The 140,944-nt window shown below is 49.3% G+C and overlaps 4 protein-coding genes across 10 annotated transcripts; 2 read left to right on the plus strand and 2 right to left on the minus strand.

Moving 5' to 3' along the window:
• Positions 1 to 1,244: 1,244 nt before the first annotated feature.
• Positions 1,245 to 8,583, plus strand: Chmp7 (charged multivesicular body protein 7). Of its 2 annotated transcripts, none has more exons than XM_090354322.1 (10): positions 1,245 to 1,696; positions 3,716 to 3,887; positions 5,165 to 5,350; positions 5,459 to 5,592; positions 6,533 to 6,581; positions 6,785 to 6,904; positions 7,394 to 7,492; positions 7,709 to 7,772; positions 8,114 to 8,293; positions 8,447 to 8,583. In XM_090354322.1, the coding sequence occupies exons 1-10, from the start codon at positions 1,398 to 1,400 to the stop codon at positions 8,497 to 8,499; spliced, it is 1,356 nt and encodes a 451-aa protein (XP_090210448.1). In that variant the 5' UTR covers positions 1,245 to 1,397; the 3' UTR covers positions 8,500 to 8,583. The 2 variants fall into 2 exon arrangements, with proteins under 2 accessions (XP_090210448.1, XP_090210449.1); XM_090354323.1 differs by having other exon boundaries at positions 1,385 to 1,526.
• A 35-nt stretch (positions 8,584 to 8,618) lies between these two features.
• On the plus strand, positions 8,619 to 20,984 carry R3hcc1 (R3H domain and coiled-coil containing 1). The gene is made up of 10 exons (XM_090353727.1): positions 8,619 to 8,686; positions 8,734 to 8,786; positions 12,913 to 13,082; positions 13,366 to 13,493; positions 13,795 to 13,932; positions 15,593 to 16,709; positions 17,623 to 17,795; positions 19,100 to 19,170; positions 19,783 to 19,878; positions 20,684 to 20,984. Exons 1-10 carry the CDS (start codon positions 8,619 to 8,621, stop codon positions 20,812 to 20,814), a joined length of 2,145 nt encoding a protein of 714 aa, XP_090209853.1. The 3' UTR covers positions 20,815 to 20,984.
• Positions 20,985 to 23,413: 2,429 nt separating this feature from the next.
• Positions 23,414 to 82,728, minus strand: Loxl2 (lysyl oxidase like 2). The gene is made up of 14 exons (XM_090354324.1): positions 82,626 to 82,728; positions 69,402 to 69,825; positions 64,871 to 65,046; positions 53,556 to 53,767; positions 48,692 to 48,917; positions 46,190 to 46,373; positions 39,160 to 39,311; positions 36,067 to 36,234; positions 34,851 to 35,010; positions 32,280 to 32,523; positions 27,525 to 27,640; positions 26,482 to 26,618; positions 24,814 to 24,925; positions 23,414 to 24,245 (listed from the first exon to the last, which is right to left on the minus strand). Exons 2-14 carry the CDS (start codon positions 69,763 to 69,765, stop codon positions 24,166 to 24,168), a joined length of 2,331 nt encoding a protein of 776 aa, XP_090210450.1. The 5' UTR covers positions 69,766 to 69,825; positions 82,626 to 82,728; the 3' UTR covers positions 23,414 to 24,165.
• Positions 82,729 to 98,783: 16,055 nt separating this feature from the next.
• On the minus strand, positions 98,784 to 119,613 carry Entpd4 (ectonucleoside triphosphate diphosphohydrolase 4). Of its 6 annotated transcripts, XM_090354326.1 has the most exons (14): positions 119,102 to 119,290; positions 115,376 to 115,551; positions 114,883 to 114,987; positions 113,029 to 113,226; positions 112,098 to 112,303; positions 109,264 to 109,414; positions 108,814 to 108,917; positions 107,608 to 107,667; positions 107,000 to 107,154; positions 105,042 to 105,208; positions 102,997 to 103,321; positions 101,445 to 101,530; positions 100,057 to 100,218; positions 98,784 to 99,081 (listed from the first exon to the last, which is right to left on the minus strand). In XM_090354326.1, the coding sequence occupies exons 3-14, from the start codon at positions 114,888 to 114,890 to the stop codon at positions 98,853 to 98,855; spliced, it is 1,851 nt and encodes a 616-aa protein (XP_090210452.1). In that variant the 5' UTR covers positions 114,891 to 114,987; positions 115,376 to 115,551; positions 119,102 to 119,290; the 3' UTR covers positions 98,784 to 98,852. The 6 variants fall into 6 exon arrangements, with proteins under 6 accessions (XP_090210452.1, XP_090210453.1, XP_090210454.1 ...); XM_090354327.1 differs by lacking the exons at positions 115,376 to 115,551; positions 119,102 to 119,290 and adding an exon at positions 119,522 to 119,613; XM_090354328.1 differs by lacking the exon at positions 115,376 to 115,551 and having other exon boundaries at positions 119,113 to 119,290.
• Between the last annotated feature and the right edge of the window lie 21,331 nt (positions 119,614 to 140,944).

Here is a 140,944-nt window from a genome sequence, read left to right on the forward strand (position 1 = left end):
CACACACACACACACACACTTCGGTGGTGACTGTGTCCTCAGGTGGAGGGGGGGTCTTTGAGTTCAGGGCTTGAACACACACACACACCTCGGTGTTAACTGTGTCCTGAGGTGGAGGGGGGGGGTCTTTGAGTGCAGGGCTTGAACACACACACACACACACACACCTCGGTGGTAACTGTGTCCTGAGGTGGAGGGGGGGGTCTTTGAGTTCAGGGCTTGAACACACACACACACACACACACACACACACACACACCTTGGTGGTAACTGTGTCCTGAGGTGGAGGGGGGGGTCTTTGAGTGCAGGGCTTGAACACACACACACACACACACACACACACACACCTTGGTGGTAACTGTGTCCTGAGGTGGAGGGGGGGGTTTTGAGTGCAGGGCTTGAACACACACACACACACACACACACACGCGCGCGCACACACACCTCGGTGGTAACTGTGTCCTGAGGTGGAGGGGGGGGTCTTTGAGTGTAGGGCTTGAACACACACACACACACCTCGGTGTTAACTGTGTCCTGAGGTGGAGGGGGGGGTCTTTGTGAGTGCAGGGCTTGAACACACACACACGCGCGCACACACACCTCGGTGGTAACTGTGTCCTGAGGTGGAGGGGGGGGTCTTTGCGTTCAGGGCTTGAACACACACACACACGCACACACACACACAGAAGCAGGTCAGTCAACTGTCCGGCCGTGAGCGCCCTTCTCGCCGAGGACGCCCGCGGAAGGCTCGCTCTGGCGTACACACCTGCCAGGGTCCAGGCCCCGGCCACCCCGGTGCAGGAACCCGAGGCTGAGTCTGCTCACGGCCATCCCGGAGACGGCGAGGACGCAGGGCTGCACCTGAGCGCACGGCTACCCCGAGGAGCGCCGAGGGGCACCGGACAGACTGCGGGGGGCCGAGGCCCGAGGGTCGACCGCCCTGCTCAGCCGATGACGCCGCGGAAAGAACACACCTTGGAAGGGTCACGGTTAACGGCCGGACCGGGAGCGTCCACCACGGCCCAAGGCTCCGGCGGCCCCGCCCGCGCCCACCGCGGAGACGGCCACCTCCGTCACCCCGCGCGCCCAGCGCCGCGGCGCGCGCATGCGCCGAGCCCAGCTCGCCGCCCAAAGAGGGCGGAGGAGGGAGGGGTACGCGCAAGCGCGCTGCGTCCCTCGGGCGCCTACGTCATCACCCTGCCTCCTAGCCCTGGGAAAGGCAGCCGGACGCCTGCGCTCTGAGGACTCCCGGGACTGATTTCACGCTCTGGGCGGCGATGACGGGATGACAGAGAAGAGGCGAGAGAGCCTCGGAACGGAAGCCGGGAGGGATCAGGAGCGGAAGGGGCCCAGGGCCGGGGTTGTGTTCGCACCTCGGCGGGGCTCGGGGCTTCTCGATGTGGTCTCCGGAGCGGGAGGCCGAGGTTCCGGCCGGGGGAGACCCGGCGAACCTGCTGCCCCCGGAGTGGGACGAGGATGAGGAGCGCATGTCCTTCTTGTTCTCCGCTTTCAAGAGGAGTCGCGAGGTGAACAGCACCGACTGGGACAGCAAGATGGGCTTCTGGGCGCCGTTGGTGCTGAGCCACAGCCGCCGCCAGGGGGTGGTGCGTCTGCGCCTCCGGGATTTGCAGGAGGCCTTTCAGCGCAAGGGCAGCGTCCCGCTGGGGCTGGCCACGGTGCTGCAGGACCTGCTGCGGTGAGGGGCGGGCCGGGGCCGGGGCCGGGGCGGCGGGGCCGGGGCCGGGGTGGAGGCGGGGCGGGCCGGGGCCGGGGCCGGGGTGGAGGCGGGGCGGCGGGGCGGCGGGGCGGGGCGGATCCCCGTCGGGGCCGGGCCGGGCCGGGCCCCGGATCCTCACCCGGGGCGCGCGTGCAGGGTGGGTCCCTGCACGACGGAGATGGACCTCGGGGGCCGGGGCGGTGGTGGTAGGTGGTGGCGTCGGCCACAGTCCCTTTAGATGGGCGGGAGGTGAAAGGCGACGACGACGACGACGACGACGAGGACGACTCACCGTCTTGACTGGAATCCCGTCCAGTCGGTCCTGTACTACATAGTACGCGTGTGTCTATGTCATTGCTATCGAGTGGTGAGGGCCTGGGCAGACTTGAGGCCACTCTTGGAGAGATCCACGGGATGGGCGTTCCTGAGGAAGAGGCCCACGAGAGAGCCAACCCTGGCTCAGGCCACGCATCTGGCTTCCCCTAGATAGAGGCTGTGTGAAACAGAAAGGGTAAAAAAGCAGCGTAAAGATCTCTTCTGGGTCTCCTGAAAAGATCTTCAGGCGGTGACGTGGTGTTTGAGGTGACTGGAGGAGAAGCACAGAACTCCCTGGTGCCCAGACACTTGGCACATCCCATTCCATCTGACCTTTCAACCCGAGCTGTCCACCGTTAGAGGTAGCTTTAAAACTGGACCCCAAAGACACCCCCGGCCCCTTTAGATTCCAAATGACTTGCCTTCTTCAGTACATAAAGGAAAAAGTCAACTCTTAAGTGCTTTTTCAGCTTGCGATTCTATCAGGTTAAGCGGTCTCTCTTCTCTACTTCTGTTCCTAATGCCTTCCATGGAGTGACTTTGACATAAAAAAAGAAAAGCTTTTCTGAAATTCTGAGAAAGTGGACTGTGGAAAGTTTTGCTTTGTGTAGGAAGTGGAGAACAGGGCACCGAGTTGCTGGAGGAAGTCCGTGATGGTCAGGACCAAAGGACCCTCCTCTTTACAGAGACGGTCACTACAACTTCTAGCACAGCACTTTAACACATTGATGCCCCTTCTCCAGACTGCTCTGTACTCACACTTCCTACTACTAACTGACCCCGAGGGAGCTATTTCACTATGGAAGCAGTGTAGATTACATAGTGGTGCGGGGCTCAAATCCTGGCTCTTCCATTTTCTAAGTTATGTAGCCCTGGATAGATATGGTTCCAGCCAAGGAGGTGTGCCTTTAAACATTAGTTCAACCAATTATAAAATGGTGGTGATAACTATTCATAGGTATAGTGTGAGAATATGATAATCCTCTTTTATATCCCTTAATACTGTGACTGCCTCAGCAAGTGTTCAGTAGATGCAGCCTCTACTGTAATCAGTACCAGGTAATACTTAGTTAGGTCTTATTTCCAGAAAGCCCTGCTCTGCTCATCTTTGGGTTCTTCCTTAGGTTTTGTACTTGCTGGCCATCCATTGATGTAATTTTCTTTGACACAGAGTCTTGGTATATAGCCAAGATTGGCCTAGAACTAACTCACTATATAGCCCAGGCTGGCTATACACTCAAAGCTCTCCTCCTGTCTCAGCCTCCTGTGCTGGAGTTAGAAGCATGTGTTAACCACACCAGGCAATTTTTATTATTTTTATTTGTTTCCAGCTGAATTCATAAAAGGAGACCTCAACACAGGCTCCATGGAGCCTCCTGAGTGTCTGTAGTCTGTAGTCTTAGTAATATGCTTGTGTTGAGAGACAGATTACTCAATTTCTGCTGGGCCTCAGTCTCCCCACTAGTTGACATGCTGATGACACCATCTGTTGTACAGGGTGGTGGTGAGGTGTAGAACTGGAATATAAATGGCTCCACCTCTGCAGCTGGTGCAGAGTAGATGACTAGCAAATGGGCATTACAACATTGATAAAATACTTCTGACAGAAAAGGGGCAGGTGGGACTGGAGAGGGCCATTGCATTAAAGTGCTCCTACATGCCTTTCTCCTCCTTTTCCTGTAGCCGAGGGGAGCTGCAACGAGAATCCGACTTCATGGCCAGTGTAGACAGCAGCTGGATCTCCTGGGGGGTCGGTGTCTTCCTGCTGAAGCCCCTCAAGTGGACCCTTTCTAACATGCTAGGGGATAACAAAGTTCCGGCCGAGGAGGTACTCGTGGCCCTGGAGTTGCTGAAGGTAGGTGTGCAGGAGGCAGGGGTGGGTAAGGCTGCATGAAGCTCCACACACATGCTTGGGAAATGCGGGAAGGAGAGCCTATCTGAAAAGAAAGATGAAACATTCAACTTTGGACACGTCATTTTGGGATGATGCGTGGTACCATGGAAATACGTACAGTAGACAAACAGTGGTATTTCACTGTAATCCTAGCTACCCAGAGGCAGGAGTAGGAAGTTCATGGTTCAAAGCTAGCCCAGACAATACAGTAAGAACTTACCTCAAAAAGGGACAGAGCCAGGTACCAGTGCTCATGCCTGTAATCCTAGCTGCTCACAGGCAGGAAAATTCATGAGACTTTTATCTCCAAATAATTAGCAAAAAGTTGGAAGTGGAGCTATAACTCAAGTAGTAGTGTGCTAGCCTTTGAAAAAAAAAAGTTCAGGGACAATGCCCAGGCCCTGAGTTCAAGCTCCAGGAATGGCACCAAAAAACCACAAAACAAAAAACAAACCAACAACAAAAAAAACCCTTCTGAAGGCAAAATATTTCTAAACTCAGCCTAGAATAGACTCCCAGCTCTGGGCCCCTCTCTACAGAGGATCTACGCTTTCACATAAAAATTAACTCTGGGGCCGAGGCCCTGAACGTTTTCACTCAAGGGTAGTGCTTTAACACAGTTCCTCTTTTGGTCTTTTAGTGGTTAATTGGAGCCAAAAGTCTCACAGACTTTCAGCTTGGATTACAGGCATGAGCCACTGGTGCCTAGCTTTCCATGTTTTGTTTTTGTTTTTGTTCTTTTTTTTGTGGGTCATGGGCCACAAACTCAGCCTAGGCGCTGTCCCTGAGCTCTTCAGCTCAAGGCGCCTGCCCTACCCCGGAACCTGGGCGTTGTCCCTGAATTCTTCAGCTCTAGGCTATCGCCCTACACTTGGCTCCACGCCCCACTTCCCATTTTGTAGAGGTCAATTGGAGATAAGAGTGTAATGTCATTTTGTGCCTGGGCTGGCTTTGAACCTTGACCCTCAGATCTCAACCTCCTAGTATTACAGGCGTGAGCCACCACGCTCAGCACTTCATGAAATTCTTATCTCCAATAAGGCCCCAAGAAAGTCCCAATGGAACAGTGGTAGATTACTAGCCTTGAGCATAAAAGCTCTGAATTCCAGCCCTGGAGCAGCACAAAGCAAAAGGAAACCCACTTTCCTTTTTGAAAAGCTGTCAGGTGGGCTGGTGGGGCTGTTTGTTGCCCCCAGCTCTAGCCGGCCCCTGTTGTGAAGCTCACTGCATCTCTGTAGGAGAAGGCCGAGGAGGTATATCGCCTGTACCAGAACTCACCCCTGTCCTCCCACCCTGTGGTGGCCCTGGCGGAACTGAGCACCCTGTGTGCCAACTCCTGTCCAGATGAGAGGACCTTCTACCTGGTGTTGCTTCAGCTACAAAAGGAGAAGAGAGTCACGGTCCTGGAGCAGAATGGGGAGAAGGTAGGTGTGCAGTGATCTGTTCAGCCAGCGCCCACGTGCCACCCCAGTCTTCGGATGTGCTGTCTTGCATTGTGGGGCAGCAGTCATTTGTTTGTCTCTGATTCTCAGATTGTGAAGTTTGCCCGGGGCCCGCATGCCAAGGTGTCTCCTGTCAACGATGTGGATGTTGGCGTCTACCAGCTGATGCAGAGCGAACAGCTTCTCTCACGCAAAGTCGAGTCCTTGTCCCAGGAAGCTGAGAGGTAACTTCCCCCAGCCCCCAGCCAGCTTGCTGTGGGTCCCCAAGCTTTGGGGTCTGAGGCCCTTATCAGTTTAAAAAGGAGCTTAGTTTCAGACTGCTTGCTTGGAATTGCTTAAGTCCCTTGGTTCAATCCCCAGAACTGCAGAAAAAAATTTTTTTTAAATGTGTTTTCTATTACAACAATACTAACTGCTCACTGCAGACTTTAGAAAACACAAATTGCCATAAAGGAGAAAACGTATGAATCAGTTCTCTCTCCTTGCAGAGATTTCTTTCTTTCTTTCTTTCTTTCTTTCTTTCTTTCTTTCTTTCTTTCTTTCTTTCTTTCTTTCTTTTTTTTGCCAGTCCTGGGATTGAACTCAGGACATGAACACCGTACTTAGGCTCTCCTCAAGACTAGCCCTCTACTTCTTGAGCCACAGCACCACTTCCAGCCTTTTCTGTGTATATGGTAGCAAAGAATTGAATCCAGGGCTTCATGCATGCTAGGCAAGCACTCTACCACTAGGCCACGATCCTGGCCTCCTGCAGAGATTTCAGTGGCTGGTATCTTCTTTTTGCTCTTGCATGCAGTAGCCACTGTTGGTCAAGGCTGACATGGAGCAGGACAGGGCTGTGCCTCTGCGGAGGTCCCTGTCCTTGGGTACTGGTACAGGCTGCTCCTGTGAATGGAGGACAGATAGCACTGGATTAGCACTTGTTCATCTCTCAGTGAGACGTGGGAGGGTGCGGGGACCAGCACCTCTCGAGGGCCCGAACAGCTCCCCTTGGGTAGCGTGCCTTGCCACAGGCAGGTGCTCAAGCCTGTACTAGGACTTGGTGCCAAAGTTTCTTAGGGAGGGGTGGATGTGATCTTCCCCAAGTCTGCCCTGAGGCACTTGTCAGACCCTCACCACCCCATCCTGTGACATAACCCGTCCTGGCCATTCTTTGTCTCCCAGGTGTAAAGAAGAAGCCCGACGGGCATGCCGAGCTGGAAAGAAGCAACTGGTGAGTCCTGCCCATCTGACATTCAGCTGTGTCTCAATTTCCTGGGCTGGCAGGAGAAGGGCCCTCACTCATGAGGAGAGTGCTGGTGTCTGGCTTCACAGCGCTTTCCATTGAGAAAGGAGGCCTGGGGTAGTCTTGCTGTCTTCCTCCTACCCTGTGGGCTTCCCTGTCTGGCCCTGGCCTCAGTTTCCCCTGTCGCCTAGGCACTGAGGTCTCTCAAGGCTAAACAACGGACGGAGAAGCGCATTGAGGCCCTGCATGCCAAGTTGGACACTGTACAAGGGATCCTGGATCGAATCTACGCCTCCCAGACAGACCAGATGGTAGCTGCCCCTCCCCGCCCCTCCCCAGCCATGTTGGCTGGCCTCTCCACTGTTTGCCGCCTCTCTCCCCTCCTTCATAAGCCTGTGTTCTGGGTGGGGGTGGGGTGGCCTTTATCTTCCCAGTCTGAAAGTTTGGCTTCCAAAAAACTTTTCTGGGGGGCCACGAGTTTGGCCTAGTGGTAGAGCGCTTGCCTAGCATGCATGAAGGCCCGGGTTCGATTCCTTGTTACCACATACATAGAAAAAAGCTGGAAGTGGTGCTGTGGTCCAAGTGGTAGAGCTCTAGCCTTGAGAAAGTCCAAGGACAGTGCTCAGGCCCTGAGCTCAAGCCCAGGACTGGCAAAAAAATATAAATAAATAAACTTTTCAGTCAGGCAAATCAACTTTGAGTGGCAAAACAGAACAAAAACCTCTTTCAGAGATGGAGCAGTACTGTGTGTATCTTGCCAGATGTTTGTGGTGTGCTCTGATAACCTGACTTCTCTTTAGGTTTTCAATGCCTACCAAGCTGGGGTGGGGGCGCTGAAGCTCTCCATGAAGGACGTCACAGTGGAGAAGGCGGAGAGCCTCGTGGACCAGATCCAGGAGGTAGGGGAGGGCAGGCGGGGGGGACTAAGAGGGGTGCAGGGAGGGACTTGCGGAAGGAGGCTGAGGAGGACACGTTTGGTTCTGTCACAGTCCACTTTCCCCAGATTAACCTAAAACTTTGTGAACTGAAGAGTGTTTCCTTGGTTCTTTGTGTCCTGGAATGTTTGAGAACACCGGGGCCTCTGTTTCAGTTCAATGCCTGTATTTGTCTTCCAGCTCTGTGATACCCAGGACGAAGTCTCTCAGACGCTGGCTGGTGGAGTAACCAACGGTTTAGGGGGTGAGCTCTTTCCCTTCATTCCCCCTTCTTTCTTGTGCTGTGCTGGGTTTGGCCGTGGACTGGCCGCCCCTCTCTAGGACGCACTGGTGGGAGAAGTGTGGGGGTTGCCATTCCCTCCCTGGCCAGTTGATTCACGGGCTACTGAGTGGCGGTTTCTCTAAATCAAGGAGCAGAGCAGCCAGAGTGTGCATGCAGCAGCAAATAGCTGCCTGGAGGTGCCCTGTGCCTTCTAACTCGCAGGGTTCCAAACCCAGGGGGGACCGGGCAGAAGTTCAGCTGAGTAGCATGGACACCCCTGTTTGGACTCCTTAGAGCTGATGTGTGTCCCCTGTCTCGCACAGAGTTTGACAGTGAGGAGCTGGAGAAGGAGCTGGACATGCTCCTCCAGGACAGCACCAAAGACCCGCTGGACCTGTCCAGCAGCCCCCACGAGACACCCCATGCCAACAGTGTGCCTAGCCCTAGGATCTCAGACGCCGAACTTGAAGCCGAACTTGAGAAACTGTCCTTATCAGAGGGAGGTATGGAGCTTTTTTGGGGGGGTGGATTTCTGCCTGCCAGAGGAGCCAGGCATCAAATGAATGGGCTCCTGCCCAGGCAGTCTGCCTGAGTACTGAGGACAAAGGGGTTGTTGTTTCCTCTCAGCCTGCTTAATGTTGTCTTTTCTCTTGCAGGTTTGGCCCCAAGCAGCAAATCTCCAAAAAGGCAATTGGAACCAGCTCTCTGAAGCCATTTGGAGGACCTCATGTACAAGAGACAGCTCGGTGTGTGTACATAGTTATTTAAATGAGAAACACTCAGAGTTTGTTGGAGGAGAAGGAAGGAGAACCATTTGGATGTATCTGGATGCCGCCACTCACAACTGGACAGATAGAATTTTTGGAAGCGATGCTGCTAAGGCGTGCTGCCCTCTGGTGTCCTGGACCTGCCTTCTCATCTTCTAGTGCCACCGTTTATACAGTTCTGTGTTCGCCCTGTCGTCTCGCATCGCCTGCCTTCTTGCCATGGGCCCAGGTTTGTCTTCACCCACCAGCTTTGTTCCTGCCAGTGACGGTGGAGGTTTCCTGCTTAGCCATCCCAACGCCCCGACCTCCCTCCAGGCTCTGTAAGAGAGATCTGTTCTGTCTGTAACGCCAGGAGAACGCTTACTCCTGTTCCATTCTTGCCATCCGCAAAGAGAAGAATGAGTCATGAATTTTCCTTGAGGGGCTCAACAGCTGCTACTTCATGGAGACACACACAGTGTGCCGGATCTTTCTAGAGGGCTGCTTGTCACATTTTACCCCGTGGTCAGCCCCGAGTGTCCCTGGCCACAAGGGCTGGGCGAGGGCTCCTGTGGTGGTTGTGTGCAGCTTCTTTCTTCCGTCTGATGCAGAAGCAGATCTACTGCTGGGGTCAAGGGTTAATCCTGGGAGAAAGCCCAGGTAACTACTGGGCCTCCACGTGTCCAAACCATACTTTTTTAAAAGACGTAACATTTTTTGCCTAGGTCCTGTCATGGAATAACTTAATATGCATCTATATTTTTTTTTTTCCAGAGCAAGCCACACAATACCACACCTCCCCTTCTCGAGCAGGGCATACATACACAGACAGGCTCCCTATGTCAATCTGGACAGCATTGGACTGTGTAGCCTTGCTCAGGGCAGGGGATCTGAGCCAGAATGTGCAATAGGAGCCAGCAGTTGTGGCCACATTCCCGGTCCACTGTGTGCTTCCTTGGGCCCTGCTATGCACCTATTCTTGCCTGCTGCAGGCTCATCTTCCCCCTTCTGGCTGGGGATGCGGGGGTATAAGGGGCAGGTAGGAGAGGGTCTGAAAGTTCCTGCAATGTGGAGAAGAAAGTTGACAGCCACACTGCCACTCGGCTGCCCAGGAACAACGACTCTGCCTAGTGTCCTTTGTCCCACCTCTCACAGGAAGGGCTGCAGCGCAGACTGGAGGACTCTGCCCAGGATTGTGCTGCGGGCACAAATCAATGTACGAATCTCTCCACTCGACCTTGGTAAACAGAAATGTTGGGGGTGAAGAGAAACAATCACTATTTTTTCTTTTTTTATCTGGTGAATAATTAAAAGAGAAAACCCTACTGTCTGTCTGTGTCTCTTCTTTAGGGTTCCTCCCCACCTCCCTAACATGTGTTCAAACTGTGGCCCTTCCACGCCAGGCTTCTGGAGAAGATGGAGTAGCTGCATAGATGGGCTGACTGTAGGAAAGGTGGTCACTAATTCATCCCTGTGAAGTTATTCGTGTGTGGCAGCAACTTCTCACGGTGTCTGTGCAGGTGCACTGGTTCCAGAGCTCAAACTCAGGCCTGGGCACTGTCTCTGAGCTTTTTTGCTCAAGGCCTGCTCTGTCACTTGAGCCACAGCTCCACTTCTGGCATTTTTGCTGTGAGTCTCACAGACTTTCCTGCTGGGGCTCGATCCTCACATCTCAGCCTCTCTCCTGAGTAGCTAGGATTTAGGCAGCAGTCATCGCACTCCAACCTTACATTATTTGTGATAACAAATTTGTGAAACCCATAACAGTACTCAAAAATAGTTCAGTTTATCTCTGTCTCCCTCTCTCTCTGAGATAGGGTCTTGAACTCAGGATCCTCCTGCCTTAGCCTCAGCCTTAGTGCTGAGGTCATAGGCAAGTGACATTACAACACTCAGTTCTCTGTTTTTGTTTTTTTTTATACAACTAGATGAGCCAAGTGCTAGTAACTAGCCTTGGGCAAAAAAGCCTAGGCTCTGAGTTCAAGCCCCAAGACAAACAAAGCCTAAGAAACAAAACATAACTAGATGGAAAAAAAATCAGTGATATCTTTTTAAAAATTAATTTTTTAGGTATTTTTATTTTTTATTTCCTTTGCCAGTCCTGGGTTTGAGCTCAGGGACTGAGCACTGTCCTTGGACTTTCCTCAAGGCTAGAGCTCTACCACTTGAACCACAGCACCACTTCCAGCTTTTTTCTACGTATGTGGTACTGAGGAATTGAACCTGGGTTTTCATGCATGCTAGGCAAGCATCTCTACCACTAGGTCAAATTCCCAGCCTCATCGGTGATATCTTTTGTGTCATGTTTTTTTCACAACTGAAATCTTTAAACAAAAGCACTTCCTGCATCACTACAAATGTGTACTATTCCTGATTAACAGTCATTTTCCCTCGTCATCTGATGGGAAGGTAGAGTTTGCATGGGATAAAGAAAGCTGGATTTGGAGGTAAGTCAGCCTGATGTATGCAGTGTCAGCATTCATGGATGCAACAACTGCAGAGTGAGCATTTTGTTTTGCTTTTTAAGTACTGCATGTGAACTGAGCATATGCAGAACTTTTCCTTGTCATTATTCCCTCAGTCATACAATATGGAAAGTAGTCACTGATCACTCAATGATATGTAAATACCATTTTATAGAAGGGACTTAAGTCCCATGGATTTGCTATCTCTGGAACCCGCCATCAACACACCAGGATCTGAAAAGTCCAGAGGACCCTGGGAGGAGCTTAGCGGCTGACCCCCCACAGCCCAATAGTGAGGCTCCATATCAGCTTCCATGCCTCTAGCCCTCTAAGAAAGGTCTTGAACTCAGGCAAGGCTAGGACTAAACACATCTGAGATTTGGGGGGGTGGGGATAGGGACCCTCCCCAGCTGTTTTTCACACTTGTTGGTGAGTCAGGTAGAGCAAGGAAGGGTGAGTTTCTCATACCCTTCTCCCCTGGGCCACTTGGCCTCTCCCAGCTCTTTCTCATACTTTACTAGTTCTGTCCTTCCTCAGTCTTCCTCTCTGCCTTCTGTTCTCTATCTCTCCTCATGCCCTTCGAAATAGATCTTGCTTAAAAGAGTTTCTTGGTTAAAAAGCAAAAAATATTCTATAGAATCAATGATAATTTGAGTTAATCCAGTTTGTGAATTTCCCAGTTTTTATTTCCTTTTGTCAGCTTTTGCTAATAACAGGCATTAGCAGATATCCTTGTGCCGGTCCCAACTCAATGCATGCCTATCTATAGTGTTTCCTCATTGAACATGGTGTGGTGTTTTTGATACTGGAAATCCTATCCACTTAATGCCAAAATCACAAATAACAAGAGCAAGTTTTGGAGAAAAGGAATCAGGCAAAAAGAGAATGGTAAGAGCGGCTATCTCAAAAGTGAAAACAAAAAACCCCAAACCCCCAAACTGTAAACAAGTTACAATTCTATTCCTGGGTTGGGGAGGAAAGTTTCATTTCCAACCCAGCAGCCTTGGCTTTGGGGTGAGATGACTTTGGGTGGGAGGCAGGTCTTGGGTCTGCTTAGTTCCCTATGTGCTGGACAGTCAGTCTTCCATTCCAGCAGTCAGTGAGATAAGGAGAGGATCGTGATGGCCTTGCCTAAAGCCACAAAGACTTTCTTTTTAAGTACTGGGTCTTGAACTCAGTGCCTGGGCATCTTCTCTGAGCTTTTGTGCTCAAGGCTGGTATACTACCAGTAAAGCTACAGCACCACTTCTGGCTCGTAGATGTTCCTGCCCCGGCTTCCATCTGTGATCCTCAGATGTTAGGATTACAGACATGAATTGTTGGTGCCCAGCTTACAACAATTGGTTTGTTTCTGTGCTTTCTTTCTTTCATTCTATCTTCTTTCTTTTTGCACGGTTAGGTAACAAGAGTCCAACTTGGTAGCCTCTTAGATTACGATAGCCAGCCCCTGGGCTAATAACAAGTTTTTCAGGTTTCAATTAGGGAGGGTGCTGGGATGATTTCTGAAAGGGGCAGGACAGTAAACATTGGCCAAGAAATAACCATGCTCCTTAGCCCAGCTGCCCGCAGCGTGCGAACACGTTGCCCCGTGCTTTGCCCTGGACTGTACTACAGTTCTTTGCAGTTCCCTGTCCAGAGATGGGCACAGGGTGCTGGATTGTCCATTGCTGAGAACTTTCTTCCTCTTTATCCCTCTATTAGTATCTGAGGGGGGGGGGAATCTAAGATAGAAAGTATGGTGCCACCTCTACCTAAAACAGCCTGCAGGTGCTCAGCAGGGGGTGAGCTTAACTGATACTAGAAGATAATAACCGGAGGAGACACCGATCTAGAAATGACAATAGGTAGTGGACTATAAGACCCGGTGGGGAGGCCCTGGGAGAAGCCAGCAATGTGTGGGTGTGTCCCCAGAAACGACCGGAACACGCCCCCCCCCGAGGGTGCAGTTCCTCCTCCGAGCCGCGCGGTGGCGCCGCCGAGCAGCCACGGAGCCCTGCGTTTCCGCCGGCGAGGGGGGTCGGGCAGCCCCCCATCCCCCCCCGAGGACCCCGACGGCGGTGGCGACGCGTTGCGCGGCCGCGGTGAGTGCGGCGGGCCTGGCGATCTCCTCTGGGGTCCCCTGGATCCCAGGTGGGGAGGGCGTGGGGGTGTCTCGGAGCAAGGCCTGGGGTGACCCCCGAGAGCCGGGGAGCCCCGGGGGGCGGTGGGGCGGGGGATCACGGCCCCGGGCCCCGGAGGTGCGGGGGGCCCCGGCGCCGCGCTCGTCCGCCTGCCCGCTTGGCTCCGGGCCCCGACGCTGGGGCCGGGAGCGGGGCGGCCGGCGCTGGGCTCTGATCCCCCCGGGGCCCTCCGCGTCTCCCGCAGGCTCTCCTACCTGTCACCCTGGCCCTTCTCTGCTTGGACGGCGTCTTCCTCTCCTCCGCCGAGAATGACTTTGTCCACCGGGTCCAGGAGGAGCTGGACCGCTTCCTGCTGCAAAAGCAGCTGTCTAAGTAGGTGGCTGGGAAGGGCAGGGGTGGGGGGTCTGCAGCCCCAGGGGACTGGCTGGGCAGGTGGCCCTGACTTGCCTCTCGAGTCCTAATAATCTGCATCACCTGCCAGCCTCTTCTGGACGTACCTTTTTGTGAGTCTTGTCACCCCAAGATGGGCAGGGGCGGGCACAGGGCTTCCTGAGGCCACCCACTGGGGCAGAAGGAGCCCGAGTTAAGCCACCAAATGGTGATGGGCCTGGTGGGAGGCCCCAGGCGGGAGCTGAGCAGCCCCTCCTAAGCCCTGCTGCTGGTCCTTCCCCAGGGTTCTTCTTTTCCCCCCATTGTCCAGTCGCCTGCGGTACCTGATCCACAGAACAGCTGAGAATTTTGACCTCTTGAGCAGCTTCTCTGTTGGGGAAGGCTGGCGGAGGAGGACCGTCATCTGCCACCTGGACATCAGGTGTGTAATCTGCCTGCCTTGGGGGGGTGGTCAGCGGTTGGGTGCCTGGTGTGACTGGGCCAGCTGGCTAGTCCCCAGGAGGATGGCTTGATAGGAACAGGGGGCCAGAGCGCAGCCCCCCCCTCTTTTCTCAGAATTCCCCCTCCCCAGTTCCTAGTGCATCGAGTCCATTTCTTTGTTTAGCTTTGGCAGTGATTTAGATGTGCGGGGCTGGTGATTTCACCTGGCGATCTCAGCTGGACCGGTCAGACCAAAGTGGGTGGGGAGAGCACAAGTGAAGTGCTATGGGGGGGGGGTTGTCTCACTTTTTTTTTCCTCCTGAACCTGTTCTCCAGAGAGACTGTGGCATAAGGCAAGCAGCTGCTGGCTGTGATCTCACTGGATGAGGATCTGATCCTTGGTGGCTCTAATCTTCATGTTTAAAGCCGGTGGCTTCATGTTTAAGGGGGAGGGGGCCTAGTGGTGGAGTGCTTGCCTACCATGCACAAAGACCCAGGTTTGATTCCTCAGTACTAAGTACATAGGAAAGCCGGAAGTGGTGCTGTGGCTCAAGTGGTAGAGCGTTATCCTTGAGGAAAAAGCCCAAGGACAGTGCTTAGGCCCTGAGTTCAAGCCCCAGGACTGGCAAAAAAAAAAAACAAAAACAAAAAAAGCCACAGGGCACTGGCTGGGCCCTGGTGGCTCACCAGTAGCTGTAATCGTAACTACTTGGGAGATTGAGATCTGAGGATCCTGGTTTGATGCCAGCTTGGGCAGACGGCTCTGAGAGTTGTCTAACTTCAGTTAACCAGAAGAAAGCCAGAAGTGGAACTATGGCTCAAGTGCTATTGTGGAATGAAAAAGCCAAGTGAGATGTGAGTCCCAGAGTTCAAGCCCCAATACCAGCACAAAAATAAATAATAAGCCGGGCACGGCTTATTACAGGCTCATGCCTGTAATCCTAGCTACTCAGGAGGCTAAGATCAAGGGTTATGGTTCAAAGCCAGCCTGGGCACAAAAGGACCTGAGACTCTTATCTCCAGTTATCCTCTAGAAAATGGGAAGTGGGGCTTGGCTCAAGGGTAGGGCAATAGCCTTGAGCTGAAGAACTCAAGGACAGCACCCAGGCCGAGTTCAAGCCCCATGACCCACAAAAAAATAAAAATAAATAAATAATAAAAATAAAGTGACCTTTCTAAGAACATAGTTTCTAAAATGCCATATATTTACTGTACCCCATATGTAACAATGAGATTCAGCACTCTAATTGATTCAATACTCAGGCTGAACTTCCTGCTCTGGACTTGCAGAGGTGCTCTTCTGTCCCCACCATGATGCTTTATGTTGTTTATTTGGTACTGGTCCTGGGCTTGAACTCAGGACCCACGAGCAGTCTCTGTGCTTTTTTGCTCTACGACTCGAGTCACAGTTCTATGAGCTTTCTGCTGGGTAGTTGGAGGTAAGAGTCTCATGGCCATTCCTGCCCAGGCTGAGGATTCAAAAATCCTCAAATCTCAGCCTATTGTGTAGCTAGAATTATAGGTGTGAGCCACTGGTGCCTGGCTGTAGGGGTCATTTTGACTTTGGGCCGACTCAGAAGCATCATTCTGATATTTCCCCAGTAAGCCATTTCCCTGGAGCCCAACCATGCTCTGATGACTTGCCTCTGTTCCTGCTTCAGGGTACCCTGTCCAGATGGACCCTCTGGCCCCTGCCACCCTCCTGCCTCCCACCCCAGCAAGTACCGTGGTCCAAGGCCCATCTCAAACCAGGGAACACCTGCTGGTCCCCGAGGTGCACGGGCCGGCCGGTGGCATCGTGGCCGCAAGCCAGACCAGCCTTTGTATGTCCCCCGGGTGCTGCGCAAGCAAGAACGGGCAGCATCCTCAACCTCAGAGTTCAGGGGAGAGGCACCAGCTGATGGAGTCTCCAGAGAGCCTACGGGTGCTGGCACTGGGGACCCTGACACTGATCGGGGACTCCCCATGTCAACGGCTGAAGGAACGGAGGACCTGAAGAGCCCAGATCAAGGTCTTGAGAAGGACCTGGAGCTCCCAGAGCCTGCAAGTTCCTCAGGGATGGAGCACAGCTCTGAGTCTCTCAGGGTGGATACGGCCACACAGCTTGGGTTCCACCTGCAGTCCACCTTGGAGAAAAAGGAGGGGAGTCAGCTGGAGCAGAATCTGCTGAACAGAGAGGAGGAAGAGGAAGAGGTAAAGGAGATGGAGATGGTGAAGGAGGCTGAGGAGCTGGAGAAGACCAAGGAGGTAGAGGAGACTGAGGAGGTGGAGGAGACCGAGGAGGTGGAGGAGACCGAGGAGGTGGAGGAGACCGAGGAGGTGGAGGAGACCGAGGAGGTGAAGGAGGCCGAGGAGGTGAAGGAGGCCGAGGAGGTGAAAGAGACCGAGGAGCTGGAGGAGACCGAGGAGGTGAAGGAGGCCGAGGAGATGGAGGAGGCCAAGGAGGTGGAGGAGACCGAGGAGGTGGAGGAGGCCGAGGAGGTGAAGGAGGCCAAGGAGATGAAAGAAACCGAGGAGATGAAGGAGGCCGAGGAGATGAAAGAGACTGAGGAGCTGGAGGAGACCGAGGAGGTGAAGGAGACCGAGGAAGTGAAGGACGCCGAGGAGGTGAAGGAGACCGAGGAGGTGAAGGAGGCCGAGGAGGTGAAGGAGGCCAAGGAGGTAGAGGAGGCCAAGGAGGTGGAGGAGGCCGAGGAGGTGGAGGAAGACGAAGAGATGAAGGAGGACCAGGGGCATGGAGGCTGTTCTGACGATGATTACAGTGAGCTGTTGCAGGAGGTGATGAGGCTCTTGAGCCCAGAGAAGGGAGGGCGGAAGTGAGAGGTGGGTGTGGCCGCAGGTGGATGGGGACCAGGGGTTTTGGGGTGGAGGGTGGAGCGCACGCGTGTGTGTGTGTGTGTGTGTGTGTGTGTGTGTGTGTGTGTGTGTGTGTGTGTGTGTGTGTGTGTGTGCTGAGGGTCCTTAGGGAATACGGGGAAAGGAATGGATTTAGGTCCCAGGACAACAACTTGGGAGCTGCTTGGCTCTGGGGGGCAAGTCATTTGCTTTCCTCAGTCTCAGTTTCCTCTTCTAAAAAGAATGATGACGCATGCTTCACAAGAAAGTATCTGCAAGTATTTTTCCCTCTGCTCTAGAAGGGCCCCCTTTTGCCTGGATATGTGTATTACGTTTCCCTGGAAGCTGGTCTCTGTTCCTGAGGCTCACTGTGGGTCAAGTTGGGAGGTGGGCATTTCTGATTGCTTTAAATTTTTTTTTTTAATTTATGTGTCTGAGGTAGTCTTGCTACATAGAGCAGAGGCCAGTGTTTAACTTTCTAGGACAGCCCAGGCTGTCCTTGAACTCAAGCTCATCCTGCCTCAGTCTCCTGAGTGCTGGGATGACAAGGGTTGGACCTTCAGGCCTGAACTAGACCAGTGCTGTCTGACAGTTTGAGTACCTTTCTGCTCCTCAGTTTCCCAATCCTGAAAGGATCTGCGGAATTCCATGTATACAGATGTTGGGAACCTGTAGAACTTGGTGTGTTTCTCTTAAAACTCGCACGTCTTGACCACACTGGCTCAGTTTGGGGCCATCCTCACGGTTCTAGCTCTGCCAGAGAGCCCCTTCTCCCCCCAGAGCCGTCTAAGGTCTGCAGCTGTTTGGGGGCCCTGTCTGTCATAGCTCCCCTTGCCAAAGGTTCTGCTTGCTCCAGATCACAGCCAACCTGACTGAGAAGGAGATTCAGATCGAGAAGATCCATGTGGACACAGCCTCCTTCGTGGAAGAGCTGCCTGGGGAGAAGGACTTGGCCCACGTGGTGGAGATCTATGATTTTGAGCCAGCGCTCAAGACGGAGGACTTGCTGGCCACATTTTCGGAGTTCCAGTGAGTGCACGCGGTGGCAGGGTGAGGTGGGGCCTTGCTCCTTGAGGAGCTGGGACAGCACTGCAGGTCGGGGTGCTTGCCTCTGCCTCCCCTGGGGCTGACTGGTTAAAGGTGGAAGGCCCGAGTGTCTGAGCTCCTGTGAGCTCTGCCTGTGGCCTGCAGCTTGGGGTGGAAATCCAGTGGTTTCCTGGAGGTGCTTTCCTTCTTCAGGCTGTCCCGTATGCCCACACACTTGTGGGGACCCCCAGACCCTTTGAACCCCACTGCTCCTGTTCCTCCTTCCATACTCACTGGGTCTGTAGCAGACACAGGAGTTTGTTTCTGTGTGGCTTGGAACTGGAAGCTTGCTGGAGGCCATGTTCAGACAAAGGACTTCTTTGCATCCAGCCCCCTTTCTTCCTTTCCTTTAAAATTTTCTCTTTACCACTTCTTTACTTTCCTGTGTGGGACATTTATTTATTTATTTAGATCAGTCACAGGGCTTAAGCTCTGGTCCTGGGCTGTGTCCTTGAGCTTATTTTGCCCAAGGCTAGCATTCTACCACTTTTGCCATAGGCACCACTTCTAGCTTTTTCTAGTAGTTCATCAGAGGTTAGAGTCTCACAAAATTCCCTGCCCAGGCTGGCTTTGAACTGCAATCCTTAGCTCTCAGCCTCCTGAGTAGCTAGGATTACAGGTATGAGCCACTGGCACCCGCTTTTATTTTTTTATTATTTTAAGGGATGGAGAGGGAGATGGAGAAAGGGAAGAATGCTTCAGTAGGCTCCCATAGGCTGCCCTCAAAACCTGAAGAGCTTCCTGTCTCTGCCCTGAGTAGCTGGGATTATAGGTGTGCATCCATTGTCACACCCTGCCTGCATGGGTTTCCCACACTGTTCTCCCTTGTGCTTTCTATGCCTGTCCCATGAGCAGTGCCAGCACGACCACAGCTGCTTCGGGCCTCTCCCAGGCACAGAACTCAGTGCCTTCCTAAGGAGGGTATACTTATTTTTGGTCCTATTTCCTCCTCTTCCCCCTACCTCACAAGCCCATTGGCCTCCAGCCTCAGAGCCCACACCCAGCCCAGCTGTGACATGGAGTGGGGCGCCCTTTCACTGTGGCCTCATGCTCTGTGACTTCCTCGTCTAAACACTGGGGACCCTCCTGGCCTTTTTCTTTCTGGAGCTAACTGGATCGTCTTGAGAAAGCTTTCAGCCCAGGATCGACTCCCTTCCTACCTTATTGGAGAACCAGAGGTGGGAGGAAATTCGCTAAGGGATCCGTGGGGATTTGGGTAACTTACCCTGCGTCTTCTCTCCACACAGGGAGAAGGGGTTCAAGATTCAGTGGGTAGACAACACTCACGCACTCGGCATCTTCTCCTGCCTGGACTCAGGTGAGCCTCAGCCCTCTGATCCTGATAGGGGAGGGGAGGCACTGTTGCTAGGGGTAGCACCAGGTTTTCCAGGGGGCCTGTGTCCATGTGCAGGGGCAGCCCACACTTGGCTGATCCAGTCCCACGGTCATAGCCTTGCTGTAGTTCTCTGGGAAGAACTCAAGGCTTTGGGTTTCCAGCTGGGAGTACTTATAAATAAGACCCCTCCCACACCCAGCAATGCCCTGCACTGCGAGGCTGGGTCTGGAAGACTCAGGGAACAGGTGTCTGTCAGAACTGAGCAAGGGAGCATGGTGGTGCTGAAAGCCCCTGAGAAAAGCCCAGGAAAGGTTGGCGGAGCAAGGGTGATCTGGCTTGTGACAGCAGAGCCTGCCCTCTCGACAGAGAGAGACCCCCACTGAGCTCCTGAGTGGGGCTGGGGACAGCACCTATGCAGTGGCCTCACCCGTGGCTGTCTATGCAGTCTGGGGCATCAGGGGAGCCGTTCTCTTCCAGAGCCCTGGCAGAGCCCCTGCCCACACTGGGGTCAGGTGTGGGAAATGGCGGCCTCACTTTGGGTGAGGGGTGTGCCCGGACCCCAGTGAGCCTCGCACTCCTGCTTTCTTTTCTCAGCTACGGAGGCCTTGACCAAGGAGTTCCCCACGCTTAAGATCCGGCCACTCACACAGGGGAGCAAGCAGTCCAAGCTCAAAGCCTTGCAGAGGCCAAGTAAGGGTGTGCTTCTCCTGGGTGGGGAGGGAGAGAGAGTGTGCATGCGCACGTGAGAGAGAGAGAGAGAGAGAGAGAGAGAGAGAGAGAGAGAGAGAGAGAGAGAGAGAGAGAGAGAGAGAGTGTGTGTGTGTGTGTGTGTGTGTATTTGTGTGTATTTGTGTTTGCATAGAGCCAGGTGGGATCTTCAGTTTGCCCTTTTTGGGGAGCCCTCGGTGGCTTCTGTGGCTGCCCTGTGTCAGCCTCCAGGGGCACCGCTCGGGGAAGGGCTGGTTCTTCCTCCTGAGCCCTGTGGAATCAGTGCTGTGTAAGTGTGAAATGCCAGGCTCCGGTCGGCCCAGATGGGATCCCCGCAGTCCGTCCCCCACTCACCTTGGGTGAGTGACTCGGTGCGAATCCATTTCTTCATCCTTAAAGTAGGAGGATGTGACAGGGAAGCCTGAGACTTGAATGAAAGAAAACAAAGCCCTGCCCGAGCAGTGGGTAGAGCAAAGGTGGCACAGAGATTTGCTTCCTGCATTTCTTTTTTTTTTTTCCCCCCCAAAGCATGTTGGGACTTTTAGAGGCCAGCTTTCCACGACTGCAAAGTGGTGGCCAGCAAGGCAGGCCTAGGGGAGGCGGCTGAGGTCATCGAGCTGCTGTGGATGGTGGAGTGGCCTTTGTCCTAGGCCTCTTGGGTGGATACCCTGTATCCTCTTCCCCTGCCCCCTCCCAGCCAGACAACACTGGCTTTCAAAACTCCTCTTGCCTTTGGAGGAGCGGCAGGCTGAGTCTGAGCTTAGGGCTCCTCTGGCCTTCCTTTCAGAGCTCCTGCGCCTGATGAAGGAGAGGCCACAGACAGATACGGCAGTGGCACGGAGGCTGGTGGCCCAGGCCCTGGGGCTCCAACACAGAAAGAAAGAACTGCCGGCTGACCCAAGTCTTCTGCCCCCCTGAGGCCCCGTGACCGGTCACCTGGACAAGCTGGAGTCCCAACACCAAAAGCCTTTTACAGACACAGGACAGTCCTCTGCCACCACCGGAGCTCCACCTTGAGACTTGGTAGGGTTCTAGTGTTCTAGTCCCAGAAATTGAGAACAAAATAAAAGCTTTAAAGTTGTCCCATGGTTGCTTGGAAATGTGCTAGTCTGTGGAGGAACACTAGGGGGTGCTGTTCCATTGCCAGTTGTGGCCTGCCACTGAAGACCATCTCACCCTATGAGTCTGGTTTGGATGCTCCCAGCTGGGCTTTGCAGGCCTATAAGGCTGCCTTGTCAGGGGGCACATGCTGTGTGCCACCTCTGGCATTCAGAGCCAGGCACCAGGGCTCTCGGCTGATTGCAGTGTTATCTGTTGGGGTAGCTCACTAGAGGGCACCTTGCAGAAATAGATGGGAACGCAGCCTAGCAGTGAGAGCTGACTATAGACTATGTTTGCCTCCTCCACAGGAGCAGACAGGAGGGCTTCCTTGTGGATCAGGCGCATGCCGTGCCCTCTTCTCTGGCTTGATTGGCCAGTTAGAGGCACGGTGACCCTGTTTGGGACTGGGGATATTACAGACCTATTTGCTGGGCCACAGCATACCCATTACACAGGTGGGATCCCTGGGGTCCAAGTGAGAGAGACAGGTGTGGCTGAGCACCCTCACCGTCGCCGGGAAGGGCTTCGAGCCCCTGCTCTGCAGGTGTGCAGAGGTGGGCCTTGTAGTTGAATTTGGCTGTCTCACCCGGTCCTGATGTACACAGTGTCTCTGCTAGGTTTCAGGGTGATGCAACAGGAGTTTAAGAAAAATCATGGCTACAAAGTCATGCCTGTATCTTTGTGGGTTTTTTTTTTTTTTTTTTGGTGGGTCATGGGGCTTGAACTTGGCCTGGACACTGTCCCTGAGTGCTTCAGCTCAATGCTACCTCCCTTTCTAGAGGTTAATTGGAGACTAGAGTCTCAGGTCCTTTTGTGCCTGGGCTGGCTTTGAACCTTGATCCTCAGATCTTAGCTTCCTGAGTAGCTAGGATTACAGGCGTGAGCCTCCAGGCCCAGCTATCTTTGTGGATTTTTATGACTTCCCTAGACTGCTTCTCAGGCAGCTAGACTTTCTCCTTTTATATTACATGCTGGAGGAGCCCGATTGCACTGGGCTGTGGGGACCCAGGGCTCGTGTGCCACCCAGGCGTGAATCTATAATCTTCCAGTCTGCAATCAAGTCCCATGAGCAGGTTTGTCACCTGGCCTCGCCATAGCACCCTGAATCATCCCCCACAGAACTGTCACAATTGGGGCCATTGTCACAGATGGGCTGGATTTCCTTTTCAGCTGGAATTTTAGAGGCCCAGTTGCCCAATGGTAAATGCATCTCAACAGCATTGTGTTTCAAAGACTGAGAACATAATATCCTGAAAAATCACCTCACCTCAGAGAACATGCAGCATGGCAGTGGTTCTCCCAGTCACTTACTTCTCAGTTATTCTAGTGGTGGATAGGGTGAGAAGTTCTCGCCCTGTCCTGCTTTGATGTGGTATACAATACCTGCCTGCTCCCCGCACCTCAGTTATCAGATTCCCTGTTCAAGTAGCTCCTACTCGTGGCTACTGGCCACCAAGTACAAGAGTACTGATGATGGCAACACAGTTATATCACAGAGAAGCCGGAAAGTGCTTCCTTTAAATGAAAAATGACCAAAATAGTAGAGATTTTGAGAGAGACCACATTCAGGTAACATTTATTACAGTATATTGTTACAGTTGTTTTACTCTATTAGCTATTGTCGCTTACCTTACTGTGTTTAAATAAAACTTAAGGTGTAGAGGTTAAACTTTTCTTCCTTTCATTTAATGAGGCTTGAACTCAAGGCCTAGGCAGGTAAAGCCTCGCTTGCGAGGCTGCACCTCATACCGGAGCCACACTTAAGGCGGTGGTTACTTTTGCCTGTCCACTTGTTTGGATGGAGAAGCACCTAGGAGATTGGTAAAGCACACATGCAGGTATGTATGTGTGTGTGGGGGGGGGGTTTCCAGAAGCACCTGAATGTGGGCAGCACCATCTTACAGGCTGGGGGCCTGGCTGGAATGGAAGGGGACGAAGGAAGCCCCCGGCGCTGCAGTCTCCTGTCTGCACTAGGCCGGCTGCTTGGCTCTACACTGTGACGCTCTGTGCCACCATAGGCCTTGGACTCACAGCCAGCTGACCATGGATGGAACCTGGGACACTTTCAACTATTTGTGACAGAAGACTGGCACCAGAGAAGTGGGGTTATGGCCGTGACCACCTGGCAGTATGGTTTAGAAACCTTTGGAACTAGTTTGTGGTGGGACTTTGAGAACGTTTGGAGAAGTGACCTAGAGAACGACAAGAGTAATTCCGGTAGGCGCTCAGAAGAGCAGAATTTTAACACATGCAACAGAGAAGACTGCTCATGAGGAAATAGGACTCTGTTGGAAACTGGTCTAAGTACCATTTCTGTTGTTCTGGCAAAGAACTTGTCTACATTTTTTTCCATGCCCTGAGACATTGTGGGGATTGAGTTTAAAGGTGATGGTCTGATGACGGCAGAGGAGGTTTCAGGAGAGCCTGGCTAGCATCCAGGCTGTGTGGCATATGGCTATTGTGGCTGCTTCTTGTCAGGTTTACAGTGAGAATCCTTTTAAACTTTCTGTCAAGTATTTGCCATAGCTACAAAAAGCGAGCTAGCACTGTCTATCTAGGGAAAGCATAATACACACAAGGCCTGGCCCTGTACACGAATGCAGGCATCCTCGGAGGGTCCTGGGACGTGTTCCCTCTGGATAGGAAGGGGAGATACTGCTCTTCCAAGCATGTCTATAGCTGACTGGAGTAGAAGCAGTTGTTTCCTTGGAATAGAGGTCTAGATCTTCAAGTTGGTCAGTTACGACCTAGAAGGGTGAACAGTGGGATTCTGCTTGATCACTTCTGGGATTGACCACCTCGATTTCAACATGGAATTTCTGAACCAAATGGCCGATCTGTGGCCAGCCTGGCATCTCAGACTCAAGAGGGGACTATCGGGTAAGCTGACAATGGCTGGGTGGATCTGAGGCCCTGGGCAAGCATGGCCCCCAGCATTGCTCCCCCAGCCCTGTGGACAAGCCCTACTCCCCGAGGCCCCCAGACTCTTAGAGTCTGGTGAGCAAGAGCCCCTCCTCCTGAGCCAGGTGGCGATGGACGCTGTGCTCGCATGGGACGTAGCAATCGGCCTGTCAGTGTGGGAAGGGTGGAGGTGAGGTGGTCAGTCAGTAGAGGGGAGGGGAGGAGATGCAGCATGACTTGGAGATAGGAGATGACCCTGAGGCGTCTTCACTGTGTGGATAGCTGGTTATTCAAGAGTCCACTGAACTGCTCAAACTTTTGTTCCGTCTCCTCACTGAAGGAGCCACCTGCGGAGCGAGAGTCAGAGAAGGGAAGGTTAAGAGATACGTGGGCCTCGCAGAGTTGGGGTGTCGGCCTCTGCTAGGGTGACTCTGAGGCCCCACGAGGGCTGGATCAGGCACAAGCCGGCTTTAAGCCAGGCACACCGCAGGTGCCCTGCCAAACGCTAGTATGGGTGCCTCAAATTCTCACCATCAGCACAGGCAGATCTGTTCTTTTCCTGTGGAGGAGAAAACCCTTTCCCTTGTCTTGCCCAGGTTGTGTAATCTGCAGAAAAGCCTCTACTGGGGACTGGAAGTGAGTCACTCTTAACCCAAGACAGGAAAGCCTGATCCTCTGAGCCTGTGCATCGCCGCAGTGTACCCCCCACTCCCACTCTTCAGTGGCATTAGGGTCTCCTCTAGCTGGGCTGCCCATTCTGTAGTCTCCTCTTTCCTTCACTCCAGCTGGCTGAGAACACCCAGCCTCTACCCAGGCCTTCAGCAGCATCTCGAGCTGTCCTCCCAGCCCCTGGGTTCCAGGAAGGGAGGGCTGGGAGGGCAGCTGCCTCCCGGTTTCCAGGCGGGGCGGGCTCACCGATGTGGCAGTTGTACATCCAGATGCGGTAGCCATCATAGCGGGTCCGGCACTTCATGATGTTGTTGGAGAAATCAGACTCGGGGACCTCGTAGTTGGGGTTGATGACAACCTGTTGAGGCATCAAGGCAGAAGGCTGCCAACTCCATGCCTGGCACCCCCACCCCCCATGCCAAGGCTGCCTGCTGGGGCTAGGGAACCTCAGTGAGGAGAAGCAAAGTGGGCTGAAGAGCAGCAGAGGGTGGGGCTGGCCAGCAAGGAGGGTGTGAGTCCTGGTGGGGTCCTTGGGGCAGGACAGGGTAGGGAGAAAGATGGTGGCCTGGGGCAAGGAGTGGTACCTCGGGAGCTGAGGTGCTTGCAATGCGGACACTCCATATTCTACCCAACTCTCCAGGCTACAGTTTCTAAAACCCAGGAATGGAGAGGAAGGGGCTGTAGTCGCTTGGATTTCTGTAACTCTGGACAGGGACAAAGCAAGGGCAGACAGAAACCTCCAGCCCATCTAGACTGGCAACTTTCCCAACAGGAAAGCCACTTCCTCCTGCCTGGTGCCTCTTCCCTGGAGGCCAGCACTGTGTCCAGTGAGCAGCCAGGCTGGGGCTTGCAGGTACAACTCGGTGTCTACACTTGCCAGTTTCTCAGATATATTAACACCTCCCCGCCATGAGGCTTTCTGCTAGTTGTATAGTCTAGGGGCCAGGAACACAGTCAGAGTGTCAGGAAATACATTGGATAGTACTGCCTTTTGCTGGGAGACTTGTATAGTACCTTCATTCACAGAGGCCCTGGCCAAATTCACAACACATTCACCCGTAACGTGGCAGCAGCCAACAGAAAGCACCAGGCTGGTCTACGTGCACAAAGCCATGGAATCCAGCGAGGGATGCTGTGCTGTGCTGGGCCCTGGCTCCTGAGCAGCCAGCGCCTCTCTGCATGCCCTGTGGCCACTCTCTGCAGGTGTTGACTCTTCTGCAGAGTCTGAGGCAGGGGCTGTGGGCCAGACCTTGGGCTGGCTCAGTGCCCCTTTGGGAAAGCTTTCAAGACAGAGTAGCATATTTCTGGTTACCAGCTTTGCCACCCTTCAGAGCAAGCTCAGAGGGAGACGGGTGGAGTTGTGTCAAATGAAGTTTCCGCACCCCTGAGCTCCAAGAGGATCCCCAGTCTCCTATGCCCAGAGGCCCCTGGCCCAGCATGCCACTATTTGCAGAGGGTGGGAGACCAAGGCCCTCTGGCTTTTCCTCAGGCTGGTCACCTCCTAGTCAGGATAAATGCAAGGCCTTGGAAGCCCTGTGTTACATTCCACTGCTATAGTCATTTCTTTCTTCTTTTCCCTCCCTCTCTGTCTTTGAGCTAGGATTGTAGGCATCTGACTATAGACTGATTTGGGTGAAGATGGTTCCTCTGCAGTGAGGTTGATGAAATTGCTTCGAGCCTTGACACAGTAAGGCAGGGTGAGGGCACTGGGGGATGCAGGAGAGGGAGGACGAGAAGCTCAAAAGGATGCCAGGGTATGGGCTGCCTCAAAGTCTATGGAACTGGTTCTGGGTCTGAGGACTGCAGGTTTGAATTCATGGGCACCAGATGGGAACCGAGGGCCAGGGTCTTGGCCCCCCTTCTGAGTTCTCAGGCCCAGTGTCTTTGCTTTCTTAGGATAGCGGACACACTCACCTGGAACAGGTAGTCCCCGGGGGGCACATCCGTGATGTCCACCCACTGGCAGTCAATGTCATGGCGGTACATGTCCCAGCAGCCCATGGTGATGCCCTGCTCCCCAAAGTTGGCACACTCATAACTCTTCTGGATGTCTGCAGGTGGAAACAGAGGGGCACCCTCACCACATAGCCCGGCTCCAAGCCTTGACTCACCGCTTTCTACTCCCCCTGATCCTCTGGGCCCCATTGCAGCTCTGTCTGGGCTCTGCATCCTGTCCTTAGTGTGTGGGTTCCTGATTTCTCATTTTAGTGGAACCCTCACTCCATCCCACACGCTACCCTTCTCTGCAGGCCTGGCCCATGACCTGACCACTCCAGTCCACCCTGGCCTGTCTGTCACCCTTAGCCTAGAGATGAAGATGTCTGGGACATCTCTGAGGATCAGTGTTTGAGATGGGGTCCCCCCCTCTCCTCTGCAGTGTCAGCATTGGGGCGTGGCTTCTTCTGACTTGTCTCTCAGTTGTCCACTCTGTGGATAATGGTGGCACGGACACCGTGTGCCCGATGCTTTGTGACACAGAGGAAGAGTGTGAATGAGTGCCTGTCTCCTCAAAGTGCCTGAGGGGCATCAAGGTGACAGGTCTACCAGCAGGTGATGAGTGCAGGTACAGTGACCTGCTAGCTAGATGTGGGCAGAATGCTGCCTCTGTTTGGGATGGGGGCAGGTGAGAAGCTGGAGCATCACAGGAGTCTTCTGAACTTGGCCTTGAGTTACAGCCTGGCTGTGGGGAGGGACAGGAAGAAAGGTCTGGCAGGCAGAGTAGGAGGATGTGCAACAGGCCCAAGGGACTGAACTCTACCCAGAAGGTCACCTGTCCCTACCTGTGCCCATCTGCACAACTCTGGGGGACAGGTGGCATTAGAGCAAGGTCCATGTACCTCCCTTAGCTCTAACTTGTGCCCCAGCGGCCCTGCCAGCATGGAGAAAGGCTGTGTGGGAGGTGGTGGAAGATCCAGCCCCTCCGAAGCCCCCAAGCTCTCCCACTCCATGAAAGATACCTCCTTCGCACTCCGTGTCCTCCAGGCAGAAGCTCGCCTTATGGCCCTCGGCCACCTTGGTGCCATTGAGGTTGAGCAGATCATAGTGGGTGAACACTTCCATGCTGTGGTAGTGCCTGGGGGTGACACACGGCTGGAGGTTAGACAGGTGGCAGCTGCCAGGGGAACTCTTGGGGTAGCACAGCCAAGGCCTGGCCAGGAGAGGTGGGGTGGGAGGCGGAAGGAAGGCCAGAGCCATGTTCAGGAGACGCTTCTGACTTCTGACCTCACCGAGCCATCAGCTAAGGGAGTGATTGTGTGTGAAGCAGGGAGTATGGTGAGTCTGAGTGAAGCCCGGCAGTCAGCAAGCCCTGCCACTTAAGTTGTTGAACAAGACAGCGCCTCCTGAGTGCCGCCTGGCGTGCTCCATCACTCCCTTCTACGGTGCTGTGAGGAGAACCAAGATCACAGAGGGGCATGCGTTACCAGCTTCGTCCTCAGGTGGTAAGTGATAGGATCCCAGGGTGGTGGAGCCTGTGGGAGGTGCCAGTACTCACCACCAAGAGGGACTCCACACCCCCAGTCTCTCTCTTTCTCTCTCTCTTCTCTCTTCTTTTTTTAAAACTAGTCCTGGGGCTTAAACTCAGGGCCTGGGCACTGTCCTTGGATACTTTTTGCTCAAGGTTAGCATTCTGCCACTTGAGCCACAGAGCCACTTCTGGCCTTTTCTGTGTATGTGGTACCCGGGACTCGAACTCAGGGCTTCGTGCATGCTAGGCGAGCATGCTACCACTAGGCTACGCTCCCGACCCCCCAGTCTGCTATCTGGCTTGAGTTGTAAGCTTCTACACATGTTCTCACTCCGCTGGGCCCTCTCCACAGAGGTGATGTGACCGTGAGCTAAGTAAACCTTTTCATAAGCTTGCTGCCTTGGGTATTTTATTGTAGTAATGTGAGACTGACTGACACAGCAGATTAATGTTCAAAACCACATCTTCTTGTCTTTCTAATACATTTTAACGTGGGAATGTAGAGGAAGACAATAAAGAAGGGGAGAGAGAACCCTGGAGGAAGTGGCCTGGGCCTTCAGTCCCTGAGGGGCGAGTTAGGTGGTGCCCCTTGCAATGGGCAAGTCAAGCAAGGGGGGAGGTGGGCTGGCCATGAGGGAGGGGTGTCTGGGGTCCTGGGAGGGAGCACTCGGGGCTGATGGTTTGCACTGTCTACACCTCTGTGTCTACACTTGGAAAGCAAGGCATTAGGCTCAGAATAAACAAAGGCAGCTGAGGGGTGTGGGTTTGGGGGAGGGGGTGTTCCAGAATCCTTCACTGCCTAGGTCTGGTGCTGGAGGCAGCCTGCAGGCGTAATTCCCTCTCTCCAAGCCTGACACGTGTACATCAAGCACCCAGCCTGACATGTGTACATCAAGCACCATGGCCGCTCCCACACCTCTAGCGGCAGGAATGCAGGTGGCACTGAAGATCAAGGCACTTCGGGGCCTCGTTTCCTTCTGCCCTGCTGCCTGTCAGGGCACTGTAAGGATGGGGTCAGAGAAACAGGAGGTTGGCAAGGGGACGGGCTCTGGGTCCCTTAAGCACCCACCTGGGTATGTAGTACCTCTTGAGGTGGTGAGCCCGGCTGTCTTCTCACTTCTCTCACCTCACATGGCAGCCCCAGCCTTCCCGGGAAGGGCGGAGGGACACGGGCGAGGGAAGGGATGGGGTTTTTAGAGGAAATTACAGGCTCTTTTCCCTTCCTCCTGACTTTGCTTGGTCTACAAATAACATCAGACATGGCCGAGCTGGACTTTCCCCAGGTCCCTAGTGTTTCTGAGTGAAAAGGGACCCTGGTTCACAAGGCCCATGTTGTGCCAGTTACAGGGATGACTTACGGAGAGTCTATTTTGGCTTGCTGCAGCAGCCTAGTGAGACATGAGGTCTGACTCACTGCCTAAAAAATGTCTGCTTCCTCAGAGAGGGCCTGTGTGACCTCGCCGGCTGGTTGGAAAGACTGAAGAGGAGTAGGTTTATGTCCCGTTGTCTAAACAGCATTCAGACAGAGCCACAGACAGGCTGTTGTAAGGTGACCTCCCCCCCTCCACTCCCAACCCTCCCTGCCGGGCCTCCCGCAGACCTGACTCCAGTCTTCTCTGACTTCAGTTTTTCCCCTATGAATGCTGGCAGGGAGCCCAGCAGCTGGTTTAGGCAGTCTGGTGTGTGTGGCTTCTGTCCCAGGGCATCTCTGCTTTACCTGTCCTGTGCATGTGGGCTTCTCCCCCATCACCAGGTAGAGCCTGGAGCCCCTACACTCCCCAGGAAATCACAGTGCAGGGGAGGCCACGAAAGAGGCCCCTTGGGAGTGCAGGAGGGCCCAGGGTGGGGACAGGGACATCCAGGGTGGGGAAGGGACACGAGGCTTGGGAAGAAATTCTTCACCACTAGAGTACTGGGATGCTGGCGGAAATCCTGTCAGCAGAACAAAGGGAAAGGGCTCTGCTGAAGTGAATGGACAGCGGCACCAGACCGTTGGGGACAACATCCTGTTCTCTTCCAGGGGTATTTTCCAGTCCCTCCCGTGGGCTTCCCCCTACCAGCCTCAGGTTCCAGGCAACACCCCCCACACACACCCCAGGCAGGCACAGAGCTACTGCCATCATGTCTGTAGGCTCTGGACCAGTGACGCTGTGCTGTCAGGGGCACAGGTTGACAGAGGGTGCCTCTGTTCTCCATCAGTGCCACCTCTAACTCCGGGGGGCTGCCACGTATGCTGGGCCCACTCTTCTGAAAATCCAGCTTCCTACCCTGCATTCCACCCAGTCTCCTCAGGGAGGGCAGAGCTGGGACCCTGGGACGTGGCTGCACATCTGCCTGGCTCTTGCTGAGCACCACGGTCCAGCTCTGACTGGCCCCCGTCACGCTGAGACATGGCAGGGCAGTGTGGAGCAGATGTGGCCCAAGCCCCCGAGGTACCAGGGATGGGTGACCACCGCACGAAGGTTATTAAGCCAGGAAGCAAGGCATTCGAGAGAGCAACTCGGGATTTTCCTCCATGCTAGTTGGTAAAGAAACTTCCAAGCACACTTTGTGTGTGTGTGTGTGTGTGTGTGTGTGTGTGTGTGTGTGTGTGTGTGTGTGTGTGTTTGGTCCCAGGACCAGATCACAGTTTTGCAGTTATCAACCTGGAAAGGAAGCCTGAATGGATCCACACTTGGCCTTCATAGCCTTCCTTGCGCCCCACCCCCAGTCTCCTCCCCTCTCTTTCCAGACCATTGGGTGGGAGCATCTGTAAGCAAAGGAAAAGACAGACCACAGAAAAAGTGACAGCTCCAGAACACCGCCATGATGTCACCGTGTGCCTATTCTTAGAGGAGAACAGGGTAAGCACATGGGCCTTGGGCATTCCTACCATGCAATCTCTGGGTGGGCCGCCATATGCAGGGCTGGGATGCAATTACCTTCCACTTATAGACATAGGCACATCAGCCCCACTGCCCTGGCTTCCAGACACGTCCTCTACAGGAAACCAGACACCTAGATTGTCATGACTTTAATTCCCCTTTGATTGATACCCTCAAGCGGGATGTGCTTCAAACTAAAAGTCTTGGGCCTTTGGGACTCTCACAGCATAGTCAGTTGTTTGAAACTGACTCTAAATGCTAGCACAGGGTGTGTGTGTGTGTGTGTGTGTGTGTGTGTGTGTGTGTGTGTGTGCGTGTGCACGTGTTTGTACCAGGTTTGAACTCGAGGGTTTTCCACTCAAGCCTAGCTTTTTAGCTCACAGCTGGCACTGTGCCACCTGAGCCACTCCTCCAGTCTGGTATTTCATTGGTTCATTATAGAATCTTGGGACTTTCTGCAAGGGCTGGCTTTGAACCTTAATGCTCTAGGTCTTAGCCTCCTGATTAGCTAGTATTACAGGCCTGAGTCACTGGCAACCAAGAAGTCCTTTCTCAGGCTGGGAGTTTGGCCTAGTGGTAGAGTACTTGCCTAGCATGCATGAAGACTGGGGTTTGGTACCACATACATAGAAAAAGCCAGAAGTGGTGCTGTGGCTCAAGTGGCAGAGTGCTTGCTAGCTTTGAGGAAAAAGCCCAAAGACAGTGCTCAGGCCTTGAGTTCAAGCCCCAGGACTGGCACAAAAAATAAAAAGAAAAAAGTCCTTTCTCTTGAAACAGATGAAAGGAATCTGTCCTCAAAGTCAGTTGGATGTGGCTAGGGTGCATGGTGCATGGTGGCTTCTGTCACCGAAGCTTGGGCTGGCTGTAGAATTTCCTTGTGGACAGATGAGCTAGAAGGGACACTAAAGATCCCAGGTCACACAGCCTAGTGGTCCACTACCACAGAGATGATTAGAGATTTGGGAGAGGTGAGAGGCCAGCTTTTATGATTCCCAGTCCCAGTGCTCTTACCCTTACACCCTGTCTTCCTAGAGATATTTAAAACACAGGTGGGGAAGTGTATTTCTACATGGACTCCAGGAAACAACTGCAGATCCCTGGAGTCTCCTGCAGAGCACAGGTTGCTGTGTGAGCTCCAGGCCACCTCTGAGGGCCCCTGAGGGAGCAGCGTGGCTCACCGCCAGAATTTCAGGGTCCGAATCACTGAAGCCAGGGGATCAGGGAAGGGGGAAGAGGTGTCTCCGTGAGCCAGGACAGAGAATGGCTTATGGAAGTGTGGAAGGCCAGTGTGTCCTCTCTGGCCATTGTGACACCCCAATCCGAGTTCCTCAAGACTGGACTGGGCAGCAGAGGACCACGGCACGGCAGGTGGGAGGACCTACCTGTGGCAGTCATGCCAGATCCAGGCGTGGCGGCCATTCTTGGGGCGGAAGTCGGACTGGCCGTTGTTGTGGATCTGGGAGGAGAAGCGCAGCAGGCGACGGTAGCCCGTGGTGGGGTTGGTGTTGGCAGCCGAGGCGGCCAGGCAGTTCTCCTCCATGGCGCACTGCAGCATGAACATGGGCCGGTCCTCCAGGTAGGCGGTCTGCTGCACGATCTCCGCATTGAGGACCAGGTCGGGGGCAGCTGGGGAGAGGGAGCGGATGGGTGAGATGAGGGCTTCTCCTCGCCTTCTACCGGGGACTCCAGCCCTGCCCTGCCTTCCTCCTCCTTCTAGTTACCTTCACTGTTGAAAGTGACCCAGGTGACTTCCCCACCCTCTGTAGTCACCAGTGCAGGTAGGCAACACACTGGCAAATGCTGGGTCTGGGAGATGGGCACACAGGGGAGCCCGGTCTAGGTCTCCCCAGTGCCAGGATTACAGGCCCGGGTCATCTTTTCTTTAGAATGTTTCTGTTAGTGAAACTGCTGGGAGAAGGGGATCGAGCGTTGATTTTTAGGGCTGTGCGGGGTACCTAACTTCTTAAAAACACTTGAATTCTTTAGTGCTGTGTGCAAAGAGGTACTAAAAGAATGGCTGACAGGTCCAGTCCATGAACACTCAGCCATAGCAGCAGGAAGCTTAGCTTCCTGACAGGATGCGCCGCTGTTTCCTTCCGTGGTAATATCTTCACTTGGTAACAGTGGTCCCCAGAACCGCTTCACGACCGAGCCTCCCATCTTTCATTGGCTGGCAAATTGTGTGTACATGCCTCCGGGAAGAATATGGAGTTCGTGGGAGCTGGGGAGGGGCAGTGACTTAAGTGTGGTGGAGATGCTGGGCGGGATTTGAACACAGAGACTAGAAGTGGTGCTGCTGTTGGCTCTGGCCCTGTGGAGGAAAGCAATAGAAGGGAACTGGGGTTCCATGAGAAGGCACTGCAAGAGACGGCATGGAAGGCGGCCACACGGGCTCAGGCAGCCACAGTGTGGAAAGGTGTGGCAGGGTGAGAAAATAACATGAAGGAAGACTGCAGATTTGGGGCTCAGGCAGCCAGTGGGTGGGAAAAATTATAAAGGCTGCCTGCAGAATGACTTCTTCTTCCCAAACACCCTCATGTACCTTAGCCAGATAGGCCAGAGCCTGCTTCTGCACCTTCTAGGACACACTGAGGTGCCTTCAGCTTAGGCTGGAAGAGCGTGCTTAGCAATGGACCCTTAAAACTCAACTCTGCCGTGAGGCTATGGGAGCCATGGCTCATCTCCAAACTTGGCATTCCCTTTGAACTCAGTCTCCAGAATGGACCTCGATCGACTTGTGGGTTTGCTTTCCATTTCATGGTACTGTGGATTATTAATGAGCAGTTTTTTCCTTTTTCTTTGTGTTGTTAGGAAGCTCACTAGGTACCCATACTCAGCGTATAGGATCATCTCCATGGTACACTTTTAAAATCAACTAGATCCCAGTTTGCCAGTTCTCATCTTCTTTCCGCCTGTTTTTCATCTTATGCTGTCTTCAGTTTTATTCTGGCTCATAGGACCTTAATTTCTTGTTGGAAATGATGGGCTATTGCAAACGTGAGTGAAGGGATGTAGACACAGCCCTGAAAGAGGTGTGATCATGGTTCTGTTGGATGCTTTCCTCTAGGGGAATTGTAAGGGTAGTGATGTCCTTATCACTCTCCTCCAACAGGAAGGGAAAGTTTATGACCTGTCCAGGGTCTCAGTCCTGCTTTGCAAGGACTGCAGGATGCTGAATAAGGCTAAGCGGGGCTCAGGGGAGAGTGGGACCCACTAGTTCAGGCTTGGCTTGCGACAGCAAGTGCCAGTGGGTTGACTGCATCTTGCACAGACTCATTGTTGCCTTTGATTTCCAGTGTCTAGGAACGACAAGCATAGACCCCAGTGATTAGCTAAGCCACCCAAGGTCAGCTGATGAGGCAGGCCAGCTCCTGACTGCATGACAGAAGTAGTTTCATATAGTGTGGAGGTTAGGGTTGTGCTGTCTGGGCAAGGGAGGGGACCTTCCTGAGTGGGGACAAGACATTCCATCCTGTTATAAGTGCCCCACCTTCAGGGCCCTAGGGAATTACTAGGTACTAAGCTGTCTCTTGAGTGTGAAAACAGGCACTGAATAATCATGGGACGGGTCGGAAGGAAGGACACCAGCCCGCTAGAACACCTAGTGTGCCTTTTATCTATATCTTGAACCTCAGCAGAAGGATGGTCCAGTCTTCCCCACTTACCTGCCTGACGAGCAAGCTCTCAGCCCCAGAATTCTGAGCTCACTGAAATAGTCAACAGTGATCCTGAGATTTGAACCCAAGGCTCCCGGACCTCCCTGTGTTTCCTCTCCATGTCATCAATCAAGATCCTGCGGTTGGGGCATGAGGCTCAGTTATGCCCTTTTGCCTCTGGTTCTTTTTAGCTAGAATTGATCCTGAAGCCTCGGAGCCTTGGGAAGAATAACTCCCAGCTCCCCGGATTCCTCTAGAGGGCGGGAGGGCGGGGGTGCGAATCCCAGGAACTCTTACTTTCTGAGCAGGCGACTCCAGCACCATACTGCACCCCACCCTGGGGGCAGACCACCTCCTCATCATGGCGACAGTGGGCCAGGGACAGCTCTGTTCCTGAACACTTCACCCCACTCATGATCACTTTGTTTGCGATGTTTCCGTGCCAATACCAGGTCTCCTGGAGAAATCAGTAAAAGACAAGGCCAGTGTGTTACATTGAACCGTCACTTGCGCGTAATGTGTCCGCTTACTGCCTCACAATAAACCCAAAGTGTTATTTCAGATCCCACTTTCCAGGTGGAGACAGCTGAGGCACACCAGCCGTGAAGAGCTCACCCCGGGGGCTAGAAAGGTGGCTTACTAGTAGAGTGCTTGTCCAGCATGCATGAAGCCCTGGGTTCTATTCCTTTGTACCACATACACAGGAAAAAAAAAAACCCAGAAGTGGTGCTGTGGCTCAAGTGGTAGAGTGCTAGCTTTGAGCACAGAGAGGCTTAGGGACAGTGCCCAGGCCATGGAGAACGAGTAAGCCCCTTGGTACCTGACTTTAGCCCTTGGCTTCTGAGCCTCTTCCTCTTGGAAAAGTAGAGCTAAGACTGTGATGAAACTTAAAACATGTGTCCTAAACTTTTCTCCCTCCCCTTCCTGGAAAAACCTGGTTTCTTGAGGATGGGCCTTTAGGTTAGGTTAGTACTCAAGGTGGGTCTAGAGCCAGGACACTGAGAACTGGATTCCTTATCCTGAGTCACAGGAAGGGCAGTGGAGGCATGGAAGGAAGGCCGTCACGCAGCCCCTGCTGGGATCAGTGCGGGCTAGACCTTCATGACAGGCAGGAGAGCAGGGCACTGTCACCTGAGTCACACCGTCACCCCAGGAAGGGCCATGGGAAGAAAGGGCAGCCAGTGTGACCGGGGCTCAGGATATGGCTTGGAGATGGGCTAGCATATCCCTGAGAGGGACGCGGGGATCCTGGCTGGAATGTGTTGTGGCTGGGGCACTGAGAGCTGGGGATGGGGACCCACCCCCAAGGGCTAAGTTGCTTCTTCTTGCAAAATGGACAACAGGGGACCCAGTTCCTTGTTCTGCTGTTAACATGAATGCATCGGTAGGAAAGACCTGCCCCAGGGCTGAGGCTGGGAGGCCTCCTACTTCAGTGCTCGGCCTAGGTCCATCCCGCCGCTGTGGCTGATGGGGAAAGACAGGCTCCATGGGCTCTGAGGCCCCTGCTCCTCACCTGGAAAGCATTGCTGGCGAACCCCAGGCCCAGCTGCCGGCACACCACCATGGCTTCCACGATGCCCCAGTTCTCTCCACACACCGTCCCCCACACGAGGGACCCGTTTCTCTCTGCCAGGACCTCCACTCGGCCCTCGTAGGGATTGCGGCCCCCGTTCAGGCGCAGCTGTGGACAGCAGGGAGTGTGCAGTCAGCAAGAGAGAAGGGAGCTCCCTACCCCACCGACAGCCACGGCTGCCCTTGCAAAGCCCCCTCCTAGTGTGGCAGCATCACCACCGCGCACCGTCTTCTTTTAGTTTGCTGATCCTGGGGTTGGAACTCAGGGCCTGGGCCCTGTCCCTGAGCTTCTTTTACTCAAGGCGAGCACTCCACCACATGAGCCTCAGAGTCACTTTAGGTTTTTGAGCTGTTTATTGACAATAGACTCTCACGGACTTTTCTACCCAGCTGGCTTCGCACCATGATCCTCAGATCTCAGCCTCCTGAGTAGCTAAGATTACAGGTGTGAGTAAGACACCAGTGCCCAGCTTCTCCTCCTTCGTATGCGTACTAGATTCCCAAGAGCTGTCAGGTTGGGTGCGTGTTCTCTACTTTGTGCCAGATCTGGTCACTGGGGATGGTATAGAGTATAGAGAGGCCCACTCTGCTCAGATGAGATGCCACATGCTGGTCCTGTGCAAGGCCCTGGAGGACACAAGCCCGCAGGCCTCCCACAGCCATATGGCTGGAGGACTACGTTCAACCCCAGTACAGACAAGGGAAGCATTTCAACTACCTCACCTCCAAAGCATCTTGCAAAGCCAGGCAGTGCTGAACCAGAGTTGGGCCTGGATTGGGTTGCCAGGCTAAGCCTTGATCTTGGTGTTCTGTGCCTAGTCTCACCATGGCATCTGATTTTATCTCTCGTAAAGCCATCTCTAGTGTCTTCACGGTGGCTGCCTTGATGAGGCACAGTGAGCCAGCCCCGTGCTTCCATGTCTCCCCCACTCCCCCAGCCAGCCTCCTGTGGGCCAGGTGAGACTGGATGTCCTGGACATACAGGCATAGGGGGCGTGGTGACAGAGGCTACAGGCTTTAGCTCATGTTAGCTTTGGGCCAAGCCCTCTACAAACCTGACCTCACCAGCACCATGGAACTCCAGAAGGCCTCAGGGTCAGGCAGACCTTGGACTAAACCTTGTCTACCATCACCCAGTGAGTAGGCCGGGAAGGTACCTCCTGAGTAGCTAACATCACACCCGGCAAATGATTTGACTTGGTTGTGAGTCCAGGCCCATGGTTCTCCACCATGCACTCAAACGTCCCATTGCCACAGGATCTTCCCATAATCCCACACTGTGTGTGACCCCAGGCCTCCCTGTCAGGGTGAATTTCTGGGGAGAATGATCTGTTTTTAAGCCCCAAAATAGTCCCCATGGCTGGTCTGGGAAGCCGTGGGGTGGTGAGCAAGGAAATCCGATCCAGATGATTACATGTAAGGAAAAGGAGACATCCCAGTTCACACCATACAAGGCCAGGCCACAGTTCAAAGGAAAGAGCTGCAAATCACACGCACACATGCATGCACACACACACACACACACACACACACACACACACACACACACACACACACACACATCCCACTTGTAGAAAGAGCCTCCTGCTGTAACTCTCTTCTGTCTCCCAGTAAGGAAGGAAATCAGGCTTTTTTCTGCTGGGACAAAAAAACCTCCAAGTCTGCAGTGTTTACCCGCCACTCAGTAGAAGTTTCACACTGCACAGGGCTGGGAGGAGACTGACGACTCAATGAGATGAAGAAATCAGCTAGTTGGTGACTGTGAGGCCTGACTCAAGACCCAGACCCAAGGCTTCCACAGAAGCCTCACTTCCAGTGGGTGACTGTATTTGGAGAAGGGGCCTTTAAGAAGGTAATTAAGGTCACATGAGATCATATGGGTGGGCTCTTATCCAACAGGACTGGTGTCCTTATAAGGAGAGGAAGACACCAGGAATGCAGCTATGCTGAGGGAAGGTCCTCTGAGGATACAGAGGAGAAGGTGGCCAGCCTGCACCCCAGAAACTCATGCCTATAATCCCAGCTATGCAAGAGGCTGAGATCTAAGAATCCCCATGTGAAGCCAGTTTGGACAGATAAATCAGGGAGACCATCATCTCCAACTAACCAACAAAAAGCTAGACGTGGAGCTGAGGCTCAAGTGGTAAAGCGCCAGCCTTAAGAGAAAACAAACAAACAAGAGTGCGAGTAGTGGCACAAACACAAGTGAAAAACGAGGAGGTGGCTATCCACAAGCCAGAGGCACAGAGGCCTTGGGAGAAACCGGCCGTGCCAGCGTGTGACTTAGATCTCTAGCCTCCAGGACTGGAGAAAACCAATGGCCAAAGCTTAAGCTCCATCTTGTGCTAATTTGTTCGGAGATGGGGATAAAGCTCCGAAGTGTTGACTGCTCAGGGCTGTTGCTGGTTCTCTAGTGCACGATGGCCACACTGGAGTACCTGCAGCCACCCAGGGGTATATCTTCCAGGAAAGACATCTCGGAGAGGACCCAGGAATCCAGGTGCAAGTGGAGAATGCCAATCAACCAGAGAGCCAGCCGGGGAAGCATTCTGCAGCCAGATGTGTCTGCATTTGCTCACTATTTCAGTAAGCATAGCCAGTATGCCAGTTCTGTACCAGAGGATGCACAGGGCCTGCTCATTTGAAGCCCGGGAGAGAAGTATCTTGTAGGAATTCCTGGGCATGTAGGGCATGTGGCAAGGGCATCACAGGTGTGGTGGACCAGGAGTCCCTTGTAGAAGGGACAGCTTCCCATTCTACTTCCCATGTACATGCTCAGAGCAACCAGCACACAGCCCAGGTTGAAGGCTCTGTCTCTGCCACTATAGAGGTGCCGTTTGTTCCCATGTCTTCTCATTTGTCACCATTTCGAATGCTAGGGAACAAATGATATTAGTGGAGATAGACATGGACCTTGAGCCCCTACTAAGTTTATCTCAGAGCATCCTGAAGAATTCTTCAAAGCAAGGCTACGTGGTGTCTCCGCTCTGGGGTTTCCACAGTGCAGCCTCTCCTGAGCATCGGGTTTCCTCACCTTTTTCTGGAAGCCCATGATGGGGATGTTGCATCTCACGCCAGCATCTTCCTCATGGTTGCAGCCCTGTGACTCAGTGTTGAGTTTGCAGTCAATGATAGACTTCTCAGTCCCTGTGCACTGGACCTCGTTGAGGTGGATGGGTCCAATCCCTGGCAGAGGGGAAGAGGGAGAGACATCCACTGCAAAAGCATCTGAAGAAACATTTCTCAAACCAGTAAGAAAATCCTGCCTCTTCCATCCTCAGAACTCTCCCAACTGCCTCTTATAGTTTGCTCAGTAGCCCAGGCCTCTTCTCTCTGAAGAGATCATTGCCAATTGTGTGAGGGTGGATTCACTCCTGCCATAAGAGCAAAGAAATTTCTCTGATCAGGGAGTGACCTTAGCCAGGTCATTCGCCCTGAATATTGGCTTTTTCACATCAGTAAAGGGTTGGACAAGTCAGACATCTACACTTCCTCCCCAACTTCAACTCTCCAAGCCATCATGAGGGTCCCTACAGTAAACAGGGTTTATACGAAGTGGACGGGTGGAGTTGTGGGATAGAGGTGTAGATGGAATGTAAGAAGGCCACAGAGGGCTAGTAACAGCAGGCCTCAGTTCCCGTCCACACCCAGTTCCTGCTAGTGATTGCTGTGTTGGCCAAGCCCAGCCATGCCTCCAGGTGGACATCACAGGCAAGGATAAACAGTAGACTGGACAGGCAGATGGAGACACCCAGAGGTGGCTCTTAGTGACAAGGGAGGGAAGCTTTTATTGCTAATGCTGAGCTAACAAGGGTGATCCACAGTTGGGGAGAGAGGGGCCCAGGCGGACCCACTCCCAGTCTGCTCCACTCACAGAGTTGGCCATTTGCTGGGCTCATCGCACCAGACCACGTCTAATCCTTTGCAGGGGGTGGGGGTACACTAAATCCCATCCTCTTGGACTCTGCTCTGCCACTAACTCTTTGCCCTTCTGATCTCAACACCTCCTTGTTGGGAACTGCCCCCCCCCCCCACTCTAAATCTGCCTTCATTTTCATGATGGTAAGAGACAAATCATACAAGATTTAACCACTTGAAAGTAGCATGAGTTCATTCTCAATGTTGAGAAGCCATCGACACTACATGGTTCTAAGAACCGTTTCATCGACTCCAAAGGAAGCCCAGAACCCCATTAAACAGTCACCCTCATTTGCATCCTCTTCACAATCATCCACTAGTTTTGTGTCTCGGGCCTGGCAGGCTCCTCCCATCGGGATGAAAGTCTGGGAAAGTGTTGCCTGGGCTTTTTGGGTCTCCTCTGTCATCTTCCCCAGCTTGTTTCTCTGCCAGCCCTTCCCATGCCAGGACATAAATGGTACCCTCCAACCACCTTGCTATTCTTGCCAGAACCCAGAGGTCAACTCTGGCTTCTCCTTCTTTACCCCCTCCATCCTAGACAACCCACCCATCACATTCTGGTCACGCCTCCAAATCTGAGTGCCTTGTTTTTCCTCTGTTCTACCACAGGGACACTTCACAACCCTATCATCTACATGGGTAAAACAGCCTGTGGCCTTCAGGCTATTCCAAAAGCCTCAGGCGCATCCTCATCTCTTCACCACATAGCAACTTGGGAGAGGTTTAAATGCCCGTTGGATCGTTGGATCACGTCACTCCACACTAGGAAATTCCCCAGAGGCTCCTCATTGCCCTAGGGAGAAGTGCACAGACTCCACCAACACCAATGGCCGCTGAGGCCTGTGCTTCCTGCTTTGTCTGTCCCTCCCACTTCCCACACAAGGCTCTATGGCTCCTCCATGGACCAAGCCCTCACCTACCAGACCATTTTGCCTCCTACAGGCAGCCAGCTGATTCCCAGTCAGCCTTTGCTTCCTTCCAGAAGCCCTCTGGCACCCATCACACTTGGCATTAGGCTCCCTCCTGGAGCCCCTCCTGGAGCACTGCTCTGCTTTACACTGGCCCCTGTGGCCGAATGTCTCCCTTCCTGGGTCTAAATGATCAGTAAGGGAGGAGACCTACATGTTCCCTTTGTCTATTCCCTGCCAATATCTGGTAGACAGGAAACACTGACAGCATGTCCACACAGATGAATTCCCTGTCAGCCTCAGGCTAGCTGAGGTGGGTAAGGCAGGCTCTGAAGAGCTCCTTGGGCAGGCTAGAACAGGGACAGTGACATGGAAAGCAAAACAAGCCAGAACCAGGGGTGAAGGCAGAAAACGCTGAGGATTTCAAGACTGAACACTATTAAAGCACACACATTCCTTCCCTCCCATAGGTCCCACTCGCGATTCATTACAATATGTAGAGGAACAATTTATCTGATCTTGTCCCAGATATGCAATTGCAAGAATGCCTGGTACAGCACTTCTTCTGCCTGAAGACTGCCTTTAAGAGTTATAAGAAGCCGGGTACCTGTCATCCTAGCTACTCAGGAGGCTGAGATATGAGGATCCACCAGGCAGGAAAGTCCATGAGCCTCTTATCTCCAGTTAACCACCAGAAAACCAGAAGTCGTGCTGTGCCTCAAAGTGGTAGAGCACTGGTCTTGAGCAAGAAAGCTCAGGGATACACCAGGCCCTGAGTTCAAGCACCCTGACTGGCCAAACAAAAGTTGGCTCCTTTTTTGCTTCAATTTGTGTATGACAGGTTGGTCACAGGTATTTCTTATTGTAGGCAAAGGGTTGTAAAGTCACCCTGCACCATTGCCCTGTCCACTACAGTTGCCAGGAGCTACACATGACTACTGAGCACTGGACATGGGCAAACACATGTTGTCAGTGTAAAATATCTATCAGAGTTCCATGGCTATGGTATAAAAATGTGAACAATATTAATTACATGTTGAAATCATAATACTTTGAATATGCTGGGTTAAAGAAAAGGTAGTGTGTGTGTGTGTGTGTGTGTGTGTGTGTGTGTGTGTGTGTGTGCGTGTGTGTCTGTCCTAGGGCTTGAACTCAGAACCTATGCACTATCCCTTCAAGGCTAGGCTAGCCCTCTTAAGTCACAGGTTATAGAGTCTCATGGACTTTTCTGCCTCAGCTAAGTGTGAACTGTAATCCTTACACAGACCTCAGCTTCCTGAGCGAGACTATAGCAACTGGCATAAAAGATATTCTAAAAGTCAAGGTCCTGGCCGGAGTTTAGCCTAGTGGTAGAGTGCTTGCCTAGCATGCACGATGACCCAGGTTCGATTCCTCAGTACCACATACATAGAAAACAGCTGGAAGTGGTGCTGAGGCTCAAGTGGTAGAGCTCTAGCCTTGAGAAAGTCCAAGGACAGTGCTCAGGCCCTGAGTTCAAGTCCAGGACTGGCAAAAAAAAAAGTCAAGCTCTCAAAGGACCTTTTCTTACTTTGTGCTATCATTTTTAGATGGCCCTGTCCTCCTCACTTCATATACAGTGTCTACACATGCACATCTGAGGGAAGGTAGGGGACAGCACAGAATCCATGAAATGTGGGTGAAAATGTGCAGCAGTGGCAGGCCCGTGGCCTGCACTGGACACTGAGGGACGTGAACCAAGCAGCTCAGGGGTGGAGATGGGAGGGAGGGAATGAGAGAGGAGGGAACAGATGATACCAAGCAAAAGAAAAAAAATGTACGTATCACCTGAGGTATATAAGGATAACCCTGCTGTATATCACCTCTAAAACAACAATAAAGTAATTTTTTAAAAAGTTACCATCTGGTAAGAGAACAGGAAAAAAGAGAACATTGAGAAGTAATGTACCCATTACTTGACGAATGTTAACTGTAACCCCTCTATACATTATCCCAACAATAAAATTTAAAAAAGGAAAAAAAAAAGACCAGTTTAGTGACCAGGACTTGAAAAGAAATACACAGATTCTTCAGATATAAAGTGCTTTCTTTTTTGTTTGGTTGGTTGGTTTGAGTCATTGTTGTTTTTTAAGCTTTGTACCTTGTTATTGAGATAGCATACACATAACAAAAGATTAATAATTTTAATCATTTTGGTGTATGACTCATTTATTACATTTACTTCTGGATTATTGATTGCCAGAATATAGAAATACAGCTGATTTTTGGGGGCTGGGAGTTTGGTAGAGTGCTTGCCTAGCATGCACAAAGACCCGGGTTCGATTCCTCTGCACCACATACATAGGAAAAAAAAAAAGCCAGAAGTGGTGCTGAGGCTCAAGTGGTAGAGCTCTAGCCTTGAGAAAGTCCAAGGACAGTGCTCAGGCCCTGAGCTCAAGCCCAGGACTGGCCAAAAAAAAAATTGTTTGTAAGGTTTTTAAAAAAAGGTTAAGTTCCCTTTTATTTTTGCCAGTCCCATGACTTGAATTTCGGGCCTTATGCTGTACCTTAGCTTCCTTTGCTGGAAGCCAGCACTGTACCACTTGAGCCACGGTGCCATTTCCAGCTTTTTCTGAGTAGTTTATTGGAGATAAGCATCTAACTGACTTTCCTGGCAGGGCTGGCTCTGGATCATGATCCTCAGCTCTCAGCCTCCTACGTAGCTAGGATTACAGGCATGAGCCACCTGAGAACTGAACTCAGGACCTTGCACTTGACAGGCAAGCACTCTTCCACTGAGCTAAATCCCCAACCCCCTCCCTTGTATTTTTTATGTCTCTACTGGAACATTCAAAATTACATGTGTGTCATGTACCATATTTCTTTTTATTTTTCATGCCAGTGCTAGGGCTTGAACTCAAAGCCACTCATACCTGCTCAGGTTTTCACTGACAGCTGGCATTCTACCACCGAAGCGATGTCTCTAGTCCATTTCTGTTGGACAGAGCTGTTGTAGAGTACCGGAACTTCTTCATTAAGTGCTTTTTCAGTGGACTTGACCTACTCCAATGGAAATATTCATCTCTCTCTATATAACACCAACACCTCCAGAGCACTGTGTGCAGGGCACATACTTCCAGGCCATGAGGTAACAGGCATAGGCCCGTTCTTGTCATAGAGTTTAGCCTTAGGGAGAGGTGGATATAGCAACCAACAGTTGCAGCCCTGATAGAGTCCTGAAGTGCAGAAACAGAGCCTCCTGTGACTAAAACCTATCCTTGTGCAGCTGGAACCAGAGTCTCACCCACATCATCCATCCAGACAGCTTATGTTACAGTAGAGAATCGGAGGTCCAGAAGATTGCTCAAGGTCACCAGGAAAACAGGTAGCTGGGCCAAGATAAGGACTCAGATTACTTAACTCAGCTACTACCTTGAGTGGTCTGTCAGCTACAACCAGGACCAAGGAATTGACTCTGAACTTGACATTGCAAAGTGTTCTTTTCCCATTCTGCCCACTCAATATAGCAAGAAATGGCAAATCATGAATACTTTTTGCAAGACCAGCATAAAAAAATATCCAAGGCCATTTTCCCTAGAGCAGAATCTCCAAGCCCGGGGAAAACTTCAGCTGCTAGAGGCAGTGGAATAATTAGGTCACACTGCACCACCCATGACTGATGGAATGTTCACGTCATCCAGTGCTTGTTTATCCCGAAGAATGAGTGGTCCTTGTAGGCCTTGGAGAGTAAAAACCCACAAGTGGGTCAACTACCAGCAGACTATGGGAAGACAGGGACCTGGGGCCCTGACTTACTGACTAGGAATAAGGAGAAAAACGAATGTCCCTGGGAATACTGGAAGCTGTCAGATGGCCCAGTGTGCTGCTGACAGCTGCCCAAGGGCTGACACCCTCCAGTGCATTGTCAGGGCATTTGCACAGGCTGGAGAACGGAGGTAGAGAGATGCCCAAGTATGAACAAAACTGGGCCATGGGGCCCTAAGGCAAAGACTTAGAGTTTCAGTCTTTCTCTCCATCAACTACTGGTAAGTCACAGATATATTCTACTGAGCATCCAGGTTTGTAGTTCTGTCTATGACCCAGGACTGTCCCTACCCCATGGGGCCACCTTATAGCTCTGGAGACACAGGCAGCAGAAAACCAGCAGATGCTACTGGACAGACGAGCTCCACATTCTACTGCTGGAGTGGGAATGCTGCGTGCTCTTGTCTTGTTGGAGCTTGATCTTGAGGCCTGTGCGCTGTCCCTTAGCTTTTTCATTCTACCACTTGAGCCATAACTTCACTTCTGCGTTTTTTGGTGGCAAACTGGAGATAAGAGTCTCTTGGATTTTACTGCCTGGGCTATTTGTTGAGATCTGACATGCTCAGATCTCAGCCTCCTGAATAATTAGGATTATAAGCGTGAACTACTGTCACCCAACTGCTGCATGTTAACTGCGCTGGGGGTTAAGGGGTTCAGCACAGGATTGGGGCGTGTCCCACAAGAAAATCAGGGGGTATAATTTCCCCAGGCTGGGATCAATGGCCTCACCACACTCCTTCCTGCGGGGTAATGGTCTCACACCTGACAGCATGAGCACCCCACTCCTGTCTGAGGCCTTAACACCTCCTTCTCCACCCCTCCCATCTGGAGTGGCTTATGGGAGGGCTGGGTACTCACAGGGTCACTTGGTCTGGGGACTCAGGCAGGAGGGGAGGCCATCTGTTCTGGGTCACCTAGAAACAGCAGCATGGCTCTAACGACAACCACTCCCTTCTCTGCAAAAGCATTCTTTGCTCAGACAGAAGTTTCAATCAGGATACTTAACAAAAACCAGGCCCTCTCTCGTGATGCGGGGGCATTATATGCAGGTCTGGATCAGGGCACAAAAGGAAGAGGCTATCAAGTTGTTTTGTGTCCAGCACAGCCCATCTCTGATGGGCTCAGGTGCTTTCCTGGTGGGGCAGAGGAGTGTGGTTGAGGAGGAGCAGAGAGGAGCGGTGGGTGCATTCACCCACTGCTAGTCTGTCATCTCACCTTGCACATGCATGCCTTCTCTGAGCCTCAGCTTCCAAATCAATAAAATAGGGGCTCAGTGCTCCCTACTCCCCCTTCTAGCTGTGCTGGAGAGAAGCTGGGGTTTCTTCATGGAGGGGCTGCTGCTGACGTGGGGAACAGAACAAGGTGAACCTGACGAGGTCACAGCCACCACGGCTAGATCCCAGATCCGTATCTTCCAGGCAAAGCAGCTCTACCAACAACCATTCCATTCCTTACCTTGCCCTAGCCGGGAGCCAGTGATGGCCTCCTTGGCAGTCCCAAAGCCCAGCTCTCTGCAGACCACACTGGCCGACACCAGGTCCCACTTGTCATCGCAGACGGTCCCCCACTCTCCGTTCTTCAGCACCTCCACACGGCCCTCCCCAACCTGGGCACCACCTCGAAGCCGCACCAGGGGTTGCTGGAGAGAGACATAGTTGTTCTGAGTCCAGAAGCAGTGCGCGCCCTGGGGCCCTGCCCTCCCCTGCTCTGCTACTGGCTAGAAGCTGACACAATGCTGGATGCTGGAGGACTGGGAGAGATAAAGGGAAGGCAATCTGCTCTCCCTTTAGGCCCCTGGGCAGCTCTCCCATGGACTGCCCACTGGGACCACCAGAGAGCCTGTCAGGGCCCCTATCAAGTCATCTGCCAGCTTATGCGCCAGGCTTCCACCATTTGCCATCTCTCCACCCTTGACCCACAGATTCCAGCAGTTGAGCTCCAGAGAGATGCTTCCACTCTACAGACCTAAACGAATCACAATCCTCCCTGCTCCCCCAGCCCCCGGTGTGTGGGGCCAAGCAGGACTGGCTGCAGGTGCTTGATTCCACACATTTACAGTCACCAGCCACCCAGACAGGGGGAGGTGGGGATAAGGCATCACACAAGAGCCTGTCCCGAGCCTCATCGCTGGCCCCCACTGAAAGCACCTCAGGATTGGCCTGGTAGCATGGGGTACAGTGACAGCACCCACATTCACAGACCTCACAGACTGCTCTGACACTGCCAGAAAAGGAGCCAGAACAAAGGCTAGAGGTGTGGCTTCAGTGATAGAATGGCTGAGTAGCAAGTGTGAGGCCCCGAGTTCAAACCCCAGTACAAAGAAACCAAAAGAAAGAAAGAAGGAAAATTTAAAAAGGAAGAAAGAAAGGAAGGAAGGAAGGAAGGAAGGAAGGAAGACCATAGAGGATAACATTCTGGCTTCAGCCATCTTGTGCAGAACTGTGACTCCCCCGCCTCCTTTCCCAGGCTGTGGAGTGGGAGGTGGGGACCCTCCATGGAGCCCAGACGGATCGAGGCAGAGTGTCAAATAACCCAGCCCAGCCCCAGCCCAGACCCCACAATGTTCGGGCAGCCAGCCAGCCAACCCTGCAGGGAAGACGGAAACGAGGGGAACTGTGATGTCAGCTTCCGGCTCTGGTCACTGGTTTGGTATGAATCTGATCACTGCTTTAACCACACAGCACAGGAGTCCAACACAGTAGGCTCTGGTTCTCTGGTGACACAGGAGGAAAGCTCCAGACTCGGGCTCAGGCTGGGGACGTGGCGGGGGCCAAGTGAGGCTAGGGGCGGGGAAATGGCAGTGCCCAGGGATGCCCACGCTGACCGTGTCTGTGCACTTGTGGGGCCCCTCAGGAAATGAGGAGATTCCATCTACGGTCCTCCGGACCTGCCAGGTGGTCAAGAGGTCACTCGAAACAGGCCCACACTTGGGCTGCGCTCCCAGAATGCCTCTCGCTCCTGCCTGGATTCTCTCTCTGTAGGAGGACATTTACCCCAGTACACCTTTGCCAAAAGCAGGTCTGGGTGCTGGTGGCAGGCCCAGGTATCGGGGCTGCTTAATCCCTGACGATTACTCACCCCCTGCTCCTTCTCTCTTCCCTGAGGGGAATTCACATCTGCTGGTTTAGGAGTCCCCACCCCAGGCAGCTTCACAAACAGACAATTGGGTGGATATATGAAAAAAGAAACACAGAAAAAGAAAAGCCGGTACCTCCATCTCAGCTACTCCGGAGGCACAGATCTAAAGGATCTGGGTTGAAGGCCAGGCTGGAGGGTGGTGGGTGGTGGGGAACTAGCAAGACCTCATCTCAACCAACAAGTTGAGTCTGGTGGTGTACATATGTGATCCTCACAATGCAGACGAGCGGGGATCTCAGTCTGGGAGACTGTGATGAGCCCAAGTGCAAGACTACGTGAAAAATAACTACAGCCAAGAAGGGACTAAGTGTGTGGCTCGAGTGCTAGAGGACTTGCATAGCAAGCATGAGATCCTGAGTTCAAACCTCCATATGGTTAAAAAGAGGGGAGTAAAAAGAAGAGAAAGAGAAGATAAAAAAGGATGAAGGCAGTTGGGTCAACCTTCCATGGCTGAGACAATTCACTGGGAACTATGAATAATGGAGGAAATGATGGGGACCCGGTTCTGCCATGCCCATAACCGCCCCGAGGCTGTGATACAGGCGCCTGTATGGTGATGCACACAGGGGACAGAGGATGTGGACATGGGAAGAGCAGGCTTTCTATCCTGGCAGAAGCTTGAAGTTTTGGTAGTTGTCGCATGCATCTGGAAATGAAGTGGCAGCATGGCCGAGGGGCTCTTGTTGGTACAGCAGCCCCCGCCAGGGTGGTCTTAGTTAGGCCCGCTCTTCTCACTGTCACCTGGCTTCCTCCTGCTCTCTGGATCCCTGTACCCATCCCGCCCATGGTGCAAGTGGCCTCCTACCACCCCATCCTCACCTCTGGTTTGTAGGCTTTCCGGAATCTTGACGGTCCCTCGGGGCTGAAGACCTGGCCTGCCACACAACTGACCACAGCAGGCTGCCCATTCTCACAGGAGGTGTTCTTCACAGGGTCCCGTGACACCGGGGCCCCCAGATTGCAGCTGGAGATGTGGGCCTCTGTGCCCGTGCAGTTCATGGAGAACTTCCAGTAGCGCGGTTTCCTCCTCCTCGAGGCGAACGCTCTAGAGGCAGGGGTGAGGGGCGGGTGAGCTGGCATCCAGTGATGCCCCTTCCATTGCCACACAGACTCAATGGACAACAGTCTTAAATGACCCCATCTTCGGGGTCAAAGCACCATTTGCTTGCTCAGTGACTGAAACCACAAAGCCGATCAAATCCTCAGCCATGAACACCTGGAAGGTCGCTGCCTCAGTCTCCTAGCCTCAGGAACTGCGGAGGCTGGATTTGCTATACACAAGCCTGGTTCCTTTCCATGTTTTTCATTTGGATGCAGAATATGGACTAAGTTAAGAAAGACTTTCCCCTCACCTAAACAAGAGCAAACCAATAATAACGCAGGAGCCAACGGACTCAATTTCCTTGTGCCCAAAGCAGAAATAGTATAGGTATCTCCTTCAAAAGACTGTTATGTGTATTAACTTGTTTTCTGTTACTATAGCAGGATATCTCAGGCTAGGATGATTTATAAACAATAGAAAGTTTATTTAGTTCACAGATGTAATGGCCAAAAAAATTTAAAAGCATGGGGCCGGCATCTGGCGAGGATATTTGTCTTATTGCAGATGGACAAATGTGAGACAAAGAGAAGAAACTGGGCTAAATCCAAAGCTAATCATATGGCATTGGCCCAAACTATATATAAATTTATATGTAAATGCATGTGATATGAATATACATAATCACATAATCCACATATATATGCATCTTGTTGCATTTTTAAATTTAAAAATTAACCTTAAATGATGGTTCAAAGGAGCAATTCAACATTATTTTGTGAGTATCACGAATCTTGGGAAGCCAAACCTTCCATTATTCTTCTCCATCTCTCTCAAACCAATATATATGATATACTACATATAATTATATATTCATTAAATAATTATATATCTATATATTATTGTCTTAATATGAGATCTAGAACCAAGCTATATGGCTGCATATTCCTACATTATGATAGCTGAATAAAGCACTGGATAGTTTGTAAAGCACTTCAAATAGTACCTGGATCACCAAAGTGTTTGTGAAATAAATCAACTCTCAGCTGTGGCTGGTGGCTCACACCTGTAATCCTAGCTACTCGGGAGGCTGAGATCTAAGGACAGCAGTTCAAAGTGGACAGGCAGGAAAGCCAAAAGACTTCTTTGCTGTTGTTGGTGGTGATCGTGGGGCTTGAACTCAGGGCCTGGGTGCTGTCTGTGAGCTCCATTTCCAGTTTTCTAGTGGTTAATTGGAGACAAGAGTCTCATGGACTTTCCTGCTTGGGATGGCTTGGAACAGCAATCCTCATATCTCAGCTTCCTGAGTAGCTAGGATTGTAGACATGAGTCACTGGCACTCAGCTCCCAGGAGACTTATTTCCAATTATCTATCTAAAAAGCTGGAAGTATAGCTTGGCTCAAGTGGAAGAGTGCTTGACTTGAACAGGGCCAGCACCTAGGTCTTGAGTTCAAGACCTAGGATGAACACACACACACACACACACACACACAGGCATGGAGAGGCTCTGGCTGGAGTGATGAAGACAACTTCACTCAAGCACAGGCCTTGAATGTTTGTGGGGTTTGTGAAGGAGGAGGCCCCATCCTCTGAATGTGTGGTGGGGACACAGGGAGATGCCAGGGAAATCAGGACAGCACCCTGCAGGGGTGGACAGACTGACTCTGGGAATGGGCCACCCGCTGATGGAACACCCTGGAGAAATACTTTGTCTCCCAGCAAATGCAATGTAAACACAGAGGAAGAACAAACCCTAATGACACCACCATCACTCTGCCTTGACTTTGAGAACTGTCACATTTCCAGTATGCTGGGGGAATTCAGGATGGGAGCTTACCACAGCGACATCACAGAGCAGAGAACTCCACAGCTATGAATTCCAGCAGTGCTAGTTCCCCGGCTTCCTCCCACACATGGCACATATCCAGGGATCCCCAGTATCATATCAGCAGGGGCTCTGAACCTCCTGTATCCAGCGGTCAGTGACCTCCAACCTCTCCAGAAACAGATGTGCAGAGCTCCTAATGGGTAAGGGGCGGGTCCCAGCAGGCAGAGCTTCCCCGGACTGTCTGGTTCCATCTTACATCAGCCCCCAGGAATGTACTACCCAAGACCCTCCGTGGGCAGCCACCCCTCCCCCATCCTGGTGTGATTCACTCCATCCACAGCTGGAGAGGCCAGGCTCAGGCCTCTGGATTGTGGAGATAAGGTGTGTGCCTGCAAAGCTGTGCCCAGGGGGGGCTGTGGGTGTGTGAAGGGCAGCCCATCCCAGGCCTGGAAATTGAAAGGATGACTAGATCTGGGGGAAGCCTTCCTCCAAGCTGGAAACTGGCCGAGCCAGAGCAGGAAATGAGCTGCAGTGATTACATGAAGCTTGAGTTGAGAAGTCAAACAGCTCTCCCTGGCTGGGGAAAAGCCAGGTTTTGAACAAACATGTTGAACATGTCTGTTCCAGCTGTGTTCTCTAGGTCTGGGGAGAACATAGGATCATTTGTTAGAGATCCACTGCATCCACAGGAGTTGAACTTCGGCTAAAAAGCTTCAAGTCCCCCTTTGTAGGGCAATAGGAATGTCTGGGTGCTCTGGAGCAGGGACCAGTAGTGACCGCAAGTTTTAATTATTTTGTCCTTTAGGCTGATAAAGTGCCCCTCGAAGGAAGGCTGGGAGAAAGAGAAATGGAACAAGTTTTTGGCAAGGTACTGAGGTCCTCCCTCTAGGCAATCAGGCCTCCCTTTCATTCAGGAAGTCTGTGTTTACAAAGTAGCTCAAACCTGGCAATTGATTGGGGGCTAGGACTTGTTCGCATGATGTACAGCTTATCTACTGAGGTAGATCAAGAAGTACTTGTAAGAGCTGGGCACGATGGCTCACACCTGTAATCCTAGCTACTCAGGAAGCTGAGATCTAAGGACCACAGTGAAAAGTCAGCCTGTGCAGGGACTCTTGTCTCTAACCACTAGAAAACTGGAAGTGGTGCTATGGCTCTAAGTGGCAGAGCACTAGTTTTGAACAAAAGAGATCAGAGACAATGCCCAGGTCCTGTCAAGACCTATGACTGACCCCCACCCCCCGAAAAAACCACCATACTCAACCAGCCAAGGACTCTAACCATCTGCAGGAGTCAGATTATTCTGATGGCTGCATTTCACTCTGTCTTTTTATGAAACCACACCCTGTACCTTGGTTGGTTTGAACCACGTGGCCCTGGCACCCCCGAATTACTACCACTGCAGTGAGATTTTCCAGTTGTCACTCACACTGTACAGTGTAACCTTCAGAGAACAGACGTCTGTGAGGAGGCGAGCTCCCTTCACCATTAAGGTAAAACCTGTGCCTTCTAGAACCCCCCAGGGTGGGGGACAAATCCATTCTGTCAGTCCAAACGCCCTGTGCCTTTGGATCCTAAGTGTCATCAGAGGCCCAACTCCTGAGCCACGATGTAGGATGCTGACCCACTATCCAGGAAGCTCAAAACAAGAAAACATGCTGATGACCACAACGTTTGTCCAGGATGGTGGCCTTGAGGTATAAGCATAAACTTTATTAGTTTCCAAGTACTATCATGGCTGCTTTGTCTAGTCCAGAGCCAAGATGAGGAAGAGCTCAGATCTGCAGAGGAAGCTGACTGCACTTGCAGTGAAGATGTGGATGCCCAGACTTTGGGATGCAGGCAGGTAATGACTAGTAACAGGGAAGCTGAGTAAAACAAGCCATATTAGGAGCGAGCGCAGTGGGAGGTAGGGGAGTCACCAGAGAAGCATGTTTGAAAACAACAAAGACACGTGTTGAAATTCTTTCAAGAAGAGGGATGAGGGAGAGGGATGGAAGAGGAGGTGAATTGGATCAGGCAAACTATATAAATATGGAAATATCCCAAGGGAAGCCCTGTGTATGTAATATATACTAACAAAAAATCATCATCATGGAAGAATAAGTTCTGCTGGAAGACTTGTACAAGTTCTACAAGACAGGAAAAACTCACTACAACCAAAGTCAGTATTCTGGAGTTGTATATCCTCTGAGTCACCATACATTGAAAATGCTTGGGGAAAAAGTCATCAGTAGTGAATATGCTAAAATAACGGGATAAATGTGGCATCTGCATTATACTAGATATCAGGAGCCAGTAAGGATGATGTGCAATGTGAGAAAGGTGCACACAGGCTCTATGTGAATATTAGCTTTGAACTAGAGTCATGGCTTCTGTAGTAGGGCACTTGCCGAGCAAGTGTGAGATCCTGAATCAGACCCTATTACCACACACACACACACACACACACACCAAAAGATAGCTGTTTAATACAGGGACCTTGATATGGCATGTTGCTATTTTCCTCCCTAGTTTTGGAAATCACATCCTTGTCAGCTTTAACTGGAGTTCCGGCAAGTGAACTGAGATGATAATGTCTCAATTATAATGTCCAGATTGCTCTGGTGAGCTGGCTGTCAGAGCGCTACTCCTTCCTGTACTGTACACCCACTCAGCTCTCAGGGCTGGCCTCCTTTGGCTGTGCGAGTTCCTGGAGGGATGCCAGCCTGCCCAGCTGTGACAGATGGACAGTCCATCACAGGGCTGACTTGGAAAAGACAGGAAGGGGAAGAACCCAGGGCCCCCCAAGCCTGCCTGGCACAGCCCTTCTTACTTGTAGGCTTTGGTGTTGTACATCTTCTCCCCAGGGAAGCCAAACATGCCACAGACTACATGGGAATTCTTGGCCGTCCAGTCCTTGTCACAGATCTGCTTCCACGCCTTGCCTTCCTTCACCTCCACGTAGCCCTCTGTCACTGGGGAGCGATGGCGGAAGGCCGCGAGGACAGGACGGATTCGGATGTCCTCCACCTGGATGTTCAGGCTCTGGGAAGGAGGAGGCACGTAAGTGATGGGTTATGGCCGTGTGCCTGTAGCGCATGCCTGTAATCCTAACTACTCAGGAAGCTCAGAGCTGAGGCACATGGTTCCAAGCCAGCCCGGACAGGAAAGCCCATGAGATTCTTATTTCCCACTAATCACCCAAAAGCTGGAAGCAGTTGCTCAAGTATTAGCTATGAGCAAAAACAAAATCGGAGACAGAGTCCAGGCCCATGGAGTAGCACAACAACAGAGAGAGAGATAGATGTGGAAGGGGTAGGGAAGGAGGGAGGGGGGGGAGAACATTCCTGATCTGCTCCTGGAGAGGCCCTAAGCACCAGGTCCTTTCTGATTGCAAGGTGTGTGAAGGTTACAGGCACTGCACGGTCATAAAGTGTGGTGTATGTCAAGCAATGGGGCTGCAAGATCTAGAGAAGGGAGGGAGGGGGGCGACTGGGAGCAGTCAGAGGAGCTTCCTATTAAGGATTTTTTTATATGGCGGGCCTCAAAAACTAGTGTGTGTGTGTGTGTGTGTGTCCCACTAATCATTCCCTCCATCTGCCTGGCAAATGAGGTCCAACTCTCCTGGGGCTGGTGTCATGGGAACTCAGACCCTCGGGCCTCATTCCTCCAGTAGAAGCCCCCAGAGGTCAGCAGAGGGGTCAGCGGAAGAGGAGGCAGAGAGATGAGAATGCCATGTGTGGGACTCACATCTGGAGACCAGGCAGGTCACACTGGAATTTCTTGGCCATGTCAAGGCCACATTAGGACTGCTTCTCAGTCTAGGGGAAGTCTACCCTACGTAACTTTCTGGGCAAGCTGGGCTGGAGACTGGGGCCAGGGCTTTGAGGGGGTTCATGGGCGGATCATTCCGGAAGGCAGGGAAGAAGGCTGGATGGATTCTTCTCAACACTGAGTGGAAATGTCCCAGCCTCACACTGTGCTTGAGTCCCAGGGAATTTGGCAAAAGGAGTGGGGTCTCCAGAGGCCAGGGTGGGGGAGAGAACTGGGGAGGGGGATCCCCAGAGTGCCACAGACACTTTTTATGCTTCTTTGAGGCATGCCACTTCTGTTCCTCAACCCTAAGGAAGCTCCTTCCTGTTGTCTCACTTCCACTGCTCTTCCAGCCTCACTTTACAATTGTCCTCAGCTGAGTCCCTGGCCCCTCTTACCACTGGGCCAGCCACTAAGGAGCTCTCTCTAAAGCACCCTTCTCATCTGTCCTACCGCAGTGACTTATGGAAGTCCTTGGCCCTTTTCTGCAGCCCCCTGACCTCCCTCGCTCTCACAGAGGGCTGGCTGGGGCCTAGCCCCTGCCAAGACCTGTATGTGTGTCCTCTTTCTTAACCCTCGAGCAGCATAATGAAACAGTTGTCCTCGACCGTAATTTGCTCTCCCAGGCCACCCTGGGGTGCAGCATGAGACACACCATTGGCAGAGCAGAGATGGAGAGAAGGGCTGGGGAAGACCGAGGCTGGAAAGAGGAACTCAGTGACCCAACTGTCCCGAGCTTGTCCAGCCAGGATGCAAATGAGCCACGGAATTGAACAGCACCATTCTTTGGGTACCCAGGGATTCATGTCTCCTTCTGTTGGCTCAGGGTCCAAAGCCAGGCCTTGCTCCCTGCAAGGCGGTGGAAAGAATGTGACCTAGAAATGATGGCATTTGGCACTGGTTCCCTTCCACGCGGAACGGAAGGAAAGCCGCCAGAGACAGGATTGTGTTTTCCACCCTGGGTCCTGGATCCTTTACAGCGCTCACCAGGCCACAGGAGCTGTGCCACTGAGACACGTGGACAAGGATGCGTCCACAGTCCAGCTCCCTCGTGCCTCTTTCCACCGCAGTAGACTGGGAGTGCATTATGCCAGGAGGAGAGTTACTGTCGAGTGCCAGTCCCTGGCAGGCAGAGCTGACCTCATTCCATTCACAGATCTCTTTCCTGGCTTTGTGTAGAGGCATGGGCTTTTAGGTGGGAGACGTGAGCCTAGCACTGTCCCGTAGGAAGAGGAAGGCCAGCTCAAGAGCCTAGCAGACGCCCATGAAGAGCTGTGCCAACCCCAGGGCCTGAAGCCAGAGTACACAGACACATCTGCCAGAGCTCTCTTTTTGATGGACAGGTTTCTCCTTAGCAGATCTGTGCCTGGGTTCCAGGACACCTGGGCTCCAGGCAATGCAGCCTGCGGAAGAGAAAGCCCCGCCACCATCATCCCCATTCATTCCCTGAACCGGCCCATTCATGCTTGTGTATCTGTATGGTGTACCTGGTGGTGTGTGTGTGTGCCATTGTGAGTCCATGTGTGTGTGCATCTGTGTGTTCCTGGGAGCCTGACCACTGTTGGCCTGTGGCTATGTGCATGATCATGGGTATAGGGTGAGATTGTGTGTGTGTGTGTGTGTGTATGTGTGTGTATACATGCGTGCGTGCTTGCCTCTGTGTCAGATGAGTCCATGACAACGATGACAGCGATGATGATGATGATGGTGGTGGCTCTGTGTGTGTGTGATGTGGCATATGGGTGTCTGTGTATCTGAGGGTGGAGGAAAGGGTAAGGGACCTGTTCTCTCCAATGCCTTAGGAATTCAGGACAGGATGTACCCTCATTCCACTAAGATGGGATGTGTCCTTTTGTCACTTGATATAATGCAATCATTCCCATTTTGTAGGGCTTGAATTCATTCATTCATTCATTCAGAAAAATTACCATCTCACTCCTCCATGGTCCCTGGCAGGCTATTTCCCTACATCTGTCCTCCACTAAGTGTGGCCACCACTTAGCAAATGCCAATCAAGTCCACACCAGGCCCTGTGCTAGAACTCAATGTCCATTTCCACACACCCCAGCGCACCCTAGGAGGAGACTAGTAAAATCTCCAGAAAAGTTGGTGAAGTTTTATAGCTTGTTAAAGTTCCGATAGCCAAATAGCGGGTTAACAAAGATGCCAACCTCCAGGCTCCGGTTGAGCACTGGTCTTAGAGCAACCCCCTCCTCATGGATGTGAGAATGTTCTGTGGGTGGCCTGGCACTGAGTGTGACCCACAAGGGGTGGGGCCTGGGTCTCAACTTCTGGGTGGCCGCTTTTGGGGTCTGCCTGCCTGGCACTGTGGACATTGTAAGTCCAAGGCCACACCCCGAGGAACTGTGAGTCAGAGTGGGCTGTGTCCATAAAGACAGAGAGCCGGGCCTCTTGCCCATCTTGAACGTGGGCCCACAAGAGGCAGCAGGCAATCAATCCTCAGCGGGGCGGCACGCACTCCGCCCGCGTGCGAGCTCCCAGCTCCCCCAGCTGCTGGCAGATGGCCTGGTCAGAAGCCACATGCACAAATGCACGGCCTCTCTCCTACTTCACCGCCGTGGAATCCTTCCCTAACCACAGGACTTAGATTGCTTTTTTCCCAGAAGTTTAGCTCCAAAAGAGAAGACCCGAAAGGTCAACATAGAAAGACACTTTTTGTTGTTAATGTAGGGCTCTCTGGAAGATCTGCTATCTCAAAATGAAGTCCAGTAGCCCAGAAACTGGTTCATCATGAGATACACATCTTCAAAGTAACACATGAATGAGGTGTCACTACCACAGACAGGACCCATACCTCCAAAAGGGAGGCTCCTGGGGCCTCTAGGAACCCCCAGACTTGTCCTCCATGGATCCCCTCCCATCCTGGCACTCACCAAGTCCCTGGGAGGGATTAGCACTCACTGCCAACAAGAAGACCCACGGTGCAGTGTGCCCTGCAGAGTGGGCCCTCCACTGTGGTAGCTCATGTGCTTGGGAAAGGAGGGGGGAGTGCCCAGACTTGGACTCCCTGAGTTACATTTGAATGAATGGCATTCAAGAGCTGTAGCTTTTGGATTTGTAAATTCCATTACCTATTTGGGAAGTCTAGCTGGAGGTTTCATCAAGGAATAATGTGAGGAGAAGGAAAGCAAGGGAGAAAGAGGCCACTGGATATTTCCCGTGGTGCCTAGACGCTCAAGGTCAAGTAAATCAGCTCTCTCAGGCACATTGGCAAGGCAAAAAAAATATTAAATAGTCACTGAGGGGTTGGATTAGGCAATGATCTGATCCTCAGCACAGGCTAGACACAAGGTGGAAATTGTCTGCTAGTAGTGTGAGGTACATTGTGTGTGCCACACTGTAACTAGAAAATCAGAATTCGTGGTTTAAGAGCCTGCCCCCCCCCCCTTTTTTTTGCAGTCCTAGGGCCTGAACTTAGGGCCTGGTCGCTGTCCTTGAGATTTCTCAAGGCTAGCACTCTACCACTTGAGCTACAGTACCACTTCCAGCTTTTTCCATGTATGTGGTACTAAGGAATTGAACCTAGCCACTAGTACGTGGCCTTGATGATTTTGCTGTTGCAGTTGTTTTGGATTTTTGAGACCAAATCTGGCTATGTAGCCTAGGTTGGCCTTGAACTCACAATTCTCTTGTTTCCTAAGTGCCAGATCATAGGCATGTATTATCATGTCTAGCTCCATTCCTTGTGTTGCTTGGCTGGAGAGCAGTGAGGATAGAGGGAATGGAGTGGGGTGATGTGGAGAGCTGAGGTCATGCTGATGTCACCAGAGGAAAAAGCTGCGTGTCTGTCTGGACCTCATCTTATAAACCAGGAGCTTTGCAGTACTGATGGAAAATCAAAGGCTCCCGGCTGAAGTTTCCCATCTGGATGCGTTTGGGTGGGTAACAGAGGCTGCCTCTGTGGAGAGTCAGCAGGTCCCGCTGCAGGCAGGAAGCCAGCTCCATGCCTACTCCAGCCAGCAGCAGCTCTGGACCTGGCTGGATATGGAGGAAAATTCCAGGGGGCCAAACTATCTACCACAGGAGACTTCTCCCACAATCACCACCATGGCAACAAAGCCACTCATCCTGAGATCATCTTTCTCCACAGCCAGACCATAAGGTCAGAAGGGCAGGACTGTCCATTTCATGAATCCTTTCACCCTGTGCCCAACAGAGGATGAGGTCATCAGTTACCATTCCAGTGAAGCTAGGTACTGGTGGCTCACACCTTTCATCTCAGGAGGCTGAGATATGAGAATCTCAGTTCAAACCCAGCTTGGGCAAGAAAGTCTACAAGATTCTTTAACTAGCAAAAAGCTAGACATGAAGATGTGGCTCAAGTGAAAAACAAAACATGCTCACCTGGTATGCACAAAGCCCTGGGTTTGATTCCCTGGAACAACATGCACAGAAAAAACAGGAAATGGGGCTATGGCTTAAGAGGTAGAGTGCTTTGAGAAAGCCCGAGGTCAGTGCCAAGGCCCTGAGTTCAAGCCCCAGGATTGTCAAAAAAATAAAAATAAAAGAAGGGCTAAAAAACAGCATCTAGGGGCTGGGAGTTTGGCCTAGTGGTAGAGTGCTTACCTAGCATGCACGGAGACCCAGGTTCGATTCCTCAGTACCACATGCATAGAAAAAAGCTGGAAGTGGTGCTGAGGCTCAAGTGGTAGAGCTCTAGCCTTGAGAAAGTCCAAGGACAGTGCTCAGGCCCTGAGCTCAAGCCCAGGACTGGCAAAAGATTAATTAATTAATTTAAAAATATGCTAAAATATAAATAAAGAGAATTTACCATATGAATTACTATTTTTAAAAAAAAACAGCATCTAGGCCCTAGGCTTTGAGTTCAAGTCCCTCAGTACGAAAAAATGAGCATAAAACCAGGGTGAATGAATGATGGATTCTTGCACTGGCCCCATAGGGATGGGTGGGGATTCCTTGGCATGGACTTCCAGCATGGTTGAGACACCTCAAGTGAACCTCTTGGGCTCAGAGCAGAGCCAGGCTGGACACCACTAGCCTGTCATCTCATCAGTCTGCCCTGCAGGGCGGGACTGTCATCATAAGACAGGAGAAGCTTTCTCCCACCAGCTCAGGATGTATAAAACTTCTTATGTTCAGAGAGGCACTTCTGCTTTTCACACACGGAAAGCCACTTTGGGTGACTATTTCTCTTCCTACCAGAGAAGACCTGTCCAGCTGTCCCACAGTCACCGGGGAGAGACCTCATACCGGGGGCTTAGTGAGACCAGCACCGTCAAACATTGCACACAGATGAGAGCAGATCCCCCCTTTCTTCCCCAAACCTCCCAGCACAGCCTGGTGCACTGGCCTCCTCTGTCCTGGGGAAGAGACAATGGGAAGCGCTCAGTTTCCAGAATTCTCTCTAAAGAGCATTTCCAGATGCCACCAGATATAGGTAAAGAAGGCTGTTCCTGGAGGGTCCACGTTAAAACATGGGACAGTCGTAAAAACCTGGACTTGGGGCTGGGAGTGTGGCCTAGTAGTAGAGCGCTTGCCTAGCATGCACAAAGACCCAGGTTTGATTCCTCGGTACCATACATAGAAAAGCCGGAAGTGGCCTGTGGCTCAAGAGGCAGGGCCCTAGCCTTGAGGAAAAAACCCAAGGACAGTGGCCAGGCCCTGAGCTTCAAACCCCAGGACTGGCCAAATAAAAATAAAAGCCTGGACTTGTGGAATTAAAAGGTTAAAGCAGCCTCAATCTCTGTGGTAAAAGGAAAAGAGTTTTTGTTTTCATGTCACCACATCTTTGTGGAAGAATGTGGCAGTGTGGTGGGTGGCGGTGCCCAGTGGGCGGGGGTGCCCAGGCCACACCACTGCTGGGCATAAGTGTCCCCTCCCCCAGGCCCTGTTCTCCTCCACTTCTGCTTGGCCCCTCCGGCCTCCTGCGGTGTATGATGTCATACAGGTCAGAGTTAGGCCACATGGAACTCTCACAGCCTGGGGTTTCCAGTCAGTTTTCCAACAGCTTTTTGCAAAAGAACTGTGAAGAAGTGAGTGGGAGGCCAGTGTGTGTTGGGGTGTGTGTGGGGGGGGAGGGTTATGACAGCGTCTGTTTCTGCGGCCCTAACGTGGCCACGTGTAACCCTGGAGGTGAGTAGGTTACCAAGAAGGCCATCTGCATTTGTCGTCTGTCCTTATCTAATGCTTTTCCCAGCTGGTTCACACACCCCCAGAGGGGAAACAAAGCCTCTGGTTTAAGAGGCTCATAGGTACCGTTGGGGCGGGAAGGGGTTGGGGGAAGCTCTGGTTTCTAAGTTTAAAAAAATGATCTGCATTACATATTTCATTATTTGTTCCTGCCTAGCTCTTAAAAAAAGTTTGATAATTGACTCAAGACTCATTTCTCTAGATGTGTCTAAAGGTCTGTTTGGCAGGGCAGTGTCTGGAGGCCTCAGCAGGGCTAGACATGCTGGACACACAGCTGGCTGGCCGCAAGTCTCAGCCTCTAAGGGACTGGAACCCAGGCCTTCACTCAGTCGGGAACTGACCTGGAAGCCATGGGTAAATGGTGTAGGGTGTGGTGGCACATGCCAGTCACCTCAAGCTAGAGGAAGGCATAGGAAGGAGGATCTTGGCCCCAAGATAAATAAGAAATCCTATGTAAAAACACTTAATGCAAAAAGGGCTGGAGGCCTGGTTCAAAGGATTTGAGCCCTGAGCTCAAATCTTACTATGGTCAAAAAGGGGAGGGAAATCTGTAGTGAAAAGGTTCATATGATTATTGGTTAGAATAAAGTGCACATTCTCTGGCCTTTAGAGGAAACCACTGAGGGTCTGTAGCACCAGGGGTGCCTCAGGCAGACGCACAGTGAAGGACCAAGTGGAATTCCACCAGTCACACCACGACTCACACTCAGGTAGGTACCTACCTGAAAGGAGATGCGTTTAGTCCACACTTAAGTTTTCCCTCAGTCTCTGCTTGGAGGTTTCTAGTGCACTATGGTGAGACATGCCAGGGTGGCCATCTATAACTCTGTGATCTGTAACCCCAGGAGTCAAGGAGAGTGAAGGTCACAGAGCTTGGCCACACACTACAGGGTAGGAGTGGGAAGGAACCAGAATATCCTGTAACCTCCATTTGTCCAGGGGTTTACAGCTGGGTCACAGACAAAAAAGAACATGAAGGGATACTTGCCTTTTGACCACTCTTCATTCTTGAATGGTTTTGAATTTATAGATTCAAACTGGATGCTGTCAATTTAAAGCTTTAACTCTGAATTAATTTATCAATTAACCCTTGATTAACACTTCCAGTTGAATTGAAGATAAGAGTATCATAACTTTCCTGGAATCTGTGATCCACAAATCTCAGCCTCCAAAATAGCTAGGATTACAGGCATGAGCCACTGCACCTGGCTTCCAGTCAATTCTTGATACATGGTGGACAGGTGGTTGTGGAGCTCTGAGGCACACTACTAGAGACTATCCATTGAGTGACTATTAAATCAGTCACCCATTCTCCGGGGGTTACATTACTCAGGACTCTATGACACCACTTAACTGCAGGTCCGCCAAAGCTATGACACTTCTTGTCCACAAAAATTTTAAATGGGGCTATGTCTTTGGTCAATGAAAAATGATTCCCTGACTTCAACAACTGACATACAGGCATTCCTTGAGGTATTTTGAAGATGCTTCTCAGCATCCCACAAACATCCTCTGTAGGGGAGCCAGGCAACCCTTTCCCCCTCCAGCCAGCTCTGACATGACCTCCTAATAGACACTCAAGGGAGGTCCTGGGGGATGGCCCATCAGCCAAAAGTTCCTTCTGTGTCAGTGTCTGCATCAGAAAGCCCCACTCTGGCTCATGGTCACCAGTAAGGTCTATGTAACCAAAAAAAAAAAAAAAAAAAAAAAAAGCTTCTGGAAACAGATTCTAGGAAAACATCCAGGGTATAGGTGTTACTGGATCCCCCAAACCAGATCTGTGCCCTGGCGGCTATCTGGGTTGCTGGAAACACACAACAACCTTTTGGTGTCAGAAAATGAATAGACAAGAGGTAGAGATTTTGTCAAGGCTTTATACCTTTGTATAGAAGGGTGATCTGCCATTCTCCCCAGGGTTAGGCACATTTGGCTGGGTAGTCTGCTCAGCTTTTATCCTAAACCAAGGGGTGATGCCATCCTTTTTCCTTGCTATTAAGAAGTCAGGTCACAATTTTCTACAGCTTGTTATAGGATGATGAGATGATAGAAGGAAGTTAGACTGCATCAGTGCAAAGTCTTTCCTGGGGGAGGTAGGGAAAGGTGTATCACTTTCTTCTTATCATGACTGCCTAGAAACAGGGCTAGAAATAGTTACAGTTTGAAGAGGCTGGTAAACTCAGAGGAAAAGTTCCCACTTAAATTCCTATCCTAGGAGTATCTATTCTTCAATTCTTCTGACAAAGATTCATATACCTGACACAATTAGCTAATCACAGTCAACACAGATGGTTACAATTGAAGCCAAAAAGCAAATCATTCTAGGAAACAATGGTACCAGGCAACATCTCTAGCCAGTGGTAACTAGTTACAAGACACAGACGTTTTAGTTTGATGGAAAAGATTGCTTCTTCTTACAGGGTTACTGCAATTTCATTAGAACCTTGGCCTTGATTTGTTCCTCCAGCCTTCCCTAGGCTTTTATGCATGTAAAGGGGAGCACACAACCACTAGGCCACTCTCCCAGCCCCATCTTCCTTTAACCCATGCTAGTAACACCTTTCTTACGGCAGGAGTCCTGGCCCTCCACATGGGTTATCCTGATGGTCCATTGTCACTGTGTTTGCTCAGCATCCTCTAAGGCAGGCTAATGCTGCGAGGGAAGGATTTGCTGTGTTTCTTACCACTGTTAAGTCTAATACTTAGGAAGAAGAGAATCTGGGCGTTGGAAACAGTGTATCCATAAGGTATCTAGAATTGTGTGTCTTGGATACAATGATGATTAAAAAGGTAAGCCCTCCTTTCCAGAACCTTCCTTCTCATCTCATCAGAGAGATGAAATAAGGCACAGGTAAATGTTAGTCACCATTCCATACAAGGCTGTAACAGGTGGTGACAGTATGTTCTGGGAAATTGAGCTGTACCAGCCCACCTCCTCCCATGCTATCAGCCCCACGGTAGAGCAAAACTATCATCAGCAAAGCCCAGTTACTGAGGGAGGGAGAGACAGGCCAGACCTAACTCGAAGTGATGGGCTGCCACTTTTGCTGGACCCTCAACGATCACGAGAGCTCGCACTTGAAGTTATGGTCTACAAGTAAGGCCTCACCCCTTCAGCTGAGAGAAGGACGAGTCTCCTTCCCCTGTTTCTGGCAGGCTGGACCAGTCCCCAGCATGCCTGCTATGCTCTGGGGGCTCTGGAGACCGAGATGGACACCAGTCTCGAGAGAACATCTTCTGGGACTCCAAACCATCGGGGATGATGTGAGCTTTTTAAAATATCCAGGTAATGACCCCAGGAGGTCAGGGAGGAGGCAATTATGAGCTCTAGCTGGACTTAGGGACAATTTCCCTGTAGTTATCAGAATCCAAGAGGCCCCCAGTCACCCCTGCCTTAAGGAATGATGGTACGTCATTTCCAAGATTAGGTTATGAGTGATTCATGGCCTCTCCCTGGGGCTGCCCCTCTCAGTGTCCTGTGGGTCATTTGCTCTGTATCTTGCGGAGCCTCACAGCCTACATGGAGAGAGAAACAGAGAGTTCTAGTCCAGGCAGCAAGAAGCCTGGCCTGACAACAAGAACACGAGTCAGCTCCCAGGAATCCCCGTCCTGGCTGACAGCTTGCCTGCAGCTTTGAGAGATTCTGAGCAGATCACATAGATCAGCTGCGCTGGCTTCCTGGCCCTGGGGAACCGTGGGAGACAATGACACCGCCAGCGTGTTCCGGTTTAAAATCAGGAGCAAGCTGCTACACAGCAAGTCATCATGGACACATTTTCCTAGCTGAAAGGACAAGCATCTCCCCAGTGCCGGTGATTCACAACTATAATCCTAGCTACTCAGGAGGCTGAGATCTGAGGATCAAGGACCATGCCAGCCCAGGCAGGAAAGTCTGTGAGACTCTTATCTCTAACCAGCAAAAGGATAGAGTGGAGGTATGTCTCAAGTGGTAGAGTGCCAGCCTGGAAGGAAAAGAGCGAAGGGACAGCGCCCAGGACACCCCACACCTACAAGTGGTACACAGAAGAAGACAGGTTTTCACCCAAAGAAGTCATAATCGCATAGAGGGAATGGATTTTAGCTTGGTGGCCGAGCACCTGCTTAATTGACACAAGGCTCTGGATTTGATCCTCAGTACCATAGAAAGAAAAAGAGCACATGACTTGCCTCTATTTGGTTGATCAACGAATTGTCAAATTTGAAGCCAGGAATCCTTTTGTCACTGCACACCACACCGACGTCTTCTGAGTGTTTGCAGTCGGTGACGCCCCAGCCATTGGAGGAGCAGGCTGCCAGGGTTGACTCTTTCCCAGAGCAGTGGACATTGTCCAGCCAGATGGGCCCTGAAGGGAGCAGAGGAAAGTCAATGGAGACTCAGGTGTTTGGGGGGGGGACACCAGAGTTTTACATGGAAAGAGACTTTTCTTCTGCTTTTGACAGACACATGTGGCCATCAGGTAAAAACACTGACTCTAGACCCCAACTCCCAGATTCTGACAGAGCTGATGTGGAGGAGGCAGACAGAGCAGGAATCAGATTTACACCAGGAAGTCGGGTGGTGTAGTAGAGATAGCTGGAGTTGAATCTGTGTTAGCCACTTTATTTTCTTAGCCGTGTAGCTTTGGTGAAAGCCCCTTTCCCACCAGCAAAGTGGGGGCCACAGTGACCCTTTGTCCCAGGGGTGAGTACATGGCAGGTTCTTAAGTCTTCTTGCTGGTCCTTTGGCAGCCCAGAGCGATAGCAATAAAGAGCTGAATTTGAGGAAATGCTGAGCCTTTCCCGAGGGTTTACAAGTCTTAGGACCCAGTTCAAGGTTTCCCTCTCTTTATTCTAGCAATGACTGTTTCTACTATGCTAGGGGAGAAAGCAGATAGAAACACTTCCACTATAGACATTAGAAAACGGAGGCAGGAAGCTAAGTCTCCTGCAGGTTAGAGAGGCCCCTGGGTCTGTCTCTTGACTTGTGCGCCTGGTTAGAACTTGTCTGTTCTGATTGCTGGCTGGTTGGGGGCTCCTAGGAGAATGTCTCAGAGCATTGTGGGAACAAAGAGTGGATTGAAAACATCTGGGCTGAGGTTTTGCAGCTGGTTTCTCAATCTGGGCAGGTTTCCAAGCTGTCAGGCTCCCCTGCAACCCAAGCTCCCAAATCGATAGCTGGTTTCTACAACAAGCCCATGTTTGTCTGGTTAAGTATTAGCAACGGAAGAGCCCTCCACCTTCCCCACTCCCTGGCAGGGCCTCTCCCTCAGAATGTTCTGTAGCTGAGCTACTGGGGGAAGATGGGGGAAAAGAAGCTGTTCCCTCAGTCCATCCAGTGCCAGAAGGGGCTTAGCTGAGGAACTGGAAGCAGGTCAGTGAACCAACCTTTAAAGGGACTGTGTGAGTGACTCATGCCTGTTATCCTAATTACTCAGGAGGTCAAGATCAGAGGCTTGTAATTCAAAGCCAGCCTTCGCAGGAACATCCAATGAACCACCAAAAAGCCAGAAGTGGAGATGTGGCTTAAATGATATTGCACCAGCCATGAACAACAAAAAAAAACGTAAGGGACAGTTCCCCCTGAGCCCTGAGCTCAAGTTCCAACAGTGGCACCAAAAGCCACAATAAAAGTGGGGGAAGGGACTGTGCAAAGCTGTCAAATGTAACTGCTCTGGGCGGCTGCTTTTCTTCTTAGTAAGAAGCATGGGAAGTTAGGGTCCTGGAATTTTTTATTTTTTATTTTTTTCCAGTCCTGGGCTTGAGCTCAGGGCCTGAGCACTGTCCTTGGACTTTCTCAAGGCTAGAGCTCTACCACTTGAGCCTCAGCACCACTTCCGGCTTTTTTCTATGTATGTGGTACTGAGGAATCGAACCCGGGTCTTCATGCATGCTAGGCAAGTGCTCAGCCACTAGGCCAAACTCCTGGCCCGTGTCCTGGAATTTTGAAGGAGTTACTCTCCTGTACCTTCATGGCTCCCCCACCAAGAATCCTCCTCTATACACAGGCTTCGGCCAGTAGGTGATGGATATGTTAATGTGTACTTAGTTCAAGACACCACTTTCAGCCTCTTTTTGCAGTCATACTTTGGCTTTTTTTTTATTCTTTTCAGCTGTAGGGATTGAACTCAGGGCCTGGTTGCTATCCCTGAGCTGTTTTGCTCAGTGCTTGCACCCTACTGCTTTGATCCACAGCGCTACTTCTGGTTTTCTAGTGGTTAATTGGAGATAAAAGTTTTATGGACTTTTCTGCCCCAGACTGTCTTCAAATAGCAATTTTCAGATCTCTGCCTCCTGAGTAAACAGGATTACCGGTGTGAGTCACCACTGACTGCCTTGTAACTTTCTGAAAGGGCCTAGACATGCTTTAGGAACTGTTTGCAACAAATCCACAGGGACTACCAGCAGATCAGACCCTACCTAGCCCCCTCCTCCAGGGCACTCACCAGGCTTTATGGTCATTAGATTGTGAACTACTTTTACAACTATATTTTGTATCCTCCCACATCAAAATGAATCAAGTCAGCGAATACTAGATGCCTAATATACATAGTGCGAGGATAAAACTCCAACTGATGCTGATGACTGTAAATACTCCTATCTTTAGACGGTATCTCATGATGTGAACCAAGCACCACTTTATCCAGATGGCTTCACTCTTAAGCTCACACCGTCTGTTCTGTCCAGCAAGTTTCTTTCTGTCCCCTCTTTTTTTTTTTTTTTTTTTTGCCAGTCCTGGGCTTGAGCTCAGGGCCTGAGCACTGTCCTTGGACTTTCTCAAGGCTAGAGCTCTACCACTTGAGCCTCAGCACCACTTCCGGCTTTTTTCTATACGTGGTGCCGAGGAATTGAACCCGGGTCTTCATGCATGCTAGGCAAGCACTTTAACCACTAGGCCAAACTCCTGGCCCATCTTTCTGTCCCCTCTTGACCTGCTCCCACATTGCCTATGACATGTCTGCCAGTGGCAACACAGATGGCTTTTCCTGACACATAGCTCTGATGGGTTCTCTCCAGTAACCTTTCTCCACCCATCTCCAGCTACCCCACGGTCATCGCTTGGTGTTCATCATAACCAGTAATTGCATCCTCCCCCATCTCCATCTCCTGCTGTGCCTACATCCCCTTCTCACTATCTTTCTAGCAGATCCTACTAGAGCCACAGTCTCAGTCAAGGAGAACCCTTACTCTTCGACTGCTGCAGCTCTCCACAAGGTTCAGTTCCTCCACGTACTGCTTTCTCCTTAGTCTACATGGACTGCAGGAGTCAAGACTTGTGTATTTACTCTACTTTTTTTTTTTTTTTTTTTTGGGCTGGGGTGGAGGAGCGAATTCCCATGCAGGAAAGCCCATCCCTTCACTCCCCTCTTGTCTGTTCCTGCTGGGTGTGTGTGGGGGGGTGGGGGGTGGGGAACCAACTAACCTGCCTGAGAACAGAGTTCAAATATGAAAACAAGATGTGCTGTCTTCAGAGTGTGTTTGTCATGAAATAATGAGGACCAGACAGCCTGGCAGAGAAAACAAGACTATGATGATAGCTCTGGATCATTCCAGGCGAGCACTGCAAGTATTGTCAAAGAAGACAAGAAGTGCCGGGTGCAGTGGCTCACATCTGTAGTCAGAAGACTAAGAGCTGAAGGTCCTAGTTCAAAGGCAGCCCTGGCAGGAAATTCTGTGAGTCTCCAATAAACTACTAAAAAACCAGAAGCTTGAGCTGTGGCTCAAGTGGGACAGTGCCCAGGCCCTGAGTATAAACTCCAGGAACCACACACAAGAGACAGGAAATAGATCCTTGAGGCCTGAGTCTGCTAGTCTATCTTAGCTAGTAAGGAGCCCAGAGTGAGTTTCTGAAAACATTTGACTGCAATGCAGGCTCTTGAGCCCGTCCTCTGAACAGGAAATTGTCCATTGCATGGACAGGAGCCAGGGTGACATGGTATATTCTGTCTTCTCTGTGCAGGACCAGCACAAAATAAGCTCCCCCCAAAACAATGAATTCCAGCTTGTGCCATGATCTTATATGTGCCATGGTAAAATATGACTCAAGAATAGAGCACCAGTCTCCAGAAGAAGTGCCAGACAATAATGGGAGACCCAGCCGGGTGCAGTGGCTCATGCCTGTAATCCTAGCTACTCAGGAGGCTGAGATCTGAGGATCAAGATTCTTAGCCAGTCCAGGACCTGAGACTCTTATCTCCAATTAACAATTAACCTCTAGAGAATGGAAAGTGGGGCTTGGCTCAAGGGTAGGGCGATATCCTTGAGCTGAAGAGCTCAGGGACAAGGCCCAGGCCCAGTGGTAGGGCAGTAGCCTTGAGCTAAAGAGCTCAGGGACAGCACCCAGACTAAGTTCAAGCCCCATGACCCCGACACACATACACAAAAAGAATGCGAGACCCTGAGCTCATGTACTAGTGCTAGCACGACAAAATGAAACACTAAATGAATTCCATGTGGGCAGAACAGCAGCGCGTGGGGAGCCCTTGAGGATTGGGCGGTAAGTCACGACTTCCCCGGGGATGCTGGCACAGCTCTTTGGCAGGATGGGGGCTTGGGAAGGTAGGCACCCCTGCCCGTCACCTTGGGTTAACCAGGCATCCCCGGGGCCTCACCAGGGCGATCGTGGATGGGTCAGAATGATCTGGCCTCTGCCAGGGGCCTCCCCTCCCTGCTCCTCCATGGCTCAGGTATGAGCTTGATTCCAAAGCACAGAGGCTTTTACCTTCTCCATTGCCGTAGGAGGAGCTGGCCGTCCACGACCTGGCCTCCACGTACCCCAGCTCCCGGCAGACGACGTGGGCAGCGTGGATGGAGAAGTCGTCGTCGCACACAGTACCCCACTGGCCCTCGTAGTACACCTCCACGCGGCCCTCGTTGTGTTTCCTCTTCTGGCCCGCCAGGCGCACCTGGATCTTGACCACGTCAGAGGGCACCTGGGGCTGGTGGTACTCGGGAGCCGGTTGCTGGAAGTACTCAGGGTACTGGAACTGGTAAGGCCAGTTCTCGTACTGTCCTAGGCTCAGGTTGGGCAGGAGGGTGAGCACAGCCAGGCAGAGGCAGAGGCGGGGGCCCCGATGCCTCTCCATCCCGGTGGTCCTGTGGCTGGAGCAGATGGGGGACAGGGCGGGAGAAACAGCAGGCACTTCCTGGAAGGAAGGACAGGGGCATTAGGGTCAGAGTCGTGTCCACAGGCCCTGCCACGCGCTCAGCCGCCTCTTGCTCTCCTTGGCTCACCATGGAAAGTTTTTCCCGTCCATTTCCCTCCCACCTCACCTTCAGGCTGCGTGGGTCTGTGTGTTCCCAGCCCAGTTAGCCACCCACCTTCCTATTTCCTCAGAAGACTGACTGATTTCCTTCCTTCCTTCCTGCCCTCTCCATATCATATATAAGTAGTAACTTAATGCCGACTCGCCGAGGCCCTGCTCAGGTGAGGCTGGGTTCTCTGTGAGCAGGAGAACTGGCTGATGGTCTAGGGCTGTGTGCTACAGGACATCAGTGAACACACTCAGGACCTCAGGTCCCAGTCAAGGCATCCTGACTGAAATCTGGAAGAGTTTGCATCTTCTACAGTATCTCCTCCTCCCTCTCAAACTTCCTTTGGTTTTTTTGTTTGTTTGTTTGTTTTTTATGCTGGTCTTGGGGTTTGAACTCAGGGCCCGGACACTGTCCCTGAGCTTCTTTTGCTCAAGTCTAGTGCTCTACCACTTGAGCCACAGCACCACTACCAAGTCTTTTGTTGTTGTTGGTGGTGGTGGTGTATTGGAGATGAGAATCTCATCTGAGCTGGCTTTGAATGGTGTTCCTCAGTCTCAGACTCCCGAGTAGCTGGGACTATAGGCGTGAGTCGCTGGCGCCCGTTCCCCTTTGCTTTTGTGTTTGAGGAAGGTATCTTGCTACAGAGCCCAGGCTGGCCTCAGACTTACAATCTTTCTGTCTCCACCTCTCAAGGGCACTGTACATTGTCCCTTTATCCTCATCTCAATTGCCAAGTCAAACAGAAGAGTTAACAACCATTAACATCACCAAGCGTCCCCTCTGATCTCAACCCCTTCGCTTTCCTGATGCATGACCAACTTGAAACATTCTAGACACAATTAATGTTTGGAAATGCGCAGCAATTCTATGATGAAATCCTGTACTCCAGTCCTATGAACCCACACTGTCTTTAGCACCTGGATGTGAATCATACCTTAGTCTATCCTGCTCTATAAACTACCTAGTCATTAGTTACTTAGCAGTTAGCCAGCACTGATACTATGTGTCACCTAGCTTATCTTATCACTGACACCTTATTCTTTTCCTTTGCGAATAACCATTATTTTACTTAATCTTGGCCCCAGACCACACCAATAGTAATGCAGTCATTCAGGTAATGGAAAGACTTGGAAAAAAAATCATATTAAGTGAAGTAAGCCAGACCCAAAAGAGCATAAGATCCATGGCTTCCTTCGTATGTAATAATTAGTACATATCTAGGATTTTCCTAGCAGAGGATCACAATAGTTCAAAAGCTATGTACATACAGGATGGGACTAAACAAAATGAAGTTCAAGATATGGAATAAGAGGTTTATCTTTGTGATTGTTGCTTTTACTTTACTATGTGAAGTTACTTCTTTTCTCTTTTTTTCTATTTATAGTTAATCTCATGTGGTTACTGTATCTGACTTTGTTACCTGGTATACATATACACTTATTTGTTTCATTGAAATAGGGAAGGGAAGGGGGAAAACAAGATGATTGGAAGACGGTGGAAGGGGGAGGGAAAGGGGGACAAAAATATGAGAAGGAGTATCAATTTCAAGAAGTTAATATACCCATTAACGGATGAATGTAACTACAATCCCTCTATACATTATCCCAACAATAAAATGTAATAAAAAAAGTTAAGATACTCATTACTAGCCGGGCATGGTGGCTCACGCCTGTAATCCTAGCTATTCAGGAGGCTGAAATCTGAGGATCGTGGTTCAAAGCCAGACTGGGCACTAAAGTCCATGAGACTCTTATCTCCAATTAACCACCAGAAAACTGGAAATTGTTCTGTGGCTGAAGGGGTAGGGTGGTAGCCTTGAGCTGAAGAGCTCAGGGACAGCGCTCAGGCCCAGAATTCAAGTGCCACAACTGACAAAAAAAAAAAAAGATACTCGTTACTTTTTCTTAAATGCTTTTGTGCAGTACAGGGGTTTGAACTCGATTACTAGGCAAGCACTCTATTGAGCTGTTCTTTAATATGATATGATGATGATATTCACAAAAAGTCATAAGCTCAGGTTGCTAAAAATCTTAGTGGCAGGGGTGGGAGGAGGGGAGGAGGCTGTAATACACCAGACCCAGCTAAGGATCATGGTTCAAAGCCAGCCTGAGCGGTAAAGTCTGTGAGACTCATCTTAACTACCTAAAACCAAAAGTGGTGTTATGACTTCAGGTGGTAGAGCCCTAGTCGAGCAAAAAAGCTCAGGGACAGTGCCTGAGTACACATTTGCTTCTAAAAATTGGAATAATTGCTGGCTGGCTGCGGTGGCTCACACCTGTAATCCTAACTACTCAGGAGGCTGACATCTGAGAACTGAGTTTCAAAGTCAGCCCAGGCACTGAAGTCTGTGAGGCTTATCTCCAATGAACCACAAGAAAACCGGAAGTGGCGCTGTGGCTCAAGGTATACGGCGGTGGCCTTGAGCTGAAGAGCTCAGGGACAGTGCCCAGGACCAGCATTCAAGCCCCGCAACAGACAAAAAAAAAAAAAAAAAGAAAAAGAAATTGGAATGATTTTCTACAGATTGCTTTGTAAACTGCTTTTTCTGTTGGATAGAATACTGGAGATATTATACCCACTGACTGTTCTTTAATAATCTTTGATTATACAGCATTTATTCATATGATTCATCAAAATCACTGGTTTGTTGTGGTTCCAGCACTAGGGCTTGAACTCAGGGCCTGGTGCTCTTGCTTGGCTTTTTCATTCAAGGCTGGTACTCGTACCATTTGAGCTACAGTTCTGCTTCCTGCTTTTTGTTCATTAATTGATGATGGGACTTTTCTACCCTACCTGGCTTTGGACTTCAGTCGCCAGGTCTCAGCCTGGCGAGTGGCTAGGATTACAGATAGGTACCACCAGACCCAGGAGTGTCACAATTATCTTTCTGTACTTTCTCAGCTGTGCACACTGGAAAAGTGGAAGTATTTGTTACTGTGAGTCATCTTCAGATAAATTCCTAAAAATAAAATGACTAAACAGTATTATATTTTAACTATTACTTTGGTTACCAGAAAGTCGGAGCATTTCCTGTGGCCTGATTGTTGGCTTTTGGGGATGCCTTCATGCCTTTTCCTGCTTGTTGTTATTGCTTTTGTAAGATTTGAGTTCCACATTGGCATCTATCTAAAAGTCTTCCAGGCATACCAGGACACCCGTGGAAGCCTCAGCTCTGGGTGGGGCTCACTAATGCCCTACCACTCCCAACACGAGTACCCCAGGTCTCTTGCTTTTACTGATGCCTGAAAACACAAGTAAATTTGGAATGTGTCCCGTTGTCCTGTCTGTCCATCTGAGGACATCTGGATAGATGGAAGACGCCTCTGTCTTTTCTATACTTAATCTGCCTGTCTTTGGCCAGAGACTTTTATTTCACCAAAGAAATTTGAGCCTGTGCCTCACATCTGTAATCCTAGGTATTCAGGAGGCTGAGACCTGAGGAGTGAGGTTCAAAGCCAGCTCCGAGCAGAAAAGTCCCCAAGACTCTAACCATCAATTGAGCAGCAAAAAACTAGGGACAGCGGCTTGGCTGTGAGTTCAAGTCCTTGTATTGACCAAAGAAAGATAGAAATTAAGAAAACGTGGTTGGAGACACTAATCGGCAATCAGTGCCGTTGTCTGGGGGAGTGGTTAGACATAGGAGGGTGGATTCTGTCCCAGTGAAGTTGCATCACCCCTGTCATGGAATTCCAGAACCTTGACCCTGAGTGCAAGCAACAAGGTCTGCCAACTGGATCAGCAGAGCACAGCAGATGAAGATGAAGAATTTGGTTCACACACACAAAGCCAGACTGAGCTTTTCCCAGGTGGGTGTGGCTGGGGGAGGGGGTGTAGGAGAGGGGTCTGTCTCGCAGAGGAAGCCCACCTTGGATAATATTCCATGGAAACATCCCCTCCCAGGGAGGTTGGAGCACTTCCGGGCGGTCGCTATCAAGGCCCACAGGCCTAGGGACCGAGGTAGCTGACAGATGGTAAAAGCCAGTGACTGCCAAGAGGTAGGCCATGACCAGGGTGGATCAGAAAGTGCTTGGTGTGTCGCCAGTGTGCTTTCTCACTGGACATGTTTGTGACTAAGCAGTTGACAACATTCTCTCATTCAATTCCATCCATTTGAGGGCACGGCGGTCCCCCACTTTAAGATGGTTAGAACTTAAAGTGGGGTAAGCTAACGCCAGCCCCACACCCCAAGGGCCCTATTGGAGTTTGCTAGGCCGGGATTGGTTCCTGTAGTTAGGAGGTGCTGCACATTTGCACACCCTTCCTCCACCAAGAGCAAGAAGCCTGGCTGCCTGTTCATGGATTCGAGGGCCATGCACTGGGGCTTTTACAGTCATGTGGCACAGGGTTCAAATCCCACTTCAACCCTGTTAGCTCAGGGACCTCAGGAACGCTTTGGTTTTCCAAGTCTTTGCATTTCTTCTTTAAAAGAGCAATGATGATGCTTAAAAACACCTTCTTAGGGGAAAATAAATATCTACTTTTTAGGACTGCTGTAAAAAAAAAAAGTCATTCTCTACAAGTCTGATCATGGAGAGTTCCCTGGGGTCACGCTAACCCTTTTCGTCTTCCTCCAAAACCAGCCCCTTGGGAACCATTTCTTCTCCCTTTACAACAAGGCCTTGTATCCAGGTAGGCGTCACCTAAGTGACTTGACTTCCTCGCTCAGGGCAGTAGGGCCTGGAGCATGGTGGAGGTCTCACCAGACACAATGCTGTGCTTGACATGTCCACTGATTCAGACTTGGAGGTGAGGAGGCAGCTCCATGTGACCCTTCCTGCCTAGGACTCCCACTGAGGCCCACGTGGCGTGGAACCCGGGCTCTGCTTCTGGCCACAGGAGCATATGTGCCTTTGCAGGAGGCAGTCGGGGGGGACCAGGAGGATGGAACCACCTGAGAATGGAGACGCTGACAGCAGGCATGGCCAGGCCTGTCTGGTCCATTTGATCCCTGGCTAAGGATTCTTCCTGAGTCCAGCTATTTCTGGTCACAGTACAGGAATGTTGGAAGGACAATGAGGTGGAAAGAAGGTACCATACCAAGCTGAACATTTTTCAGCCTCCCAAAGAGGCCTTTGTTGGCATAATTTGTTGTGACTAAGCCAGGTTCCCCACAGACCACCTCTGGCTCTGAGTGGAATTTTTTTTTGATGAGGCTGTTTCCTGTGGAGGCTAAAGGTGAGACAAACAGCAAACAGAAGGTCCCTGGTTTGCCAGGGCACTGGGCATGGATCTGCCCACAAGGCATCCTTTCTTGACCTTCAAAGAAACGATCATCCAGTAGCAAGTCCACCTAAAAGAGCTAAGAAAGATGATGGTAAAATTCCTGGGGCCTTGGCCTGGGAGTTTGGCCTAGTGGTTAAAGTGCTTGTCTAGCATGCATGAAGACCCGGGTTCGATTCCTTGGTACCACATACATAGAAAAAAGCTGGAAGTGGTGCTGAGGCTCAAGTGGTAGAGCTCTAGCCTTGAGAAAGTCCAAGGACAGTGCTCAGGCCCTGAGCTCAAGCCCAAGACTGGCAAAAAAAAAAAAAAAAATTCCTGGGGCCAGACGAGCTAGTGCTAAGTTCTGATCACCAAGGGGGTTTGTGTGGCAAACAGAACCCCCCACTATCTCATGCACATGGGCAAAAGGCAAGAACCATAAGCCGACAGTGACCTTTTGGCTGGCAGTGCCCAGGACTTCCGGTAGAGCCTGCTCAATATGATTGTCTATGTGCACAGGTGGCCATAGCAAAAATTATGCATGTGCAGATGCACATCATAGACAAGCTGTCAATCAACCTGCGCACCAGAATTCTTGCCAGAGGCAGGCAGCTCAACAGCAACTCTTACATGAATAAAACCCCAGCCAAACAAGGCGTCAGGGCTCTGAAGCGTTGCTGCAAGTTGCAGCCTTATTGTGTCCCACACTTTCACCTGAATAAACTCTTGCTACCATTTTTTTTCATTATGCTTCACACCTTGCTTGAATTCACCTGCAAATGCTTATTCTTACTGAGGGGATGGGCTGCTCAGTACCTTTGTTGTTGATTAGCAGTGATGCTAAGTCTCTTCTGTGTCTTGTTCTAAGACTCATTCTAGCATTCACTGAGTCTCCAAACATGGCATGACGTGCACCACCAGCAACAGGAGGGCTTTGCTTTCTTCACCATAACAAGGAGCAACTGCAGCCTGCTACCCTGAGCTTTAGCCACACCTGCTCACCAATCTCCCAGCTGGCTGGGGTGGGTGCATCTGGGCACACCTTCTACAGCACTTGCCAGTCTTTGGACTTGCAATTTCCTAATCTAGAATATCACATGTGTTCCTTTGTGTTTAAGCATATACTCACATACCTGCATTCATTCATTCATTCATTCATTCACTTATTTGCCAGTCCTGGGCTTGAGCTCAGGGCCTGAGCACTGTCCTTGGATTTTCTCAAGGCTAGAATTCTACCACTTGAGCCTCAGCACCACTTCTGGCTTTTTTCTATGTATGTGGTACTGGGGAATTGAACCTGGGTCTTCGTGCATGCTAGGCAAGCATTATACCACAAGGCCAAACTCCCGGCCCTCATATACCTGCATTTAAAAACTTCCAGCCCGGCACCTGGAGGTGCTCAGGAGGCTGATAACTGAGGATCGCGGTTCAAAGCCAGCCCAGGCACTAAAGAAGGTGAGACTCTTCAATTAATCACTAGAAAACAGGAAATGGGGCTGTTTCTCAAGAGGTAGGGCAGTACCCTTGAGGTGAAGAGCTCAGGGATGGTGCCCAGGGACAGAGTTCAAACCCCATGGCCCACAAAAGAAAAAGGAGGCTGAGATCTCAGGATGGCCGTTCAAAGCCTGGACAGGAAAGTCCAGGAGACTCTTACTTCCAGTAAACTACTTAGAAACAAAAACAGAATGGCACTGAGACTCAAGTGGTAGGGCACTAGCCTTGAGCAAAAGCAGCTCAGGGACCTAGGTGCCTACACCCTGAGTTCAAGTCCCAGAGCTGGCACACACATTCTAAGCTAGTGACTCACATCTGCAAGTCTAGCTATAGAAGAATGAGACCTAGAAGATCAAAGCTCAAAGCCAGCCTTAGCAGAAAACATCTATCTGTAAGACTCCATCTTCAACTAACCAGAAAAATGCTAGAAGGAAGGCAGGGAAGGGGAGGGGAGGGCCGGGGAGGGGAGGGAAAAGGAAGGAAGGAAGGAAGGAAGGAAGGAAGGAAGGAAGGAAGGAAGGAAAGAAGGAAGGAAGGAAGGAAGAAGGGAGGGAGGGAGGGAGGAAGGGAAGGAAGAAGGAATTTATTACTAGTTTATGCTCTCCCCCCCAAAAAAGCAGAAAGTGTATGTCACTCAATTTTACACTTGTATTTAGTTTCAAAATGTTTTAGAACAGTATCTGGAAGACAATCTTTGAGTCCTGCCCTCTGAAAAGCCATGCTATGCTTAACCACGTCCACTAACGGTATATCAGGACAAGGGTCAGGGTGGAAAAGGCATATGCATCCAAGTTTAAGGGCATCATAAAGAAACCACACATCAAATTGTTCACAAGTGGTTGGCGTGTTACCTCCTCTTGAGGTGTACATGCAACAGGGAAATGTCACTGTATTTGCTTAACACAAAGCTAACATTATTCTAGCCACACACTAAGGGTGGCAGAGGAGAACTGTTGCCTGGGGCATACAGAATATGACCTCTCTCTCTAGGGCACTGGTGCTGAAGCTAAGCCTTGGCAAATGCTGTTAAGCACTGTTAAGTGCTGTTGAGAATGTTTGCTCGGTTGAGCTTTGTTTAAGTCTTCACTATCAGGGTCTTAGAATATGTATTTCTGTGTAAATGAATGAACTCCTGGAGTGGGTCATACTGAGAAGAGAGCCTTCCCTTAGGCCTGGCTGCCTTGAGGCTGCCAGACAAACAACCCCTTCTCTGATGGCAACCCAGATCTTTTTAGTTACTCTAAACAAACCATTGCAAATAAAGCCATGAATCCAGCTCCTGGAGGCCTTGCTCCAGCCACAATATTTCAGACGAGATGCAGCCATGGAAGACAGCATTCCGGGGAAGACAGGCCTCAGTGAGCCTTAGCTGACCTTACAGCTCTTCTCATGGAAGATGGGAGAGGGAGCACTCTGCAGCACCTCAACAAGGAACGCTGACTGGTGCAATGTGGGACTAGTTATGAGCCCTCCTGCAAGGCAGCCTGTGATTGGTCCCTTCACGGAGCCTGTGATTGATGAAACTGGAAGCCATGCTGAGGTTGGTGCAAATACAATCCTTTATTTGCATGCTACGTCTATGCCACACCTACCTTCCTGGCATATAACCATGCTGTTTGGCTCACTTTGCCAATCAGGCAAGAGACATTTTCCTGTAATGTCAATGAGCATTCAGCATTAGGCCCAACAAAACGCTTCTCCTAAATGGCTTTTCTTTTAAGCCTCAGTCCAGTGGGCTGTGATAGCACAACCACAGTAGGGCAGCAGTCGAGGTGGCAGCAGCTGTCACCTCACAGGCTGATGAAGTATGGTGGAGGTATCCAGAAGGCTACAGCAGGCAAAGAGCCCAGAGTGCAGAAGGCAGGAGAGGCAGCAGCAGAGACTGCAGTCCTTGGTCTTTGCAAATGTTCTTGGAAACTGCCAAGCTCTGAAGATGAAGGCCCCAACCCCTGAGGCTCAGAGGCAGCTGTACTAGCTTCCTTAAAGGCTGAGTCCAAATATGCAAGATTTAGGAGCTGCAGCACTCGCTGGCACTCACTGCTGCAGCAAAGGATTGCTCTTAGAGCCAAGGATGGGCCGAGCCACTGGCAGTCAGAACCCAGAACACTCCGCCTCTAGCCTGGTGACCTAGGGCTGTAAGTCTCCAGCTTCTACACTCTAGAGCCCTAACTATCTAGTTCTTAAGGTTTGGAACTATAAGGCTATAAGCTTCTGAAGAGTTCTCCACACCTACTCAATGATTTCCATCTGAGCAGACACAAGGCCCCTGGCGAACTCATTGGTAACAACCAGAGAAGCTGTCTATGCTTGTCTGACAGGAATACTGGCGATGAAAAAAACTAAAGAGAAAGCATATTGCCTTATGCAAATAATATTATATAGTTGTTTCTATGAGGGACTGGGTCCGGAATCTACCTCAAAGACCAAAATCCCTTGTACAAAAGGGCAGTGTCTGCATATAACCCACATATGCTCCCTCTTACACTTTACATCGCCTCTAGATTGCTTAACAATACTTAACACAACACTGATACATCACTTCATCTTCATGGATGCACCACAGAACACAGTACACGGCAACGTTTCAAACTTTCCAGAAGTAAAAACGAATTCCATCCCTGGATCGACAAAGTGGACACTGCAGAGCCCACAAATACACAGGATTATATTATTAAATATACTACCGAAAGTATTTCAAGTGATGGAACCCAAAGTTTCTTCTGCGCACAATGTCTGGGCACAGTGTGTGAGGCCTATAATTCCAGCTACTTAGGAGGCTGAGATTGGGAGGATTGCAAATTGAGGCAACCTGAGAAGGTTCATGGGACCCCATCACAGTCACATAGGCATGGCAAGAGAGCATGGCGATTATCTGAGCTCCAGCAGGAAGTGTTACTGAGGAACATAGCTCAGGCTGGCCCCTGGAAAACAACAACAACAACAACAACAAAACCCTATCATAAAAATAACCAGAGCAGGCCGGGAGTTTGGACTAGTGGGTAGAGTGCTTGCCTAGCATGCACGAAGACCCGGGTTCGATTCCTCAGTACCACATACATAGAAACAAATCCAGAAGTGGTGCTGAGGCTCAAGTGGTAGAGCTCTAGCCTTGAGAAAGTCCAAGAACGGTGCTCAGGCCCTGAGCCCAAGCCCAGAACTGGCAAAAATGCAACAACAACAACAAAAAAAACACAACACAGAGCAGGGGTAAAAAGTGAGCTTGCCTAGCATAGTGGGTAGGGTGAGTGCTGTGCCCTCAGTTCAAACTCGGCCTGGGCACTGTCCCTGAGCTCTTCAGCTCAAGGCTACCACCCGATACCTGAGCCAAGCCCCACTTCCCATTTTCTAAAGGTTAATTAAATATAAGAGTCTCAGGCCCTTTTGTGCCCAGGCTAGCTTTGAACCTTGATCCTTAGATCTCAGCCTCCTGAGTAGCTAGGATTATAGGCATGAACCACCATTTGGCTAAAACTCTTGTACCAAGAAAAAAGAAAAAGAAAGAAAAACCAAAACGAAAATAGAACACTTGTGACGAAAGCATCAAGTTGCTTTTTCAGTTCACTTATGTCAAGTGCTAAATGGTTACAAAAGCATTTCTGATAGCAAGTGCATAGACAGGAACTAAGCCAAGTTGTACTCTTCAGGAAGCAGCTGACTCACCAGCCACCAGCTGCAAGTCAGCTTTTGAACCTTTCAAGTTCCCTAGTGTAAAACAAATATGCGTCTCACCTCACTTTACTCTGTAGTGGGACTTGGTAAGATGCAGATAACAATAAGAACAAAATAAATTGTACAATGCAACAGGATTCAGCTCCACCTCAAAGGCGTTTAGGGAAAAGCTGGAAAACTTTAAAATACATACTAGGTAAAAGATGAGATCAAAGACATTGTGTTCATTTTCTTAAATGTAATAATGGTGTCAGAATTATTCACTACCTTCAGCAATCACACTGAAATATATAGAGACAGGACACGACTTGGTGTCAGGCTTCAATAAAATGCATCAGTAAAAAAAGAGAGAAATGGACAGATGATGAACACACTGTATGTAAATGTTGATGTAAAGGCTGAAACCCAGAGAGAAGTCTCTGAGGACTCATTCTGTGTACTGCTCTACTTCTGTGTATATTTGAAAAAGTTTCAGGATAAAGTGATTCCGTAGACAGTGCAGAGTTTCCTAGGATATTGGTAAGCCTTCTGATTGTCAGGTCCAGAGGACAGAAAATGTTTTCCTCACATGATGCCTCCCCAACTGGCCGGGTGGCCAGAGTACATGGTCTCGGGAAGTCATCACGAGAGGTCAGGCAAGGTCCCGGGGACGTCCTCACAAAGTCTCTCAGGAGCATGCACATGGCGGGAACATGCAGGCTCTGTCTTCAGATCAGAGTGTCTGCAGATCAGAGTATCGGGCTTGGTACTAATAGCTAAGTGACCAGTGACCTTAGATGGAGTTGCACAAAATCACAAGAAGACAAGCCAATGCATGTGCATGCCTGAAGACCACTAAGAGCCTGTCCATTTGAGGAAAACCCTGAGAGCCACCAAGTCCAAAAGATACACGCATTTTGTCATGAGTGTATGATGGTCAACCCACCCCCTGGGGACCAAGAAACGGGGTGGGGGGGGAAGCCAGGAAAGGAGATAATCCTAGTTTACTCAGGAGGCTGAGAACTGAGGATTGAGAGGAAATTCTGTAAAACTCTTATCTCCAATTAACCAATACTAATATTAAAAAAAAAAAAGCCAGAAGTGGAGCTGTGGCTCCAGTAATAAAGTGTAAATCTTGAGTCCAAAACTCAGAGTTCAAGCCCTGATACCAACACACACACACACACACACACACATCTAAGCAGGGTCTGTCCCATGAGTCAGATATTTATCTAGGAACTGAGTAGGAGGATGAATTCTTTATCTTCCACCCCAAGTACATGTAGTACACAAGATGGAATAAATAAAACGGCACCAGGGGCTCACATCTACAACCCTAGCTACTCAGGAGGCTGAGATCTGAGGATCCAACCCAATGGGGCTGAAAGGTTCTTGAGATTACATCTCCAATCTACCAGCAAAATGCCAGGCTGGAGTGGTCCACTGGGCATCCACTGCGATCCAGCAAGCAGAGCAAGAGCGCAAACAAGTCCTTGAGTTCAAACCCCAGTACCAACACGCGTCATAAGAGATTCCCCAGAAGAGGACACATGGGCCAGTTGGGCTCTAGGAAAAGGGAGGGTCTGGAAATGGAGATGGATTCTGGTCTACACGGATCTTCCCAGTAGCCTTGACCTGACCTTTAGCACTTTTCCTCTTCTGGAATAAGTAAAGATTGGGCTGGGTTTGAGATCTCCGCAGCTGGCCCGGTTGAGGAGGAGAAAACACCAATGTGGGGCATGTTCTGGCCGAGAGCGCTTTCATGTATGCAGCACGAGTGGACACTGGGACTCACCCAGTCCCGCCCCTCCTCCCCTCCACGTCCCGCTGTCTGCCCATCCCCAGCTCTGCTCCGCTTTGGAGTGGTCTCCGTCAGGACAGACAGGTTTCTTTCAACCCTTTCTATTCCAGCATGGACGAGCAGCTACAGCTCAGGAGCCCCGGATTCTGCCTGGGGCGGGGGAGAGGGGGATGGCCCTGGGGCTCTCGAGGAGGATTCAACTCCACGGGCCTGGGTGGGGTAGGCTGGGAGCCTCCCTGGATGTCCCCCCCACCCCCGTGCCTCGCGCGGTCCCCACCTCTCTGCCAGAAGCACAGCCGTGGGGACCCCTAACATCGCGCCCTGGGCGCTCCAGGCGGGCGCGACTGGGCCGGGCGCCCCGTCGGAGGGGAAGCCTCTGCCCTGCACTGCGCTCCAAAGCTAGAAGCCTCGAATCCCAGGAAGCCGCGTCCATCCCAGGAATCCCAAGAATTCGAGCCGGGCAGGGGCGGCCCGCGGGAGGGGAGGGGGCCCGGACACGCGCCGGCCCGCAGCCCGGGGAGCGGGGGGCCCGGGCAGCGCTCTTACTTGGCAGCAGGAGTCCGCGGTGGCCGGGCTCGGGCAGGGCTCTCCACGGCGGCCCCTCTCCGCGCCGATCGCCCCTGCGCCCCAGGCCCCGACGCAGCCACTAGGAAAGTTGCGGGGAGTTAGCGGATTCGCCTGTTCCTCCTCCCTTTTAACCTGGATCGCGGCTAACCCGGCCCCTTGCCCCGCCCCGGAGGAGGCCGCCGACCGAAGCCCGGCCTCCCGCAGCCTTTGTTAGCACGCCCGGGGACTCCGCGGGGGCCCGGCCGGAACGTGGGGGTCGGAGGGGTTGGGGACAGCCCGGTTCCGCTCTCTGCGCCCAGGTGTCCGCAGCTGGGAAAAAAGAAAAGGGGGGGTGCGCTCTTCTCCGGCAGACTCGTCTGCCCTCACCCTCGGGACCCAGGCATGTAAACCTCCAGCGTCTTCACTCCCCAGCGTCCGCGCAGGGCGCCTGCCGAGCCCGGCTTGGTGCGGAGGCGCGCACAGAGCCGGCCTGAGGGCCACGCGGGGCCCGGGCTGGAGGGCTGGTCCTGAGGGCTTACCCGGCCAAGGGAAGGCGTTGCCAAGGGAAAGCAGCCCCATCTAAAATGAGGGACCGTGGTTTAGAAAACCAGCCTGGTCCTCTGTGCACAAGTGACCTGCCAACTCCTCTTGGCCAGAAGACCTGAAACTTTAAAGATGGGGGCTTAGGCGGCCCCCAGTGGCCCACAGCTGCAATACTAGCTACTCAGGAGCCTGAGATCCTGATGGCAGGAAAGCCCTTGAGGCTCTTTTGCCTAATTAACCTTCAAAAGCCAGCCGTGGCTCAAGTGGTGGAACACCAGCCATGAGCACACAAGCTCAGGGACAGTACCCAGGCTTTGAGTTCAATCACATTTAGTGCACGACCTCTTCACAGACAGAGGAAGGTGTAACGCTCGAATCTCCCCAAACTTCTCCATCACTGCATGGGACACTGGAATATTTTCTCCTTGGAATATCTTCTTATTCCGATGGCCAGGTCAACCCTAAACTTGGCATCTCGATTTACAGCCAGTATGGAAGCAGGCTGCAGGCCTTCACTCCTCTCACAGGCAATCTGTAGTGGTAACTGGCATCCAACTAAAAACACTTGAAAGCCTATAAGCCATGATTCAAACAGTGAGAGCTTCAGCTGGCATAGTAGTGATTCTCAGACCCTAAGAATGAAGAACATAATTGTTTAAAAACATTCAGCTGAGCTGGGTGCTGGTAGCTCATGCCTGTACTCATAACTAATCAGGAAGCTAAGAGCTGAAGACTGAGGTTCAAGGCCAGATAAGGCAGGAAAGTTTGTGAGACTCTGATCTCTGATTAGCCAGCCCCCCACCCCAAATCCAAAAACCTAGAAGCAGAGATGTGGCACAAGTGGTAGAGTACCAGCACAGAGCAACAAAGCTAAGGGACTGAGCCTAGTGACTGAGTTCAAGCCCCAAAACAACAACAAAAAACATACAACTGAAGATGTTCATATAGTCCGCTTGTTAAAATAGAAAAACAAACCAAGTAAGTAACTATACACTGGTGCATTTGCTCTGTGTTATTAGGTTTTGCTTGATTTGTTTTTTTAGTCTTTTGGTACAGGTTCTTACCATGTAACTCTGGCTAGTTTTGAACTACTGATTCCCCTGCCTCACCTTCTTGAGTGCTGGGATTATAGGCATGTTCCACCACATACCTTACCCGTCTATCTGTTGGTAGTGGTAAATCATTTTTAGCAAAGGGTAGCAGGTCCTTGTCTTACCTGGTCTGGGAAGGGGCCTGCGGATATTTACATCACATATTCCAGCAGTCTTGTGCTGACCAGCCTTCTTTCTGCTGCTGTATTTCTCGTCTACATACAGCCTTGTATCACCACTGCTCCTTTCACTGAGCAGGCTTCCAGATTGAGGAAGGCAGCTCCCTGCTGGGAGGCCTCGCCCCCTCCTGGTGATGGCCCCTCATAGCACTGAGCCTTCCTCTTGGCCAAGCTGGAAAGCCAGTGGAGTTTAGGGAAATAGGAAATTTTATAGAAAGTCTGATCCAAACATGAGTCGACAGACATGGAGCCTGAAGCTCAAAGAACTGCCCACTGGAAGATGCACCGCTGGTGAGTTTAGGAGCAGCATAGAGATCAAAGCCAGATCAAGAGGAATCCACATCTACTAGACAAGCACCGTTGTAGTGGCCATCAGGTGTGGTTAGGACACACCTGCCTTTTCTCTAGGAAATGTAACATTTTACACGAAAGTTACTGAATGAAGGCCAGCAGTTTGGCCTAGTGGTAGAGTGCTTGCCTAGCATGCACAAAGACCCAGGTTCAATTCCTCAGTACCACATGCATAGAAAAAGCCAGAAGTGGTGCTGTGGCTTAAGTGCTAACCTTGAAAAAGCCCAAGGACAGTTCAGGCCCTGAGCTCAAGCCTTAGGACTTAGGCAAAAAAATTCTGAATAAAATTGAAATTTACATTTCACTTAGGTAAGAAAACCACTTGTCACATTCCCCAAACTCTTCCCTTTTATTGGTCTTAATCTTTTTTTTTTGTTTTGTTTTTACACTAGAGAGACTTACTCTGTAGAGGCTGGTCTTGAACTCCAGATTGTCCTGTAACTTCCTCCCATGATTACAAGATTACAAGCATGTGTCAGATCTTTGGCCTTCAGTCCAAGCTTAATAATCACCCTTAACGCCATGTTGAACAGTTCAAAAGCATACAACAAGTGCAGCTGGTTTTATACTAGTTTATCTGCAATTAGTGACTTTTTAGACACATAATCACTTCAAATGGGCAATTTGTTTTCTAGTTATGAGTCTTAATTTTTGTTTTGGTTGGTCATGGGGATCGAACTCTGGGCCTGGGCACTGTCCTTGAGCTCTTCAGGTCAAGGCTAGTGCTCTACCACTTCACCATAGCACCAATTCTGGTTTTCTGGTGGTTAGTTGGAGATAGTCTTTTGTGTCTGGGCTGGCTTTGAACCACAGTCCTCAGATCTCAGCCTCCTGAGTAGCTAGGATTACAGTGTGAGCCACCACATCCAGCAAACTGACCTTTTTGCCATCTGGTTTTACTTTCTGCAAAATGTCACTTAGGTGGAATTATAAGTATGTAGTCCTTGCAGTCTGGGTTCTCTCTCAGAAAAATGTGGCTTTGTAGCTCTTGTTTTATTGTTGAATAGCATTCAATTGTGTGGCATGTCCCGGTTTATCTGTCCCCTACTGAAAGACCTTTGGGTTGCTTCTCTGTCCTGATGATGATAAACAAAGCTGCTACAACCATTTGTGCATGGAGCCCTCCGTGGATGGCAGGCGTTCACCTCCTTCAGTTAAGTGCCAAGGAGTGTAAGCACTGGAGCTTACAGTTAGGAGAATGCTTAGTTTTGTGGAAAACCAGCAAACTGTCTTCCAAAGGAACTGTGCCACTTTGCACGTCCCCGAACAGTGGACCAGCTCTCCTGTGGCTCCATGCGCTTGCTATTGTCTGTGTTCTGGATTTGGGCCAGCGTAACAGGTGTGCAATGCTGCCTTGTGTCGTTCATCTTTGACACCTTTTCACATTAGTTGTGCATCTCTTGTCCAGCTTCTTTGGTGAAGTATACTGATCATTTGACCACGTGCAAATTGGGTGTTGGGTTTTAAACGGTCTTTGTGTATTTGGGGCAAATATACAAAGCTTATTTATGTTTTCCAAGATTTTCTCCCTCCAAATAGATTTTTTTACCAAGCACATAGAATACATATGCATATGTACATTCACGTGGCCATGTGTGCATGTATTCACGTAGAATGCCCAGCCTTGTGAAGGAAGTGCAAGGTACTAGAAATTGATATCATTTGACAAAGTCCTCAAGAGGCTCGTATTTTGATTTGGGAGAGACAGTCCCAAAGATATTAAACATGAAATCAGAGATTAAATAAGGGTAAAAAAGCAGCATGAAAGATTCAGGGCAAATTGCCTGATACCATGGCAATGAGAGATGATCCGAGAGACCAAAAGTGGTAAGGAGTAGCTGAGGGGAAGACAGAGGTGAGCAGGTTCAGGACAAGGGGCTGCCTGTAAGTGGCTGGGCAAGGGGTCGGTGAGGGAGACACGGACAAAAGCAGTGTGATCCTTGCTCAGGAGTCCTGAGACCTTTGAGAACAGGGCAGATAGGGCGGGGCAAGGATGGACTATGGCAACTTGGAAGAGGCACAGAACACGGGGTGGCAGGGTCTGGAGACAAGTGTGGCTAACATGGTAGTTTTGCAGTTCTCCAAGTTCTTTCTTGCCCGCTCTGTGTAGGAAGTCTCCTGCAGAGAGGAAGAGGATATACAGTTCTCATGGAGAATAGCCATTATTGACTGGCGGGTGGCGGGGTGGGGGTGGGACGGATGGAAATGATTTTAAAAAAAATTCTTGTTCAAACCTCATTTCCAGAACCTGGCTCCAGCCAACTCTGACCACCTTGTCTCAAAGACAGGATTAAAACAGAGAGTGGCGGGGGGTGAGGGGGAAGGATAGCAGACAAAAATGGGAGCTTTTCTGCAGCGATGGGCTGGCATTTGGCAGGCAGAGCCCAGGTTCCAGGATTTGGTCCAGCGAGCCTTGCCACTCGCCCAGAAGGTGTGCCAGCTGCTTGCCCAGGTGGCTCAGGGTTGGCTGAGGACAGGGCTTGGCTCCTTCCATTCCAGCTGCTGGTATTTATGAGGTTCCTGCGTGGCCAGAGCCAGCTCAGCACTGCAGGGCAGGCGGGCCAGCTGTGAATCCTGCCCCACCCTCGGCCCAGTGCTCCTTTGGGAGAGCCCAAAGTGGGCACTTGATTTATTCTAAGTAGCCAGCCATCCAGAAGCAGGAGAGGAAGGAGGCCCGGGGACAAACTCCTCAGACTTTTAGTGGGCACTTGATTTATTTTAAGCAGCCAGCCATCTAGAAGCAGGAGAGGAAGGAGGTCCAGGGACAAGCCCCTCAGACCTTAGCACTAGACACCCACAGCAGGAATGGTATGTACTGGTACATGATCAACTCTGATGAGGTTAATTAAAGGCCTGGTTCCAGTGCCATGGCGTGTAGAGCAGGGACCTTAAGGAGGAATTAGATGTGGTCCCCAAAAGCTCCTTCTGACAGAATTTGTGGCTTTTCTAAGAGGAGAGAGATACAGAAATCCCCCTTGTCCCTGCCTGTGAGACGCAGTGAAAAGATGGCCTCTGTGAAGGGGGCTAAGCAGTGTGGCATCTTGATCTTCATATTCAGGCTCCTCACGAGGTTGCCATGTTGGGTTTGGTTGGTGTTGTGACCCTGTGGACTTGCTTCTCTGTTCACAGCTACCCTCAATTCCCTTGCACACAGCTGTGCCCTCTCTCCAGCAACTACTTCCTTTTGTCTGCCTGTGTGTGTGTGTACCCAGAACCTCCCCCTTGAGCCATGCTTATTATTTAATTATTTTAGAGATACGGTCTTTAACGTTGTCCAGGTTAGCCTCAACCCATGATTCTCCTATCGCCACCTCCCAAGCGTGAGGGATTACAAGTGGAAAATGCTACTGCTGGCCTCTGTCTTTTACATGATGGTCCCTGAAAGATGTAGTGAGCTACTCGGCTTCTCCCCATGTCACAGAGGGCCCACCATCTTCCCAGTACCTCTACCCTTTAACCCCTTCCTAAAGATCTACTATGAACAGTCTTGGCTCTGCCTTCAAATAACCTCTAGAATCTCAAACAGCCTCCCCTCCTGGCTGGACGCCTCTGAGATAATGCAATGGGCTTTCATCATGTCATTTAAGTTTTTCTATAGAGCACCACGAGTATATTTATCTTCTAAATATCTGCTCTATATTTAGTCACCTCCCTCTTTTTAGATCTAATATTATTTATGCTGTTTTTGATGAACCATTTGTTCAAATTTTTCAATTTCTTTGAAGAACCAATTTGAGACTTCGTTTCCTTGCTTTTTGTTCCTTTGTTCCTTCCTTCTAATTATGTATTTTTGCACTTATTCTGGTTTCCTCCTTGTTTTCTGTTTACTAAATTTTATCTTCTATGCTTTTCACATATATTAAAATGACTATTTTTAACTTATAGCTGTGCCATAAGGAGTGAGAGAGAGAAAGAGAAAAGGAAAGAGAGAGAGAGAGAGAGAGAGAGAGAGAGAGAGAGAGAGAGAGAGAGAGAGAGAGAGAACAAAGAAGCAACTAGGTGGCATCCTTTCACGCTCTCCAGCAGAGCAGTAGACTGATGTGGAGCTCTTCCCCTGGGCCCCTGTCCTGACGGGGTCTGAGACTGTACCCGACACTTTCAAGCAAAGGACAGTTTGCTAGGACTAGGAAATCATACCTTAGGTTGGAAAATCATGACTAAACCCACTCTATTTTTACAGAGCGACATATAGCTCTGAAGAGACTCCATCACACATGAGCTTCTTAGAGCCCTCTGAATGAGGAATGCAAGGCAGGATGCTATCTTTTTAGGAGTGCCGAGAAGTATGAGGGAAATATCTGAAGTGGCAGGGGCAGGGCTCAATGCCAGGCTTTCCTATTACCTTTTGGTTAAGTGCTCATTCCAAATAGTGTAAGGCTCAAGGTCACAGGGACGAAAATGTAAAGATGACACATGGTCCCTTAAGGAGCACTGGAAGTAGAACCAAGGGTGGGTGAGAGCAAGTACTCTAAAAATGTCATAGTAACTGAAGGCACAGCCTCCACCAGTTGAGACTTCCTGTTACAGATTGACCATCTCTGAGAACTGAATTGATTTCTGTTGCTTTAAGGCCCTGGTTTGCAGTAGTTTTGTTGTTACAGCTTCAGGAAACCTGCAACGTTTTCAGGAGCAGGTAACAACTTTCAGGTTCTAGAAGGTTCACAAGAGGAGGGCAGAGATGTATTCTGGAGGTGGAGGTCCTCTCCTGACAGACCCCACAGAGGGTCGCGTCTGCACTTAGGACACGCAAACTACTACCCCTGGGCAGAAACCATATGCATCTGTGTATTCTATAATTCATTGCACACTATAAAAGCAGGGAAGAGAGCTGCAGGCAGAAGTCACAGGAGCTGCAGAGCTGAGTCTGGCTGTTAGAACCATTTTGCTGACTCCTGGTCTGAAGCAGCACTTTGCAAGTGTATATGATGTATGACCCAGAGGGCAGGGAAATGAAGAATCTGGCTCCCAGGCTTGGGATCCATGCAGGAATCCTACCAGGCTCTGGTGATGTTGCTGCGGGGGCTACAGGACCCGGCACAGAGCCGCTCAGCAGAAATGAGAGCATGCTGGCCATGTAACACGGTCTAGTGCCTGCGTGTCCACCTCAAAAAGAAAGGCACGACACAAATCCAATACATTTGCCTCGGCCCATGGCTGGAAGATGCAGTGAGCTATCATGATGGATGCCAAAAGCCACAGACAGTTCTCAGCCTCGTGTCTACTGCACTATGCTTTGTTCATACATACATGCCTATGGTAAGGACTTACTATTGATAAACCAAATACAGTAAGAGATTAGCAGCAGCTAAGAATAAAATAGACCAATCATAAAAACATACTATAAGTTACACTATAATAAAAATATACTATGGTAAAAGTTATTCTAATAAAAATACAAGAAGATACACTGTAGTAACACTTTCTCAAGATTTTACTGTGCTGTTTCCGCCTTCCCGTGATGATATGAGCCGATCCAGTGTGTCTGTGATGAGATGAAGGTAAATGCAGGGAAGTCCCGACAGGGACACACTACAACTGTGCACCTGACCACAGACAGCCACGGAGGGACTAGCAGGAGGGCCTCAGGCATGGGGTGGGCATGCTGGGGTGACATTCCTGCACAGCATGGAGCAGCACAATAGGACTCTTCACACTACTTAGAAAAGAGCAAACATGAAAGCTTACATATTATTCATTTTTGAAAACTTTCTAATACCTTTGACTGAAAATAATTGTACCTGGGGGGAAAGTGAAGCCTCAGAGAAGGTGTGTACTCTGTGTGTGTATGTGTGTGTGTGTGTCTACTATTATAGTGTACTCCATTAACTCAATATATCCAAAGTATTCTATTTCATGTAATCCACAAACTAAGATTTTTCACTCCTTTCCCATACCTTTTTTTTTTTCCTAGTGGTGGAGGGGTGCCAAGCCTGGGGTTTGAACTTAGGACCTATGCACTGTCCCTGAATTTTTGTGCTCAAGAGTAGCACTCTACCACTTGAGCCACAGTTCTACCTCCAGTCTTTCACTAGTTAGTTAGAGCTATATCTTATGGATTTTCACATCCAGGTTGACTTTGAACCTTGATCTAAAGAGCTCAGCCTTCTAAGAAGCTAGGATTAAAGGTCTTTGCCATGTAGTGTATACACACATTTAAAGCTCATCTCAGTTCAGGCTTCATACAGTGGCCAGTTTAGAGAGCTGGAGCAGCCCGGCCGCTGCCGGTCTCTGATCCCAACCCCACCGTTTACCAGCTCCCTAGTGTGGACAGGCTATAACACCTCCGCGTGTCTCTTTTTTATGTCTCTTTTATGTGCTGAGGACAATGGAAGTCCCTTCTTTTGGATGTGGTCTTGGGGAATGTGCGAGCTAAGAAAGTGGTTAGAACAGTCCTGGGTGTGTGACATGCCATTGCATCGACTTTCCTTACCACAAATCAGGGAGTTTGGGTCCTGGCCCTGCCTGCAGCCTCGGGCAGACTAGCACCAGCACAAAGCAGGCTCTTCAGTCACTGCCTGTCTCTGGAAAGATCCTCTTGTGTTCATTCATCTAAAATATTTACTGAGCGGTTACTCTATGTTGAGACGAATGCTCAGCAGCCAAGACACTGCCCGGAAACAGACATGCAAATCTACCTCGTGGATTACACAGAGAGAACGTCACAAAGGACTTAATGAACCTAGGATGTGCTAGAAGGTCATCAGCATCATGGCAGGGGTGGGAGGTAGGAATCAAAGCAGAGTAAAGGGGATGGAGAGGTGCTGGCCAGGATACTGAGGGGGTAGGGGTGTTGGTTGTAAGTAGCTGTCCTGGGGGTGGGGGAGTGTTACGGGACAGTCATGTAACTGAGAGTCAGGAGGCCAATAGGGATGGAGCCTGAGTGGGGAGAAATTAGGAGCCACAGCTGGGTAGAGTGGGAGGACGAAGCTGTGTCGGCCCTCATAGAGCATCCTGTACAATTGCAGAGCCTACTGGAAAGGACCTTGGTCAACCACCCTTATGATTAAGTACAAGGCAATCACACTACTAAAACCAAGAAAAGACCTGGGCAAAGTAGGGTGTTAGTCATCCCAAGACAAAGAAACCAGTCTTATCTTTTGCCCACCTTTCCATCTATCAAGGGACCACTGAATCCCCAACCTCTAATCACTGTGACACTTAGCATGTCTATTAGATTAGTTGTCCAGGGGGGAAAACCCCTCTCCCTCAGTTTAATTGAGCTTATTGTTCAAACAAGAGCCCATCCTTGGCGTCTGTCACCACCATGTTCTGTAAGAAGCTTTGAAACCTTTCCTTTTTAAGGCCCGGTCTCATTTCAGTTCCTTACATGCCAAGACTCAAGCCATTGGCAGAAATGTTCAAGTGGCCGTGAAGTCTGGAGCCCAGTGGTGACTCACCTGCCAATCAGAACTAAGGGTGAAGGGCAAAGATCAAAGGCCAGGGCACTCTCTGGTTTCCCCTGCAGTAGACCCCTTAACGGATGCATTAAAGGACAGTAGACCCCTTAACGGATGCATTAAAGGATGGAGAGGGCATTGTAGTGGGAGAAGAGAAGTAACCTTGTTGAAACAAATGAAAACACACCAACAAATAAACTTTCTGTAGAAGGCAGACAGAAGGCTGAGGCCATCATGCTTCCAGACATGGGGGGGCTAGACAGAACTCTTAATGGTATTTTGTCTCCAAATCTGCCAAACTGCACTGGGATTAGCAGGTACCCTTTGTCTTTTGATGGCTTCCTCCCCACCCCCATGGGACTCTTAACTGACAGAGGCAACATGAACCTCTCTGTTTTCAGAACAATGTAAGCTAAACCATTAGCATTTCATGACCAAAACCAAAACAAGATCTCCCCAAACAGCAAAATTATCCACTAAGTGCATTCCAAACTCCCAAATGGCAAAGTTTCAAACAAGTAAAACCAGAGCTGTGCCATTCTGATCTATTAACTCCGTTAGCTTTAGGATATATTTTCCTTCTACCAAGTACAATAGAAACTAGTTATGTTTATCTTTCTTGGTTATTTGAACATATTTACCTTCAGGCAAAGTCTTCTATCATGTTGCCTCAAAAACCATTTAAGCCAGTTCTATCGGTCTGTTGGTTCTGTCACATGCTTGAAGAGCTGGCCTTCTGCTGTGCTCTCCATACTTCCGTCATCTGCCTTTCCCTCAGTTTATTTTCACTGTCTTTGTCTTCTTGTGAGCACACATTAGTTGTGACATTTCCATACAAGCATACAAAGAACCCTTGCCAGACTCACTCCCTTCCTCTCCACCCTCCTCCCAAGCTGACGTCCACCCTGGGTTGTTTTGCATTGGTCCTTTTTTTTTTTTTGTAGTAATATCAACTTTATCAAGAGCTTTCACCATGGTATTTTGCCTGTGTGTGTAGTATAATCAGAATGACTACTTTACTGCTCTCCCCATTCCTCTACCCACTCTTACTTAACAGAATTCAGTGAGATCGCTTATGCCATCTCCATACCAGTTTTTCCATCCTTCCCACTCTCCCCCTTACAGCTCCAAATAGTCTGCAGTTACACTTCACAGCTGGCCACTTTCTTTCCATCTGTCTTGCTCTCCTTGTATGTATGACTCAGGTCCATTTTCTTCCTCCACCAAAAATCCTTATTTATATAATCTAAAAGTGGCCCAAAGAAGCATAACTTCTAATTTGACCTTTCTCCTAGTTATTAAGCCTTAAGCTTAGATGTAATTGCAAAATGATACAAAGTCAGCATTTGCTGTCATAACAGCAAATGAGTGTTAGCTCAGAATGAAATTGGCCTATAAATAAGATTTATTTGGGGTCCAATTAGGATTGCAGTCTGGGTGGACCCAGATTTAAGCAGTCCAGAGAATGTGCTCTGCAATTTTGCAAAATGGCAGCTGTATTTACAAAGTTAGGCTGGGGGGTTAGGCATGATGTCACTTGTTAGTCAGGAATTATGATGGGCACATTTGTCATGTCAGAAGGCCCTGGTACATCTCAGTCTCTGTGGAGTTCAGAAGAATGTAGACAGAGCAGTACAAATTAAAAGTTTCCAGTAACTTTGGGTTGGCCCACGTCAGAGACACCTACCTGCTTAACCATTGCCTACTCCACTCTAAGTGCCCCAACCAAGACCACTCTATTGTCATGTTCCCTGACTGACACAATATACAACACTGGCTCATATTATTTTTCTTGTCTCTAAACATAGTTAATATGTACTTCAACACGAGGACCTAATTATGTTTGTGGCTTTGTTGTCGAACGTGTGTGAACACTGCTGTGTCTGGCGCCACACCCACCTCATGTGCACGCCTGACACAATGAACACAGAATGTGCAGTCAGACTCAATTTATTTGATTGAATTTAGGTTCAAATGTAGCTCAGATCCAAACATCAGAGAGAGTGCATTTGAATCACAAGAAAGCAAGCACACAGTCCACAGAACCTGCACAAAGTTTCACATCAGTGATTCTCCAACGTGGGAAGTGGTAAGACACTCTCACCTCCCACAATAATCATTCCTCCTCTGAATGGAAAAGCATCACATTAAAAACAACAACAACCCAACATTTAAAGATGTTCCCTTGGCTTCTGCACTTCACTGTAAAATTCATTGAAATGTACTTTTAATTAGCAGAACAAAAACTTCTTCTGGGTTGGTCACACATTCATTACTGAACACTGAAATAAATAATTCACTTAAGGTTACTTGGCTGCATTGCACATGGCCGTACAGACTCCGAACGCTCATTTTTTGTTTAAAGCAGGGACAGCGTATTTCCCTCTTCAAGTTTCCTGCTAAGTGATACTTGCACCTTATAAGGAGAACTATTCTAAGTAGCAGGCCTGAGTTTAATGTTCACAAAACTGCTCACCAAGAGGTGATTACACGAGAGTGTGAGGAGGGAGAAGAGCACAGGGGCTGCCTAAGCCTCAGAGTGATGCCAGGGTGACAGGCAGAACCCCAAGATGCTGGCCAGGAGCCCCGGCAGCGGCTTCAGCGCACAGCTCTAACTGAAGCATCTGCCTAAAGTCAGCAGGATGAGGGAAAATGTGCCAAGACATAGGTGCAGACCCATTTTAGTCTTTTTCTGTGCTGTTTCTACAAGAGCTGTAGGAGTGTTGAGAGTCGCCTCTAGGCATGTAAAATGGAGTAAACGGAGTAATGTGCTGGAAGGGCGGTGGAGATCAACATTTGCTGTTGAGTCTTTCCATCGAGGCATCACACAAAACACATCTCATCGGCAAAACTCATTAGCAAAGCTCCCATTCTCATTTCTTTTGCTTTCTATTTTAAGTATAAAAGCCGCCTTCTCAGCCAGCCTTTCAACTACCTGAATCCTTGTCCTCCCGGGTTAAGCTTCTCATCTGTGCTCTCACTCTCTGTCTACATCACTGACACACAATACGGAACACAGTGTCTCCTCCCTAGTGCATGTAAACAGACCCCATAGAAACGCAACTCAAATACAGTGTGCAGCGACTGTAGACCCAACACAACAGGAGCCCCAAAGAGAATTATTTGAAGTTGGGAAGGATGGGTTTCTTAAAAATAATCCAGTATTGGCCAGTACTTTGGCCTAGTAGTAGAGTGCTTGCCTAGCATGCACGAAGACCCGGGTTCGATTCCTCAGTACCACCTACATAGAAAAAGCTAGAAATGGTGCTGTGGCTCAAGTGGCAGAGTGCTAGCCTTGAGGAAAAGCCCAAGGACTGTGCTCAGGCCCTGAGTTCAAGCCCCATGAGTGGCAAAAAAACTAAAAATAATTTTTTTTTAAATCCAGTATTCTTAGTGCTGTGTGTGGCTCAAGTGGTAGGGTAGTAGCCTTGAGCTGAAGAGCTCAGGGACAGCATCTAGGCCCAGAGTTCAAGCCCCATTACAGACTAAGAAGGAAATCCAGTATTCTTAAAAATAATCATACGTTTTAAGAATAATCTAGAATGGAAGTGGTGCTGTGGCCCAATGTCGTAGAGTGCTAGCCTTGAGCTGAAGAGCTCAGGGACAGAGCCTAGGACCAGAGTTCAAGCCCCACAACCGACCAAAAAATAGGGGGATAGGATGTAGCTCAATGGCAAGGTGCTTGCTTAGCAAGTGCAACGCCCTGGGTTCGATCCCCAGTACCAAAAAAAAAAAAGTAAAAAAAAAAATCTAGGAGCTGAGGTAAGAAGTAAAACTGGTGCTTAAGCAAATGTTCTCGGGTTGAGGTTTGGTCAATTGTCTTGCCCCTCTTTTTGAGTCCATGACAAGGAACTAGGCTTCGGAATTAAGATGCTGCTACCCATCTCCTAATTAGATTGTTATCCCAGGCCAGTGCTACAGTGGATCTGTGCACAGTTGTCCTGAACGGCACGTGGAGTGGAAGTCTTGTCTCCACATGATGCCGTGGAAAGGCAGTGGAAGCACTGAGAGGTAATGCCCACGTCTTACAGTCATGGGGTCACGCCCTTGAGGGGGATCAAGGAACCCGGGCCCTCGTCTTCCCCTTTCTCTAGCTGCAGACCATGACACAAGCAGTTCTGTTCCACTATACACTTCTGCTACAATGTTCTCACCAGGGACCCAAAGCAACAGGCCAAGTGCTTTGAAAACTCCGCAGCCATGGGCCAAAGCAACCCTTTCTCTTTCTACACTGATTACCTCAGGTATTCGTCACAGTAATAGAAAACCAGCAGCTGTAAGAGCTATGTAGTAAATATTTTAGGCTTTCTTGGTCTTGTATAGTCTCTCTCTCTCTCTTTTTTTTCTGAGACAATCTTGCTGTGTCCAGGCTAGACTCAAACTCACAATCCTCTTGTCTCTTAGCCTCCCCAGAGAAGAGATTACAGGTTAATGAAAACTTTTTAATTACAAAAATTAAAAAATTTTGAAATCTTTGCTCAAGGGTCTTGAAGCCCTGCTTCAAGGAGCAGAGGCATCATCATGTACAGCATTTGGGATGTTTGGGGGGTGGGGGTCTCAGCAGCAGGGATCCTTTGGGGTAGTTAAGGAGCTCTTTGGTTGGCCAACTTGTTCCTTCAATTGCCCAGAGCTGGACCAAACTCTCGTCCCTCATTTAAATAGGGGCTACTTAAGGAACAGAGTCTTTTTTTTTTTTTTGCCAGTCCTGGGCTTGAGCTCAGGGCCTGAGCACTGTCCTTGGACTTTCTCAAGGCTAGAGCTCTACCACTTGAGCCTCAGCACCACTTCCAGCTTTTTTCTATGTATGTGGTACTGAGGAATCGAAATTGGGTCTTTGTGCATGCTAAGCTTGCACTCTACCACCAGGCAAGACTCCCGGCCCTAAGGGACAGAGTCTTAATGAGGTTTTTGTATATTTGTTCCTGTGCTGGCTTCCCTTTGTTATAATTTTAAAGGCAACTTTTCTTTCTATATGTTACTCTGCTTTACTATTCCAACTGACTGGAAGCAAAAGTCTAAAATGTAAACTACATCTCTTGACACTGACACTATCCATAGCCCACAGAGCGACCTCTCCTGTGAATCCACGGGTGGCGCACTGGCCCCATGGACTGCCAGGGAACTAGGACAGGCTCATCTGTGGCTGGATGTAAGTGGCTGGACATTCACAGGGACACAGGTTCACAGGGCCGAGTGTTGGGCCCTCTGGAACAAGACTCTGCATATTTAACCGAAACACCAGCCACCTCCTCTAACTTGCCACCACTGCTAGAATATTCTCTAAAGAGAATAAGAGAATTGGCATTTCTTTCATAAGTGTGGAGTCTTTAACGTCATCAGCACACAATATGTCATAACTTTTTTCCTAAGTGAAACAGGGCTTCAGAATTTGAATTCTTTCTCCAAGCAATGATTTTCTAATTCATAGCTAATGGCTCTCAAAACTCACTATCAGCTATGTGAATTTAACTGCTTTCTAGTGAGGAAATGAGTGTAAACACATGTACTCCCACAAAAAGAAATTGCTAAAAAAAAAAAACCATGAGAATTCACAAACCTTTTAAGCAAAACAAATTGCTAAAATGTAAAAATAAACAATAACAACAAAACCAATTTCAAACATGCCAATCAGTTGTTCTTTTAAGGTTTTTGCTTAAAATGTTTTCTTCAAACCTGAGTTTATTTTTTTGTGTTAAATTCAAATTCCTCCCCCAAGTGTGGACTTAGCACACGACTGCCAAAGATGTGCACGAACAGCGCTGAAGAGAACAGGTGGTGCCCAGGGCCTCCCAGAGACAAAGCACTAGGTGGTGACCTTTCATGCTGGGCGCTGGGGGCAATACTGACTTTGAGCTGGAAGAGATGATCACAGTTAAACAGGCAGAACTGTGCCCCTAAGCCATGTCCCCATACCTCAAGTCCTGATAGTTCAACAAGAAAATGAATTTCCCAGATTTAAAGAAACCAAAGTGCCAGAAGATCTGACGAAGAAAGCAACTTCCTACATGCAGGTAAAATGACAGCAGGTGTGTGTGTGTGCACTTCCTGAACACAGGGCTCTGGGCAGTCTACACATGTGCCTGTGGGACTCGCCGTGCCTCCTACAGGGTCCCTGCACCTATCTATCACACGCACACCTCATGCTAGAGCTCACACCTGTCACACCTCGTTACTTCCTAGTGCCTAGGTTACCTATTTCGCAATGAATGAGTTTAAATGTTTGCATCTGCAGAGAAAACACAGAGTGCCACCTGAGCAATAAATAAAATAAAGCGTCACTCTCCTTAGGTTGTACTTCTAAGACAGCGTTTGCGTTTTGGTTCTGCACAAGGAACTCACCCCCAGAAAGTGTCTTTTCCACCTGTCCCACACAAAGTGCATTAGTTGAAAACTTAACATACCATAGAATAAAACAAAAAGTTTACTAATTTTTGAAGAATATCCTATGCAGCGAGAGATCAGTGAATTTCCCTTTTCTTATTCTTCAACTTAAAACTGAATTCATAATAGCGGAATGCTGCACTGCCAGACAGCAGGGCTGACAAACTCTGTGTGTTGTTTCCACAAAAAGGACGGGGAAAACAAAATACCGAAACCCTGAGGCAAAAATGGCTTTTTGTGTAAGCAGTCTTGCCGGAGTAACGAGCAGGCAGGCAGGCGAGGAGCTCACAAGGGGCCGGGGCCCTTCTGGGAGGCCAGGCCCTCTTCCAGCCAGAGGGCTGCAGCCGAGCCACTGCGCAGCGCCCGCCAGTGGATGCGCTGGAGCCGCAGCAGGTAGAGGAGGATGGACAGCAGGACCACGAGGAAGCAGCCGGAGAACAGGTAGTGGTTGTAGACAAAGGAGACGCCCCGCCAGTGCACATGGCTGGCCCGGAAACCTTCCTGCTGGATGTCCCTGCCCACGGGAAGACAAGACCAGAAATGGCACGGTAAGGTGGAGAACGGGCAGCACTGGAGTTCGTGTGAACGTGAGTGCTGGTGTGAGTATGAGCACTGGTGTGAGCGCAGCTCCGCAGACAGAGCTTAGAACCTGGTGGCCGAGTCTAGTTTCCTTCCCTCTGCAAGTCCAACTTCCAGCAATATAATCTGAGTGACAGAACTGAAGAAATGCACAACTGTGAGAGTCCACCTGGACCTGGACGTCAGTGTGAAGCCAACACAATGCAGCCGCATGTTTGTGAAGATGTCTGCGCTACATAATTTCTGTAGGGAGTCCAACCAGAAGTGTGGGTGAGGTGAGCTCTGGTTCACTACCGCGCTTAGCTCACACTGGCGACCTGAGCCAGGTCTATAAACAGCAATGGGAAAATACCAGCCTTCAACTAAAGCTTAGTCCTTCCTTTCATCATAAAAGTGGGTAACAATCGCTGAGAAGCAGCTGTGACTGTGTACCTGATGGAAACCCATTCCCGAAGCTGATGCCCCAGCATTTCAGCACTACACTGAAATGACAGAATCCATCAGCTGGACCTTGCCACGGCCTAGCTATTTAGTATTCAGAAAGGATGTGTCCTCTTTCCCGCAGGCTTCCTCTAAGTTTGACAAATGTATTTCAAAATGATAGGTTCCTCTACAATCCTATGCAACAGTGGTGAGAAGGGGTCCAAGGTCAGAAAGGCCACCTGCCTCCGAGTTAGCAATTTGTCAGCAGTTAGTGGGCAGACAGTGGAGGACAACCAAATGACAGAACGCAGCACAAAGGCGCTGTGTGCTGAGGGATAGGGCAGGCCAAAGTGAATTCTTCCTGCCGGTCACGCTCTGCCCAGACAGCTGACAGCAACACCCCAAACCTCTAGAAAGCGCAGTCACCAAGAGCCCCACTCCACAGACAACATCTCCTGTGACTCTCGGTGCCACATCTGCCGCCTACCTGAGGGGCAAGAATCGAGTCCTGTAAAGAATGGCTCCCAGGGTCCACTGCACTTCCTTGTCATACACCTGCAAGGCGGTCTTGAGGCTTCTGTAGTTGATGGGAAAGGAAAACCCTCTATGGAACACCTCAAACATCCAGGCAGACTTGAAGCACTGATACCTGCAGGTACCGAGCACAAACACGAGTCAGGTGACTCCGCTGGCCCATTCGGAGGCACGCTGGCTCTCTGAACACCCAACTGAACATGTTTCCAGCTGATTCTCCTGGCTCTAGGCCCTGCCCCACAACACAAACAGTTCACCTGTCAAAATCAATTAGCCCACCTGGTTGGAGAGTGATTGGGAGGATTGTCACTCGGGAAAGCAGGGCAAAAAGTTCAGGAGAGGGCTGAGAGTGTGGCCTAGTGGTACAGTGCTTGCCTAGCATGCACCAAGACCCAGTTTGATTCCTCGGTATCACATACATAGAAAAAAATAGCTGGAAGTGGTACTAGTACTGTTGAACAAAAATCAATTAGCTCATGCAGTCGGTCTCAGTATAATTTAATGCCTCACCATGACAAATTCTCCCTACCACTGCTTAGATATCTCATCATTTATTTACTGAGTAAGTACTGAGCAAGTTCCAACTTCTTTGGACATGATTTATTACAAAATGAGAAAGCAGGAAAGTCTTTTTCAGCTCTGTTATTCTCTGATCCTAAATGTTTGTTAGAAAGGCCTACTCTTGGCAAGCATTGTGCTAATTAAGGTGGTAATAAAATATAGTCATGAGCAATAAGATGTGGCCACTGTACAGAAGTGGCAGAAAGGAAATGTTTAAAAAGCAATGAATAGGGGCCTGGAGTTTAGCCTAGTAGTAGAGTGCTTTCCTAGCATGCATGAAGACCCAGGTTTGATTCCTCGGTACTACATACATAGAAAAAGCTAGAAGTGGTGCTATGGCTCAAATGGTAGCGCTCTAGCCTTGAGAAAGCCCAAGGACAGTACCCAGGCTGAGTTCAAGGACCAGGACTGGCCAAAAAAAAAGAAGAAAGCAACGAACACTCTAAACCAAGGCAGATCTGGGCGAGTGCCTCAAGTGTTCTGGAGGTGTAGGGAAGGATGCAGCTGGCTGAAAGGACAAGGGAATACTGGACAGGGACAGCATCTGACCTGCTTCTGGTGTCTGCACAGGATCTAACCAAGCAACAGGTATGCGTAAAGGAATGTCAGAGGAAAAGGACAGCAAAATAGAGCCAAAAATCTCACAGGCTATGTGTGAGAACAGAAATACTTGTCCCATTTAAAAGGAGCTAAGTGTTAAGAAGGGAAAGGGACTGAAGAAGATAAAAGACAGTCTGGGGCCAGGATGAACAGATGCTTTCCTAACAGTCTAGTACTTACTTCAGCCGGTGGAGGTCAGCATGGGAGGCATACAGCCCGCGGTCAAAGCGCTCCTGCAGGATCGACCACTTCGTTGCACAATAATCCTGAAAGCAATTGCATCCCAAAGAACTTAATGGTAAAGTCAATTCCTCAGTTGCACGTACACAGAAAAAGCTGGCACTGTGGCTCAAGTAATAAGAGTGTTAGCCTTGAGGAAAAAAAGCCCAGGGATAGTGCCCAGGCCCTGCATCCAAGCCCCAGGCGGGGGGGTGGGGAGGAAGAGTTGGGGCCAGGAACATAGCCTAGTGGTAGAGTGCTCCCCTAGCATGCACAAAGCCCTGGGTTCGATTCCTCGGTAGTACATATGCAGAAAAAGCCAGCAGTGGTGCTCTGGCACTAACCTTGAGAAAAAGCGTCCAAAGGCAGTGTTCAGGCCCTGAGTTCAAGCCCCAAGAACAAAATGATTTTCTTCCATTTAAAAGTGGTTTATCAAATCTATATTCACAACAAGTATACCCTTCCAATTAGCAGACACACAAATGTAGTGGGTGCCTGTGCCAGGAAACTTAAGACCTGGGGGTGCTCCAGGAGTATTCGCTCAGTAGCACATGTAAAACGTGTTCCTTTGTCTGGCAGCTTTCACCGTCCGGGTCCTAATCAATCCTTCAGATGGTTTAGTTCTCCCTCTACAGCCATATCATAGGCCTAAGTTCTGGCCATGTTTGAACTGTGCAGCGTCCCTGGGTCTGTGGTAGACTTGGAGCAGTGCATCAGGACATAGTGGTGATGACAGAGGGCAAAGACGTACTGCCTTGTCCCAAGCCATCTGCAGTGACATTAATAGCAGACCCACCCTCCCAGCCTAGCTACTCCACCTGACCCTGCAGTGCAGGCGCAGAAAGAAATTCTCAGCTCAATAAGAGGACACATCAGAAATGAACCTATGGGGCAGCCAGAGTGAGGGAAGTAACCGCTTCTGACCTGAGGGGAGAGAGAACCCGGTGCTGGGGCCAGCGGAGAGGATGGTATGTGGGCTTCATTCTACAAGCACAAGACTACACAGTCATCAGAAGACTGTCTGCACACCTATGACTGTTAGGGAGAACACCAACGGGGTGGCAAATACAAGAGTGCTGGTGACTGGCAGAGGGGCCTGCATGAAGGTAACTCCCTGTACAGGGAGGAAAGAATTTGGAACGAAGAGAAAAGTCAAGGAGCTGGGGAGCAGTGGAAGAATTCTTGCCTAGTATATACAAAAGCTCGGGTCCCATCCCCCGCACTGCTGGACAAAACAAAATGGCCCAACAGCAACAGAACCTGCAACCTGGCAGGGGCCAGGAGCAGCAGACAGATGTGTCCTGACAGCTACAGGAGTGAGAAGGCTGGCAGGAGGTTCCTGGCCACCAGCAGTTACTGGGGTGGTGGGCAGATCCTTTATTTCTCCTGTGACTATTTCCCTGGCCCATTCCAAGGGAGCAGGGCACGACGGGGCCTCCCTCAAGCAGGGGACATCACAGCCTGCCTGCCCCATCTGCACTGTGAAGCGAGCAGAGGACTTGTGGCGGGTTACCTTTGCAGCTTTAGTGAACTTAGCAGCATTGTAGTCTCCCCCCATGCGCAACACATCCTCGGTGCAATAGTAGAACTCAGAAAAGCCATAGAATTCGCTGTTCTGGAAGTGGATGGGAGGCTGGTAGACCCCATTGAGGGAAGTCTGCGTCTCATTGGTTTTGTTCATGAAAGGCTGGAGGGTTTCTCGACACAGGTCAAAGTCTCCTGTTCCCCGCAGGTACAAGGTCTGTCCATTTTGCCGGATCTCATCTTTAATGTCCAGGGGCAGGCACGGGTCCAGGTACGGAGCTTCACGAGTCAGACCAGTCTGTTTACTCAGGAGCCTGTGGCACAGACAACCATTTTACTGTGAGATCCAGGTTGCTTTTTGACTAGCTACAAGCTAGCATTTTTCCTAACATGTTCTATGGGATAGATTCTGTAGGTCTGCATCTGTGGTACACAAAGGACTCAGAGACTTTGTATCTAACCACTTCCCGCAGACTCATTGGCCACTCTCACATGCTGGGGACCCTGTTGTCAAAGTCTAGGAAAACTATCCATTTACCTGATGCTTTGGGGTTTTTTTTGGCTGTAATATGGTTTGAACTTAAGGCCTTGTACTTGGTAGGCTCCTATCTGAGCTGCACCTCTAGTCTAATACTCGGTTCCCTGCAACATGTAATTCATTCCAGTAGCTTTTCTGTTCCTATGTATGTACTCAAATGTGTTTTTTTTGTTGTTGTTGTTTGTTTTTCTGGTGGGTCATGGGGTTTGAACTCAGCCTGGGCCCTGTCCCTGAGCTCTACAGCTCAAGGTTACTGCCCTACCCCTGGGCCTAGGCATTGTCTCTGAGCTCTACAGTTTAAGCCTACTACCCTACCCTTGAGCGAAGCCCCACTTCCAGTTTTCTAGGGGTTCATTGGAGGTAAATCTCAGGTCTTTTTGTGCCTGGGCTGGCTTTGAACCTTGATCCTCAGATCTCAGCCTCCTGCGTAGCTAGGATTAAGGTGTGAGCCACTGCACCCACACTGGCTTCCAATGGTTTTTGAAGTCTTTTTGGCAGTACTGGGTTTGAATTCAGGGCTGCTCAGTGGCCAGGCAGGACTTCTACCATCTGAGCCACACTTCTCCCAGTGCCATTTGCTGTACACTTTAGGTGGGGTCTTGTGTTTTTCTCCTGGAGCTGACCTGGAACCTGATGCTCCTGATGCCTCTAGTGTAGCTGGATGGCAGGTTCGGGCCACCACACCCATCTTTTTTTTTTTTAACTGGGAATGGAGATCATGCTAACATCTGGCCCAGGCTGATTTTGAACTTCAATCTGCCCAACTGCCATGTCTTGTTGCACACATTTCAATTTAAATGGATAGAATGATGCTTTTGCATGTTTTGTATACTAGAATCCACACAACTCATTTTTAATAGCTACACTACTAAAATTGTATCCTTTTTGTTGTTCCTGTGTTTGGTTGGCTTTTGGAGAGAGTGTTTTTCTATGTAGTCCAGGCTGTCTTCAAACACAACTTGACATCATCTTCCAAGTGTTAGGATTATAGGCACGAACCACCTTGCCAGCTTTAAAATACTGTGCAACTAGTAAGCTAACTCTGACTTCAAGATTATTCCTTGTTCTGGAATAGTTCCCCTCCATGTGGTTTTTAGCTGCTATTACCCCCAATCTCCAGACAGTCCCATGCGTCCCATGAGCAAAGCTAGCTGTGTCCTCCAGGACTTTCTGGATGTTTCTCAGGGCCTCTGCTGGCAGGACCAACATCATCCAGGGCTCTGCACGAGTCCCTAGCCTTATTGGTGAAGTTTCCACTCAGCAGGTAAGCTGCAGGTAAGCTTGGGACAGATGCAGACAGAGTAAGTAAGTGCCTCCGTTGAGTCTGGAGGTCACAGGAGACAGGACTAGTAGCAAAACCCAAAGGTCACTTGATCCTTTCCCCAGCTCAACTCGGGGAATCTACTGGGACCAAAAAGCTTTTTCAGATTGGCCTGGATCTGATTTTGGTAAGGAGAGATTTAGGTTTGAAAGTGTCTTTCTGAAAGGTAATTTACCTGTTCTTCTGAACTGTGCTGGCAAATATTCTGTCTTCGTATCTCTGTCGAGCAGCATTGCCACCAAACCCAAGGAACGTGGCCACATAGACGCGGTATACATGCTCAGTTTGGTGAACGTCACATCCCAAATTAAATTCAGCTAGTAAGTTTTTAGCTACTTCCTCCTGCAGACATAAGGGTAAGAAATTGTAATATTTTAAAGTGACATTGGGGAGGGGTGGAACAGTGGTTGAGTGCATGCCCAGCATGCACGATCCCCAGTACCACCACACATACACATAAACATACACATACACACACACATACACACACACACACACACACACACTAACTTAAAAAATAAAAAAGTATCAAAGAGGAGTTCATCTAAGATCAGTACAAAGTTCTCTGCATCTTCCTAAGCCTCCTTCAAAAGTCAGTATGATGGTTTTCACTTTAGAGAATTTCAGATACAGTGTACATCTAAAGTGCTGTTAAGACTTTCTGAAAAAGGAAATTAGTAATATGGGTCCTATCTTTTCACCCAGAAAAATCAATCTATAGAATCCCATGCAATTCTATGATAGAAAAAACTGGATGTCATCTGTGTATACAATATCCAAGAAAAATTATAGCAATCAATTATTTAAGGAGAAACATGCTTATGTACTGTTAGAAAAATAGAAATAATAAGATCATAACAGCTATATTTTCAAAAACTATAAATAGGAAAAAAAAGATAGAAATCTACTGAAATGCTGACAATGTTTTTCTTTTTGGATTATGAGTCCATAGGAATTTTAAAATTTGCTTACATTAGTTACATGGTGGGAAATTTTGTTGGTTTATTTGTACTGCTTTTTTTAAAGTTTCTTTACATGCACGCACTGGTTATTTTATTATTATTATTTTTTTTGCCAGTCCTGGGCTTGAGCTCAGGGCCTGAGCACTGTCCTTGGACTTTCTCAAGGCTAGAGCTGTACCACTTGAACCTCAGCACCACTTCCAGCTTTTTTCTATGCATGTAGTACCGAGGAATCGAACCCAGGTCTCCGTGCATGCTAGGCAAGCACTCTACCACTAGGCCAAACTCCTGGCCCCATGTACTGGTTACTTTATATTGAGAGAGGAAACATGGGTCATTTCTAGAGACATATCTGGAATGGGAGCTAGGAGCAGATATTATAACACTTGAATTTAAGACATTGTTTCCTAAGAAGCTTAAAGAAGACGTGAAAATATTTCTGCATATATACCAGGTGCATGGCAGTACAATAAATATAGTCTATGTTACTACCTTATTCAGATATTTAAATTACCCTATGTGAGGGCTTGAGGAAACCCACCCTTACTGATAAAACGGAACAGCTGGTGTCAACAAGTGTTGTGATCTGCCTAAGGTCACAGCACTATGAGGCACGGGGTGAGGTCACTGCCCAGGCCTGCCTGTCCTCATGGCCTCACTCCACCTGTTCAGGGACACATACCGATATGATCTGTGTTCTCTGCTCAAGGCCCAGCCTGCTGAGGACCACAGGACACAACTGACACAGGGAAAGACAGAGGGAGCCCTGAGCTCGGAGGTTGGGGTACTAAAAATAACCTCTCCAGGAAAGTTCAAAGACACTGAGCCATTTTTTAAAAAGGATTTTTCCTATTATAACTTAAAAAAAAAAGCTGATGTTACTGATTTAAGTTTTTAAATGCCTGTTGATAAAGGGTGTGACTGAAAATATAAACCTCAAGCATGTGACTGACACATATACCAAAGAGAAACTCTGTTCAGAAAACAAACCAGCTGGACTCAGTGCACACATGCCATGGCGTGGCTGAGGCCTGCCTCCTCCTCCTCCTGCCTCCTCCTCCTGGGCAAACAATCTATAGACGAGTCAGACTCAGGAAACAAAACAGAAATGGATGGAGACATGTTAAATGAAAACCAAACCAAAAGGAAAGCAATTTGTACAGATAATAACCTGCTGTGAGGAGGCAAAGCTTACAGTTTTGGGGACTTCGTATGCTATCTGGGTGGAGACGCCTCCCATGTCGACAATACCCGCTGTCCTCTTCCGGACGATGGCCTCACTGCTCTCACTCCCGGGAACGTTCACTTCCACAACGGCCTCGTCATCTGCAAAGAGAGCACAGCGCTCGCTGGGCCCTGGGAGCTGTAGGCACCCGAGGACTTCCATCTTTGCAGCACAAGGCAAACCCATTTTCTCCTCCCAGCGAAGGCCTTTTGTTTCACCCAGTCCAGGGGCTTGAACTCAGGCAGGGTCTAGGCACTGTCCTTGGACACTTTTCTCTCAAGACTAGCACTCTGCCACTTGAGCCATCGTACTACTTCCAGCTTTTTCTGTGTATGTGGTTCCAGGGAATCGAACCCAGGGCTTTATGCATGCTAGGCAAGCATGCTGCCACTAGGCCATGCTCGTGGCCAGAAAAGCCATGTTTAACTGGGTTAGAGGACAATGATTCTCTCCCTAACTCTCTTGTTCTCAGCAGCACCACAGGACGTAGCTCCTTTCTCAGCCTCTGGATTACACAGAGAAATTACACTTCCCTGTAAGACATACTTACTTACCCTCCTCGATATGCTCGAATCGTCCCAAGACGAAGTTAATGCCGATCCACGCATACACACCTACAGGTGTGGAAATGAGAAAACTGGAGTTTTAAGCCTCTTATCAATAGTCTAAGCAAACATTTTTTTCCTTCCAGTTCTGGGGCTTGAACTCAGGGCCTGAGCACTGTCCTTGAGCTTTCTCATGGCTAGTGCTCTACCACTTGAGCCACAGCACCACTCACGGCTTTTTCTGTGTATGTGGTACTGAAGAATTGAATCCAGGGCCCTGTGAATGCTAGGCGAGCACTCTACCACTAGGCTACATTCCCAGCCAACATTTACTTGTTTTAATCAATAACAATAGCACCTAAAAAACAATATATTTCTCTTAGCTTTTAATCCTTTTCTAATGAATTCTCAATAGCTTTCAAGTTCCATATTTAGTTTTCTTTTACATATGTTGACAATATAATTCCTCAGGAGCTAACTTTCCTTAAAATTTATGGGTTACTAGAGATTTAACTTTTTATATTTTACTTTCATTTAAAATTTAGGATTGATTGCCAGGTGTTTTAATTATTTATTTTGCCAGCCATGGGTAATGGCCAGGCTTTAAAAACTCAAGTTATAGTCAGGTGCCACAATCCTAGCTATCCGAGTTTAAGTTTTAAATTGGTTACTCTGATGATGCAGGGGAATTTCACTGACACAGCTCCACAGATGTTTATACAGTACTCCAATCAAGTTCACCCCTCTATCACACTTCCTATTCCCATCTCCCTAAAACGGCTCCCAACTCCCACTAAGTTTTCTTGTTCGGGTTACATAGAAACTGGATTTAAAAAAAAAAAAAAAAAAAAAAGGACATATGGTCTGGCCTTAAACACCAGGCATACAGGAAACTAACTGAGGCATTTAAAAATAATATTTCCATGAATTTATTTGTATTTGGATATTTGAAATTTGATAGGGAAGGGGGGAAAACCAAGACGGGTGGGGGGTGTGGGGGGGGAGGGAAACGGGTACCAAGACATGTGAAAGGGTATCAATGTATGTGAATTAATGCACCTTCTATCTGGCAAATATCATGTAACCCTTTTACTAATTACAATAAAAAAATAATATTTCCAGGCTTATGATAGTCCAAGTTTAATACCCTGGGGAAAATGGGAGGACTGAAAGGAAGAGGTACACAAATTCTAAGCTGACGGCTGAGATACCAACCTTCTTGCTTCCCTGAAATGACTTCGGCATGGGAATCAGAGAACAGGAAGTCGAAGTGCACGGGGATGTCAGTTAGGAGGTCTTCGAGGATGGCCTTCTGCTGGCTGCAAGGTAACCCCAAATCCACATATAAAGCATTACAGCCCTAATTTTCTGCTTTGAAAAGGAAACAAAACCAAATCCATGAAGAATCTGGTAAATACTGCATACAATACTGTTAAAACCAAAGCAAGTCATTGGAAAGACAGATTAATTTAGGAATAGTTTTCCAAAATGAACAGGCAGTGACATAGAACATTAGTTTTTAAATGATAGCTTTATAATTTATAGTCATTAACAAGTAGATTAATAGGTAGTTGGTAGGTTTTGGTCTTGGGACTCGTTGAAATTTGAAGAAAGAATATTGAAGGGCTTGCTTTTCATGAGGAAGAGGAGGGAGGGGTGGATCACCTTTTGGGGAGGACTCGCATCCCAGCTGTACAGAGAATGTAGAGGGGTGTCTCTTTGTGTTTGGCCCGTGGCACATGCTCGGCAGCAAAGTTCAAAAGTGGAGAAATGTAATCACTGACTTTCTCTGGGGAGGTAGCAAGCTCCGAGATACCTGGAGGAACAGGACATGCCGTTAACAGGCGGTGCCTTAGCTAACACAGCAATCTGGGAAACTCTCAAGTTGTTCTCCGTATTCTCTTAGCTTCCCACATTCCTCTACTCTTATAGACCTTTTCCAACCGTGGCATAAAAGGGCTCACTTGTGTACCCTCAAAGGTACAGATCTGACACAGCCTCTACTATGTGCCCTACCCAAGAGTTTAACCCTATCCTCAAGAAATGTTCCCCCACACAGGCAAGCTCATGCACTGCCCTGCCACCAGCACCTTTCACATGCCATGCCTGGGTCATGAAGTCATACTCCTGGCCCCGGCCTGTAGCTCAGCACACTGCGAGTCGCCATTGTGTAGCTATCTGTATGGCCACCCCAGGCACCACACATACTAGTCTGAACTTAATCCAAGTCCACTGCAAACCTGCTCTCGTGGCTTGTTACCTACTCCAGCACCCATGCCAGTATGCTGGATAAAACCCATCCTGTGACCCAGTGGTTTCCATTGATGGAAACCATTCTCTGGTTCCTCTGTACTTCACTTCTCTTGCTCTCTTTATACACTACTGCCCTCTTCTGGCCTTGAGAAATATACACTGCCCCCCCCCCCCATACACACTTTCGGGTCTTGACTGTTCTCTGTCACTAGGACGCTTCTCCACTCCACACTCTTTGCAGCTCCTTCTTGTCCTCTTCCACATAAAGCTGAACTCTAGAAGAACACAACCTGCCCACATTTTTACCCATCCTCATCTTCCTAGTTCCTTCTACTGACCTTCAGCCATGTGGAACTAACATTTCTCCAACACTCCTAACTCTGCTTTAGTTGCCCTGTACTTCCACCAGGAACAGCTTTTCCTTTCCCCATCTTCTTTCACTTGGTTAACTCTTGAATCTCCTTTCGGCTCCATCCTCCATGGAAGCCTGCCCTCACAGAAACCCAAGAGAGGAGTTCTCTTAACACTCGGTGCTCTCCCCTCTTCTAGCTCTACCTACAGTCAGCATACCATGTCAGGATCTCCTTATCTGTCCCATAACAATGGCAGCGTGTCAAGGGCACACACCATGCCTGGTTCAAATCTATATTCCCAGCACCTAACAGTGTCTGATAAACAGAGGTGCTCAGTGAACATTTGCTAATTGAGTACATATGTGAACAAATACATACAGCTGTCATTCAGCCTATAATATTAAAAAGGAGAGGGACTTTAGAAGCTCTCAATTCCTGACTTCATAGATCAGGAAACTTCAGACTCAAAGATGACATGATTTGTGAGGAATCAGCAGAAAATGGACTGAGAGATAAGTGTCTGAAGTCAACAAACAACTCCAGTGGACACAAGGATTTAAAGTAACCGGACTCTATTAAGGAAATTTCCAGAGCCTTGTTGTGTACTGTATGCAAAGTGTCAGAGGTGGCACAGAAGGTTATCAGCATGGAGGGGCCACAGCCAGCCTGACTTTAGTATTTACCCTGGGATGGTATAGCTGCCCTTTCATCTCAAAAAGGTGACTCCAAGGTGTAAAGTTCTCAATGGACGCCAAGGGAAGTGTTCAGTCACTATGGAATCTCATGTGAGAAGGTGGTGAACCACGGGGTTCTAGCAAGGGTTACTTGTTATTCTTCAGTGAGCTTTTTTCCCAATACTACTTTAACTCTAAAAATGTTTTCAGAGAAAGCATATATAAAAATTTAAAGGGCAGGAAAACTAAAAATTAAGTCATTCATAAGTCTTAAAGAAAACTTCAAGGAAATACAATTGATACTACTTAAGCTTCTAAAATGGATGACAATAAGCTATATGATTTAATTTTTTGCAGGTCATGTTTAGAGGTGTGGTGTGGTGGTTCACACTGTGCACACGTGTAACAATCAAGGGACTCACTGGGACCCCACTGCCTTAAACACTGAGTATTTCTTGGTGTTTCTTTAGTGCTTTAAAAGATAAACACCTTGGAGAGTTTGGATTCAATATTTTATTGTTCCATCAACACACTGGTAAGATGAAACATAAGTGATTTATCTCTACAATAAAAGTCTGTAGCCTACTGGTTAAAGTCAGGGGCTATGATGACCTGGAACCCCATTTTGAGGTACTTGGCATCTTCCATTAAGAGGGATCCTGGGGCTGGGAGTATGGCCTCGAGGTAGAGTGTTTGCCTAGCATGCACAAAGCCCTAGGTTCAATGCCTCAGTACCACATAAACCACAGAAAAAGCTAGAAGTGGTGCTGTGGCTCAGGTGGTAGAATGCTAGCCTTGGGCACAGAGAAGCTCAGGGACAGTACCCAGGCCCTGAGTTTAACTTCCTGCCCCCACTTCCCCCCACGCCCCCCCCACAGGTGTTAAAAGAACAGAACTTCAGTTACATGCAAATTCCTTCTATCCATGGCTACAACTAAGAAAGTAAGAAAAAAACTAACCAGTGGGTATGTGAGCAGACTCAGTCAGTGAGGTACCATGATGGCTGCCTCAGGAGAGCAAACACCACACACCCTGGGTATTTTGACAAGGTATCTGTCACTCCACACAGAGTAGACAAGAAAGAAAAGAGGAACAAGGAGGCATGCCAGGCCCCAGTGGGGGCGAGGAAGAGGGGAAAGGAGGTGTGGAAAGAGACCGGACCCTGCAGAGCACCAAAGCCAGAACCTGGTCACCAGTGGGGCAGTTCTCATTTCCATACCTGGCTTGATTTTCATCACTACTGGCTTCCGGTTTTTATCCCGCATCTGTCTGATATCCAGCAGATCGTGAGGGTTGCCATTATGCCTTGGCCAGCAATAGACAAACACCCTCGAGCCACTGCTGCCGCAATCCACCACAATTCCATAGTTCACGTTGGGGTTATTGGTGTCTGTGGCTTCCACATCTGTGACTCGGGCCAAGTACCTTGTTTAAAAACACAAACAGAGAAGAGGTCACCCACATACCACAGGAATGACCTCTCCACCACGCGGGGCCGCCGCTAAGGCATTCCCTCCGAGTCAGGCACACAGTTGTCACTACATGCAGACATTCACCTGATTCTAGACAGGAAACTCTCCAAACTACAAATGCTAACTCAAAAGTTTGTTGACAACATTAGACAGGAGGAGCCCATGAGCCCATGACGCTGAAGTGGTCAGTCCAGGGCCTCTTCCACAATGAGCTGGCCGCTCATTGTGGTACAGAATTCCGTTCCTACGGCCCTTCTCCCTTATATTCCGATCTAATCGCAAACGTGTGAAGTTAGACTACTACAAAATGACAAGCCCTCACCGTCTGAATATTCGTTCATGACCCTCCCACATTCACTTGTTGGGCAGTGATCACTAATTACAATACTATCTTCTGGGAGGTGACTGGATAAAGAGGAAGGAGACCTTAGAGAGTTCGCAGCCTCTTTTCACCACGCGAAGACATAGGAAGAAGGTGCTATCCATGAACCAGTGGTCTTCATGGTTTCTTCACAGTTGCTACAGTGCAGGTCTCTTGATCTTGGGCCTCTTAGCCTTGAGAGCTTTGAGCAAGAAGCCCTGCTGTGCATAAGCTACCCCGTATTCTGTTCCAGCAGCCCAAACAAATTCAGCTACAAGTAAGGCATCCCTTACTTGGAAAAAAGTTTCATCTCTCACCTTTGAAATTTCTTGTCTCTGGAGAAACGCCCATACTTATTTCGGATTATAACAACAGAAAAGTATAAAAGGGAGACAGCAGCAGCCAGAACACTAATGACAATGATTTGGCGTAAGTTGGTACTCAGAATTCGAGGACAGCCCACTGGAGAGATGCTAAAATGCCAAGAAGCAGGGAAGAGACAAGAGATGCTGATCCTGAAATTAAAACAAACACAACATGTTTTAAAGCAATGTGCTCTAAACACACCTCCCTCTATTAGAGGTGAAACATCTGCTGGAGCCCTGACTTCCCTGCTGGCTGCTCTCTACACCAGCATGTTCCATGCTGCAATTCTGTTACAGAACACATTCTACAGTGATGGGAATGAGGATTACACCCTGATAGTTATATGTTTATATTTTCCTCTTTCCTTAGGAGTATTATTTAATTGTTATTGTGCCTTATTTTGTTTCAGAAAAAATTACAAACAGCTTATAAGATATATGTATCAGCCCATAATTTAGTCCAGTTTAAAGAAAATAAAACTAAAGGAAGATTGGATACAATACTATCTAATCATAGGTAAATAGCTTTGGAATCATTCATAGGTTAATGGCTTCATAAAAGTGACATCTGAGGAAAGTCCATGAGACTCTTATCTCCAATTAATTGACAGGACTGGAAGTAGAGCTGTGGCTCAAGTGGTAAGGTGCTACCCTTGAGCAAAAGCTCTGGACACTGCCGAGGCCCTGAGTTCAAGCCCATGACTGACACCCCCACACTCCCTCCCCCCCCAAAAAAAACAGTCTCATGGACTTTCCTGCCTAGATTAGCTTCGAATCATGATCCTCACATTTCAGCCTCTAGAGTCGCTATGATTACAGGCATAAACCACAGGCAACCCACTAGAGGTGAGATTTTAACAGCGAATTCAGGGAAATTTCTCCCAGATGACCTAGGAATGGAAGAAAACAGTAACTTTTAATAATGCCATAACGATGTCAATGAATGAGTTTGCTATGTCCTGTGCTTTTAGAAAAATTCCTTTGAGACATTTTTGCAAATCAACAGGAAGCTTTTCCTCTTTTTAGTTCATTCTAGAACAATTACTAGACTTCTGAAACAAAAGTGTGGCCTTAGTGGTAGAGTGCTTGCCTAGCATGCATGAAGCCTTGGGTTTGATTCCTTGGTACCACATACATAAAGCCAGAAATGGTGCTATGGCTCAAGTGGTAGAGCTCTAGCCTTGAAAAAGCCCAAGAACAGTGCCCAGGCACTGAGTTCAAGCCCCAGGCCTGGCAAAAACAAACAAAAATAAACAACAACAACAACAAAACCCCTCACTTCCTACAGGTTGAAATTTATTATTCTATAGTTAATTTCTATACTTTGGGGGAGGGAAGTGTTGGTCCTGGGGCTTGAACTCAGGGTGTGGGTGCTGTCCTGAGCTCTTCAGCTCAAGGCTAGCATTCTACCACTTGGAGTCACAGTGCCCTTCCAGTTTTCTGGTGGGTAATTACAGGCAAGAGTTCACAGACTTTCCTGGCACTTCTGACTGAATCACAATCCTCAGATCGCAGCCTCCTGAGAAACTAGGACTATAGGTGTGACCACCAGAGCCTGGCTAATTTCTGTACAATCTGCTTTTGAAAGTGCCTCATGGGCTGAAGTGGCTCCCGGAGGGCAGGTATGCTGTGAAATACATCTCCCACTCAACTCCTCCATGGGGCTCCAGGCCACTCCCCAGCATGCTCTTCCACAGACAGGGACCTGGTGCCAACACAAGCCCCTTTCAGCCCAGGCAGCAGGCCGTGACTGCACCTGCACCTCGGCTGCCTACAGCAACCTCTGCTGAGGGATCCAGCACTCACCTCCCCATACTGAAAGGCCAGGCGCGGGGCCACGATGCCTGACTCAGAGCTTCTCATGCACAGTGACAGAAGCAGCGTTTGGGTCTTCATGGAGTCAGGGCAGGCCTGTTTCAGGAATAAGAAAATTGAACTATCCTGTGCATCATGAAATCCAGCCACATGCCATCAGATACATGATCCCGGTGCTGAGACTGCTGGGTCTTAACGTAATTCTACCAGGACATCACAGATCTTAAATACCATATAATACTGTTAAAGAAACTCTGGGAAGTAGGAGGTGGGCAGAATGGTAACTGAATCAGAACGTAAAGAGTATCTATCCTTTTGAGTGATGTCCTTTAGACTCTGCCTTAGACTCTGTGGTTCAAAGTACCACAAGGTGCTGCGCCCCTAGTCCGCCGTCTTATTCCCTTTCTGTTCTCTTCTTCCAGCGCCTGGCCTCCTCATGAGCTGTGGAGCTGCAGGCCGTTTCTTGGCTGGAGTTTGGGTTTACCTCTTCAGGCCTCTCAAGATTTTCATCAGTTCTGGTCTACTTCTCAGCTGCTGAAATGCCAGGTTCCTGAGTATTCTGGTTAGCTGTCAATTCTTCTGTCTACTCTCATGTTTCTCAGGGTTCTGTCTAGTGTCCCTTCTCTTCTGACTTAATCACTGTTCTTGGTTAGCCTCATCCTGTAGAAATGACCAATATATCAGATTTATCAAGACCTTACTCCACCTAGCTCCTATGAGCTATGGAAGATGGGCATTTTTTGACCCCCCCATCAGATTACCTCCATCTGGACACTGCAAACATGGAAACCATTTCTCCTGCACAGCCATCTCCACCCTCTTTACCTCGACCCATGTAGTAGCAATTTGATTCCCCCACACTATGCAAGTCACAGCCTAGAGTCACCCTCCACATCCAATTCTCAGACACATTCCCTTTAACCTCAGTGTACCTAAAATCTTCCTACCCCCCACCCTGTGTGCTGATACCAGGACTTGAACTTGCAGCCTTCTGTTCTTGCTTAGCCTTCTTGCTGACAGCAAGCACTATATCACTTGAACCACACCTCTAGTCTAGCATTTTGTTACTTAAGTCTCATGGACTTTTTTGTCTCGTTGTCTTTGAACCAAGGACCTCCAGATCTCAGCTGAGTAGCTAGGATTACAGATGTGGGCAGCACCTGCTGACTGATTTCCTTTTTTGTGGCCAACCGGAGGCTCTCATAGAGATGTTACCTGTTCTCTGAGGTCTCACTCAGACTCCCAAACACTTTCCCAACAGCCTCAGGAAGAGATTCTTGCTCTGCAGTTGCTATGCAGTCCTCCTCCACACAGGATCTGATCATGTTACTTCTGCACTAAGAATTCTTCTGTGGCCAGTGAACTGCAGGTACACGCCCAAGGCTTTACTCCGCTGCTCAGCCCTGCAGGTCTGGCTCGTGCTCTGCTCTGACCTCACCCTCTCTCCTCTTTCTGCTGTGTCCAGCTGCACTGGAGATCACACATGCCGGCCACAACCTGGGCTCTGACCTTGAGGCTCCCTCTGTTTGGAAGTCATCTGTCTGGCTCACTTTTTCACCTCCTCAGGTCTTTACTCACCAGAGAAAATAAGGTTTTACTAACATTTTAAAGCCACCATTAAAGACCAACTGGTCCTGGTGGGGGGAACCTTTAATGAGTCAATCATTGGTACTAAGAACACATGAGAAGTCGTCACAAACTGGACTGCAAGTTTCAAGGAGTTTGCAGGTTGGCAGAGAAAAAAAACATGAGTACCTCGGAAATAAATGGTCAAAAGGACTAGAGATAGCTCAGCAAAGGCAAAGGCTCCTGTCAAAGGAAGGGATCCTTGAAGGAGGAGATAGACTTCAGGTGGGAACAAAAAAGGAAAATATACTTTAAAGATGAAGTCTAGAACAAGCACAGCATACTTAGCAAACTTTCTTTTACCTGGTGTTTGTCTTAGAACTTTTTCTCTTGAGATATGTAAAGTCTGACAAAAGAGTAAATGGATATTAGTATAAGATTTTTTTTTAAAGAAAAAACAATCTGTGCCTAAAGGCAGGGGGAAAAAAAAGACAGTTCATAAACTGTTGAAGTGATAACTTTTACTCAGAACAAACTGTATGGCTGATTCTTGCCGGCAGCAATGATATCATCTGATCTTATAATGTCAACTCCAGTTATCCGTGCAGTTAAGAATTGTAGCACCAGAGCTTTGGCAGGCAAACACTAGTGTGGCTGCCATACTTTGAGGGTACTCAACTACAGACCCATCACCAGGGAGAGTCAAGGACTCTGAGATTCTGCTTGAGGCAGTCCTCAAACACCCGAGAGTTACACGAGGCCTCTTTGGTCAAGGGTCAATGTTGTCCTTAAGACTCACTGAAGTGGAACAACAATGAAACTACAAAGGAGAAATGACTTTTCTGATGAAATTCAGGCATTACAGAACTTGAGTTAGACTTGCTATCCAGGAAGGAATAGCTCGGGGATGAAAGGTGGTTTAGAGGTTTCAATAGAGAGGGTGGGAGGAGACAGGAAGAATGGGAAGGTGAGAAAGAGGGAAGAAAGGGAAGTAGGGAAGAGAAAGGAGGGGAGAGTAGATATAAATTTGTTTGTCCTTAGTGGGCCATCTTAGACACCATCCTGGGCTCCCAGTTTCTGAGATGGTGTCACCTATTCTCACAACAGGCCTCCACTGTCACTACTTTTTCAGAACAGGTATCCCCCGTCACTCCTTTCTGGTAATACCCTCCTCCTGAGCTGTAATCTTCTAGGTGCTTCACAATCCAATCAAGCTGACAACCAATAACCACCACAGAACTCTTGAACATAATCAACATCACAAACGGGTAAGCTGTAGTGAAAGGTCAGACTTGCGACTCAGGAAGTCACACACTCTGGCTTTCCAAACTCTCCGTGTAGGAGTGGCCTCCCCGCTGACAAGGTGACCAGTGCTCAGCTTTGGTTTTCACTTCTCCCAGAGCCAACACATCATCCAGCACACCTCCAGGACAACAACACAGCAGCTGTCATTACTTAAGACAGACTGGGTGGCTGACTACTTCTGCTTTCACTGTGAACACTACTCTTGGGGAGGTAGAATGGGGAACTGGGCCCTGTCCCTTAAGACTTTTTGTGCAGGGCTAGTGTTCTACCAGCTGAGACACTGCTGCATTTCTGGCTTTTTGATGGTTAACTGGAGAGGAGTATCATGGACTTTCCTGCCTGGGCTGGCTTCAAACCTCGATCCTCAAATTTCAGCTTCATGAGTGGCTCGGGTTAACAGCTGTGCCACTGGTGAACACTCTTTGTAAGCACCTCCTTAAAAAAATACTCCTTTCAGGCCGGGAGTTTGGCCTAGTGGTACAGTGCTTGCCTAGCATGCATGAAGACCCGGGTTCAATTCCTCGGTACCACATACATAGAAAAAGCCAGAAGTGGTGCTGAGGCTCAAGTGGTAGAGCTCTAGCCTTGAGAAAGTCCAAGGACAGTGCTCAGGCCCTGAGCTCAAGCCCAAGACTGGCAAAAAACAAACAAACAAAAAATACTCCTTTCAAAAGATGCCCAGTACAAGAACCTTCTAGAAACCTGTATATCCACATCAAAGTCTGTGTACCCAGGGACATCCTCCATCATTGTTTTCTCTCTAGTCTCAGATAACATCTCTCTGCTCTGGTGAGCTGAGCAAGCTCTCTTCTCTCAGGCAAGTTATGTGCCTTTGGCTTTTCATCATGTCACCTTTTCTCTAGTACCTTGCTCAGAACATTACACTTACTTCAAGTTCATAGAGATGCACAGTATGCTAATTATATGGTCTTGCCACACTCTGAGACGTGTGTAGCCTATTTTAAGTAAATATGCTGAATGCATATGCAGAGATTATAAATCCTCCCATCCACTTTCAATTTTCTCCCTTCTTCCTGCAGTCAAGGGTTGATCATGCGCATTCGGTTGAAGCTGTAACAGGATGAGCCGCGCACTTAAGATGCGATAAACAGGGGGGCAATAAATCGGTATTCGGATATCAAGTTCTGATACAAATTAGTATAATTCTCCCAACGGGCCAAGACAAACCACCATGCTCGATAACCCAGGGTAAGTAAGCTAAGGCTCTCCATCTGGGGCTTCCTGGGCAAGGAGGTCTCTTCATGCCACCCGCGCGGAACACGGTGGAGACTTAATTTCGCTCGGGGTTTGCGTCTGTAATCGAGGGTTCTTCAGTCACCTCTGGTTTACCTTCCGGCATGCCGCGCTCCAGAATCGTAATTCTGTTTCCTGAGCGACCAGTGCTCCCAGCCCCTGATCAGGGGAAGGGGTCGGGGTGTCTGCGCCCCCCGGCCCCGCCCCCGTCTCCCCCGAGGCCCGGCCGCGCGTCGCGGCCCGGTGAGCCCCGTTTTCCCCGGGAGAAGTCAACGTGAAACCTCCCACGGGCCGCGGGGGGGGCGGGGAGGGGACCGGGGTCCCGCGCGTGGCGGCCGGGCCGGGTGAGCCGGGGCGGCCGGGCGGCACCGCTTTCCCGGCCCAGCCCCGCGCGCCCCGGGCGGGCGGCGGACCGGACTCCGGGGCCCAGCGCGCGGCCAGGCCCGGCCGCCCCCGCGCTCCGACGGTTCCCGCCGCGCGCGCGCCCTCCCCGCGTGGGCCTCACCCGCACGGCAGGCCGGGGCTCCCGAGCGCGGAGGCGGCGGTGGCGGCGGCGGCGGCGAACCCGTCTCCCTGAAGCTCCGCGGCTTTCCGGGTGTCTCGCTCCGCACACACGCGCGGCGCCACCGGTGTGACGTCACAGCCCGCGCTGGAGCGCGCGCGGGCCCCGGGAGTGCGCGCCGCGGACGGGAGCGCGCGCGCCCAGGGCGCACCTGCGTGGGGCGGGGCCAGCCGGATGATTGGCAGCCGGAGCCCGGCCTGTCCCGCAGCCCTCCTGCGGGCGCAGGCGGGGAAAGGGGTGCGGCGTGGCCCGCCTGCGCGCTCTCAATCAAGCGCTGAAAGTCTAAGCAAGACTGGACACGTCTCCGAGCTTGCCAGTGACTGTCCCCGCTTCACAGAAGAGAAGATGGAGCTTCAGGGCCCTCAGTATTGCATAGATCACAGCAGAGTCTACATCCATACCTTCTGTGATACGTGCCACGATTGCAGACATTGCAGTGTCGTCTGTCTACAGCCGCAGGCCCCATGCCACCCCATCCCTCAACAAGCAATGCTTGTGAGAGAGCAAAAGGCTCAGTCCCTGAGACGACTCCATGGCTGGACTCAGCTCAAGCCCTCTCCCCCCTTTTTAACCCACTGACTTGAAGGTGCAAAGCTTTGCGCTTGAGAATTCCAGGAAGCCTTGGAACTCTCATGTGAGAGTACAGATACAAAGTGACCAGGCAGTTCAGAACCTTGAAAAGAAATTGCGTGTGTGTGTGTGCGCATGTGTGTGTGCATGTGTGCGCGCATGTGTGTGTGCGCGCATGTGTGTGTGCGCGCATGTGTGTGCGCGCGCATGTGTGTGCATGTGTGCATATGTGTGTGTGCATGTGTGCTTATGTGTGTGTGCGTGTGTGTGTGCATGTGTGTGTGTGCATGTGTGTGTGCATGTGTGTGTGTTTGCATGTGTGTGTGTGTGCATGTGTGTGTAGCGGGACTTGAACTCGGAGCCTGGGTGCTCTCAGCATTTTCAGTGATAGCTGGTGCTCTATCACTTGAGCCACAGCTTCACTTCCAGACACCCCCCCCCCCCCCCCCCCCCCCCCCCCCCCCCCCCCCCGCCATTTTTGTTGGTTAATTGGAGATAAGAATCTCAAGGGTTGTCTGCTTGGGCTGGCTTCAAACCACAATCCTCACATCTCAGCCTTCTGAATTGCTAGGATTACAGGCATGAGCCACTAAGATCCAGCTTGAAAACATTTCCTCCTCCTCCTCCTCCTCCTCCTCCTCCTCCTCCTCCTCCTCCTCCTGCTCCTCCTCCTCCTCCTCCTCCTCCTCCTTCTCCTTTCCTTCTCCTTCTCCTTCTCCTTCAAAATGAGAGCCCTAGAAATACTGCTCACACTCAGTGTTTCAAGTAAAACATATTTGGATGAAACTGGTACTATAGCTGTACCTTTTTTTTGATTAATTATATGGCTTATCTTTACATCATATTTTAAATGACAAGTTTAACAAACAATTGTTCAAGGAGGAAATCTCTAATTACATTCTCTGTGTAGCTGTACCTTTTTTTTTTTTTTTGCCAGTCCTGGGCTTGAGCTCAGGGCCTGAGCACTGTCCTTGGACTTTCTCAAAGTTAGAGCTCTACCACTTGAGCCTCAGCACCACTTCTGGCTTTTTTCTATGTATGTGGTACCGAGGAATCAAACCCGGGCCTTCGTGCATGCTAGGCAAGCACTTTAACCACTAGGCCAAACTCCCGGCCCCATAGCTGTACCTTTTTTAAAGACAGATGCCACGAGGTATGGGCCACCATTGTGGACTTCAGGGAAGTTGTGTATGAAGGGTGGAGAATGGTGAAGGGCAGGCAATGGGAAGGCAGAGCGGGCCATTTCATTGGCTGGACTTGGAAGAAACTAAACCTATATTTTCTGGACAATTTGTCATTCACCCAGTTGTTGGTTGGTCATACATGTCCCTGGCATTTGCACCATCTGACTATCAGTACTCAGGGTGGGGCCTAATTTGGGCCTCCTCTTCCTTAGCCTAGCACTGTCATCACAGTTGGAGCTGCCGAGAGGGAAACTGAGGCCAATGTGTGTGGCACCGGCCACACACACACACACACACTAGCATAAAAACCATGAAGGAATGTAAGCGGTCTGCGTTCCTGGTGATCTTGGCACCTGGAGAGATGGGTAGACACAGCTGTTGCTGTCTCTCAGGGCCATGATGAATTGGATGAAAGTTTCCCAGATACACGGAGGGTGTCAATAAAGGGTGGAATGTGTCCTCTCAAAGCTGAGATCACCTGGGAATGACCCGTGGGGCCATCTGGCTTCCTGCCCCCTGCTGGAGAAGAAGCTGGCCTCCTGACCGCTGGACGGTGTTTGTTGTGTGTCTAAACAATCCCTGCAGACTGTGCTTCCTCCTCACGCATTTGCATTCCTTCCCACTCGACTAGAAGAGGAAAGGTAATGTTAGAAGGTTAAATGCAATATTCTCCATGCTCCAAATAAAGCAACTTTATTGTCACCTCACCTGCCACCTGAAGAGATCACCTTACATGTTTATCATCAGCTTAGTCCACACGGCCAGGGCATGGAACGGATCTATCTCGGTGCCTATGCTATCTTCACTTAGCACAATAATATTTCTATGTGGTTTTATAATACTAGGAGTTGTAACTTTTTAATGTGCCCATAATGTCATGGAATCCTACAAGGGTTTCATTGGGTTGGAATACAGACTAGTTTCTTTGTTGTTTTTGTTGCATTTACTGTTATAGGTAAGACTATCATAAAGATTTTCTTGTTTATTTTAGTGTCATTTCTTTAGGCTTCCTTCCTTAGGATAAATTTCCAAGGATACCATTTCTAAGGCAAGAAGTGGCAACAATGTCTCCCCTTCCCTTCCCCACCCTCCCCTTTCATGATCATCAGATCTCAGCCTCCTGAGTAGCTACAGTTTCAGGCATGAGCCACCAGTGCCAGGTAAAAGTGTATTTTTAAAAAAGAAAAAAAACACTTCTATAAAAGATACACAAATAGTTGCATTTATTGATCATATAGCATTTCACATTCACTCACATAATGAATGAGTAGTGCAAAGCAAGTACAAAAGTCAGTCCAGTTTTCTGTCCCTCCTTAGCCAAAATTTTGCTTTCTGTGGTCAACCACAGACTTAAAACATCAAGTAGAAAATTCCAGAAATAACGAATTCAGAAGTTTTAAGTTGCATATCTTTCTAAGCAGTGTGGTAAAATCTTACACTGTTCCACTCTCATCCAGGGTATGCCCAGCATATCCACATGGTGTATGTTACCTACCTGAGACTCACACACAAGCTACTTTGGTTCTTAAATCCACTGTAGTGTATTGAACTGCTTATATTCAGGCAACCTTTATTTTATTTTATTTTGCCAGTCCTGGGCCTTGAACTCAGGGCCTGAGCACTGTTCTTGGGCTTTCTTAAGGCTAGCCACACAACCATTTTCAGCTTTTTTCTATGTATGTGGTACCGATGAATCGAACCAGGGTCTTTGTGCATGCTAGGCAAGCACTCTACCACTAGGCCAAACTTCCGGCCCCAAGAACCCTTTATTTTATTTAGTAAAGCCCCCCCCAAATACAAGAGCAGTGACCCCAGGAAGTTTGAAACGGCCTGCTGTGATAACTGGTATGCGTATTTGAGTATTTTTGCTGGAGCTGCAAGACTTGATTAGCTGATTTTATTTTTCCATCTTTTTCGTTTGTGGATAATATGCATCGAAACACAGCGAGCAAAGAGGGACATTCTGATTCGCTCTGGAAAGCCCACAAGGTGAGACACAGATTTCTTGTGGATGCTTTGATGGGCTCTGTTCTTGGGATTCAAGACTCCCTACAACCTTCTGCCCTTAGGCTCTTCAACCTCTTTATGAGCCCTCAGTAAGGTTTCAGATTCACCACTAGAGGGCAACCGAGCACCTAGCTCTTCACGATGTTGCAGAGAGCAGGGCCAGTGCTATCTCCAACAGCTTCTAAGTGATGGACCTGTCTCAAGTCTGGGCAGGGAAACCCAGAGTTCTACCTGAAAAGATGCAGCTGCACACCCGATAGGCTTTATTTCATACTGAGATTTAAACTAGGTGGCATTTGTTAAACTATTCTCTGGATTCGGTCATGGAGTAAATGCAGGCCATTGGTTTCTAGAGACCCACACAAGGAAAAGTGGTATCTTCTCCAATGGAACAACTTCGGTATACTTGTTTATAGGCAGAAGGGTAAGGCCGACCTGAGTTTGAGTTTCAGCTCGTATTTTCTGAGCAAAGGCCTCTTCTTTATAATAGGAAATCAGTAATGCCTGCTTGAGTGTAAACTGAGATCATGAGGTCAATGTGGGTAGCAGTTTCCAACAGTTCTCAGCGTCATTATTGATCCCAGGTCTCTCATCAATTTTTACTCCTGCCTGTCAGTCAGTCAGTCAGTCAGTCCTGGAGCTGTGTAGATTGATTTACTGGCCAGTTCTTCATATTGATAGCAGCTGCTCTCACATATTAACTTGTTATCTCCAAACTTCCTCCACTATCTTCAAATCATCCCACCTCTCTCTGTACACCTGTCTGTCTGTCTGCCTGCTGCTGGAGAAGGAGAGGGGTCAACCGGCAGGCTTCCTGCTATGCCGTGTTTCATCACTAGATGGCGCCATGGCTGAGCGTCTTCTCGGTCTTCATCAGGGGCTCAAGGTGATAGAAATAGTTTTTCCCCATTTTTATATTTGAGCATTTTTACAGTGAGAATGCTCTGTAGGAAACTGGAAAGCACTTTGAGATGTCTGATACGTTACTGAACTACATATTAACATTATCAATGGGCACGCCTTTTATATTAATTCTATGTTGGAGATTAACTCTAAAGAAACAAGAATATGGGGTTAAAGTGTCAATGAGATGTCATCAGTAATGATATGGCTTTAGAAGCAGTTTAACAATGTAGGAATGATAAGTGAACACAGAGGCCAGTTAAAGATCAAAAGCAGATCTTAAACTTGTGCCCATGAAGTGTGCTATAACCAAACAAGCTTATAAAGTACTGAGAAGTAAGAAAACAAAACATAGGATGAAATTATATTCTGATTACCACTGTTATTTTAGACACATAAAAATGATTCATTAAAATATCCTTTAATAGGCTGGGCATGGTGACTCAAAACCTGTAATCTGGTTGCCTGAAAGAGGGTAGTTGTGGGATTGCAGTTCAAGGCCAGCCTGAGGGGCAAAAGTCCACAGGATTCATCTCAACCAAAGGTTGGCTGTGCATGGTGGCACATACTTGTCATTCCAGCCACATGGAGAAGCACAAATAGGATGACTGAGGTCCAGGCTGACCCTGGCATAAAGCAAGATTATATATCAAAATTAGCCAACACAAAAAGGACTGGTGAGGTGGTAGAGCACTTGGATAGGTATGCTTTCAGTTCAGATCCCATTACTGCAAAACAAAAAATACAAACGTGGAATGTGGAAGAGTGCTTGTTTTGAATGACAAGAGTAGAGTGACTGTAAAATGTCATTTTTATTTTTCAGTATTTTCCAGGTATACTCATGGATTGGTTGTGCACATAGGAAGCAGCGTGCACTTATGTGAACATACCACGGACTTGCTCCATGGAAGGTGGGGAAGAGAATGAGGGAGTCTAGCTCTCTAGCCAGCCTCCCAGGGTGGGGTGGAGACAGAACAAATAACCTGCTATACTTCCCGACTCAAAGGTTTTGGGGGTTCCACCCCGTTGAGCAGGGGCCCCCTAAACCCTCGCCACCCCTCAGCAGAAAGATCACACTCATTCCTAGGTGGATGCAGTGTGGTTCCTAAAAATCCACTTCGAGGTGGGGGGTCTCTCCCCAGTCCCCTAAGAATCCAGAGAGCTGAGGAGGGGGCTTCCACTCCTCCCCGGCAAGAAACCAGCCTCACTGTTCCAGTTTGTCTTTTGCACCTTGCAGAAAGCTGCTGGATGACCATAGCACACTGAGCTCCCCACGGGCCAGCGCACTGTTCCATAGAGCATTGCTGGGGACCTCGCCCCCTTCCCCACCAGATGGTGACTCGTCCTCCATTTCTGGAGGAGGCGGCTAGGGTGCAGAGATTAATTAATTAATTCACTCATGACCGCACGGCGAGTTAAGGGCAGTGGCGAGTTCTTGCCCTTCTCCCCCGTGGGTTGAGCGTTTGTGGTCTGCATAGTCTGAGCTGCCTTTCCATCCCATCGCCTCCTTCTGCAGGTGTGGGCTCGTTATTAAACTAGCTGTGGATTTTAATTCTTCCTCCATTTCCCTTCTCTCTCCCCCGACACCTGGAGATATGGGGGACAGCAGTTTTAGTGTGTGTGTGTGTGTGTGTGTGTGTGTGTGTGTGTGTGTGTATCTATATTGCACAAGTCCATACACACATACGTTAGCTTTTTTGTTACCCTCTCAAAGGACATCAAAAGAAGCGAAACAAACTACAGAAATAAAAGGCATAAGTCCCCAGGTCACAGCCATAATATATAGTTTCAGCCTGGTCATGTCTTTGTCACTCTCTGGGTAGATGTCCTCTGGTGGACAGAGGGACATAACTGGCCTCTGTAGAGTTCTCAGGCAACCTTGAACTGGCTCTATGGTCTGTCATCTGGTGGGAGCTCAGCAAAGTTATGTATTATTCTCTCCAGCTGACGGCGAGCCCTTAGCAGGGGAGGAGACAGCGTCTGTGCGAGGAGCATGGGCACTGCCATGTGGGAAGAGGGCATCCACGGACAGAGCCCAGCCCCTCAGAGTGGCTCAGTGTCACCCATGCTTCCATCTTTCCATGGTTTCCAGCCAGCCTGCACGGGCTCAGGGAAGGGTTTGATGTCTGCCAGGAGAAGAAGAGCTTCAGTACAACTTCTCAGCTCCCTGAAAGGAGGAGGTCCTGACAGAGGGGCAGGGACACTGACGAGTCTATGTGTGGACAGCATGTAGCTCACTCAGTGACCTTACCCAACGGTCTCTCTCTTGAGCCTGGCCACAACCAGAGGGCGACAAGCAAGACTGACATTCCCATTTCGTAGATGAGGAAGCTGAGGCCCAGAGAAGAACGACAGCTTGTACAAGTCAGTGGAACTCAGAGCCATATCTTCTGGACTGTAGCACCAACTTTCTTCCTGGCATGGGTCTCCATCTTGCCTCTTTCTCCATTCAGAGGACAGACCCCTCTCATCTGGGAATGGTCACTGCTTCCTAACCAGCTTGTACTTCTGCTGAGTGTGAATCAATCCTGATTGACCGATGCCAGACAGACACCTGCTTCAGGCATTGAGAGAACCTGGTGCCACAGGGCGCCTGCCAGCTGAGGTAACCTAGATGTGACTGGGTGTGGACGCTTGGAGGGGAGATTTCCTCAGAGCATCTTGCCGCAGAGCTTTCTCTGGGTGGTGAGAATCAAACTCTGGACATAACTTTGTCAACACCGCTTAGCTCGGCCGTCTGCCCAGGCTCCACCCTGAAGAGTGGCCTATCCAGCTGGGCTTGGCCTCTTATCTCCAGGCCCAGGTGAACCTTGGTGGGCCTCTCACTCTCCAACTCCCCCGCCCCCCGTCCAAGTATCCATTGTACTGGGGCCATAGCCCATCATAGGCTCTGTACAGTGGACAGGGCAGCTTCTGCCCATCTCAGTGGGTCGCAGGGGCATGTAGCTAGAGGTGGATAGGTAATGGCCTGCTACCTATCAGTTCTGTGAAGTGACCCCCTTGCCACTCAGGGAAGGGTGTGGCTACCTCCGTTGCCTTGGTGAGGAGAGGGGGTTTATAGGGAATTTCTGGCATATGAACCAAGGCCATGTGAAAAATCCCCCCATTCTCCCTTCACCATCAGAACCCACTGTTATCTGCCTCAGGGGTGGCAGCAGGGCCCAGTGCTTTTGTACATTACTGTCCCATATTATTATTCATCCGTGGTTTCTCCTCCTGCCCCATCTTTTGGTGATTGTTGTTGCGTCTGGGGGCCATGTTCTTCCTTAGTTTATTCATTCAAGTCTGGCGCCCCACTACTTGAGCCTCACTTCTATTTTGGGCTTTTTTGCTAATGAATTGGAGATAACTAACTCTCATGGATTTGTTTTCCCAGGCTGGCTTGGAACTGTGATCCTCAGATCCCAGCCTCTTGAGTAGCTAGGGTTATAGACGTGAGCCTCTGGAGCCCCCATTTTATAGTTGACAGACATGGGGGTTGGGGGGAGGGAAATTGGGAGAAAAACATGGGAAGGGGTAATAATGTTCAAGAGGTAATGTAACCACCACAGAGAGGTGGCTCACGCCTGTAATCCTAGCTCAGGAGGCTGAGATCTGAGGATCAAGGTTCAAAGCCATCCCAGACACAAAAGAACCTGAGACTCTTATCTCCAATTGACCTCTAGAAAATGGAAACTGGGGCTTGGCTCAAGGGTAGGGCGGTAGCCTTGAGCTGAAGAGCTCAGGGACAGTGCCCAGGCCCCATGACCCACAGAAGAAGAAGAAGAAGAAGAAGAAGAAGAAGAAGAAGAAGAAGAAGAAGAAGAAGAAGAAGAAGAAGGAAGAAGAAGTAATATACCTACTACTTGATGAATGTAACTGTAACCCCTGTGTACATCACCCCAACAATAAAATTAAATTAAAATTAAAGTAGAAAAAAGGCTTGTTTGTTAAACATGACATTTGAAATACGATGTAAAAATCAATGTTAATAAAATTAAATCAAAAAAAAGAAAGAAAAAAAGAAAGACATGGAGGTTTAGAAAAGTAAAAATTATTTCTCTATGGTCACTCAACTGGTCAGTGAGAGCCCAGAGTGTTCACCCATCCTGAGCTGCCCGCCAGGCTTGCTTCAAAGTCTCCAGCCCTCTTGATGTCTTCCCTGTACTTGTTTGGGATCAATGGAGTGCCTTCCACTTAATGGGAAGGTCAGGAAACTGAGGCAGCCCAGGGATTAGGACTGTCTCAGAAAGTAACCAATGGGAAGTCAGGAAAGAAAACTAAGATTTGACCCTTAGAAGAACATTGTTTTGTTACGAAGAATAGGGCTACCAACCCCCAAAGGAGCCCTGTGGAGCCCAGGCTCCCTTCATCCTTTTGTATCTGACAAAGCATCAGGGCATTCAGGCCTGGGTTTCCCTGCTTGTCTTGGGTCCTTTTGCTTCCAAGTTACTGAGGTCTTTCTGAGAACAGCAAGGCTCTCAATGAGTCATTTTAGCCACAGCAGTTTTCTCCTAAACAAGAAATGGCATTTGAATCACCGCAATGTCGGCCCAAGAGATTTGGGACTGGAGGCCACTTACCCAGTGGCCTTTCTTGGCTTCCTGTGGTTGGGGCACAGACACACCCAGCGCTCCCCTTGTCCTAGAGATGGAAATGTTTGCATTGGTGATGGAAGAATGACTTCCTGTCTTTCCTCCAGGAAAAGAAGTCTGGATCCATAAATGGAAAGATTCATGTTTCATTCGCCATTCTCCCAGAAGGAGCTGACTTGTGAGTCCCAGCCTTTACATATTCCTTGAATTTTTTTTTTTTTTCCAGTTGTGGGGCTTGAAGATCAGGGCACTGACCCGGAGCTCTTTTGCTCAAGGCTAGTACTCTAGCACTTTGAACCACAGCTCCATTTCTGGTTTTCTGGTGGTTAACTCGAGATAAGGGTTTCAGGGACTTTCTTGCTGGGACTGGCTTTGAACCACAATCTTCAGCTCTCGGCTCCCTGAGGAGCTAGGATTACAGGTGTGACCCCCAGCAGCTGGCTTCTTGAATGTTTTTTGTGTGATTGCTTTTCCACTATGATAATGTGGATTACATATATTAGCTTGTTGAAATAACTACTGATGATACAAATTACTATTTGTGATTGTGACTGTTTGGATTGTAATCATTTTATTAATAAGCATGGGTCTGAACAATGTAATAAAAATATCCCCCCATAGGCCAAGTTCTGGGAATAACTAGGTAGTGATTCACCAGTCACCGCCCTGATACTGCCCTCTGTCCAATGGAGTTGACCGAACAGGCACAGAATCTGGGCAATCTCTGTCACTAATTGAGCCGCTTCCGAATGTTTTCCTAAGTGACAGGATTGTCCAGTTTTGTTGCTGTCCCAAAGTGAGGCAGGAATATTAACCACCACACCCCTCAGAGCTACACACACACACACACACACTGGACTGTATGTTTCACAAAATCATAAACCATGAAATGTAGAATGTAAATCATGACTTCTGTTTCATGGAGTAACATTGACCTGGCACTGGAAAAGAGCAAAACAGAAATTCCAGTGAGAGGAGGAGAAAACATGAGTTTTGAGCTGCATGTTTGAAAGCAAGGAGTCTTGCTTCAGTGACTGCATCCTGCAATGGTGCAGCTGTGGACAGTGCGAGAGGCCTGCAGTGGGCCCTGCCAGGGGAACTTGGATGTTCTGGTAATTGTCTTCCCTCCTGCACATGGTCCTCAGGGTAGCCTTGATGCCAGTGCTGCCAAAAGTAGTGGCAAAGGCCGAGGGGCCACTTCTAGATTGACATTAAGGTACCTCAAAATAGCCAGGTGTGTTCAGGATGACGGCTCTAGGATTGCTGGATTCCCAGGCAGAAGACAGCAGGACACACATATCCCCAGTCCAGAACGGGGGATAGACTGCTCTCAGGGCCTGGTGCTAACTTGAATGCATTCATGAACTCTGATATCATTTGATTCCGAATCTGTCACCTAATCTGCTCTGACACCTGCGCTGGCTCCAGAGACTCTGAGGTTAAGCCTTATTCTGTTGTTTGCCTATGTGAGGAGTATGGGGGTCTATACCCCCAAATAACCCATCCACAAAGCCCAGAAGACACCAAGGGAAAGACCTGGGGGGCTTTCAGGAACTGCATGGGGGAAGCCTAGGAGCTTGAGAGCATATGTTCTGCATTTCTTCCACAGCCTTGTCTTGCAATCCGAGTGGAGACTGCACTTGTCCAGGTGAGTGACCGGCCACCTTCAAACACAACACACTGCCAGGGGGTCTAGGATGGCAAGAAACACTTGAATGAGCCATTGGTTATTCTTTTGTTGTTGTTGTTGTTGGTTGGACTTGAACTCTGGGCCTGGGCGCTGTCCCTGAGCTCTTCAGCTCAAGGCTACTGCCCTACCCCTTGAGCCACAGCGCCACTTCTGGTTTTCTCGTGGTTAATTGGAGATAAAAGTCTCATGGAATTTTTTATGCCTGGGGTGGCTTTGATCAGTGATCCTCAGATCTCAGCTTCCTGAGTAGCTGGGATTATAGGCATGAGCCACCACGCCCAGCTGCCATTGGTTATTCTTGAGTCTATTCTACCTGGGAAGAAAAAAGAGCCCCAAGAGTCAATGGGGCTGAGCCCCGAGGGTCTGTGGAAGGGGTGTCCTGGGTGACAGTCAGACCCTGTTGGCTGGACTCAAGTCTAGGCCTGCCTGGCTTCTCAGGCACCTGAGCTTGCCCCAGCCTTGCATGGGACATGGCTGAGCTGAGCACTGGTTCTTCTCTGGAGATGAGGCAGCAGTATTCACTGCTACAGTTACAGCTACTTGTCCCCATGACTGGATCCTAACAAGCAAGGCCTAACCTGTGCTTCCAGGCAGCGCCATGGGGAGCTTGCCTTCTGGGCCCAGGGGCTTCTTCTCAGGCTTTTGGTCCCATCCACTTTCTGCTAAAGGGGCACTAGCTGGAGAAGACACCATGTCAGGAGGCCTGCGGACATTGCTGGGGGTAAAGCAGTAGCTCCTGGCCGTGACTCTGGCCCTGCTGTCTATCCTTTGTTGCCCATCAAGTCCAAGTGCTTTACTTAGAAAACACTTTCCTGGCATTTTCCCAGTTTCCTTTTCTCCCTTCTCCTGGACTCACTGCTGTTTTCTATTCTATTCTGTTCTAGATACACGTTGTCAGGAAAGTCCACCAGGAAAGCCCTAGAGGTTTGGTCAGCTCGGTCCCCTATCACTGTGGATACATCTCTCTGCAGGGCTCACCCCTGCCTAACAGCTGGCCTCAGGGGGGCCCAGATGCTGCTGTATCACAATCTGGAGCCGCTCAGTTGTCCGTGGGCTGGCCACCGACCCCAACAGATTGCCAGGAAAGCCTCACAGGGGCTGAGATCCTTGCCATTAGACCCAACACACTGGCGTCTGGAGCCCATTTCTCCTTCTTCCTGCCCATCTTTGGTCGTCAAGGAGAGGAAGGTGGGTCCTGTTGGCAATGATGGAGGCTTAGCGGTGGCAGGCAGAGGAGTGCATCCGGGGCCAAAGGGCCTTCTTGTCCCACCTCACTTTCCCTATTGGAACCATGTTGGTAAAAAATTGTTTTCAACTTTTAGAGTAGGAAATTCAAAGAGTTCTAAAAAATACAAAAAAAGAGATCACATTTTCCCCTCTCACGTGGCAATTTTTCATGTGTCTTTTGTGTACAATTATTTTTCCTTTTTTTTTTTTTTGCCAGTCCTGGGCTTAGAGCTCAGGGCCTGAGCACTGTCCTTGGATTTTCTCAAGACTAGAGCTCTACCACTTGAGCCTCAGCACCACTTCCGGCTTTTTTGTATGTATGTGGTACCGAGGAATCGAACCCGGGTCTTCGTGCATGCTAGGCAAGCACTTTAACCACTAGGCCAAACTCCCGGCCCTATTTTTCCATTTTTTTGACAAGCCTTCCCTTATTATTAAAGTAATGCATGTTCATTATATAATGTTTAGGTATACAATACAAGAAAGAAAAAATATGTCAAGGAGAAATAATTATTAATATTTTGATGCATGTCTTTTTTTTGACAGTCCTGGGGCTTGAACTCAGAAGCCTGGGCACTGTCCCTGAGCTACTTTTGCTCAAGGCTAGTACTCTACCATTTGAACACAGCACTACTTCCAGCTCTTTCTGTTTATGTGAGACTGAGGAATCAAACCCAGGGCTTATATCTGTAGAATACACAATTTAGTCCATGGATTCATATACTTTGCATACTTTTCTATAACTTTCCTCTTTTGTGTAACTTTATGCAAACGATTTTTATATTAGTAAATGTGCTTTTCCCTTATTTCTGATCTAGCAACATGCTATATAGTATATTCTGCTCAGTTTTCTTTCTTTTATTTTTTGTCATAGGGCTTGAACTCAGGGCTTTTTTGCTCAACTCTACATCTGCAGTTCTGGTTTCCTGGTGATTAATTGGAGATAAGAGTCTCAGGGTCTTTCCTTCCTTGGGCTGGCTTTGAACCATTACACTCAGAGTTCAGCGTCCTGAGTAGCTAGGATACAGACATGAGCCACTGGCACCTGGCTAATAGTTCTTTTTTAAAATTTTTTTTGCCAGTCCTGGGCTTGAGCTCAGAGCCTGAGCACTGTCCTTGGGCTTTCTCAAGGCTAGAGCTCTACCACTTGAGCCTCAGCACTTCTGGCTTTTTTCTGTGTATGTGGTACGGAGAAATCAAACTTGGGCCTTTGTGCATGCTCTGCAAGCACGCTACCACTGGGCCAAACTTCCGGCCCTATTTTTTATTGTTATTATAAAAGTGATATACAGAGCAGTTATAGTTACATAAGTCAGGTAATGAGTACATTTCTTTCGGACAATGTCACATCTTCCTGATGTTAATGGGACTTTAAATACTGAATTGAATGTTTCTTCCTTCTCTTCTTTTTAAATTGCTGTGTGCTCTTTCATTAGCATTGGGTTAATTATTGTAATTATTGTAATTATGGCATGGGTCATTGCTAGTAAGGAAAGTCTTCATTATTTCCTGTTTTCTTCTTTTTCTTCTTCTTTCAATAGTAGTAGCATTGTGTTTGTTCATTTCTCCAGAATCATTCTGGAAACTGTACATTGTTTTTTTTTTTCTGTTCAGGCTAGAGAGATGAAAAAAGGTAGGCGAAAATATACACCAGAGCAGATACCTTTTATTCCGATCACCAAAACCAGCTAGACCTCAAACCCTGCCAATCTGTGCCGAAGTCCTCCTGCCACCTGGCACACTCAAACCCTCTGTTAGAAAGGTGAGGGAGGGGCAAGGAGTGGGATATGATATATGGGCAAAGATCAAAGAAAGAAGACGGGATATTAAAAGGGAGAAGTACACTCGCAATCCATGTTCATTGCGGCACCATTCACCAGAGCCACGTCACGGAACAGCCCAGATGCCCTACAAGAGATGCGTGGATCCAAAGAATGAGTGGAATTGTACCCAGCTATGTGAAAGAAATGGATGGTCCTAGAACAAATCGTGTTAAGTGAGGTAGGCCCAGCTCAGAGAGACAAATGGCACATGTTTTCTTTCATATGCAGAAGCTAGACCTGAAGTACACTGGGATATGATGAATTATACAGGATTCCAAGCATCACACACAGTCACACCAAAGGAGGACATTCTTTGGAGAGGAACACAAAGGCACAATGCCTATATGCATCTCATCAATAAAATAATGTTTATTTAAAAATTGAGAGGAGCACAAGCTAGGTTTAAACTTTTCATTTAGTTCCTCTATTTGCTTACTTTTTTAGGAAAAAAGCCTAAGTGTTTGTAAGAAAGTTCTGAAATATTTCAGTAACTCTTTCTTATTACTGCATCAAGAACCTACATGTCACAGACCCAGAGGGATTGAATCTTGGAGGTCATCTCCTACCTGGGGCAGGTGTCCTACTGGAGTGTCTTTCAGCTGGGCTGTCCAGCTTTGGATGGCACCTTCTGTCGTAGGCCTTGTTTCATTCTCTCAGGAGATTTTTTTCATGCTGAAACACAGCCATGTGTCACTTAACAGAGGTACTGTCGTTAGGGAGAATTTTGTTGTGTGAACATCAGAAAGCACTTGACACCAACCAGCATGTCAGGAATGTTGCTGGATGATGAGGTCACATGGGACCACCAAGTTTGCACAGTCCACTGTGACACAGTGTGTGCTTACAATTTATTGGAAAGTACTTCCTAGTATAATGCCAGAGTCCATCTACTTGGGTTTTCCTCCTTCAGGCCTGATTTTGCGTTTGCAAACCAAATTAAGCCTTCATCAGTGTTTAAGATGGTTTTACATCTTCCTGGAGTTTCCTCTTTTGCAGGCTCCTCCTTTAAACCATTGCCTCCAGAGTACACCTTAAACGGCACAATCTCTGTCCTGGAAATTCTTACAAAATAGTCTAGATTGATTTTTGTTGCTCAAAAGTTTTCATACTCTTATAGAGTCCACCTACAGTGCCAAACAATGGGAGAGTCTTCTTCTTTCCTTCCTTCCTTCCTTCCTTCCTTCCTTCCTTCCTTCCTTCCTTCTTTCTCTCCCTCCCTCCTTCCCTCCCTCCTTTCTTTTCACCTTTTTCTGGTTTTCATTGGTTGAGACACTGCCTTCAAGCATAGGAGGTGAAAAGGCTGGGAGAAAGAACAGCTTCACTTCTTGCTACATGGTGACTTCCATAAGTTTTGTGATTTGGCCAGTGGCACATGGAATGATGGGCAGTAGAGGAAATGGGTGACCAATGGTTAAACTGAAGACAGGCCTGATTTGCTGTGAGATTTGGTAGTTCCCGAGGGACAGTAACTGAGGGGAGGTGTCCCAAATGACTTCCCAAGCCTCAGTGGAAGAAGCAGGGCTGCATGGGTGTGGGGAGGTAAGAGGGGAGGTGGTGGTAACCGAATCTAATGGAAACACAAAGGGTGAAAGTTCCAGATTCCTTTTAGAAGGCAGCTCATATTCTAAAGCTCTCAGGGCCCATTCAGGGGCTTCAATCACATGGATGTGCAGCAGAAATTCAGAGCACGATACCAAGGAAGAGATGGCTGCCCTGAGGCTTGAGCTGTGCTCTGTGTCTCTGGCAGAAGCTGGCTTCTGAGTCAGCATTGTTGACCCTGCAGATGAGGTGAGCACAGAGACTCCCCAGTCAGAAGCAACTGGCCTGTCTGACCTTTCCCATCTTTCAGCACCTTGGCCTTCTGTCAATGAATGGGGTTTCTCCCTTCATTTCGCTTGAACTCTAGGTTTATAAAAGATGAAAATACTGTAAGCAGTGCTTGAGGGAGAATGAAAAGGCTGGGGGTGGGGGGAGTGGGCAGGGATTGTGTGCCACTGGGTGGACAGCTTTGTCTCTCTTCCAAGACCTAATTCCAAATAAGGAATCACATCAGTTCAATGGATCCTCTTCAGGGCACAGCTGGGGCTGGCAATTGTATCAGGAGATTTGTAACACCCACAACTTTGGCAGGGCACTGGACTCCTAAAAACTGAGAATTATTCTCTCTGCCTCTCTCCTTCCCCCACCCCTCTCTCTCCAGTACTGGGGTTTGACCTCAGGGCCTCACACTCGCTAAGCAGGTCCTCTGCTGCTGAGTCATGTCCAGGTCCTTTTCCTGTCTGGTTGTTTTGAAATAGAGTCTCCCTTTTGCCTATGCCTGAACTGTGATCCTCCTCCTATTTTATGCTTCCTACTATAGCTTGGATGACAGGCGCGTGCCATTGGGTACCTATGCGCGTGCCATTGGGTACCTATGCAAGGAATGGTTGAGAACTGTCTGTAGAGTTTTGCCTCAAAACTGTAATTCTTCCGCTCTCAGCTTCCACAGGAGCTGTATTTATAGCACCAGCCACCGTGCCTCTCCTTCTATGGAAGTCCATTTTTTTCATTACATTTTAAAATTGTTATTATAAAAATAATGCATAGAGGGGTTACGGGTAGAGAGTGTATTTCATTTTGGAAAATATCACCCCTTCCCTGGCTTTCTCCCTCTCATCCCCACCCACAGGTTACAGAGCTCATTTTCAACATGATGTCTAGTGAATGCCACTGCTGCATTTGGTGCCCTTTGTCCCACTATGGAAGTCCATTTCTACGGGACTTCTCCCAAGTGCAGGCCTTCAACTCCTAAGCTTGCCGATCACCCTGTGTGGGGCAAGGGTGGTATAGAAAGTTGGTAAGGAAAGTTGCAAAAAGCTAGTTCCTGGAGTATTTTTATCTAGATCTAGATGAGAGACCCAGGAGCCCTTTGCTTCCACCCTGTGTATCTGGGAATCTATGTGGCGTGTTCAGTGAGTCTTATGCAGCCCTGCTTCGTCTGGTTCTGACTGCTAGAGATGGAGTTGTGCTGTGGCTCACATGACCGTTAGAGAATGAAGCACGGATGGGTCCCATTTGCTGTCAGTGGACAGCCAGCCCTTCAGAGACAAATGTTCCTCTGGGGTCCTTCTCGGGCCTTCTCCCCCCAGGTCCTCAGATGAGATGAGTGTGCTTCTGTGATCGGTCCCTCCCAGCTTATCCTGCTCCCTTTTAGGAACATGTTGCTGAATTCATACACAGATCTCCAGGCTGAGAACAGATGGCTTCTGATACGGGCCTGAGCCCATCCCTCCCTAATCAACCAGAGTGGACCCACACGTCCCTGGGAGATAGTGTGTCTGTACTTACCCTGGAGGCCCCACCTAGCCATTAGCTCTAGGTGTGAGCACGCGATGGACAGGCCAGGGCCCCTCCTGTGCCCACAAGGATGGAAGCTCTTAGCATACTCCTAGACAGATTAAGTTGGTCCTTGCCAGTCTTCTGCTTGTCCACAATGACTGTCTCTTGTCTTAGACAGATACAACGTTTCCTTTGTTCTGCAGTTACTTATTTTTTAAACTAACCTGAAACCCATTGTAAACAGGTCTTCAGGGCCACCCAGAACCGATCCCTCATACATGCCAAGCATTGACGTTTTCCCATCTCCAGCCCTACTGTATGTCATCTAGGAGAGATGGGCGCGAGCCTTGCTTGTTTAGTAAACCATTATGAAAGCTTGTAGTTTTTGTGATAAGATACATGTAACATGAGTTATACCATTTTAGCTATTTTAAGTGTACAATTCCAGGGCAGCAGATGTACATTGTTGTGTAACCATCCCCATTTCTGGAATGATTGCATCATCCCAAAGTAAAATTCTGAGTATTAAATAACAACTTCCCCATTCCCTCTCTCTCAGCTCCAGCAGCCACAGTAATCTCTCTCTCTCTCTCTCTCTCTCTCTCTCTCTCTCTCTCTCTCTCTCTCTCTCTCTCTCTCTCCCTCTTTATTGTAATTAATAGAAGGATTTATATTCTCCAGATAGAAGGTACATTACTTCACAAACATTGCTACCCTTTCTCATGTTTTTGTCCCCATTTCCTTCCCCCCTCTCCCCTCTCTCTTGCCAGTTCCGGGGCTTTGAACTCAGGCCCTGGGCACTGTCCTTGGACAAATTTTGCTCAAGGCTAGTGCTCTGCCACTTGAGCCACAGTGCCACTTCTGGCTTTTTCTGTATATGTGGTACTGAGGAATCAAACCCAGGGTTTTGTGCATGGTAGGCAAGCACTCCACCACTATGCTATACTTCCGGCCCCAGCCCCAGTAATTTCTGCGTATGAACTTGACTTGTATAGGGGCTGTGTGTAAAGGGCCCCTTACAGCATTCATCCTTTCATGGCTAACTTATTTCACATCGTATAATGTCCTCAAGATTCTTTTATCTTGCAGCAGATACCACAATTTCCTTCCTCCTTAAGGCCAAATGATATTCCATTCAACATATATACCATATTTAGTTTACCAAGTCATACATCGACTTACCCTCTGGTTTTGAATGCTTCTGTTGGTTCCTTTGCAGAACAAGCTGAAATCAGCTTTTCCGTGACTCTCACCTAACATCAGACCTGTCCACTTTCCAGAGGAATCACTAGATTTGAAAAGAGTGTCTGAATTCCCACACCACCCCTTCAAAACCTAACAAGTCCCAGTGACCTATCCATTTGTGAAGTGGAGATCTAGAGGACCAAGGTTTGAAACCAAGGAGGCTGAAAAGTTAGTGAGACCTGCATCTCAATAAGCTGGGTATATCTGTAAAGTCTAAGTAGATGGGAAGAGGCCTGGGGTTTTCCCTGGGCAAAGAAAGAGACCCTGTCTGAAAAAAATCACTAAAATAATAAGGGTTGGGAGCCAGCTCAAGTGGTAAAGCATCTCCCTACCCAGTACAAGGCTCTGCATTCAAACCCCAGTTCTGCCAAGAAGGCAAAAAGAATGGAGGATAGGATGACAGGGATGCAGGAAGGAAAGGAAAAAACCAAAAGTTGAAATGAAGAAAAAAAAAAGGCAGGTGGGTAGGAAGGCAGGAAAGAAAGTCATGAATGAAGGCAGGAAGAAAGGAAAGAAAGAAAAGTAGGAAAGGAGGTAGAAAAAAAGGGAGAAAGGGCTAGAAAAGGAAGTTCCGTTAACTGTGTCATAGCTTACAGCGCATGTGCCATGGTGGGTTAGGTCTTTAGATTCACTTTAGTCAACAGATCTATTTTTGAAAAGGACTCAGCCTACACAACTTCCCCATACTCTACACAGTAATTACAACCTCTCTTATCTGGGCACTTCATTAATGTAGCTCAGAGAGGCAGTTCCTTATTTGGCAGCCATCTTTCAGTGATTCACGAGCTGAGCCATGTTTTAACAGAACCTGGTGGAAGAGAGGCAATTCAATGGAGTGCCTTGGAACTTGCCCTCTGGACCCCAGCTTTCCTGGTCAGGATCCAAGAACCTCACCTTGCTCAGTTCTTCGTGTCTTTTGGTTTCTGATTCCTCCTCACTGGGTTGTCGTGAGGACTAAATGAATGGGTGTTTGTGAAGCAGAAAAGTGCTTGACACTCAACAAATGTGTCATCTCTGTGAGCAAGACACACTGTCCTTGGGAAACAGCAGCAGCAACCCAGACTGACCAGCTATGGGATCCTTGTGGTTTCCAGTCTAGTGAAAAGGTCATACTGGTAAACCGCGACAGGACAGCTAAGATTTATTCAGGTGCAAAGGTGTTATTAAAAGATACAGCTTTTATGTACAAGGAAACCTCAGTTTCAGTATAGCAAGTGAAGTCTCTGCATCAGGGAATTCTGGGGTGATATGGAACACCATATCACCATATCACGGGGTTCCTAATTTACTGCTGTTCTTTCATCCATTTGCTAGAAATTGGCACCTTTGAGGTTCTTGAATTATAGAGAGAGTCTGAGATGTATCAAACAAAGTAATGAATCTCTTCCCTGAGAAGATTGACATTTGATTTGGTAGAAATACACAATAAACAAGGAGAAGAAACATAAGTAGTCAAATTATACATGAGTATAGGAATGTAACTATTTTGTTCCTGGGTGATCCAGGTTGCCTGTTGCTTGAGGCCTGGGATGTTTATGGATGATTGAGACTTAGGGATGACTCTGGTGTGTGTGTGTGTGTGTGTGTGTGTGTGTGTGTGTGTGTGTGTGCATTTGGAAGCAAATCTTCATGGTAAGAATGAGATCCAAGAGATGGTGACAGCTGAATGAGGAGCAGCAGATACCTGGGTGAAGAGAGTCAGCCAAAGGCTTCTAGGAGCCATCTAAACTCGTGGGACCACAGTGTCACATAAAATTCTACCTGCTCAGGAGTGTTCCAGCCTGGACATTCCACTCATGTATAGGATATATATATATATATATATATATATATATATATACATGCACACACATACACATATATATATTAACATTCTAAAAAGTCACTGTGTCTTCTAAGAGCTCCAGTCTACATCCCATGACTTTCCAAGAGTTAATTAACCAAAACAATTGAGCCCCTGCATGGAGGCATACACCTGTACTCTCAACACTCAGGAGGTAGCGGCAGGGGGGTTACTAGTTCAAGGCTAGTCTAAGTTACACAGAGGGAACATGTCTTAAAGCACACACACACACACACACACACACACACACACACACACACACACGCTAACTTGAACCTGGTCAAGGACAGAGATCCATGTCACACTTCCTTTTCCTGCTGATTGCATCCCCATTAATCAACTTTCTTGGGGTACAGATAAACACACACCCAACCATAGTATAATATTTCTTGTACTGACATTCTCCATCTTATTCCTTAGTCACAACTCTTGAGAGTAAAGGAGATTAGATAAACAAAAGTGCTTGAAAGTTATCAAGAGTTACACACTTGGCTACAAACTTGGGGGAAGAGATACAGGGACTGGACGAGTGGCTGCTGTGTTGGAACTCGTGTCTGATTAAAAGACAGAGGGATTCCCCAGCTCTGACTTCTGTTTGCTACACTGGAATATTCCACTCCCAGGCTGGGACATATGGGCTTCTCCAGGAAACAATGCTTGCTGGTGCCAAAGCGACCCTTACAATAGCCTACAGGGCTGTGGCCAAATGGCTGGTTTATATATTTGACATGAAGTCTATTCTAGCTCTCAAGGCATATTCACACCTTGATTTTATATACTTCTGGTTGTCAAAAATATTTTCAGTTGAGGAAAAGAAACAATGACACTTCGAAAACAAGCAGTAAATACCAAATTAGCAGAAAGATTTTAGGCGAACCTAAGCATGCTACAACAAGAACTGTCCATGCCTTTAGTGTGTGGGCTGATTGATATTTGCCTAACACTGAAGGAGAAATTGGCATTTAATATACAGGCATGTATT

The sequence above is a fragment of the Megascapheus bottae genome, chromosome 20 (genome assembly GCF_031878675.1).
Source record: "Megascapheus bottae isolate mThoBot1 chromosome 20, mThoBot2.hap1, whole genome shotgun sequence".
Lineage (NCBI taxonomy): Eukaryota > Metazoa > Chordata > Mammalia > Rodentia > Geomyidae > Megascapheus > Megascapheus bottae.

What these genes read in the sequence shown, in the direction of transcription:
- Chmp7 (XM_090354322.1), top strand. Translation starts at nt 1,398, where the DNA reads ATGTGGTCTCCGGAGCGGGAGGCCGAGGTTCCGGCCGGGGGAGACCCG. An exon ending in TGGAGCAGAATGGGGAGAAG is followed by an intron (nt 5,351 to 5,458) that starts GTAGGTGTGCAG and finishes TCTGATTCTCAG; the next exon opens with ATTGTGAAGTTTGCCCGGGG. An exon ending in TTGTCCCAGGAAGCTGAGAG is followed by an intron (nt 5,593 to 6,532) that starts GTAACTTCCCCC and finishes TTTGTCTCCCAG; the next exon opens with GTGTAAAGAAGAAGCCCGAC.
- R3hcc1 (XM_090353727.1), top strand. Translation starts at nt 8,619, where the DNA reads ATGCCGCCACTCACAACTGGACAGATAGAATTTTTGGAAGCGATGCTG. An exon ending in ATCTGCCACCTGGACATCAG is followed by an intron (nt 13,933 to 15,592) that starts GTGTGTAATCTG and finishes TTCCTGCTTCAG; the next exon opens with GGTACCCTGTCCAGATGGAC. An exon ending in CAAAGCCTTGCAGAGGCCAA is followed by an intron (nt 19,879 to 20,683) that starts GTAAGGGTGTGC and finishes CCTTCCTTTCAG; the next exon opens with AGCTCCTGCGCCTGATGAAG.
- Loxl2 (XM_090354324.1), bottom strand. Translation starts at nt 69,765, where the DNA reads ATGGAGAGGCATCGGGGCCCCCGCCTCTGCCTCTGCCTGGCTGTGCTC. An exon ending in GGACACGGAGTGCGAAGGAG is followed by an intron (nt 26,619 to 27,524) that starts GTATCTTTCATG and finishes TTCCACCTGCAG; the next exon opens with ACATCCAGAAGAGTTATGAG. An exon ending in CCGGGGACTACCTGTTCCAG is followed by an intron (nt 24,926 to 26,481) that starts GTGAGTGTGTCC and finishes ATGCCTCAACAG; the next exon opens with GTTGTCATCAACCCCAACTA.
- Entpd4 (XM_090354327.1), bottom strand. An exon ending in CATTTCAGGGAAGCAAGAAG is followed by an intron (nt 107,668 to 108,813) that starts GTTGGTATCTCA and finishes CCACACCTGTAG; the next exon opens with GTGTGTATGCGTGGATCGGC. An exon ending in AGCACAGTTCAGAAGAACAG is followed by an intron (nt 103,322 to 105,041) that starts GTAAATTACCTT and finishes TCTGTGCCACAG; the next exon opens with GCTCCTGAGTAAACAGACTG.